At 46.0% G+C, this 143,173-nt stretch overlaps 6 protein-coding genes and 1 non-coding gene across 11 annotated transcripts in view; 3 read left to right on the top strand and 4 right to left on the bottom strand.

Annotated features, from left to right (window-relative positions):
- Positions 1-6,735, top strand: part of LOC117374714 (junction plakoglobin-like) — a 13,887-nt gene extending 7,152 nt beyond the window's left edge. The window contains exons 6-15 of the mRNA XM_033970902.2: positions 474-618; positions 806-909; positions 1,398-1,517; positions 1,912-2,130; positions 2,412-2,564; positions 4,219-4,338; positions 4,879-5,029; positions 5,097-5,218; positions 6,504-6,537; positions 6,614-6,735. Coding sequence (XP_033826793.1) covers positions 474-618; positions 806-909; positions 1,398-1,517; positions 1,912-2,130; positions 2,412-2,564; positions 4,219-4,338; positions 4,879-5,029; positions 5,097-5,218; positions 6,504-6,537; positions 6,614-6,735 — 1,290 coding nt within the window. The remainder of the gene's footprint in view (positions 1-473; positions 619-805; positions 910-1,397; positions 1,518-1,911; positions 2,131-2,411; positions 2,565-4,218; positions 4,339-4,878; positions 5,030-5,096; positions 5,219-6,503; positions 6,538-6,613) is intronic.
- A 4,395-nt stretch (positions 6,736-11,130) lies between these two features.
- Positions 11,131-11,203, top strand: trnaf-gaa (transfer RNA phenylalanine (anticodon GAA)). The gene has a single exon. It is a non-coding gene; the product is annotated as a tRNA-Phe (tRNA).
- Positions 11,204-25,986: 14,783 nt separating this feature from the next.
- Positions 25,987-60,597, top strand: si:dkeyp-72e1.9 (syntaxin-binding protein 4). Its single transcript, XM_055223478.1, has 21 exons — positions 25,987-26,041; positions 34,593-34,666; positions 39,545-39,640; positions 40,617-40,686; positions 41,127-41,201; positions 43,392-43,522; positions 46,981-47,104; positions 48,300-48,441; positions 50,517-50,626; positions 51,244-51,367; positions 51,429-51,501; positions 54,823-54,926; positions 55,027-55,123; positions 56,734-56,861; positions 57,760-57,852; positions 57,970-58,035; positions 58,987-59,163; positions 59,309-59,425; positions 59,521-59,570; positions 59,698-59,816; positions 60,266-60,597. Exons 1-21 carry the CDS (start codon positions 25,995-25,997, stop codon positions 60,301-60,303), a joined length of 2,055 nt encoding a protein of 684 aa, XP_055079453.1. The 5' UTR covers positions 25,987-25,994; the 3' UTR covers positions 60,304-60,597.
- Positions 60,598-61,327: 730 nt separating this feature from the next.
- rrn3 (RRN3 homolog, RNA polymerase I transcription factor) lies at positions 61,328-74,860 on the bottom strand. 3 transcript variants are annotated; one of them, XM_033970689.2, is made up of 17 exons: positions 74,439-74,860; positions 72,824-72,880; positions 71,134-71,223; positions 69,967-70,096; positions 69,644-69,703; positions 69,165-69,228; positions 69,014-69,083; positions 68,350-68,448; positions 68,128-68,208; positions 67,314-67,431; positions 65,831-65,961; positions 65,194-65,324; positions 64,811-64,995; positions 63,485-63,593; positions 63,039-63,191; positions 62,528-62,612; positions 61,328-62,065 (listed from the first exon to the last, which is right to left on the bottom strand). In XM_033970689.2, exons 1-17 carry the CDS (start codon positions 74,532-74,534, stop codon positions 61,916-61,918), a joined length of 1,809 nt encoding a protein of 602 aa, XP_033826580.1. In that variant the 5' UTR covers positions 74,535-74,860; the 3' UTR covers positions 61,328-61,915. The 3 variants fall into 3 exon arrangements, with proteins under 3 accessions (XP_033826580.1, XP_055079455.1, XP_055079456.1); XM_055223480.1 differs by lacking the exon at positions 68,128-68,208 and having other exon boundaries at positions 61,616-62,065; positions 74,439-74,842; XM_055223481.1 differs by lacking the exons at positions 61,328-62,065; positions 62,528-62,612; positions 63,039-63,191 and adding an exon at positions 63,217-63,256 and having other exon boundaries at positions 74,439-74,842.
- Positions 74,861-80,949: 6,089 nt separating this feature from the next.
- si:dkeyp-72e1.6 (transmembrane protein 238-like) lies at positions 80,950-82,785 on the bottom strand. The gene is made up of 2 exons (XM_033970691.2): positions 82,205-82,785; positions 80,950-81,030 (listed from the first exon to the last, which is right to left on the bottom strand). Exon 1 carries the CDS (start codon positions 82,671-82,673, stop codon positions 82,215-82,217), a length of 459 nt encoding a protein of 152 aa, XP_033826582.1. The 5' UTR covers positions 82,674-82,785; the 3' UTR covers positions 80,950-81,030; positions 82,205-82,214.
- An 835-nt stretch (positions 82,786-83,620) lies between these two features.
- gspt1l (G1 to S phase transition 1, like) lies at positions 83,621-97,893 on the bottom strand. 2 transcript variants are annotated; one of them, XM_033970690.2, is made up of 14 exons: positions 97,439-97,893; positions 96,209-96,250; positions 94,670-94,915; positions 94,456-94,489; positions 94,308-94,385; positions 93,559-93,739; positions 91,787-91,941; positions 90,873-91,013; positions 89,945-90,038; positions 89,796-89,876; positions 86,278-86,451; positions 85,363-85,452; positions 84,388-84,556; positions 83,621-84,138 (listed from the first exon to the last, which is right to left on the bottom strand). In XM_033970690.2, exons 1-14 carry the CDS (start codon positions 97,617-97,619, stop codon positions 84,086-84,088), a joined length of 1,719 nt encoding a protein of 572 aa, XP_033826581.1. In that variant the 5' UTR covers positions 97,620-97,893; the 3' UTR covers positions 83,621-84,085. The 2 variants fall into 2 exon arrangements, with proteins under 2 accessions (XP_033826581.1, XP_055079457.1); XM_055223482.1 differs by lacking the exon at positions 96,209-96,250 and having other exon boundaries at positions 97,439-97,834.
- A 6,483-nt stretch (positions 97,894-104,376) lies between these two features.
- pdxdc1 (pyridoxal-dependent decarboxylase domain containing 1) lies at positions 104,377-132,995 on the bottom strand. 2 transcript variants are annotated; one of them, XM_055223473.1, is made up of 24 exons: positions 132,847-132,989; positions 130,648-130,790; positions 130,014-130,079; positions 129,712-129,810; positions 129,370-129,519; positions 128,509-128,698; positions 128,301-128,369; positions 126,711-126,789; positions 124,230-124,314; positions 124,074-124,122; positions 123,193-123,294; positions 122,570-122,695; positions 122,359-122,409; positions 121,745-121,789; positions 117,311-117,371; positions 115,955-116,034; positions 114,307-114,412; positions 113,124-113,298; positions 112,471-112,589; positions 111,681-111,799; positions 110,890-110,982; positions 110,252-110,348; positions 109,875-109,973; positions 104,377-106,548 (listed from the first exon to the last, which is right to left on the bottom strand). In XM_055223473.1, the coding sequence occupies exons 2-24, from the start codon at positions 130,713-130,715 to the stop codon at positions 106,229-106,231; spliced, it is 2,448 nt and encodes an 815-aa protein (XP_055079448.1). In that variant the 5' UTR covers positions 130,716-130,790; positions 132,847-132,989; the 3' UTR covers positions 104,377-106,228. The 2 variants fall into 2 exon arrangements, with proteins under 2 accessions (XP_055079448.1, XP_055079449.1); XM_055223474.1 differs by lacking the exon at positions 121,745-121,789 and having other exon boundaries at positions 132,847-132,995.
- Between the last annotated feature and the right edge of the window lie 10,178 nt (positions 132,996-143,173).

The raw sequence follows: 143,173 nt of genomic DNA, 5'->3' as shown, positions 1-143,173 counted from the left end.
GGAGAGCAGGGTACACCAGGAGAGTAAGGTACACCTGGAGAGCAAGGTACACCAGGAGAGCAGGGTACACCAGGAGAGTAAGGTACACCAGGAGAGCAAGGTACACCAGGAGAGTAAGGTACACCAGGAGAGTAAGGTACACCCGGAGAGTAAGGTACACCTGGAGAGCAAGGTACACCAGGAGAGCAAGGTACACCAGGAGAGCAAGGTACACCTGGAGAGTAAGGTACACCTGGAGAGCAAGGTACACCTGGAGAGCAGGGTACACCAGGAGAGCAGGGTACACCAGGAGAGCAAGGTACACCTGGAGAGCAGGGTACACCTGGAGAGGAATATTTGATTGAGCATGTTTCCCTCACATCTGGGGACACAGTTAGATCTAGTTGGTTAAATGCTCAAATACTAAATGCAAACGTTCCATCTGCCACATAAGGTCCAGTTCATGTCCAAACGTGTCTGTGTCGTCCTGTCAGCTCATCATCCTCGCCAACGGAGGCCCTGAGACCTTGGTGTTCATTATGAGGAACTACAACTACGAGAAGCTGCTGTGGACCACCAGCCGTGTGCTGAAGGTTCTGTCTGTGTGCCCCAGCAACAAGCCCGCCATCGTGGAGGCAGGTGTGTGGGACGCTCGGACACTGGACCCGAGCGCTATCCGTGTGTTTGAGAAAAATTTGTCTTGTCCTAGTGCAGATATTTCTTGAGTTTCCTTCTGTTTCCTGAGTTTCCTTGTTTTCCCTGAGTTTCCTTGTTTTCCCTGAGTTTCCTTGTGTTCCCTGAGTTTCCTTGTGTTCCTTGTTTGCAGGAGGGATGCAGGCTCTGGGGCAGCACTTGACCGGCTCCAGTCACAGACTCATCCAGAACTGTCTGTGGACTCTTCGTAATCTCTCCGACGCTGCTACTAAACAGGTTTGTGTCCTGCTCCCTCTGGTCCTGCTTTAAAGGAGAACTGTGTCACTTTTGGAGGGTTTCTATCCATCATGATGCGATGTGCAGTCGTTTCATAGCAGGATACACACGGGCCGTAATGTGAAGGGGAGGTGACTTAGCACAGAGAGCAAAGGGAGGACTCGGCGTTAAAAACAAAAGTTAAACTTATTAAACATGTTAATATGTTGTTTTGGATGAATACAGCATTTTCAAAACAATAAAAGGAAACACGGTGATCTAAATATGTGTTACAGTTAATGCCCCACAGAAGTAAATATTTCCTCTTTAAATGTAATTTTGCCAAACGTTCCAGGCAAAGTGGTGACATCTCCCTGGAGAGAAGCAGGTGGTGGACCAGAAAAGTTACCTAGTGTACCTTTAAAAATGAGCAGACTGAACCGAGTGTGGTGCTTCAGTAGGTGGCGCTCTTTTAGTGGGACTGAGTGCTGTTGTGACTCTGTGTTCAGGAGGGTCTGGACGGTCTGCTGCAGATCCTGGTCACTCAGCTCGGCTCGGACGATGTGAACATGCTGACCTGTGCCACGGGAATCCTGTCCAACCTGACCTGCAACAACGCACGCAACAAGGTCAGCCCCCTACAGGAGTCCCAGGACCCCTACGGGAGTCCCAGGGCCCCTACGGGAGACCCAGGACCCCTACGGGAGTCCCAGGGCCCCTACGGGAGTCCCAGGGCCCCTACGGGAGTCCCAGGACCCCTACGGGAGACCCAGGACCCCTACGGGAGTCCCAGGGCCCCTACGGGAGTCTCAGGGCCCCTACGGGAGTCCCAGGACATGTTCATGTTTAACACACAAACCCTGCATCTTGCAGTGTGTGTGTTAATGATAAACACTTGTGTTCATCTCATTTTGATCCTTGAGTTGTTCAAAATAAAGTCTGAGGTCTAAACATTTGGCTTTACCTTGAATCACTTGAGTAAACATTATTTCTCTGTTGAGCTGACGTAGCTGCTGTTTTCAGACTCTGGTGACTCAGTTCGGGGGGGTGGAGGCGCTGATCCACGCTGTGCTTCGGGCGGGACAGAAAGAGGACGTGGCCGAGCCTGCGGTGTGCGCCCTGAGGCACCTCACGTCCCGACACCCGGAGGCGGAGCTGGCCCAGAACGCTGTCCGACTCCACTACGGCATCCCCTGTGTGGTCAAACTGCTGGGCCAGCCGCACTACTGGCCCGTGGTCAAGGTGAGCCGCTCTACTGGCCCGTGGTGGAGGCGTTGGCGTTGGCAGACACATGACACAGCTGCTGTCAGATACTATTCGTCTTTTGACAGATTTGACGACTCATGTCACTAAAACAGTTTAAATTATATTTAAAGGCCTTGTATTACGCAAAAATAGATTCTTGAGAATTTTAAGACAAGGCAAATTTATTTGAACAGCACAATTCATACACAAAGTAATTAAAAGTGTTACAAAATAAGTGTCACATTGTGTTTATTATATTTCGTTTTTCTCTCTTTTAGGCGACTGTCGGCCTCATACGAAACTTAGCACTGTGTCCCACCAACCAGGCCCCGCTCAGGGAGGCGGGCGCCATCCCCCGACTAGTCAATCTGCTGCTAAAGGCACATCAGGACATTCAGCGGCACGACTCCTCCTCCCAGCAGACATACAAGGTACAAACACTTTAACAGATAATGGTTATGTAATCAACAATGTGCAGAAGTTTTATTCTATTTTTATTATTTTAACGTATTGTATCTTTGGTTATATTTGTGTGTAACATGAGGCACGTTCAGTGATTCAGAGTACAAGTCCAAACAGAGAGGAAGATGAAACTCTGTCCCACAATGGAGGAATCACTGTGTTCATCCATAAACGGTTTATATAAATGGACATGGCTAACATGCTAGCTGCCACATTCCAAACAGGAAGTGATCATAGATGCACTTCCTGCTCCAGTTTGTTGAAAAATGCTCCTCTCTCTGTATCTGCTGCTGTCAGACTCGTCATTTCAGTCTTAAATGTTCATATTAAGCTGTACTTTATGATGCTGGTGTTTGACTCTTTTGTCCATAAATCGATCCAGAGCGAGGGATCACTCCATAAAGTACATTATTAAAACAACTCCAGGTGTTATTAAAGATCAGACCAGTTTTTATTTATTATACATTTCCACTCCTGGTCTTCCTCTGAGTCACATGGGCTGTGGTCATGTGATTTACAGAGGATTTGGTTCTTCAGACCTGTAGGAGCAACAGCACCATCTACAGGTGAACAGTTGTAACGGCTAGTGCAGGTGTGGACCAAGGAGCGCAGACTCAGGGCGAGTTGACAGTGTTTATTTACAGTTTAATAGTTCGTTTAACACACACGGGGAGCAGGGAGCGGGAGACAGACCAGACGGGTGTGGTGCAGAGCAGGGACGGGAAAACCAGGACTGGAACAAGGACAGGATCAGGGTGAGACCAGGGCAAGACAAGCAGGGGCTGTCCAGAGCGGGAATGGAGACAGACAGGGCCGGAGCACGACAGGACCAGGGAAGACCCAGCAGGAGTAACCCAGAGAGCGTGAGACAGGGCCAGAGACGGGAAGCAACCGGAGACCAAGACGGGACAGGAGGCAAGGCAGAGGGGTGGACTGTACCAGAGCTGGAGCGCAGAGGCAGGAGCAGGAACGAGCGAGAGCAGGAATCTGGAAGGAGGAAAAACTCCAATGAGTAACAGGCAGACAGGAAACAAAATGCAAAAACTAAGCTGGAGCATCACATTGATACGTGGACGGTCTGGCCCCGAGTGTCTTCTGTCGAGCCCTCAAATACTCGGCAGCAGGTGAAGGTAATTGCGATGATGCACTCCAGGTGCGTGCGGGAGGAGTCAGGAACTCCACCCAGCTTCAGATTCAGACAGGTAGGGGAGGGGAGAGAGCACAGGAGGACAGGAAATGCAGACATCATGACAAACAGTGTCCCAGTGTTTTTGTTCTGTGTCTGCTGAAAGGAAACACCATAACCCGTAGATCTGTCACCAGAGTCACAGCACATCAGTCTGAAGAAGATGGTGAAAGACAAAATAACTTTGATCTGAAAACGAGGGTCGATCAGAGCAGTGACGTGTTGAAAACAGAAGTATAAAGACGAGTCAAACCTGCATGAATCACTCTAAACTTTCAGAGGATAAATGAGAAGGGAAACAATTATATCAAAGTTAAAGGGGCTAAAAAGTCAATTCTGCACAATATGTCTCCTTTTTGTTTTGAGTAAAAACAGACTCTAACTGTAGAATTAGCTCCACAGTACATATATGCTCTGAATAAACCTGTGTGCTTCAGGACGGCGTGCGCATGGAGGAGATCGTGGAGGGCTGCACCGGGGCCCTGCACATTCTGGCCCGGGATCCCATCAACCGAGGGGAGATCTCCAGCATGCAGACCATCCCTCTGTTTGTGCAGGTCTGTACTCTGCCCCTGGGAACCACTGTCGACTGAAACATGTCCTGGAGCCTTCATGTTTCAGATCAATGAGAAAAATAGAACTTTATTATTCGGTTTTGACTTGAGGCTGAAGTGTGACTGGACAAGAGTCAGACCAAAACTCGTCTTTGTCAATGAAAACAACACAAAACTTGAGTGTCTTAGTTTTTATGTGTTGAATTTTGTCTACGGGACAAAAGTTTAAAGAAGGAACATGTTTTTTTACTCTCCCAAGAGGCTCGTTCAGGTCTGACAGAGTTCTTTGGAGTCAGGTTTGTGGAGAGGCAAGCCAGCTCAGAGTAAGGACACATGCTTTTAAGAGCAATAAAAACCAACACAAGCAAACATGCTTTTATTTTATTTTATATTTTTGACTAAAGAGTTACATACAGTGGCTTTAAGTCCAAATACCATATCCACTCAAACTTTTGTCCAGTTCACTCTATTTTCTTTGCAGTTGAACCTCGACGTCTCTCAAACCTCCTCCGTACTCTTAACGTGTCACTCTGTTGTGTGCAGCTTCTCTACTCGTATGTGGAGAACGTGAAGCGCGTCTCCGCCGGCGTCCTGTGTGAACTGGCCCTGGACAAACAGTCAGCAGAGCTCATCGACGCAGAGGGAGCTTCAGCGCCGCTCATGGAGCTGCTCCACTCCCCCAACGAAGGCATAGGTACGGCCGCGTGGAGGGATGAACGTGTTAAATGCACGTGTAATGGTGTGTGTTTGTGTGTTTGCAGCCACGTACGCCGCCGCTGTGCTCTTCCGTATCTCTGAGGACAAGAGTTCAGATTACAGGAAGAGAGTGTCTGTGGAGCTCACCCACTCTCTGTTCAAGCACGACCCGGTGGCCTGGGACATGGTAAGGGGGCGCTACTGAGCAGAAGAGTCCTGTTACCCCAGGATGTTTTTTATTACATACATACTTGTTCTTAAACTGGCTCATCCCTCCACAGATCTGACCAGTAGAGACAAGTGTCACATGGAACATTTTTATTTCAATGAAACACTCCAGAAAAATCAATAACATGTCACATTTTCACCAAGGGCCACATCAGCAGAAAGGCTCCCGTCAAAGAAGTAAAATAAATGTAGATCATTTTTAAATTTGTTAATTAACTGTGCAAATATTACATATGTTTGCAAAGATGTAAAAATATGGCTGTGTATGTGCATATCTCCTGATAAAATGACATTTTAAGACCATAATAGACCATCTGGACAGAGTGACCCTGTGGACAGAGTGACCCTGTGGACAGAGTGACCCTGTGGACAGAGTGACCCTGTGGACAGAGTGACCCTGTGGACAGAGTGACCCTGTGGACAGAGTGACCCTCTGGACAGAGTGACCCTCTGGACAGAGTGACCCCCTGGACAGAGTGACCCTCTGGACAGAGTGACCCTGTGGACAGAGTGACCTTCTGGGCAAAGTGACCCCCTGGACAGAGTGACCCTGTGGACAGAGTGACCCTCTGGACAGAGTGACCCTGTGGACAGAGTGACCCTGTGGACAGAGTGACCCTCTGGACAGAGTGACCCTGTGGACAGAGTGGCTGGGACATGGGTCTGCAGGGGTCAGACATGTGAACGTACAGATTCAGGTTGTCTGACGTCTCGAAAATCAGATATTAATCTACACTAAAACTATTATTAAAACTAAATACTAATTTAAGCAGGTGTTGATACTAAACATGTCACATTCACAGGACAGAAGCTTCACTGAAGCTTTAGAACGATACAGAACAGGACCACGTGAATATGACCATGGGACACTATAAAGAGTTTCTCTCTAAAGTACTGCCCTGTTTGAGGGGGCTGGACCCTGGAGGGAACAGCTCCCAGAGGGAGGGTGATACGGATCAGCCGAGGTGTGACACAAGAAACAAGAGAAAATGACACGACAGTGAGAAGCAGATACAGACTTAAAATAATCATTTCTCACCAAAAACAGACTTGATCTTTTGATAAAACGCCGTATTTCCAGTGATGGAAACTTTACATATTGAGCCGACATTCTCCAAACAAAGCACAAAGTAACAAACCATGAACACAGCAGCTTTTTCCTGTTTATGGATTCACTTGTGTTTAAAGATCAAACATGTGTGTGGAGCTTTGTGAATCTAACTGTTTGTGTTTTGTGCGATCAGGCCCATTCTCTGGAGCCCACGTACCTCGCTGAAGGTAAGACCTCAGCTTTATTTGAAAGGCAAATCCTTGGACAACACGCTAACAGATCGCACATACGTGTGTTTGTCAGAGGTGGCCGTGCCCTACCCGACATACGGCTACACAGACGTGCCCCTGGACCCCGACCTCCAAGAGCCATACCTGCCTGACCTGACCTTTGACCCCTGCCAGGCCTATCCCCAGCCACTTTAACAGGTATCTGTGTGTAAGTACTGTGTGTAAGTACTGTGTGTACTGTGTGTAAGTACTGTGTGTAAGTACTGTGTGTAAGTACTATGTGTAAGTACTGTGTGTAAGTACTGTGTGTAAGTACTGTGTGTAAGTACTGTGTGTAAGTACTATGTGTAAGTACTATGTGTAAGTACTGTGTGTAAGTACTGTGTGTAAGTACTATGTGTAAGTACTATGTGTAAGTACTGTGTGTAAGTACTGTGTGTACTGTGTGTAAGTACTATGTGTAAGTACTGTGTGTAAGTACTGTGTGTACTGTGTGTAAGTACTATGTGTAAGTACTGTGTGTAAGTACTGTGTGTACTGTGTGTAAGTACTATGTGTAAGTACTGTGTGTAAGTACTGTGTGTACTGTGTGTAAGTACTGTGTGTAAGTACTATGTGTAAGTACTGTGTGTAAGTACTATGTGTAAGTACTGTGTGTAAGTACTGTGTGTACTGTGTGTAAGTACTGTGTGTAAGTACTATGTGTAAGTACTGTGTGTAAGTACTGTGTGTACTGTGTGTAAGTACTGTGTGTAAGTACTATGTGTAAGTACTGTGTGTACGTACTGTGTGTACGTACTGTGTGTAAGTACTGTGTGTAAGTACTATGTGTAAGTACTGTGTGTAAGTACTGTGTGTAAGTACTGTGTGTAAGTACTGTGTGTAAGTACTGTGTGTAAGTACTATGTGTAAGTACTGTGTGTAAGTACTGTGTGTAAGTACTGTGTGTAAGTACTGTGTGTAAGTACTATGTGTAAGTACTGTGTGTAAGTACTGTGTGTAAGTACTATGTGTAAGTACTATGTGTAAGTACTGTGTGTAAGTACTATGTGTAAGTACTGTGTGTACTGATATGAAAATCACAATAAACCACAGTAAAATATGTAAATGTTAAGACCAGACGTCTGTTGTTCTAGTGCAGTCAAACATATTTAAACATATTTAAACATATTTAAACATATTTAAACATATTTAAACATATTCAAACATATGTAGTATTTTAATGCTAAAATGTCCTTATTACATTTAGTATAATTAATTATATAATATTCTTATAAGTTTGGACATAATTATTTTAAGAATATGAATCGCCACAAACCTGATCCTCCTCATGAAGGTCCAGGTTCCAGACTCTGGAGGGGCTCACTGCTCCTGACGGGTCGTCCCAGAGACACTGACCCAAGTGTGGGTCAAATGCAGAGAGTGAATTTCCGTCCTGAGGCATTATTAAAGTATAACCTTACCTTAAAGGTGCACTATGTAACTTTACAGCTGAGGGACCGTCCTGTTTCCATGGAGATGTTATTCTTTTGAGTGGACTGGTCTCTCCATATAAAATATATAAGTTTAACACCAGACTGTGGAACATTCCAAGGAAAGTAAAAGTATCTCCATGGAAACGAGCATGTGGCGGACGTTTGATGAGAAAAGTTCCACATTTGGCTTTAGTATTGTTCATATTTGTTTTTCCACACTGTGCTTGTTGTGTTTCAGGAGAACCGCACAGGACGGTGGATCTGCAGCAGCCGCACTGTGAGGGGCGGGGCCAGGAGTGCACCTCGGCGTCCTGTTGTTTAGTTTCACTGTGTTCTCTCCGGGACATGTTTTGTGTGTGGACAGAACTTTGAGTATTGTTCCTGGTGCAGCGCGCTCAGTGTGGCATGTTTTACTCTCATGATACAGTGTGCAGTTCTTTTACGCCGTCGCGACGAGATGGACCCGAGCAGCAAAGTTTGGAGTTTAAATCCCAGTTCAAAAGTGTTTCATGAAATATAAGCTGACAAAAATTTAGAGAAAACAAAAAAGGAAGTACATTTTGAAAGCTGTTTTCCAGTTTAAATTATTCCAAGAGGACCAGAGGAAACTGGAGCAGGGATTGGACCAGAGTGTGGTGAGCTCCAGTCTGGAGAAGTCAACCTCAGCCTCAGTCTGGACCGTCGGGCTTTGGGCGGCTCAGTTTAGGGCCCTGATCAGCAGGTTTATTCAATTTAACATTGGGTCTGCTTTAAATCATCGGGTACGACTCAATTCTCTTTCCCCGTGTCCGCATTTCCACAGCCAGAGGAGAAAAGGAGCGACACGAGAAAACACGAGAAAACATGAGAAAACATGAGAAAACACATGAGAAAACACATGAGAAAACATGAGAGAATACGAGAAAACACGAGAAAACACATGAGAAAACATGAGAGAATACGAGAAAACATGAGAAAACACATGAAAACACGAGAAAACACATGAGAAAACATGAGAAAACTCGAGAAAACATGAGAAAACTCGAGAAAACAAGAGAAAACATGAGAAAACACGACAAAAAAGGAGAAAACACGAGCTGACGATCGTTTGATGTCAGATGTTTTATTCTCATTCGACTTTTTAATCAGCTCAGTGTTTTTCATTGGGACAGGCCTGTTAATGTAGTTTGTAAAAATTATTACAGTGTGATTTAATATTTAAGTTTTCTGGGGCTGTTGCTTTGCCTGGAATGTTCCTCATTATGGCATTAATCATATCCACACACACTGGTCTGAGAACACCTCAGTGTCCCCTCAGAGGAGCGAGAGGAAGTGTCTCGGGTGAAGGAGGTCTGGCATTCCCTGTATAGACTGGTGCCCCAGAGAAGCAGAAGAAAAAAAAGATCCATATGTCAGTAGTGTCCAGCAGTAATCTGACCAGAACTGAAGAAGAATCTGACCAGAACTGAAGAAGCATCTGACCAGAACTGAAGAAGCATCTGACCAGAACTGAAGAAGAATCTGACCAGAACTGAAGAAGAATCTGACCAGAACTGAAGAAGCATCTGACCAGATGAAGAAGAATCTTGCAGGAGTGAAGACGTTTGTCTGCTCGCCGCTTGGACGAGCAGACAAACGTCTTCACTCCTACAACGATATGTCCAGTTGACAGATTTAAACTTCATCTTTTTCCAAATGCAGAAGATAAAATACAAACATCTGTAACTCGGCCTTGGCGTCTCCTGTGTCCACAGAGACGAGGACGAGATGGAGAACATCCTGAGTAAAGTATTAACAAATGAGGAGTGAGGTCAATCAGAAAAGTTAGACTGTGCCTTTAACTTATTCTGCTTCTTGCTCCTCGTCCGTTATCATTTGTTTCTATTCTTGGACTTGGATGTTTAACCTGAGACTCTGAGAACAGGACCAGGCCCAGAGTGGACGATGCTCTGAGAGGAGAGAAGGGAAAGAGATTTGAGCCGTACCCTTTGTCCAGAGCAGAGCCACACGGTGGACTGGGGTGGAATGGCACGAGAGCAGAGGACTGTTCTGCAGAGGTGACTCGATGTAAAGTCTGTTACATCAGAAAGAGACGTGTGTATATTGAGCAGATGAAAGAGAAATCATTTGTTTGTATTTTTGAACCATAAAACCAATTGCATTATGAAAAACAAATGTATTCTTTCATTCTTCAATATTTTTGTTCAAATGAAATGTAGACCTCATGTGTTTAAATATATTATAAAACTTTATGATAAGAATTATATATATAAAAGTAGAAACATGTCGGTCCAAAATAGAATCAAACATCAAATATCGAATCAAACACTTTTTATATAAACATGTGGATCAGTTGTATTTAGTCTTCACTCCTCCTGGTTTAAAAAAGTACCACAATAACAGCTGAAGTGCCCTGACCTGCAAATATAAAAGACGGGCACATTAAGAACCTCCAGATCCACTCCCTGAGCTGCAGAGGCTGCACTAGCTCTGAGTCATGTTTGGAGACAGGAGCTGGGGTTGAAGTCGTGACCAGATCAGATGCTTCATACTCCGCCTGATAATGACCCGTTTGATCAGTGACATTAGGACGGAGTAAATAAAGGACATTACGCTTCTTTCACTGCTGTTTTAGTCTTTGAACCTCAGGACGTTCCTCAGGACGTTCCTCAGGACGTTCCTCAGGACGTTCCTCAGGACGTTCCTCACGGCGGTGAAGAGGTACGAGACATCCCACAATCCACTGCACATGTCACTCTGAACTTTTCCAAATACAACAACCTGAAGAGCAACTTACACATAATTTACACTTAAAACAAATAATGAAACCTTCTATAAATAAACTCAACTTTATAAACATTAAGATAACCACATCGGACCAAATAATGTTTAAACCATCGTAAACTGAAGGATAAACTGAGGTGTTGACTAAATTAAATGAATTAAAGATTTGTGCTTCACATATTCTTTTAATTTCTGTGGTCTATACTTTGAAAATACCTGATTTTTCTATATTCCAGTTTGATGAACTTATGTCCCTCAGTCGTCCTGGTCTGATCCGTAACAAAAGATTTTAAAAGAAAATGTTTAAATCTGTCTCTGGACAAACCGTGGAGACGATTTGCTGCAGACAGAAGCCGAAATAGCTCAGCTGGGAGAGCGTTAGACTGAAGATCTGAAGGTCACTGGTTCAATACCGGGTTTCGGTGCAGATCTTTAAGTTTGGGCTGATTTTGTCCTGGCCGCTCTAAAACAAAAGGATCTCCTGTGATCAACTGAGAGTGAATCTGCACATTTACACTGCAGAGTAAAAACCATCACCTCCAGAGCCTTGTAGTTCAGTTGGAAAAGCATCAGACTTTTAATCTGAGGGTCCAGGGTTCAAGTCCCTGTCCATGTTTGTAAATATGGACCAAGAGCTGGAGGAAAGTTGGACAGGAGGCTGGTGCAAACCAAGCACTGATGATGCTCATCTTTCATTAAGCAAAAACAGACCAGGGCTTTTAAAACTTTTAAAATCGTGAGATGAATGGTTACAAAGCCAGAGCCTACAGACCAGAGCTGAAGACAGTAGGATGGTCGTTACTGCTAGATTTATAGACTTTAGTGAAACGACGACGGCGTATACGACATTCAGCCCAACACAGCTCAACTGAGTTTGCACTGGATCAAACCAGTGTCCAGTGTCACACTGGACACTGTAAAACCATCTCCTCCAGAGCCTGGGTAGCTCAGTTGGAAGAGCATCAGACTTTTAATCTGAGGGTCCAGGGTTCAAGTCCCTGTTAAGGCAACAATATATTTGTAAACATGGACCAAGAACCTGAGGAAGGCAGGACTGGAGCAAACCAAGTCTTTATGTTTGATAATTATTACCCTGATACATTGATGATGTTCATCTTTCATCAAACAAGAACCTTTAAAATCATGAGATCCAAACACAGAGCCTGGACTGGACCGAGTACAGGAGGTGCTCCCTCACACAGACCAGGTCTGTGTGGGGGAGAGCTGCTTGAATCTGTCTGCTCTGCGACACACTTGATTCACAATGAACTGAACTGCACCAATGATATAAACTCAGGACCTCACACCTTTATTATTATTATTTTTATTATTATTATTATTATTATTTTTATTATTATTATTATTATTATTAAATCCTTGTGTAAATTAAACACTGTTACTCCCCTTTTTGTTGTGCACCTGAGCCAGGCACATGTTTAAATCACTGCTGTTGTTTTTTTTTTTTTTTTACATTTTTAAGACAAAAAATCAGCTCCTCACCAGGTGCCACAGTGGGGCAGCAGTGGGTCTGTCATTGTGCCATTTGGCAAGACACTTCACCCACATTGACTCGTGACTGGTGTGTGACTGTGGTGTGTGACTGTGGTGTGTGACTGTGGTGTGTGACTGTGGTGTGTGATGTGTTTTTGTTGCATTATCTACTGTTTTTAGTCGTTTTTGTCGACTTTAGTGCAAACAGTGTGAGAATGTTGATCTGTGTCAAAGACGACGCAGAGTCTGAAACATAAATCAGAAGGTTTAGTGAGATTTGTTTAGTGAGATTTGTTTAGTCAGATTTGTTTAGTGAGATTTGCACAGTTGAAGTGAAAATGATGAGAGTGAGAGTCTGTGTTTATAGTTTTCATAGTGTCGTGTGTAACAGGATGTTCGTCAGCAGAGCTTTATCTTTGTTGTTATGTGACTCACGGCTCTGTCCTTGACTCATCAGTGTCTCCTGTTTATTTTATGTGTTTTTTTTGTCACTTTTCACCTGTTCTTCAGATACAGGTTTAAAGTAGTGCTCACTGCTAAATGTAAATACTTTATACTGCGTTTATTTGCAGGTTTCTGATTAAAAACGCCTAAATCGAAGTTTCTGCTGGATTCAGTTGCCTGCATTTTCCAGTAGATGGTGACATCACACAGGACTGTCCTGATCACAGCCTGATACAAACACCTGGCTCCATTTTACTAATAAATTCTTACTTCATTTCATTGATTCTAAACTGGGATGTTCATGTGAAACACGGTCGGGAGGCGCTCGTCTGACCGCCGCAGTGGACTTATGTAACGAGGATTTGTAGAGAACAGTGGAGGAGCGGGAGTCCAGGGACACGGCGGGGGTCCGGTCTGAGGAGGGGATTAACACAAGTGAGATCATGGCCCCAATCCTCCAGGGCATCACAGTCAAGTGGTTTACCTGCCCCAGATTAGAGGCTGCTTCACCTCCTCAGCAACAGGGAAAGACCACAGACCACCAGGGGGCAGCAGTGAGTCACATGTACGCAGATACAGCAGGAACATGATGTACTTTAGATGTACAACATACATTTCACTAGTACTTCAGTATTATTTTTGAAGTAACAATATTCTACGTGGTTTAACATTCAGAGTGAGCTGTAAAATCTGAAACATTTAAAGCTGCATAACTTTATGGCCACAAAATAAAATAAAATAAAATAAAAACGTGTTCAGTTTTGGAAAACTGAACACTGAAAAACATAGAAAACCATTACTGTGAGTGAGCTCGCATCTCCACAGACCTGACTCTTTGTCCTGGAGGAGGGGCTGCTCTCGGATGTTTCTGTGGAAATTTTCCTTTGGCCATAATATTCAACAGGAAATAAAACGCCACAGAGAATTTTATTATGGTTTTAAATTTCTATTACCATGGAACAGCTGAAGTGCTACCTCCAGAAAGTTACATACTGTAGCTTTAAATAACCACAATGCTCCCCCTCCCCCTCTGCGGGTGGTCTCTGGTCCCCTCCCAGAGGCCGGGGACCTCGGGTCCTCTCTGAGTCCTGGAGCTCGAGGGTTCTACAGTATCAGATGGTGGTCTGATGTTTTTCTTGGGATCTGCTGGAGCCACTGGTCCAGTCTGGGGGTCACTGCCTCTGATGACCAGGGCTGACTCTGTGGCTCATGGTTCATGTTCTGGGTGAATGTGTGGTGTTTGTGAACAAGGCCGACCCAAGAGTATAGTGAACAGAACTAAATCTAGTGCTCACTCATTTGTGTCCCAGGTTCAAACCCTGTTTAAACTTAAAATGTCTCTGATCTGAGTCTTCACCTAAACCCCAGCACCTGCTGCCTCATGAGTCAGAGCTAGTGCAGCCTCTGCAGCTCAGGGAGTTTAAGTCTGGAGGTTCTGAGCTTCCACATGATTCATGTCCCATCCATTGACTGAGAATGAAAAAAAACGTGTTGATCCTCTGCAGGTTTAGGCAACTCGGGGTCAGTTGATTGATCTTGATCTTTTTAAATATGCAGCATAATGTGTGTCTCCTTTAGGGTTTCTATTTTTATCCATGTTTTACCTTCGTATTAAGTCTGGGGCAGTGTTTCTCAAACTGTGGTGCAGCTCCTTTGTACTTGGAGCTCTTCAGTTTGTGGTTTTGCTTTATTTAAAGTCCATTTATCCACTTTTTGTCCTCTGTGGGTGAGTCACTACAGATGAAATGACCCAAACCACGTTTAGACCTGGTCCAGCCCCAGATCAGACCTGTAGTTCTGTTCCAGTCTGTGGTTCTCGGTGTGAGTTTTACTCGGGCTTATTGATGTTCTAAGCCTCTTGTAAATGATGATAATAATAAAGTGGAATCGTCCAGTCAGCCAGGTCTCTGAAGGGTTCAGATTAGGCCCAGGGCTGACAGTCAGCAGAGCCACAGGAGGCTCTCTGCACATCGATCGGCCTCTGCTGACACACACACAGCGGGCAGAGCGTGGACGGGCCTGAGGCTTCTGGACTGTCCCGGAGCGCGCTGGACTGTCCCGGAGCGCGCTGGACTGTCCCGGAGCGCGCACACCGGAGGAGACCACACTGAAGCATGTCTCTGCTGAAGGAGCGAAACAGAGAGCTCGAGCGATTTGACGGACTCTCCCTCATCTACTGGTATGAAACCTCTTACATCACGTCTGTTATGAGCAGGAGACTGGGGACGGGGTTTTAAAGATGCTTCATGTCACTTTTCTGGTGAAGGGGCTGTGAGCTGTTAGATGAGTTAAGCTCTTTATGGGATGTAAATGTTCATGTCAAAGACTCAAAACTGCTCTTTATATATATATTTATGACAGAAGCCAGTGTGAGACATGATTTAAAAACAAACTCATCACAGAGAAATGACTAAGGCTGAGGTTTGTTTAAAATGGTTCAAACTCAGAGTTTTTATCCTGTGAAATGATGCAGAATCTAAATAAAACACTGCACTACTATATTAACTCTTACTATGATGGTTTTTTAGCACAAATCTTTCACTCTGCTTCTGTCCTGATGCTGAATCTTGGGTTGGTTCAGTGTTGATCATTATAAAAACTAAAAAGGTTAGAACATAAAAGATTCAAATCTTTTCAAAAATCAGCTCCTCCTGAACTTTATGTACTTTATGTACTTTATGTACTGTATGTACTCAGGGTGAGTACAGAGCAGTGGGTGGAGACAGGGGGGATGTAGTTTTCTGAACACTGAAGCCTCAAATGCAGAAGAACACAGGATCACCCGAACACACGGGAATCGATTCTTTTTGAGTTTGTTGTGACGTGTGAGACTCAGGGCATGTTCATGTCAGAGTTTACAGACTATTTGATTTGATTCATTTTATTTGGACAGTGTGTGTAAATGTACAGGTGGATCGAGCATTTCCATCCGTTGCTCTTGGGGCCGAACAACAGAACAAACATAACAGAGATTTGATGATTGATTTGACTTTTCCAAAATCAGATTGATGCATTTGTGATCTATCTTTATCATTATTGCTTATATCCCAAAATCCTGTGCTCTTGATTGTGTCACCCGTTTGTCTTCATGAAGATTTTTAAGTGTAAACAAAACAACTGTTATGAAAAACACTTTTAAACTCATCACTGTGAATAATCAGGATCTAAGTGAGGAACAACTTTGGACGACTGCAAACGGGTTTTAAGTGATTTTGAGTAAATATTTTCTTTACTACACTTCATTTGTTTCATTCATAGTTTTGATCCTTTAGTGAGAATCTATAATGTAAATAATCCTAGAAATAAAGAAGAAAAACAAAGAAAATGTGAGTCCAAACACGTTTTACCTGGTTCTGCTCGGTGCTGTCAGTCAAACCCTGTGAGGCCAAATAAAGTTGTGAAATTTTGAGAATAACTTCAGTTTTTTCCTCAAACCTTTTTCAAACTGACTCTTCCTCCATCTTTTCACTTGGTTAATTGCTTGGGGACTGTCTCACTCTTTTCTTCTGACATTGAGGAGAAATCGCCGTCTGCAGCATTAATCAAGAATTTCGATGAGTCAAGGCCTCCACCCTGAGACGTGAGGGGGTGGAGCCTGTCAGCCAAATGCACTGCTGAGTGGGCGGGCTCAGATCAGAGGGGGGCGCTGCTACGGGACGTCCAGAGTCTGAGGAGGTGACCAGTAGAGAGAGTCCCCACTCTGAGACACTGAGGTTTGTCCTACCTGAAGAGTCTCCACGTTGACCCCAAGGAGACTCAAAGTTGACCCATCGTTGGACAGCGCCTCGCCCCGTATGAAGACAGCCCGACAAGAGGACAGATATTTTAAGGCTCCCTCTCCACCGCCTAAGGACACCCGAGTTTGCCGATGTCCTGGAAAGTCTAAATAATGAGAGCCTGAGGACATCAAACTTTCTCCTACCAAAGGATTGTCCTGCGATTGAGAACTCAAGGACCCTTAAGTCCAACCACAAAAAACACAGGTCCCTGAAGTTGGATCCTTCCTCACAACATCCATCCTCTTCTAGGCCAAGCAAGACTTCCATGTTCCCTCAATGAGAGTTTCAGGACAGCCATTTTTTGTCCCACCACAGGATTAAAACGCGACATCTAGAACACGTTTGTCACATCTGAGAACACCTCCACAAAGAGTCCAAGGATACACAACTTTTATTTCAGTGAAGACCACAAGTCTCTCCACTGAAACCCTGGGAATACAAACCTGAGCTGGTCGAAAAATCCAAGAATCCCCAAGTCACACTGAGAGAAAAGCGAGGACACCAAAGTCGACCTTAAGACAGACCTGCAAAGAACCAAACTTTAGCTCCTTAAGAGAGTCAGGAGTCCAGTTTTTCTTACCCAAGGACAGACCCCAACAAGAGCTCCCTCATGATCCTGAACTCCAAGAAGCTTCCCGAGCTGTGGGACTACTTCCTGATGTACGTGTCCGGAGCGCTGGAGTTTAACCCAGACTGTCATGACATCGACCTGGGACTGTTTCCTCTCCGGATGAACCCCACCATCAAGAACAGGTCAGACTCACGTCGTGTTTAGTGTCTTTGTGTTAAATGAGACACTGAGACGTTCAGAGGAAGTGGGTCTAACTTTATCTCTGCTTTTCAGCTCACACTTTTATCTTAGCGTTTTGTTTTGGGGGTTTTTGGTTGAAAAGTTGTATACTGGGCCTTTACGATTCTTTAAAAAACCTAATATAGTTTTTTCAGTTTTGTTATTTTGTAGTTCGACAGCAGAACTAGCGACGATAATGTCAAACAAACGGCAAAACTTTATTAACACAGTAGTGAAGATACGACAAGTAACATTTAACAACACCTTTATTTGTCAGATTAATGTGCAAACTGTCAGAAAATGTGACAATAGTTTTCAGTGGAATATTGTGTGTGGATGACAGAGATATTACTTTTTTACAGCTCAGCTCTATTTATTTATTTATTTATTTATTTGTTTGTTTGGGGCATGTTAATGAACAGACATGACAGACATGGACATAAACACGCTGGATTAAAGCCAAAGACTCTACTTCCTGTAATTATGTAAACGTCTGATCAGAGTTCACATAAAAGTTTGAATAATGAGCTGTAATTACATTGGAAAGTGAATGTCCCTCAGTGCTTCTGTCCCTCCATGTTTGTGTCCCTCCATGTTTCTGTCCCTCCATGTTTCTGTCCCTCAGTGCTTCTGTCCCTCTTTCTTTCTGTCCGTCCTCCATGTGTGTCCTGTCCCTCTGCGTGTCCTGTCCCTCTGCGTGTCCTGTCCCTCTGCATGTCCTTGTGTCCTGTCCCTCTGCGTGTCCTGTCCCTCTGCATGTCCTTGTTTCTGTCCCTCTGTGTGTCCTTGTTTCTGTTCCTCTGCGTGTCCTGTCCCTCTGAGTGTCCTGTCCCTCTGCATGTCCTTGTTTCTGTCCCTCTGTGTGTCCTGTCCCTCTGCGTGTCCTTGCGTCCTGTCCCTCTGCGTGTCCTTGTGTCCTGTCCCTCTGCGTGTCCTTGTGTCCTGTCCCACTGCGTGTCCTGTCCCTCTGCGTGTCCTGTCCCTCTGCGTGTCCTTGTTTCTGTCCCTCTGCGTGTCCTGTCCACTCTCATCTGCTCTCTATGCTGACTGCTCTCATTGTGTCAGCTCCATCAGCCTCTGAGTTTGATCCACACCTTTGTCTCTCTGTCCATAACCACGGGACTCTGTCCATAACCACGGGACTCTGTCCATAACCACGGGACTCTGTCTATAACCACGGGACTCTGTCTATAACCACGGGACTCTGTCCATAACCACGGGACTCTGTCCATAACCACGGGACTCTGTCCATAACCACGGGACTCTGTCCATAACCACGGGACTCTGTCCATAACCACAGGACTCTGTCCATAACCACGGGACTCTGTCCATAACCACGGGACTCTGTCCATAACCACAGGACTCTGCAGGACATGTTCAGTGTTTACTCCTTTATTTATTCTTCAGGTTTGTGAAATGGCTGGATTATTTCTTGTTCTGCGTCCTGATTGGCTGTTGGACTGTAGACCATTGTGTCGTGCGTCCTGATTGGCTGTTGGACTGTAGACCATTGTGTCGTGCGTCCTGATTGGCTGTTGGACTGTAGACCATTGTGTCGTGCGTCCTGATTGGCTGTTGGACTGTAGACCATTGTGTCGTGCGTCCTGATTGGCTGTTGGACTGTAGACCATTGTCCATCAGTCTCCTCCGTGCCGTGTCTCCTGTCCAGTACAGAATGTGTTCAGACAAATTTACATAAACGTTGGATCTCAGTGTGACTCTGAAGTGCTGTACGTTTGCAATTTGTTTTCTCCCCGACAAAACCCACAATGTCGATGAAACGTTCTGCACCGACAAAGACGCCTACGAAGGTTTGAACTTTGAGAGAGTTTAAACGAGAGAGAAATGTGAGAAAATGTTAACGCCTGTGTGAGAAAAGTGTATAAAGTGTGTGGTGAGGGGTTTGACAGACAAAAACAGAGAGAATAATTCAAATAAACCTGATACTTTGCAGATTTCACTTGTTGTTATTTTTAGGACGTGGCCCCTGAGATAAACCAGGGACCAGTGAACTGCATAAACAGTTCGAGGTGAAAATAAATCCACTGCGTTGTCTTTCCATCTAATTGTAAAGTGGAAGTGCATATTAGCATGCTAGTTGTTGTTAGCTTTATCAAACTCGGCTCTGGTCTCAGAGTTGTGTAAAGTGCTTATAAACTCATCACTGTGAATAAATAGGATGTTCAGAATACTGAACATAAAGTCAGTGAAGAATAACTTTGGATCATCACAAACTTTAAAATGAACGAGTTTTCCACATTTTTAAGACGGTAAAAAAACACAAGTGGTTTTGTTTTTTAATCTGTTCATTCAGATAAAGTTTTGTCATTTTTTTGTTTTTTTTCAAGCACAAACGGGACATTTTGGTGGAGTGTTATTGTGCTGTTTAGGCGTTTGATTAACTAAAATAAACGGTCCTCACATAACACTGTCACACACTTTAACACAAATGAACCTGTTGTAGTTCCAGCTCTTTCTGGACAGATTGTGTTCAAATAAAACTCAGACGATGCTTAAAAATCATTTTGAGAGAAAGGAAAATTGTTTCCTCATCAAAAACGTGACTGAAGGGGTTTTAGATGAGATGGTCACACTGCCCCCTGCAGGCCGTAGTCCATTATTATTTATCTGTGCTGTGGCCCAGTGTTGTAAAGCTCTAATTGTGTGTTGCTAATGGCTGTTAGTTGTGTATCGATTCCTCTCATTGATTCCTCAGTCTGTATGTCTCTGGGGGCAGCTGTCGGTCCAGGGCCGTGGAGCTCGGGGCCGTGGAGCTCGGGGCCGTGGAGCTCGGGGCCGTGGAGCTCGGGGCCGTGGAGCTCGGGGCCGTGGAGCTCGGGGCCGTGGAGCTCGGGGCCGTGGGGATAATTAGCTCAAAGACACAATCTGTGGAGAATCTTTGGTCGTTTTCACGTTGCCTCGAGTGAGATGGACATAAAAGAGCCTCACTCTGAGGTGCACTCTGGTGTGAACAGTCTCACTCAAGAGCTCAGGAGGTTCACTCTGGAGTGAGGCGAGTGTGGAGTGAACAGCCTCCTGTCACAGGAAAAGTGCAAAAAAAAGTAAAAGTGAATTCAGTAAAATATCTGGATCACACATATTTGTGTTTATGTGTTTATATTTGTGTTTATGTTTATATTTGTGTTTATGTTTATATTTGTGTTTATATTTGTGTTTATGTGTTTATATTTGTGTTTATGTTTATATTTGTGTTTATATTTGTGTTTATATTTGTGTTTATGTGTTTATATTTGTGTTTATATTTGTGTTTATCGCTGCAGCTGATCAACAGGCTCTGTCCCTTCAAGCATTTTGTCGTAATAAGTTTGGAGATGAGCCTCACGTGTGGCACATGGTGTGGCTCATGGTGTGGCTCACAGTGTGGCTCATGGTGTGTATTTGGTGTGGCTCACGGTGTGGCTCATGGTGTGTATTTGGTGTGGCTCACGGTGTGGCTCACGGTGTGGCTCATGGTGTGTATTTGGTGTGGCTCACGGTGTGGCTCATGGTGTGTATTTGGTGTGGCTCATGGTGTGGCTCACGGTGTGGCTCATGGTGTGTATTTGGTGTGGCTCATGGTGTGGCTCATGGTGTGGCTCATGGTGTGGCTCACGGTGTGGCTCATGGTGTGGCTCATGGTGTGTATTTGGTGTGGCTCATGGTGTGGCTCATGGTGTGTATTTGGTGTGGCTCATGGTGTGGCTCATGGTGTGGCTCACGGTGTGGCTCACGGTGTGGCTCACGGTGTGGCTCACGGTGTGGCTCACGGTGTGGCTCATGGTGTGGCTCATGGTGTGTATTTGGTGTGGCTCACGGTGTGGCTCACGGTGTGGCTCACGGTGTGGCTCATGGTGTGGCTCATGGTGTGGCTCACGGTGTGGCTCATGGTGTGGCTCATGGTGTGGCTCATGGTGTGGCTCATGGTGTGGCTCACGGTGTGGCTCATGGTGTGGCTCATGGTGTGGCTCACGGTGTGGCTCATGGTGTGGCTCATATAAATCTGTAATTACACAAAATGCTGCTTTTGTGCATTAGTTTAGTTCAAATCTGCAGCCTTGATCCTCCAGCTTCATCTGTATTTTTGTTTCTTCTTCGTGTGACCTTTGCTCTTTGACCTTTGCTCTTTGACCTTTGCTCTTTGTAAATCCAGTACAGGAAAGAGTTTGGACTGGACCAATAAATAATGGCCCATGTTGATTCTGTTTTGTGAACCAGATTAAATCGGCTCCTTAAGGAACAAACTGCACAAAACGAGACGTCCCCCGTCACACTGACCCATGACCCATGACCTCACCATCCAGGGACCTCCTGACCTCCATGCTGCTGTCGATGCTCCTCAGCTCCTCTGCTGCTCTGCTCCTCTGCTCCTTAGCTCCTCTGCTCTTCTGCTCCTCTGCTCTTCTGCTCCTCTGCTCCTCTGCTCCTCAGCTCTTCAGCTCTTCAGCTCTTCAGCTCTTCTGCTCCTCTGCTCCTCTGCTCCTCTGCTCTTCAGTTCCTCTGCTCCTCTGCTCCTCTGCTCTTCAGCTCCTCTGCTCCTCTTCTCCTCTTCTCCTCTTCTCCTCTGCTCCTCTGCTCCTCTGCTCTTCAGCTCCTCTGCTCCTCTTCTCCTCTTCTCCTCTGCTCCTCTGCTCTTCAGCTCTTCAGCTCTTCTGCTCCTCTTCTCCTCTGCTCCTCTTCTCCTCTGCTCCTCTGCTCCTCTGCTCCTCTTCTCCTCTGCTCTTCTGCTCCTCTTCTCCTCTGCTCCTCTGCTCCTCTGCTCCTCTGCTCCTCTGCTCCTCTGTACTGGACCCAGTGATGTGTCTCTGACCGTTTCCCTGAGCGCGGTTCATGTTTTTGGATATCTGCTGTTTCATTCTAACTTAACACTATTAAAGGTGAATTTGCTTTTGTTTTGGGTAAAAAAAAAGAAAAGTAAAGAGCTTGTTTGTGTCTTGTATTGGGAGGGTCATGGCCTAAACACTGATGGTAAAAACATGAACTGTGTTATTAATAAAGCTGAAGTGTTTATGACCAAATATTACAGTTTGGAACATTTCTGGTTCTTGGGCCGAGGGATGAGTTTATTATTGGCACAAATGTGATCTGTCCCATTGTCCAGAAGATGAAATCTGAAGAGGATTATTGGGAAATGATATCCTCCTGTACCTCCAGTTCTGACCGTGAGCAGTTCCTCCAGTTGCACCTCCTGGTGGTTGGGCTCAGAAGTTTCAGTGTTCTCCAGGAATGGACTGGATTGTGGAGAAGCAAAGGAATTAGTCCATTGGGTTCACCTTACTGATGACCGTCCCTTTTCCAGAGTGCCACCTGCTCACCATCAGAATTTGAGAGAAGTTCTGTCTGAGATGAAGATGAGAGGCATAATCAGTGAGTCCATCAGTGAATATGCATCTCCTCTGGTGTTGGTGTGAGTCTTGAGGATAAGTACGGACTTTTTAACTGTAGGACTGTTAAGGAGGCCCATCCACTGCCCCACCAGTCGGTCTGCCTTGCTGCTCTCGGAGCCAACGCCTTATCCAGCACTACTGATCTGACTTCAGGGTTCTACAGCGTCCCTCTCCATGAATCTGACGGGAGTTAAACGACCTTTACTACACTCTTGGCCTCTGCAACAGTCCTGCCTCCTTTACACAGATGATGTTCAGCGTATTCAGTGGCCGGAACTTCTGCAGTTTTCTGTGCTACTTGGATGATTTGTTGGTGTTTGAGGAGGAGTCTTTGAGTCGCCTCAGTCCTGTCTTCTCCTGGTTGAGGTCTATTAACCTGAAGCTCTCACAGGAGTGTCACTTCTTTGTTGTAAGCTCCACTGGGGTCTGTGTGGATCAGGTGTGCACCTTCTCTGGGTTTAAGAAGGAGGACCTGATGGAACCTGATAGAAGAAGAGACACAGATCTGTGCGAGGAAAAGTTGTTCAAAAGCAGCTCTGCCTCGTTCTCTTCGACAGACACTGATGATCCAATCTAACTTTATTTGTAGAGCACTTTAAAACTAACAAGGTTTGGTCCTGCTCCCGAACCAAAGATAACAACCTATGTTATTTATTGTTTATTTTTGCATTTAAACATGAGTTGTTTTCCATGGAGCCAGTAAAGACGTGAATGTTTCAGTCTGACAGACAGACTGCTGTCCTCCTGAATGAGGCTTAGACCATCAGACCAAACTCTGTGGTTTATCCTCCTGTCAGTCACACTGGGTTCATGGAGGCGAAGGTCCAGGTCCAGGTTGTACTCGTTACAGTGAAGTCTTTGTCCAGGCAGATTGTAAACGTCACTTTACTCATGTCTCAGGCACAAACTGGTGATGACAGGAGTTAACAATGAGGACAAAATGTTCTTTCTGGTTGAAATGGCGTTGGTTTCGTTCCACAGCGACAAACTGCTGCACAAGCTGCTGATCTGTTCTTTGTGAGGCGTCTGAAGCTGAATGTTCAGTGAGGACTGTATGTGCTTTTCTTCTCTCTGATTCTGTGGGGGTTTGTGCTGGTGTCACTGCAGAGGGATTAGGCTCTGATAAGGACCTCAGTGCTGAATGTGCCTTTGAGCCTTAAAGGGCTGTACTTTAATTTGAGCATTGATCTGGGATCATTTTTCATACTTGTTCAAGAAAAAAAAAGCATGAATAGACGTGAGTGAATCACAAACAAAATGTCTCCAGACTAAAGTCTCTGCTTAAATGTTTTTCCATCAAAAATAAGTGATTATTTTCATTCATGTATAAAAACAGTTTTCTGCCCAACAACAGATGAAAATAAAGTTTATTTCATTATGACTGGATTTACTTTTACACCTCCAGAAAGTTACACACTGTCACTTTAATTGAGGTAATGTTTTTTTTTTCACTGACGATGAATTTGAATCCACATTTCATAAATAAACCAGAATAAGAAACATCTGCAGAAGTGGAGATGGTCCAATACGTTTCATATAAAATCTGATATTTGTGTAAACCTCTGTGTGCCAATGTTTTAATATTAACAAACAACGACCAGCATGCTAACTGTGCATTTCCTGATTAGCTGACAGCTTTATAATTACAGACAGAGTGGAGTTAATTTGACCTGATGAGCTGAGAACATCTGAACATCTGAACATCTGAACATCTGCACATCTGAACATCTAAACATCTAAACATCTAAACATCTAAACATCTAAACATCTAAACATCTAAACATCTAAACATCTAAACATCTGAACATCTGCACTGAGCCTTTATCTGTGCAGACCCTGTGTCACAAGAACAAACTCCTACTGTCAGTGCACCACCCAGTGCACCACCCTGTGCACCACCCGGTGCTTCACCCTGTGCACCACCCGGTGCACCACCCAGTGCACCACCCGGTGCTTCACCCGGTGCTTCACCCTGTGCACCACCCGGTGCTTCACCCGGTGCTTCACCCAGTGCACCACCCTGTGCACCACCCGGTGCTTCACCCTGTGCACCACCCGGTGCACCACCCGGTGCTTCACCCGGTGCTTCACCCGGTGCTTCACCCGGTGCTTCACCCGGTGCTTCACCCGGTGCTTCACCGTGCGCATAAATCTGCGCACAGACTCCTGTTTTACGCACGCGGTGGATTTGTGCCTGATCCTTTTAAAGCTCCGCAGCTCCTCCCGCGCGCGCGCGCAGCTGTGACGGGACAAACATGGAGTAACGGGCGCGTCACGGTCACGGACATGCTGCAGAGATTAAAGGTCCCGCTGAGCTTCGCCAGGTGAGTGCTCCACGCGCGACATGCGCGACATGCGCGACCCGCACGCGCTCAGCTCCAGAGCGCGAGTCATCAGCTCTGTCCCTCTGCGCGCGCACAGAGGGACAGAGGACAGTGGCTGTGGTGCTGCAGCTGTGGACACAGACTCTCGTCTTGTTTGTGTCATTGTTTTGATTCAGATTCATGATGATGTCACTATAGGACAGTGTGACTTGGTTCAAACAGAATGTTCTGTCTGGTCAGAGAATAACTCACACAGTGGCTTTAAAGTTCACTCTGCGCTGGTGTTAAACTCGTAGAAAGTTCAGTGTTAAATGAGTCTGTGTCTGTGCGCTCGGAGCCGCTCAGAGGAGCCGCTCAGAGGAGCCGCTCAGAGGAGCCGCTCAGAGGAGCCGCGGCTCCGGGGCAGGACGCGCGGCGGGAGGAGGATTACACCGCGTCTGTAAATGTGAAGCGGGCAGTGCATTAATGTGTTTATCACTAAGCCCCTCCTGGTGCGCGCGTGCTCCTCCTGGTGCGCGCGTGCCCCTCCTGGTGCGCGCGTGCCCCTCCTGGTGCGCGTGCTGCTGTTCTCTCTTTTACGGGACTGTTTTTTTATTTTCTAAAGCTCGTTTTTAGAGTCTGAACTCTTTCTCTTTGTAGTGTTGAGTTGTGTTGTGTTGAGTTGTGTTGATGTGTTGTGTTGTGTTCTGTTCAGTTGTGTCTCGGGGGAGACACGCGGCCCCTCCTGCCCCTTTTTAATTTTTCGGACTGACTTTGGTTATGTAAGAGATTAGGACGGAGCGGCTCAGAGCGGCACAGGGACAGGAGAGACAGGAGAGACAGGAGCACCGCAGCACCGCGCAGAGGGCAGACAGGAGCGGGGCACGGAGCACAGAGGAGCACAGCGCGCAGAGGAGCACAGCGCGCAGAGGAGTGCGCTCACAGAGGAGCGCAGCGGGCAGACGCAGAGCAGCGCCATGCCGCAGAGAGCAGCCTCACGCTGAGTCCTCCGCCTCCATGACACGATGCCCACGTTCTCCGTCATGTTAAAAGGAGCGGTGCTCATCAGCAGGTAGGACCCGGGACACGGGACAGTCCTGACCCCAGCTCCACAGCGCGTGTCCACAGCGCGTGTCCACAGCGCGTGTCCACCGCGCGCCTCGTGTGTTTGTTTTGTTCTTTTGTCTTTAAAGGGTCAGATCCTCTGGTCCTCGTCACACACAGACCTGGAGTTGTGTTTTGTTTCATTCTCACATGTTTAACACACAAACCTGCAGATTTAGGCTGAGTTCTTCTCTCAAACTGTAAACACTCTGTTCCACCTTGTGATGTCATCATGTGATACAGGAAGTGCTCCACTGTGTTTTTAAACTCCACACACCTTCATTTATAGAATCATTTGGATCATTTGCCACGTTTATTGAACTAAATGTTCAGCTCCAAACCACAGCTCCAGGTGTGTGTGTGAGAGTGTGTGGGGGTGTGTGTGTGTGAGAGTGGGGGTGGGGGTGTGGGGGTGTGTGTGTGTCAGAGAGAGTGTGTGTGTGTGGTCACATCTTTAAATCACGACTTAAACAGAGTCTATTTTGTGTCATGTAGAACCTTTAAAATGTTGAGTCAAACCAAATCTTGTTCTGACAGAGCCATGTTCAGAGTCAGGGTGTGGTGTTGGTGTCGGCGTGATGTGATGCCAGTGTGGTGTCGGTGTAGTGTTGGTGTCGGTGTGGTGTCGGTGCGGTGTTGGTGTCGGTGTAGTGTTGGTGTTGGTGTAGTGTTGGTGTCGGTGTGATGTGATGCCAGTGTGGTGTCGGTGTAGTGTTGGTGTCGGTGTGGTGTCGGTGCGGTGTTGGTGTCGGTGTAGTGTTGGTGTTGGTGTGATGTGATGCCGGTGTGGTGTCGGCGTGGTGTTGGTGTAATGTCAGTGTAGTGTCGGCGTGATGTCGGTGTAGTGTTGGTGTCGGTGTAGTGTTGGTGTTGGTGTGATGTTGGTGTCGGTGTGATGTGATGTCGGTGTGGTGTTGGTGTAATGTCAGTGTAGTGTCGGCGTGATGTCGGTTTGGTGACGGTGTGATGTTGGTGTCGGTGTGATGTGATGTCGGTGTGGTGTTGGTGTAGTGTCGGTGTAGTGTTGGTGTCGGTGTGATGTGATGCCAGTGTGGTGTCGGCGTCGGCGTGGTGTTGGTGTCGGTGTTGATGCCGGTGTAGTGTTGGTGTCGATGTCGGTGTGGTGTCGGTGTGGTGTTGGTGTAGTGTTGGTGTCGGCGTGATGTTGGTGTCGGTGTGGTGTTGGTGTAGTGTTGGTGTAGTGTTGGTGTCGGTGTGGTGTTGGTGTCGGTGTGGTGTTGGTGTAGTGTCGGTGTGGTGTTGGTGTAGTGTCGGTGTGGTGTTGGTGTAGTGTTGGTGTAGTGTTGGTGTCGGTGCTGGTTCTTTTATGTTTCAGTGGTAGTTTTCATGTTAACTCCTCCTTTTACCTTTAGTTCAGTCGAGATAAGAGACAACTCCAGGACTGAAATGACCCAAATGATTCTATAAATGAAGGTGTGTGGAGTTTAAAAACACAGTGGAGCACTTCCTGTATCACCACATGATGACATCACAAGGTGGAACAGAGTGTTTTTTTTCAGTTTGAGAGAAGAACTCAGCTTAAATCTGCAGGTTTGTGTTAAACATGTGAGAATGAAACAAAAACACAGCTCCAGGTCTGTGTGTGATGAGGATTATGACATAGATCAAAAATGGTGTAATTCACGTTGTTTAAATGTGTCTTTACTTTTACTCGTGGTTATAACTCAACGCTCAGAACGGCTCCTGACACATGGGGTGAACATCGATGGTTAAACTGAACACTTCACTGAACACAGCCTGGTTAAATATCTGTTTAAGATCTGACTAAATATCTGGGCACTGGATATGACATAACTGTTACCGAGCGACCAGAACTTTATCCAGGGTCAAGTGTTGTGTTCACTGTGGTCACTGTGTTTTTAAACTCCACCTTCACTGGAATCATTTGGATCATTTCAGCGAATCTGGAATTGACCAATCTGGAAAACTACCACTTCATGACATCACCAGGTGGAGCGTCGCGTTTTGAGCTTTGGGAGTGACTCAAACATGTGAATGAAACAAAACACATGATTTTGAGAAGGAAACGTCACCAGAACAGAACTTTGAGCTCATTAGAGTTTGGGTCATACTGGACGTTTAACTGTGAGAAATATTTGCCACAGGATAAAAAACAAACAACTGTCCGTCTGCCCTTCAATGATGGACAGTGACCTGCTGTGAGAATCTCAGAATGACCAGTGCCACAGATTGACCCGTGTGTTAAACTCGTGCACAGGACCATAGCCTCTTAACTCAGGAGGCTAATCCCCCGGTCAGCTCATGTGCTGGACAGTCCCTGAGCTCTCTGCAGGAGGGCGGCAATGAGTATCCTAATCTATAACCCCCAAGGGTCACTGCGCCGTCCGGCCACGAGGAGACGGTCACTGCACCGTCCGGCCACGAGGAGACGGTCACTGCACCGTCCGGCCACGAGGAGACGGTCACTGCGCCGTCCAACCACGAGGAGACGGTCACTGCGCCGTCCAACCACGAGGAGACGGTCACTGCGCCGTCCGGCCAGGAGGAGACGGTCACTGCGCCGTCCAACCACGAGGAGACGGTCACTGTAGAGTCCGGCCACGAGGAGACGGTCACTGCGCCGTCCGGCCACGAGGAGACGGTCACTGCGCCGTCCGGCCACGAGGAGACGGTCACTGCGCCGTCCAACCACGAGGAGACGGTCACTGCGCCGTCCGGCCACGAGGAGACGGTCACTGCAGAGTCCGGCCACGAGGAGACGGTCACTGCGCCGTCCGGCCAGGAGGAGACGGTCACTGCGCCGTCCAACCACGAGGAGATGGTCACTGTAGAGTCCGGCCCCCGGGGAGACGGTCACTGCGTCGTCCATCTCATCTGAAGTGTAAAGCGTGTAACGAGGGGATTTATGAAACATGTAATGTAGGGATGGGACGATATTAAATTTTAGACTCACGATTATCGTGGCCAAAATAATCGCGATTAACGATATTATCGCGATAATTATTAACCTGTTAACGTTCCGACGGCCCGGGCCGACTTTACAGCAATGTACATACACTTCTGTGTCACCCGCACAAACAATCTACACATCAAATGAAAGCTGCGGCGCTCGTCTTTCTGGATATGCAAACCATTTTCACCTGCAATCACCACAGTGCTGACAGGAAAGACGTTTATACAGAAAAGTCACAAAGTGTGAATCTGGACTTCACTTACCTTTGAGGCTCTGGTTCTGTCAAACATCAACATATTCACACAAAGTTGGTCTCATTTGTTCTGTAAAGGTCCAGAGAATATATTCCAGTCAAGAAATTATGTCCACAAAATAAGATCCTCCATGTCCAATCTGCTGCAGGAAAGTACTCCAAATATGAAATCTGCTCCGTCACTTCTTTGCATTTCTTTTGTCGATATCAGGCATAATAAACTTCTGACAGCGCCAACTTTGTTCCCCAGTGCTAAACACACGTGTTAGCTTGTGATTGACACCAGTGTTGGCCAATAAGGTGGGGGTTGTGGGTTACTGAGCGAATCAGTGCTACAGATGACTGAAAGTTTACGCCCCACTCTTCCCCTTGTAGAATCAACCAATTACATCACACACATTTAGTGACGTTTTGCCCTTACAGCCAATGAGCAGCGGGACAGGATGACTTATCACATGCCATGGTTTTCCGTAAACAGACGTACCCGGAAGAAAATGTGTCCTCCTCAATGCCATGGGCCGAAATGGACCGGTCCTTGTTGCGACGGAAGTGACGCAAGTGCCCGTCGACGAACACTTAATTTTTTTAATTAAGGCACTTTGATGAATTGGGAAACGAGTGGATGCAGAAATGTGTGCATAATGGCGCATTTTACACATGTTTGTACAAGTTAAACTAGAGGCATCTCTGACCTGGAGCGGTTCATGGCAAAGAGTAAAGATCCCACAGTGGACTCAGGAGTAAAGGACCTTATTTTTTGATGGATTGGATGCTCTTCTCGATCGGTGGTTTATTCTGCTATTGACTTAATTGTAGGTAAAATATACCGTGTATAATCGTTAGCTTTGCTTCTGTGCACATAGTGCACATTCGGACCATGCGCTCTGGCACATTTGTGTTCAGCTGTATGAATTAGACTTAATTTGTCTATTGTTTAAAAGGTGTTTTTATTCTGCAGTTTGCATTATTGTAGGTAAAAATCTCATCTGTGCGCACGGGTGAGGTGTGCACTGGTACGTTCCTGTGGAGAGTTATGGATCAGACTTTGTTTATTGTTGACAGAATATAGTTCAGACAGAGATAAGCACAGAAGCTACAAGTGTCATTGCTCTGTCAGAGTGGGCAAACACCACAAACTAACACCTAAACGTTGTATTGGAACTGGAAACATGAGGCAGTGTGGTGCCGTAAAGGTGATTATAATCGTGCGCGATGATCGCGATTATTAAAAAATGCCACGAACGATTAATTGCGGACCTTATTTATCGCGATTAACGATATTATCGTATATCGTCCCATCCCTAGTGTAATGAAACGTGTGTGAAGGTTTTAGACGTCGTCCGTGTGTTTTTTTAGAGCTCTGTCCCGGGCTCAGTTTGAACCCTCTTTACAGTTATCTGCTCCGCCCACAAGCCTATGTCACTGATGCTCCGCCCACAAGCCTATGTCACTGATGCTCCGCCCACAAGCCTATGTCACTGATGCTCCGCCCACGTGACACTTTAGCATAAATATGCAAAGACTGGATCCAAAACAGAACGATACAACTTCACAAACCTGGTGTGATGTGCAGTAGTTTCATTAGTGGGATGCAGCCGCTTGTGTGGTGATGTCACTCTGAAGTGGGAGGGGCTTAGCACAGAGAGCAAAGGGAAGAGAGACTGAGAGCGTCAAAAATAAAAATAAAAAAGTGAAAATTCTAAAACACGTTAATATGTTGTTGTTTTTTTGGCATCTTCAAAAGAATAAAAGGAAACATGGAGATGTAAATTTGTGACGTGTTGTTGTCTGTAGAAGTGAAATACACTGGTCCCTCGTTTATCTCAGGGGTCACGTTCTAAAAATAACCCGCAATAAACGAAATCCGCGAAGTATCATCTTTATTTTTCACATTATTCTCTCTGTTTTTGTCTGTAAAACCCCTCACCACACACTTTATACACTTTTCTCACACAGGCGTTAACATTTTCTCACATTTCTCTCTCGTTTAAACTCTCTCAAAGTTCAAACCTTCGTAGGCGTCTTTGTCGGTGCAGAACGTTTCATCGACATTGTGGGTTTTGTCGGGGAGAAAACAAATTGCAAACGTACAGCACTTCAGAGTCACACTGAGATCCAACGTTTATGTAAATTTGTCTGAACACATTCTGTACTGGACAGGAGACACGGCACGGAGGAGACTGATGGACAATGGTCTACAGTCCAACAGCCAATCAGGACGCACGACACAATGGTCTACAGTCCAACAGCCAATCAGGACGCACGACACAATGGTCTACAGTCCAACAGCCAATCAGGACGCACGACACAATGGTCTACAGTCCAACAGCCAATCAGGACGCACGACACAATGGTCTACAGTCCAACAGCCAATCAGGACGCACGACACAATGGTCTACAGTCCAACAGCCAATCAGGACGCACGACACAATGGTCAAATCAAAACATAAACATGTTTAACACTAAGTGCGACAAAAGCACAGACGTTTCCTGTGCCTCACGTGTGTCTGTTAAAAGACGTTCTCTGATTGGCTGTTGCCGTGACGATCTCGCTCCACATTTGCATAAAGTTGACTTGAGTTCTGCTCCGGTCGCTCAGATCCTGCTCTTCTTCTCGTCTCGTCCTGCAGATGATTGTTGCTGGTTGTTCTTGATGCTCCTGTGTTGGTCTGACAGGTTCATCAAACTGAAATATCAATTTGAATAGTCAAAAGTAGAATTTCCTCCACAAACACAATATCTGCTGCCCCTGAAGTTCCTCTGTACAAACCTGTTCTGAAATGTGCTTCATGTGTTTGTCAGCTCATTTTAAAGCTACACCATGAAACCTCGTAGCCAAACACTTGTTAGGCAGAAGTTTATTTACATGAGTCCAGGGTCAAACTCTGAGGTTTATCCGACGCCACTTCCTGTGACTTTCCTGTGACTTTCCTGTGAGTGTTTTCTGTTGCGACTTGTTTTTCTTCTGCTGTTAATCCACGATTAATCAAATACTTTTTAAACTTCTTGATACTTCTTGGTACTTGGTTACTTCTTTAAATCCCCAGAGCCTTATCCAACTCCCAGTCACTTAGTATTTGGTGGATTAAAGCTCTTCCTGTTCATCAGCCTGAGCTGGACATGGATGGACTGTTCTCCACTTTCTTCACTCCGTCCTGCTCATGTGAGACTCGTGGTCCTTTTACCGAGGGACAGTTTTGTGATGTGCAGAGTCAGATGTAGAGGTCAGGGTCACAGAATTCTCAGATCCGTTCACTGGAGGCGCTGAAGTTTAGCTAAAGCCGTGTCTTCACGGCGGAGCGAGGACTGACGCTGAATAAACCTCCAGAGGATCAACCGGGACCAGACTACAATCGATTTGTGACAATTCAGAAGCGATCCGACGAAAGGATGCGTGAAAGTTTGATTATTGGACGTTCTCCTGTTAGAGACGTGGAGCTGTCCACAGCGACTGGAGTGCAGTGCATTCTGGGGACTCGTACGCAGAGATGACATCACCCGACCTGCACATTACTGACACATCCTTTTAAATTCTGACCCTGAGCAGCAGCCTCCATCAGTGACCCTCCAGAGACGAGCCCCGAGCCCCGAGCGCAGAGGGAGACACGGCTCTGTCCCTGAACTTCACACTGTCACAGATCAAGTGTCCAGACTCAGGAGACTGAGTCTGGGACATTTAAACGTCTATAAGACACATTTAAATATGCTTTTGCAAAACTTAATAAAATATCTACTGGAGCCATGAACAAATGGATAAACATGTGAAATGTGGACGGAGAAACAAAACGACTCTTTCAAATGTGTTTTAATGAGTTGATTGGTGACACAGCACAGGTCTGTGAGCTCCACCTGAAACATGGCGTCATTTCACAGAAAAACTAACACCACCTTTATCTCATTTAAAGCCTTTTACGTGTCCAAACTGGAGAAAAGCCCGACCTCCTGGTCCCTGTTCAGAGTTTTTGATTCTTCTTTGACTTTATATAAAATCTGGTGTCCGTCTGGGAAAGGACTGAAATAGTTGGACATTTTTACTTCCATAAAAGATAAATGAAAATGACTCCTCCAGTTTGTGTCCCACATGAACCTCCAGTGACACGAGACGACTCTACTCTGTCCATGTTCTTTGTCTTCTCTGGGGACGGGCCGCGGGGCCTCAGTCTAAACGGGGACTTCCAGACTTCCCTCACCCCAGACATGTCCTCCTGCTCCTCCGGTGGGACCCCAAGGCGTTCCCAGGACAAAGAGACATAGTCCCTCCAGAGTGTCCTGGGTCTTCCCTGGGTTTTCTAGTTATTATAATTTTGATGTTACGTAAAAACAAAATTGTATTTCACAGTTTAACAGCAGCAGAAGAACAAAGTCCAGTCAGTTTCATCAGGTGTCGTTCTGTGGAGCCACTTTGACCCTGGACATGATGAAGAATCAAAGCACATTTAAAAAATGGTGTTGCAGAAGTCGCCGCTGACGTCGGCCGCGCTGACGTCGGTCGCGCAGACGTCGGTCGCGCAGACGTCGGCCGCGCTGACGTCTCAGGTGACTCTGTTTTGGTTGCTATCTCCTCTGGACTTTCATCACATTTGGTGTAAACGTCTGTAGCTTCTCGGACGTCCACAGCTAAAAAAACTAACAGGGTCAGTGTGTCAAGAGCAGCTGAGAGAAGGACTGGACTTTAGCGCCCACAAGTCAAAGCTCATGTCACTGCTCCAGGTCCTTCATCAGGACGTCCAGTCTGATGTGGAACATCTCCATGAACATCTGAGTGTGTGATGTTTGATCTGAGTGTGTGAGGTTTGATCTGAGTGTGTGAGGTTTGATCTGAGTGTGTGAGGTTTGATCTGAGTGTGTGAGGTTTGATCTGAGTGTGTGAGGTTTGATCTGAGTGTGTTTGATCTGAGTGTGTGAGGTTTGATCTGAGTGTGTGAGGTTTGATCTGAACGAGCTCGTGTGTTTTTTAAATTGTTCTGGACTCTGATATTTACTCTAAAAATAATAGAAGTGAAATAAATTTTTGTTTTTCCCAAAGCCTGAAACCTGTCGACATGTTTCATTATCGTGACAAACGTGTCTTTGGTTTTATTCTGTCTGTGCTGATGTCTCTGACCTGTCCTCTGTCCCCTGTCCCCTGTCCTCTGTCTCATTGGTGTCATTGTCTCTGACCTGTCCTCTGTCCCCTGTCTCTGGGGTGTCATTGTCTCTGACCTGTCCCCTGTCCCCTGTCCTCTGTCTCATTGGTGTCATTGTCTCTGACCTGTCCTCTGTCCCCTGTCCCCTGTCCTCTGTCTCATTGGTGTCATTGTCTCTGACCTGTCCTCTGTCCTCTGTCCACAGGACTCTGATGGGCCCATACGGGGTGGACCGTGCGGTCCATTCTCTGGAGTTTAATGAGTGTGAGAACGGCCTGGGTGAGTCAAACTGTGGACCCTCAGTGTTTATTTATTATTTATTCAATATTTGTCTTTTACACATTTTATCACATTTGTGACCTGAACACAACGACACACATCAGGCTCTCACAAAATGACTCTTCAAACTTCATTTTCAAAACTTCATATCAGAGAATCGATTTGTCGTGGATTTTATGAAAAAAGTCACAGTTTTGTCTCGTGTCTGAAACATTGTGCCGTTTATTTATTTAGTTTCTTTAAATCTCATTTTTATGTTTCATTTTTGAATCTTCATTGTGAATCCAGTGCTGTTTATTGGTTTAAATGCTCCTGACCTTAAATGTTGCCGGACGAGCCTAAACTGAGGTGATGATGTCAGAGGGACGTCAAGGGTCAAGGGTCAAATGCATTTTTTTCTTCATATTTAAAGGTTCATTTAGGCCCTGGATGTTCAGGATTAAAACAGTAAAATACGTCGTCTTTAAACGTCTGGATTTAAATGAACATGTGATTTTTTTTTTATCCTCGTCTTGGTGTTTGAAATAAATTTAACCAAAGTAAAATGTTTCCTTTAACATGAACACACTGGACTTTACGAAGTATAAAAAACCCCAACATAAAACATCGTTTATTTATGTCTTGGTTTATTTTTTCGATGCAGTTAAACCTTTTTTGTGTTGAGGACGATCCTGGTGTTGATCTGTCTCTCAGTCTGGACATTCGAGATGTTTTCCTCCAGGTTTCTCGTCTCGGTCGTGTCTGAGCTCATTTTGAAGAGCGATGATCTCCGTTTTCAGCTCCTCCATCTTGTTTTGAGACAGAACCTTCTCCTCCTTTGCAGACGTCTCACACTGGACCTTCAGAGCTTGTTTTTCCTGCTCGGGGGTTGTGATTTTCGCCTCCAGTGTTACAGTTTGCTTGTTCCTCTCTTGCTCTTTTTGTAGGGCGTTTTGAAGAACTTGGACCTTTGTTCTCAGCTCCTCCATGTCCTTCTGAACTTTAACTCTTTCCTCCTCTGACAATCTCTTGTACTTGTTCATCAGAGCTTGCTTCTCCTCCTGAACTTTTGAGACAGCGTTCTCCAGGTCTTTGCTCCTCCGGTTCTCCTCTCTGAGCTCATTTTGAAGAGCGATGATCTTTTTTCTCATCTCCTTCATTTCATTCTGAGCCAGAACTTTAGCCTCCTTGATCTTCATCTCCAGTGTTGCTAAACTTTGCTTAAACTCGTCGATCATGATTATTTTGTTTTCACGATGAAGCCTCACTTCTTCTTGCAGGGCCTGGTTCCTGCTTTGCTCCTCTCTCCTTTGGTTTTGAAGAGTGGAGGTCAGCTTCATCTCCTCCATGTTCATTTCAGAGTGAACCTTCTCTTCCTCTGCAGACCTCCTCAGAAGCTTGTCCACCTCATCTTTCAGACTCTGGGTTCTCTCCCTCTCGTCTTTCAGCTCAGTTTTTAGAGCTGAAATCATCTGCTCCTTCTCGACCCAAACCTGCTTCTGCTCCGCTAGGTTCTTCTGAGCGGAGGCTACTTTTTCCTCCAGCCTGGCAGTGGTCACTTTGAGCTGTCCATAGCTGATCTTCAGAGCGTCCTTCACCTTTTGAACTGCTCCCTCTCTGTCTCTGATCCTGGAGGCCTAAACCAGGTCTGAACCAGGACTAAACCAGGTCTAAACCAGGTCTAACCTGGTCCACGCTGTGCTCTTGTTCTGAGGGGGCGTGGCCGTGTGTGGGGCAGATGTAGGTCAGTGTAAAGCCGTGACCCGTTTGTTCGAGCGCGTGGGCCCAAGACACAACGGCCCGACTAATCCTGAATTACCATGACAACAAACAGGTGTCATACCCCACCAGAAAAGGTACACAGTGCAGCTTTAACGCAGATGTTATGTAATAATGACTTTTCAGACTTTAACCCTGGGATAATAGTTTCCTTCTCGTTTGGACTGATTCACGTTTGAGTCTTTATTTTCTGTATTTAAAACATCACGGCTCTGATCCTCGTTTTCACTGACACTGGTTCAATGTGACACATGTAGGATTAAAAAAATGATGAAAAAGTAAAAAACGTTTGCTCCAGGTGTGAGACGTAAATCTGGAGCTGCAGCGTCACATTTTAGATTTGAGTTTGATCTAACACAAAATCTCTACTGTACAACTTTACTCACACAACAGCCAACACCAAAACTAAACAAATAACAATAAAACAATAATCAGTTAAATCTTAAACTAATGAATAAACGTTAACACAAAACATTACAGTTTTGTAAAAGTTCACTTTTCTATTATTTAACTCTCACATTATTATGACATAAAGACTCTCGAGCTGCTGATTGGTTCAAACTCTACGCTGTGGGTCATGAACGCGGCGCTTACCTGAAAAAACGACAAGATAAAAATGCGAATTTAGTGAAAATCTGAAAGAATCTGGAGTGACAACAAAGCAGGTCTTTGAGTAAAATATGTTCTACTTTATGTTAAAATGTTGTGTCCTCGATGGAGATTTATGTTTTTACCAAAGAATCAGATAGAAACTCCTGGTGCATCATGGGAGCTACAATGCATCACCTCAACACCAGGACATTTCAGTTGAACGACGCTACAGGATTATTCAACTTTGAGTGAGTTAATAGAGAGAAATGACCTGATTAAAAGCTCAAAAAAGTCAATTTGACAAGGTATGTCTCATTACAATCAAGAAAATACAGAATAACACTAAAAATACCAACAGAAAAGAAAATCTGAACGTCACCAGGGCCTTGACCTGCAGATACTAAACACACATGTTTGTTTTCAGTTTATGGACAGAACCTGCCTCATGTGATGAACCTCCAGACTTAAACTCCCTGAGCCGCAGAGGCTGCACTAGCTCTGACTCATGAGGCTTTAAGTCCAGACTGTTCAGACCAGAGACATTTTAGGTTTAAAACAACTGGATTTGACCTTTGAACCTGAGACACAAATGAGACTCATGTGAGGCTCATTCTGGATAAACAAACTCATGTCCAATACTTTTGTGATTAAGATTAAAGCGTTACATCTGTGTTACATCTGTGTTACATCTGTGTTACATCTGTGTTACATCTGTGTTACATCTGTGTTACATCTGTGTTACATCTGTGTTACATCTGTGTTACATCTGTGTTACATCTGTGTTACAGCTGTGTTACATCTGTGTTACATCTGTGTTACATCTGTGATCAATAAAAGAATCTATGGTTTTATGTCACTGTGGAAACACAATGAGGTTTATGATGTAACTGGATCTTTATTTACAAGAATAAATCAACAAATATAAGAACAAGGCTCATGTGGAGGCGTGCACGCTCACATGCACGCTCACATGCACGCTCACACATGCACGCTCACACATGCACGCTCACATGCACGCTCACACGTGCACGCTCACATGCACGCTCACACGCACGCTCACACGCACGCTCACACGCACGCTCACACACGCACGCTCACACATGCACGCTCACATGCACGCTCACACATGCACGCTCACACATGCACGCTCACACATGCACACTCACATGCACGCTCACACATGCACTCTCACATGCACGCTCACATGTGCACGCTCACATGCACGCTCACACATGCACGCTCACATGCACTCTCACATGCACGCTCACATGTGCACGCTCACATGCACGCTCACACGTGCACGCTCACATGCACTATTACATTCACTCTCACTTACACTCTCTCACATGCACTCTCTCACGTGCACTCTCTCACGTGCACTCTCTCACGTGCACTCTCATGTCCTCGGAGCTGCAGAATAGAGACATGAAAGTGTTATTATCGTGTTCAGGGGCTGGGGGCGGCTCTTTAAACTCGTTCTTTAAAGTCTTTTCTTTAAAGTCGTTCTTGTTCCATAATTACCCCCCGTCCTTGGATTCTGTGCCAATTACAGTTCGGCGTGTTCCAGATCAGGGCCTGGGAGAAGCGCCTGATAACATGTTCTATTTGAGGAGGAGAGGGGGAGATTTCATTTTCAGTCTGACACACATTTTTGTCTTTTGCTTTGATCCATAACTGAGCCTTTATTGTTTTGTAGTTTTCCTTTAGTGTTTTGTAGTTTTCCTTTAGTGTTTTGTAGTTTTCCTTTAGTGTTTTGTAGTTTTCCTTTAGTGTTTTGTAGTTTTCCTTTAGTGTTTTGTAGTTTTCCTTTAGTGTTTTGTAGTTTTCCTGTCGCCTCAGTGTTTATCACATTCTCCAGAACAACAGACTCAGAGCTTGGACCCTCTGCAGTCGTGTTCAGAGTCGTCCATGTTGGACTCATGTTTTTCTCCTGTAAAATGTCTCCACTCGTCCTGTGAAGGATTCTGGGTGATTTAGGCGTGTGGGTCTGGAGAGATCACTAGATTACTCAAACATGGACGACAGCTAAAGGCTCTTTGAGAATGTTTTTAATGATGGAGCAGAGTTACAACGAAGAAAGCTCCTCGTTAAAGTGAGACTGACGTTCTGGTGTCTCCTCTGTCTCCTCTGTGTCTCCTCTGTGTCTCCTCTGTCTCCTTTTCTCCTCCGTGTCCTGTGTCTCCTCTGTGTCTCCTCTGTCTCCTCCGTGTCCTGTGTCTCCTCTGTGTCTCCTCTGTGTCCTCTGTGTCTCCTCTGTCTCTCCTCTGTCTCTCCTCTGTCTCCTTTTCTCCTCCGTGTCCTGTGTCTCCTCTGTGTCTCCTCTGTCTCCTCCGTGTCCTGTGTCTCCTCTGTGTCTCCTCTGTCTCCTCTGTGTCTCCTCTGTGTCTCCTCTGTCTCCTCTGTCTCCTCTGTGTCTCCTCTGTCTCTCCTCTGTCTCCTTTTCTCCTCCGTGTCCTGTGTCTCCTCTGTCTCCTCTGTGTCTCCTCTGTGTCTCCTCTGTCTCCTCTGCGTCTCCTCTGTCTCTGTCAGGTATCAAAGTGATCGGAGGAGTGAAGGAGCAGACTGGAGAGGAGTTTGGAGTCTACGTCAAACGCATTCTCCCTGGAGGACTGGCAGCGTGCGACGGTACGACAAACACAACACAAACACAACACAAACACAGCACAAACACAACACAAACACAACACAAACACAACACCAGCACAACACAAACACAACACAAACACAACACAAACACAACACAAACACAACACAAACACAACACAAACACAACATAACACAAACACAACACAACACAAACACAACATAACACAAACACAACACAAACACAACATAACACAAACAACACAAACACAACACAAACACAACACAAACACAACACAAACACAACACAAACACACTCTTCTGACTGTGGGATGTGCTTTAGTCATTTTATATATATATATATATATATATATATATATATATATATATATATATATATATATATATATATATATATATATATATATATATTCCTTACACTTGTACTGCTCTTCACAGTCTTGTCAAAGCCTCTACACTAGACTCATTATTCATTCATTTTCACACTTGGTGATGGTCAGATACTACTGTAGCCACAGCTGCCCCGGGGCAGACTGGTAGAAGCGAGGCTGCCAATCTGCGCCATCGGCCCCTCCGACCACCGCACGCACACACCACTTTCATACTAGGCAATGTGGGTGAAGTGTCTTGCCTAAGGACACAACGACAGAACTTGGTCCGAGCGGGACTCGATCCTCTGACCTTGGGACCAACACTCAACCACTGAGCCACTGTCGCCCCTAATTATAACTGTAATATAGTGAAATGTAGAGTCTCACAGCGTCGACCTCTGCCCAGGTCATGACCTCTGCCCGGGTTATGACCTCTGCCCGGGTCATGACCTCTGCCCGGGTCATAACCTCTGCCCGGGTCATGACCTCTGCCCGGGTTATGACCTCTGCCCGGGTCATGACGTCACAAATCTCATGGACACCCAGAGCCCGTTGGGTCAAACAGCCCTGTATGGGCTCGGGCCTAACTAAAATAAAAATGACGTAACATGAACTTCTCTGTCCAGGAAACCTCCTGCCCGGAGACCAGATCCTGGAGGTGAACGGAGACAGTCTGGTGGGAGTGACCAGTGACCGGTGCGTCCAGCGCTCTTGTGCTAGCGTTTAGCATGTAGCATGTAGCCTTTAGCATGTAGCCTTTAGCATGTAGCCTTTAGCAGGGCTTTCATTTGGCTTGTGAGACTTATTGTGAGGCAGTATTTATGATTTAATTTGATTAAAGATGCAGATACAACACAATACACATTTTGCACTGATTTAAGAATTTCATTTACGATATTAAACAAACTGAACCTTTGTCCAGTGAAACACGTTGGAGCTTTTGTTTAAGTCCCAGTGGCTGTGGGGACTTGTCCTTTAAACATGATTATTATCACATGTTTGTGGATAAAATATTATTAAAATGAAATATAAGACACACAATCCCCAGACGTCTGTCCCTGGAGCCTCTGACCATCAAACTGTTCACTTTAAATGTTCATTAAGTTCTTTTAATTTGGAGTATTTTTCTGTCCCAGAGCCGTGGACGTTCTGAGAGCCGCGTCTGCCACCAACCACATGAGACTCCTGATCGCCCGAGACGAGGAGGCCAAGTAACTCACACACGTCGAATCAGGCTAAGAACAGTGTCTGCGTATAGAGGCCAGGACGTTTGTACAAGAGAAAATCAACAAACAGACAAATCAGTTATAAGAAAATAATATAAACATAAAAGTGAAAAGGCCTAAATTCCTCAGTCACATTAAAGCAGCAGTGTGTAACCTGCTCAGTTTAAAGAGGCGCTTTAACCTCATCTGTGTTTTCAGTCTTAACCTAAAGTAAAATCAATATTTGATTTGAACAGGATGACCTCAGATACAAGGTCAAAGGTCATGTTTATTAAACCTGGTGTGATGTGCAGGAGTTTCATTGTGACAGTGCTCTGGAGGGGGAGGGGCTTAGCACAGAGAGCAAAGAGAGGAGAGACTCAGAGCGACGAAAGTGAAAGTGAAAGTGAAACTTATAAAACAGGTTAATACTTTGTTTTGGGCAAATTTAGCATTTTCAAAATATAAAAGAAAATGGAGATTTAAATATGTTACAGAAGTAAATGCCTCCTCTTTAATACCTCCTCTTTAATGCCTCCTCTTTAATGCCTCCTCTTTAATACATCCTCTTTAATACCTCCTCTTTAAGGCCTCCTCTTTAAGGCCTCCTCTTTAATGCCTCCTCTTTAATGCCTCCTCTTTAGTAACTCCTCTTTAATGCCTCCTCTTTAATGCCTCCTCTTTTATACCTCCTCTTTAATGCCTCCTCTTTAATACCTCCTCTTTTATACCTCCTCTTTAATGCCTCCTCTTTAGTAACTCCTCTTTAATGTCTCCTCTTTAATGCCTCCTCTTTTATACCTCCTCTTTAATGTCTCCTCTTTAATACCTCCTCTTTTATACCTCCTCTTTAATGCCTCCTCTTTAGTAACTCCTCTTTAATGTCTCCTCTTTAATGCCTCCTCTTTTATACCTCCTCTTTAATGTCTCCTCTTTAATGCCTCCTCTTTAGTAACTCCTCTTTAATGCCTCCTCTTTAATGCCTCCTCTTTAATGCCTCCTCTTTAATGCCTCCTCTTTAGTAACTCCTCTTTAATGCCTCCTCTTTAGTAACTCCTCTTTAATGCCTCCTCTTTAATGCCTGCTCTTTAATGCCTCCTCTTTAATGCCTCCTCTTTAGTAACTCCTCTTTAATGTCTCCTCTTTAATGCCTCCTCTTTAATACCTCCTCTTTAATGCCTCCTCTTTAATGCCTCCTCTTTAATACCTCCTCTTTAATGTCTCCTCTTTAATGCCTCCTCTTTAGTAACTCCTCTTTAATGCCTCCTCTTTAATACCTCCTCTTTAATGCCTCCTCTTTAATACCTCCTCTTTAATGTCTCCTCTTTAATGCCTCCTCTTTAGTAACTCCTCTTTAATGCCTCCTCTTTAATGCCTCCTCTTTTATACCTCCTCTTTAATGCCTCCTCTTTAGTAACTCCTCTTTTATACCTCCTCTTTAATACTTTCTCTTTAGTAACTCCTCTTTAATGCCTCCTCTTTAATACCTCCTCTTTAATGCCTCCTCTTTAATACCTCCTCTTTATTACCTCCTCTTTAATACCTCCTCTTTAATGTCTCCTCTTTAATGTCTCCTCTTTAATGCCTCCTCTTTTATACCTCCTCTTTAATACTTTCTCTTTAGTAACTCCTCTTTAATACCTCCTCTTTACACAGGGACGTGCAAGGACAGAGGACAGGAGCAGGACAGGAGTGAGACATGAAGGACAGAGGGGACAGGGACATGCAAGGACAAGAAAGGGACAGGAGAGAGACAGGAGGTGGCAGAGAATACTGGTACAAAAGAGGACAGGGTAGAGACAGGACACAGGAGGAGGTGGGAGGAGGCAGGAGGAGGCAGGAGGAGGCAGGAGGAGGGAGCAGAGCACAGGAGGAGGTGGGAGGAGAAGATAAGAGGAAACTGGAGGAGGCAGGAAGTGGGAGGAGGAGGCAGGATTAAGTTTTACCTGAGTCAAACCCTGATCATCGGGAGAACACGGCTCAAATATGAACATCTGAAATAATAAAATAAAAATGTGGAGAAGCATCGATTTTACTGCAATAAAAAAAACAAAAAAACATGAAAAAAACATTTTATTTTATTTTTTTACTTTTGTTAAAATGTGTTTTTTTATTATTATTATTATTATTATTATTATTATTATTATTATTATTATTTTATTTATTTTTATTTCCTAAACTGTCCTTTTTCTGTAGGAGGGAGTTTGCTGAGCTGATGGAGAAATACGGCTCCAACGGCAGCACCAGCTCCACCCGGAACTCCCCCACCCAACAGAGCACCGACCCCCACAGCAACCAGCCCCCCTGCAACGCCAAGACCCCCAACGGTACCACCACCACCACCACACCCCCCTGTCCCACCACCACCACCACACCCCTCTGCCCCACCACCACCACCACCACACCCCTCTGCCCCACCACCACCACACCCCTCTGCCCCACCACCACCACCACACCCCCCTGTCCCACCACCACCACCACACCCCCCTGTCCCACCACCACACACCCCTGTCCCACCACCACCACACCCCTCTGCCTCACCACCACCACCACCACCACCACACACCCCCCTGCCCCACCACCACCACACCCCCCTCTGCCCCACCACCACCACACCCCTCTGTTCCACCACCACCACACACCCCTGTCCCACCACCACCACACCCCCCTCTGCCCCACCACCACCACCACCACCACCACACACCCCTGTCCCACCACCACCACACCCCTCTGTCCCACCACCACCACACCCCCCTCTGCCCCACCACCACCACACCCCCCTCTGCCCCACCACCACCACACCCCTCTGTTCCACCACCACCACACACCCCTGTCCCACCACCACCACACCCCCCTCTGCCTCACCACCACCACCACCACCACCACACACCCCCCTGCCCCACCACCACCACACCCCCCTCTGCCCCACCACCACCACACCCCTCTGTTCCACCACCACCACACACCCCTGTCCCACCACCACCACACCCCCCTCTGCCCCACCACCACCACCACCACCACCACACACCCCTGTCCCACCACCACCACACCCCTCTGTCCCACCACCACCACACCCCCCTCTGCCCCACCACCACCACCACCACCACCACACCCCCCTGTCCCACCACCACACCCCCCTGTCCCACCACCACACCCCCCTGTCCCACCACCACCACACCCCCCTCTGCCCCACCACCACCACCACCACACCCCCCTGTCCCACCACCACACCCCCCTGTCCCACCACCACCACACCCCCCTCTGCCCCACCACCACCACCACCACACCCCCCTGTCCCACCACCACACCCCCCTGTCCCACCACCACCACACCCCCCTCTGCCCCACCACCACCACCACCACACCCCCCTGTCCCACCACCACACCCCCCTGTCCCACCACCACCACACCCCCCTGTCCCACCACCACCACCACACCCCCCTGTCCCACCACCACACCCCCCTGTCCCACCACCACCACACCCCCCTGTCCCACCACCACCACCACACCCCCCTGTCCCACCACCACCACCACACCCCCCTGTCCCACCACCACACCCCCCTGTCCCACCACCACCACCACACCCCCCTGTCCCACCACCACCACCACACCCCCCTGTCCCACCACCACACCCCCCTGTCCCACCACCACACCCCCCTGTCCCACCACCACCACCACACCCCCCTGTCCCACCACCACCACACCCCCCTCTGCCCCACCACCACCACCACCACCACCACACCCCTCTGTCCCACCAAATAAACCCTTGTTCACTCGTGCAGTAAACACATTTCCCTCGTGCCCTCGATCTAACGTGCACCTTAAATATTAAAAGTGAAACAAAAACACTCACTGAAATACATGGATTGTTACGCACAGCGCCCTCTAGGGGCGGGAGAGGCGACTGCGCGTCGAGCCGCTCCTGCTCTGGACAAACACTCCATGTGGTCGTTTGAAGGCCTCTGTGTCGACCTGTAACCGATAAAAAACTAAAAAATCAGAGAAACAGTGAAACAGTTGAGTACAAACCTGTCTCTGATGTCTTCTTCTTGTTAAACTCCAGTATTAAACAAAATGTACTTTGAGTTTTCTATCATGTGTCCTCTGTAGAAGACTCCGCCCATGTCGCCCAGGCCCATTTTACAAATATCCAAACACACGATACAAAACGACACACTACAACTTCACAAACCCGACACGATGTGCAGCAGGTTCATTAGCCCCTACACACTGAGAGCTCTGAAGGAGAGAACAGAGCATCAAAAATGAAAAGAGAAAATCATTAAACACGTTTCCGCTGAATGTAACATTTTAATATAAATAAAAGGAAACATGATGTAAATATGTGATACAGTTAATGCCCCGTTAAAGTGTAATACTTCTACTACTACTACTTTTAAATACAGACAAGAGTAACTTACTATATAGATGTAAAGTAAATTGGCTGTAGATGTTTCTGACTGAAGACGCTGGAGAGGAGCAGTCTGGATAAATGGTTTGTGAAAGGTGCAGTGGCCTGTTACACAATCTCACATGTGTCCGTCCAGCTGCCGCCCAAAGGCTTTAACCAGACTGACCGTCCTCATATCAGCCGATAAACACGCACACACACACACACGCTCCTGTCTGACCCCACGTGTCCGCTCGGCCGTCACCTCAGCGAACAAAAGAGAGCTCAGGGGGCATCCTTGACCCGTCCCCCTCCAGCTCCACCGTGTCTCACAAGAATAAAACTCAAATGTCCAAATGTCCATGAGTAAGTCGTCCTCCTCGTGTTAGACAGAGCAGACCACAGCTGGACGCAGATGGACACAGATGGACACAGATGGACACAGATGGACGGCTTCCAGCTCTTTGCTCAAGAAAACCTCATGTCCAGAGCCGCTCATGCAAACGCTCATGCTAACGCTAACGCTAAAGTCAAACTCTTTGGATGTGAAGCAGCTTCAGCCTGAAACACACTCATGTTTTTTTTAATTTATGTTTATTACTTTTACACTTTAGATATATAGCAAAGGAAAAAAGGTAAATAATTCTTGACTTTTATACTCAAATCCTCAGAGTTTCCTTTAGTGACGGAGCTGCAAACCCTGAGCCGAGTCTCAGTTTCAGTGAAGTTTCCTCACAGAGTTTTCACTTCACAGAGACGTGTCCAAAAGCAAAGAGAGACTATTTTAAATGTTCAGTCTGGAGTCTTTTCAGTTTTTTTTGTTCTCTACATTACACACACGTCTTTCATAGTTTTGATGCTTCAGTGAGAATCTACAGTGTAAATAATCCTGAAACTAAAGAAGAAACAGAAGTGAAAGTGTCCAAACCTTCGACTGGCAGATGCAGATCTTACTCTGAAACACCAGCTCTGTTCCTGATTAAAATGTGCAGCTGTTTGTCTCTCTGTATGTTTAAAGAAACACTCTGTCACATTTGTTGTTCTGATAATAAATGTAAAGTCAATTTCACCTTAATTACACTGGACATGATGATCCATTTGTTATAATTTGGTGTTTTATTTCTCAAGATGTTTCTCCAGTTTTAAACCAGAGTGAGCTTCATTTGTCTCATTTGTGTTTCCAGTGTTTAAATCTAAAATGTCCCTAAACCCCAGAACCTGCAGAAAGTCACTGCTCTGGCGACTCAGGCTGCAGTTTGCGTAAAAGCCTCATTTTAATTTGTGATAAAAGTAAATGAACTGCTCAGGACTCATGATCTTAATCTGAAATCACAAATCTTCAGCCTGATTGTAATAACATTTCAAAATCTCACATTCTGATCTTTGTTCTCTGCAGGTGGGCGGTACCTCGACAGCACCTCCTCAGGCTCCTCCTCCCGCTCCCAGAGTCCTTTGCTGCTCAGTCCAGCTGGCTCTCAAAACATGTACAACAACAGCGGACCTCTGCTGCGATCGCTCAGGTCTGTGTCAGATGCCCTCCCGTCCTTTTAGTGTCGAGTTAATCTGCAGATGTTTGGATAAATACAGCGAGAGAACCAGGCCAGGCCTCTACTGTTTAAGTTTAACGACGTCCTGGTGGGTTTTTACGGTGAAAAAAACTGGAGACAAAAACAGCTTCAGTTTCAGCTGAGACAGAAAATACGACACAAATACGACACAAATACGACACAAATACGACACAAATACGACACAAATACGACACAAATACGACACAAATACGACACAAATACAACACAAATACAACACAAATACAACACAAATACGACACAAATACAACACAAATACAACACAAATACAACACAAATACAACACAAATACGACACAAATACAACACAAATACAACACAAATACAACACAAATACAACACAAATACGACACAAATACAACACAAATACAACACAAATACAACACAAATACAACACAAATACGACACAAATACGACACAAATACGACACAAATACAACACAAACCTACAGTGAAGCTTCGTGTTGGTTCTGAAAACAAAATAATGTTCCAGAGTTTTCTGTGTGATCCTCAGTCGTCCAGTTCCACTTTGGCCTTTACCCAGAGTGCACTGGGGCAACAGTGGCTCAGTTGGTAGAGCAGTGGTCACACAGCCCAAAGGTTGTTTTGTTGTTGTGTCCTTGAGCAAGACACTTCCCCACATTGCCTCATATGAATGTGGTGTGTGTCTTGTCTGCAGAGAGTGGAGTGAACAATGCAAAGTGCTTTGGGACAAATGAAAGGCGCTGTATATGTGTATTATTGTGTATTATTTTACTCACAAACATGGAGGTGTGACGCTAACTGTAGGCACTGTTCTGTCTAAAGCTCTGTTCACTCTCTGACTTTAATCTGAGCTTTATTTTAACACAATCTGACCGTAAAGAACTGACTTATCTGGTTTTAAACAAACCTCACGTGCTAGCTAGCATTAGCCAACAGTTTTTCAGTTCTTTTTGTTAAAAATCACTTGAACAGGACTGTGACCGCTCGTACTGATCATAGGACATTTTTGATGTGAGTTTCAGAGGTTCTTTTTGGCTGTGTTTGCTAATGTGTCTCCATGGTAACCGCTGAACATTCTAACATAGAGATGCATGTTAACACCACCATCGCGATGTCAAGTGTCAGTTTCTGCTGTTCCGTCCACAGTCACCCGGGGGAAGGGGTGATCCAGCTCATCTCCGTGGCTCGCTCCTCCAGCCTCGGCATCACCATCGGAGGAGGATCCAACCGTCCGGACGGTCCCGCCGTCTTCATCCAGGAGGTGCTGTCGGGAGGAGACTGCCACAGGGTGAGTGCGAGACGCTTAGACTGAGCCAGAACACGGCCAGGACGGGGAAAAGATTTAAAGAGGACACAGTGTGTCTATAACAATGTGGAACATCAGGGTAGAATCTGGACTTTTTAAATTGTAATAATCATCTAAAACTATTTCATAAAAAAAGAAACAATCCGCTGATTCCTGCATTAGTAAACTGTGGTGTCCAGTGGGAGGTGATGTCACTGTGAACCTCATCACGAGAAAGAGCCGCGCGCTGTCAGCTCCTCCTACAGATGATAATAATAATAATAATAATAATAATAATAATAATAATAATAATAATAATAATAATAATAATAATAATAATAATAATAATAATAATAATAATAATAATAATAATAGAAGACAACAGATAACTGCATTACACATTAAAATGACTCTGTGACTCTGGGGACAGACTCAGATCACCCCCTGGTCTTTAAAGGCTAAAGTAACACTTTTGAAATGTTCCACAGTTTGGAAATAACATTTCACATTCTCCATGGAGACAAGCACGTAAGCCCACCAGGCCAATTACAGGTCAGATCTGTGGAGAGGCGATCTGCACACAGTAAAAATGCATGTTTTTGTTGCATACGAACATCTGTATTTGTATAAATGTAAGACACATACAGCTAATGTTTTACAGTGGAACATTCTGGGCTCCATGGAGAGTAGCTGGTGTGTTTTTCTCTTGGTGCTTTGGGTTAAATCTTGTGGATTGTCAGTTTGTCTCTGATGTGGAGCTGGAGGCTTAAATTCAGCTCTGCAAATGTGCACAAATCCCCCTGTTGTGTTTGTGACAGGAGCCGAGCGAACTGCTCCTCTGATGTCTGCAATCCTATTCTCCACAGTCATCCTCTACCCCCACAGCCCTCATCCTCTACCCCCACAGCCCTCATCCTCTACCCCCACAGCCCTCATCCTCTACCCCCATAGCCCTCATCCTCTACCCCCCACAGCCCTCATCCTCTACCCCCCACAGCCCTCATCCTCTACCCCCCACAGCCCTCATCCTCTATCCCCACAGCCCTCATCCTCTACCCCTCCACATGCATTGATGGATTATGGAGCGACACATCTCCATACTCTGTACATCTGAACATTTACAAACCGGGTCACGAGACGTTCAGGGGTTCTGGGAATTTAGCCACACGTGTCAACAGATCCAGTTGTTTCTATGGTAACAGAGGCAGGTGTTTCTATGATGGAAGATGTGGTCGTTTCTATGGTAGTAGAAACAGTCGTTGCTACGGTGACGGTCGTTGCTACGGTGACAATCGTTGCTACGGTGACGGTCGTTGCTACGGTGACGGTCGTTGCTACGGTGACAGTCGCCCGTTGGAGCCGCGTGTTGTGGCTGAGTCAGGAGGATTATGTGAGGAGGATTTCTGCTGTGACAGAGAGAACACAAACGAGAGATAAAGTGACTCTCAGGAGGATCAGTGGATGTGACACAGTGAGGAAACACAGAGAGAAAGTTACTTCGATCAGAATATTACTCAAGTAGGAGTAAAAGTACGCTCCCTTTTCTCTCATCGGGAGATAACATCACTGATTATTGCTCTTGTCTCATAAAATTTGTACGGCACAATTACATGAAGTAATTCAGTGTTTTACAGAATAAGAAAGACATTAAAATCACAATACAATAAAATTAAAAGAAAAGAGGCAGAATAAAACCCTTTCAGTCACATACAGATAAACAGAAGTGTCTGACATGTCGAGTTTAAAGTCATAATAATCTGATGTGTGTAAACGAAAATGAAACGTCATGAAAAATGTGTCAAAAGTCCTTCTCATTATTGTGGCGTTTATCAAATAGAAACATCTGTGTTAATCCTGTTTGACCTAAAACAGGAAAAGTTTAGTCTGATTCATGTCAGAGAAAAAAGTGTCTTTTTATACAGTGAATGTACACACCTGGTTTCACCTGTGTGTGTGTGTGTGTGTGCGCGCGTTTCTGTCTGTGTGGGGGTGTGTGTATGTGTGTGTGGTTTGTGTGTATATGTGTGTGGTTTGTGTGTATGTGTGTGTGGTTTGTGTGTATGTGTGTGTGTTTGCAGGACGGGCGTCTGAGGCCTGGAGATCAGCTCATCGCCATCAACAAAGAGTCTCTGATCGGACTGACCCATGAGGAGGCCAAGCTCATGCTCAACAAAGTGAAGACCACGGGGTACGAGTCAGATCACGTGTGAAAGAGTCGGATCTTTAATATGAATGATTGGAATCGGATCTCAGTTTTTAAAAGAACCAAATCTTTTTTGTAATTTTTCTGTAAGTTTATACTGATTTAACTTGAACCAACACAAACATCAACAGAGAAGACGACACAAAAACACACGAGGCGTCAGAATAAGTTTGATTTTTAATGTGCACAAAGTTTTATTTAGATATTTACATAATCTCAGAAGATAAACTCAGTTTGAACCATTTTAAACCTCAGCCTCATTTCTCTGTGATTAGTTTGTTGTTAAAGTTCTCACTCTGGCTTCAGTCACATAAAGAAATATCATAGAGTCAGTGTTTTGAACGGCTCTTTAAAGAGCCAAAAGAGCCAAAAGAGCCGTCACCAGAGTCAAGTGTGGGAACTTCTCTAAAAGTGATTACGTGATTAGAATATCTGTCCTGTGTGTACTGCGTGTATAAGTACTGAAGAATATACAGAAGTTTATTTACACCAGGACAGGACCCAGCGCCCGAAGACATGTCTCTGAAGACACTGTCCAGTCCTGTCTCATACACTCTGGCTGTAGGGAGTATTATACCTCAGAGTGTTATACTTGTGTTCAGACAGGACAGTGCGGTGGAGATCGCCTTCATCCCGGGGAAAGGCCTGTTCTCCAGCTCCACGTCTCTGCACAACGGAGTCCAGAGAGCCACGGGACGCCTCAAAGTGCACATCCGCTCGCCCGAGGTCAGATCACGCCACGTCACTGTTACATACGACAGGGTTTTTATTCACTCTGTGTTTACAGATCTGCACAGAGGAGCCTTCTCAAGTGTCCACCCCATCCCCCGACATCTGTCCCCCGGATATACACGTCTCAGGTACGGCCCAGTGTCCCTCAAAGACTCTGCTCTTTTGTGTTTCAGAGAAGAATCTTAATCTTTATATAAATGCGGTGTTTTCTCGTACATTTCTGTATAAATATTTAGTTCTGAGCGTTTGTGCCTCTTTTTAGTCGGCTGATTGCTTTGCAGATTGTTTTTTGTTCGACTGCGGCCTGTCCCCTGGATGAAGCCCATGAATAAAGTGATTTGTGCGAGGTGCTTGTGTCTGAGGCCGGTGCTGCGACACAGACGGCGCAGACAGAAGTGTCATGGCCGCTGCAGTCGGCCCTAATCCTATTGGCCGGGATTAGCCCAAGGTTATTTCCTAGGTGCCGCTCCCCCCGCGCCCTCCTCTCTGGGGGCTGATTGGTGGAGCCAGTTGCTAACTGTGGCAGATGTCTGCGGTTTGTTTGATGCAGACATGTCAGAACGACCTGAGTTTAGAGCCTGGTCTCCACACGGATGTTATCGTCTGAATAAACCAGGACAGTCACTGAAGTACGATACATCAGAGAAATACTGAGATAAACGACACTGACACAACAGGAAAGACAGACCCTCCCAGTGAACCGTTTTTTAAATCTACTGTTTCATTAAAGACAGAATGAAGCAATAATTAGACACAGAAGTGATTTATTCCCTCATCTAAGGCTCAGATCTGACCTAATGTCGTAACGTCTGGAGGGACCAAAGATCCAGACTCGGGAAAACAGTTTAACAATACAAAAATGTGAAAGACGGTCGTCGGAGCAAGTGGTGGAGGTCTGGGTCGGTGGTGGAGGTCTGGGTCGGTGGTGGAGGTCTGGGTCGGTGGTGGAGGTCTGGGTCGGTGATGGAGGTCTGGGTCGGTGGTGGAGGTCTGGGTCGGTGGTGGAGGTCTGGGTCGGAGGCGGAGGTGCACGGATAGTCCAAGGAGCAAAATGTGACAAAAACAAGAAAGACCAACTGAGGAGAGACTGAGCCAAGCGGACCACGAGGAAACACTGACCATGTGACTCGTGGGCCTCGTGGTACTCACAGGTGAAGGTGTGCGGAGGTGGTGCCAGAGTCTCAGGTGCGTCCTCACATGGGACTGGACAGATGTAGATGTATTTCAGCCGATGTCATCAACATTAGCTGTGGGGTGAAGCTAGCTGGAGGCACTGCTCTGTCTGAGTCTCTGTTACTCAGATTAGACTTTAAGCTTTGGTTTAACACAAAGTGACCACAAAGAACTGAGAAGAGATGAAGAAAAAGAGATGAGCTGATCTGTGCTGTTAAACAAGCCCCTCATTACACTCACAAGCTAGCATTAGCATTAGCATTAGCATTAGCCAACTGTTTTTCAAACTCCTGAACTGGAACCTTCCGTCATTTACATGTTACATTAAAGAGGGAGTATTATACAAAATGTATTATTCTTTTAAGCTTTTTATCGTGTTATGACGTTTCAGTAATTTAGCGATCTCTTCCGGGGCCTACTTGAACCGTCCTTACAGTTAGCTGGAAGATTCTGTGCAAGGCTCCGCCCACAAGCCTACATCACCCATGCTCTGCCCACAAGCCTACATCACCCATGCTCCGCCCACATGTCTACATAAATATACAAAAACACGATACAAACTCTACACTACGACGTGACAAACCTGGTGTGATGTGCAGTGGTTTCATTAGTGCAGCTGATTGTGTTGTGATCGTGCTCTGAAGGGGGAGGGACTTAGCACAGAGAGCAAAGGGAGAGGAAACTGCAACAAAAACTAAAGTGAAACTTATAAAACATGGTGCCTAAATCTGCTGCGTGTTATGAGTCACACAGAAGAACAACACGCCTCTTTAACTTATTGTGTTGAAATGTGTCTCTTCTGACCTTTGACTCCTGTCCTGTGACCTCTGACCCCTGTGCACAGTCTCTCGTGCCAGGCTCGGGTCTTAGAGCTGAGTGTTTGTACGTCATCCAGGGGCCAATCCTGTTAAACAGATGAGCCCGTCTGAGCGTGCCCAGAAACGTCCAGCGTGGAACAGTAACAGAGCTGATCGCCGCGTCACACCTCCTGTGGGCGGGGCTAAAGAGGACAGCCTGTGCCAGGGCGCCAAAGAACACCGAGAACACGGTTAAACGGATCATATGCAACATAAACAAGTGCACGGGAACTTTAAGAGCACACGGCTCATGACTAAAGGCTCCGCTCCTGATTTTTACATGAAAATTGTTTATTTTAAAGTCGTTTTCTGCTCTAACGTCAAACAGACCTGGAGTTGTGTTTTGTTTCATTCTCACATGTTTAACACAAACCTGCAGATTTAGGCTGAGTTCTTCTCTCAAACTGAAAACACTCTGTTCCACCTTGTGATGTCATCATGTGGTGATACAGGAAGTGCTCCACTGTGTTTTTAAACTCCACCTCCACTAGAATCATCTGGATCATGTCAGATGAGGATCTGTTCATCAGTTCATCCTTAGTGTCAAAAGTGCAACTGCAAAATTGTCATAGAATTTTAGAAGCAATAATCATTTCAATAAATTCAGGAGTAAACCCACCACGTGTGTGTGTGTTTGTGTGTGTGTGGGGGTGTGTTTGTGTGTGTGTTTGTGTGTGTTTGTGCGTGTGTGTTTTTGTGTGTGTTTGTGCGTGTGTTTGTGCGTGTGTTCGTGCGTGTGTTCGTGTGTGTGTTTGTGTGTGTGTTTGTGCGTGTGTTTGTGCGTGTGTTTGTGCGTGTGTTCGTGCGTGTGTTTGTGCGTGTGTTTGTGTGTGTGTTTGTGTGTGTGTGGGGGTGTGTTTGTGTGTGTGTTTGTGTGTGTTTGTGCGTGTGTGTTTTTGTGTGTGTTTGTGCGTGTGTTTGTGCGTGTGTTCGTGCGTGTGTTCGTGTGTGTGTTTGTGTGTGTGTTTGTGCGTGTGTTTGTGCGTGTGTTCGTGTGTGTGTTCGTGCGTGTGTTTGTGCGTGTGTTTGTGTGTGTGTTTGTGTGTGTTTGTGTGTGTGTTCGTGCGTGTGTTTGTGCGTGTGTTTGTGTGTGTGTTTGTGTGTGTTTGTGTGTGTGTTTGTGCGTGCGTGTGTTCGTGTGTGTGTTTGTGCGTGTGTTTGTGTGTCTTTGTGCGTGTGTTTGTGTGTGTTTGTGCGTGTGTTTGTGTGTGTTTGTGTGTTTTAGGGCAGTTCAGTGGGACTGGTGAGAGCGCCCCCTACATCCACAGACGGCGGGTGGAGGAGTAAACTCATATAAACAAACTCTTTTTACTGTTTCTCCAAACCTTCAGTCTCTATCACTGGTGTTTGGGCTTTAAAAAACAAATCGATCACTCCACAACTGACCCAGTATTGACCCTAATGTCCTTTGTCCTTTAGGGTCAAGTCAGAGGTCACCCACAGGTCAAAGGTCACCCACAGCGACCAAGCCCAAGATCACCCTGGACCCCTACATCCGACTCAAGGCCGACAAGCTGGACCTGGTGAGTCTGGGTCCAGTTCATCTGTTTGACACTGATGTAAATGCTGGAGTGTTCCAGTAGGGGGCAGTGTGACGTGTGTGTGTGTGTGTGTGCTCTGTAGGCCGTCCGCTTCCTGGGGTTAGAGGTCACGGAGGAGCAAAGGAACAAACTTCGACTGGTGCTGGATCCAGACCCCCAGGGCACAGTGTCCTATGGAGGTACGCCACCTACAGACAGTCCTACACATGTGCGCCGCCTACAGTTAGTCCTACATACGCCACCTACAGACAGTCCTACACATGTGCTCCGCCTACAGTTAGTCCTACAAACGCCACCTACAGACAGTCCTACACATGTGCTCCGCCTACAGTTAGTCCTACATACGCCACCTACAGACAGTCCTACACATGTGCTCCGCCTACAGTTAGTCCTACATACGCCACCTACAGACAGTCCTACACATGTGCTCCGCCTACAGTTAGTCCTACATACGCCACCTACAGAGAGTCCTACACATGTGCTCCGCCTACAGTTAGTCCTACAAACGCCACCTACAGACAGTCCTACACATGTGCACCGCCTACAGTTAGTCCTACATACGCCACCTACAGACAGTCCTACACATGTGCTCCGCCTATAGTTAGTCCTACATACGCCACCTACAGAGTCCTACACATGTGCTCCGCCTACAGTTAGTCCTACATACGCCACCTACAGACAGTCCTACACATGTGCTCCGCCTACAGTTAGTCCTACATACGCCACCTACAGACAGTCCTACACATGTGCTCCGCCTACAGTTAGTCCTACACATCCTGCCTACAGACAGTCCTACACAGTGATTGGTCTAACAGGTGTAACATGTAGAATCAGAAGCACCTGGCTGTATCCAGGGCAGTTTTGTGTACTGTCACGTAGTACTTGATCACACTGGTCTCTAGAGGGCGCTGTGATCTCCAGTTTGACGGTAGTTTTATACGAGAAAGCTGCAAATATACAGAGTTTACACACAAAAAACAAAAATGACGAGGCGAGGCAAGTTTATTTGTATAACACAATTTGTACACAAGGTAAATCAAAGTGTTTACACAATAAAGACATTAAAACAAATAATCACAAATAATCATAAAATTACCATTAAAAGAGAAGAGTGCAGAATAAAAACCTTTCAGTCTGCACAGCTGAACAGAAACGTTTTGACTAATAATTGATATGAATAAATATGAGTTGAATGAATTGATTAATTGACTAATTTGACTAATAACAGTGGAACAGTTCAGTCGCACAAAAGTAGGATTTAGTCCCACAGTTTTGTTTTGGGCTGTTCTTGAGTTCGTGTGGTCACTGTGTCCTCTGACCTCACTGTGTGGTCACTGTGTCCTCTGACCTCACCATGTGGTCACTGTGTCCTCTGACCTCACCGTGTGGTCACTGTGTCCTCTGACCTCACCGTGTGGTCACTGTGTCCTCTGACCTCACCATGTGGTCACTGTGTCCTCTGACCTCACTGTGTCCTCTGACCTCACCGTGTGGTCACTGTGTCCTCTGACCTCACCGTGTGATCACTGTGTCCTCTGACCTCACTGTGTCCTCTGACCTCACTGTGTGGTCACTGTGTCCTCTGACCTCACTGTGTGGTCACTGTGTCCTCTGACCTCACCATGTGGTCACTGTGTCCTCTGACCTCACTGTGTCCTCTGACCTCACTGTGTCCTCTGACCTCACCGTGTGGTCACTGTGTCCTCTGACCTCACCGTGTGGTCACTGTCCTCTGACCTCACTGTGTCCTCTGACCTCACCGTGTGGTCACTGTGTCCTCTGACCTCAGACTTTGTGGAGGCGACTCGCAGCCTTTTCCAGGAGCGTCTGGAGGAGCTGGGCATGGGGGCGGGACCTTTCATGTTCACCTATCAGGAGGCAGCCAGCCTGATGGACACGTCCGCCTTCCACTCCCCGGTGAGACGCACTCATCAACGTGTGTGTGGGTGTGTGTGTGTGTGTGTGTGGGTGTGTGTGGGTGTGTGGGTGGGGGTGTGTGGGGGTGTGTGTGGGTGTGTGGGTGGGGGTGTGTGTGTGTGTGTGGGTGGGGGTGTGTGTGTGGGGGTGTGTGTGGGTGTGTGTGTGTGTCTGGGCCTCAATGACCAGAAGTCTTTGTCACCAGTTTGACACACTGCCAATGATAACAAAGAGGCTTCAGGATAACAAAGTCAATGTTCTGGAGTGTCCATCACAAAATCCTGACCTCAGTCCTGTTGAAAATGTATGAACAGACCTGAAAAGGCGTGTGCGAGTGAGACGGACACAAACTGGGCTCAGTTACACCAGTTCTGTCCGGACGAATGGGACAAAACTCCAGACAAAAAATCCAAAACATTTGACCCAAGTCACAGTTTAAAGGCAAAGGACCAAATACTAATGAAATGTGTGTGAACGTCTGACTTCAAAGAGTCTTTTTTATTTCCATTTTGACTCATCTCAAAACACCGGTCTGGGGTATCAAAATTTAATATCAATATCGGCTGATACCGATATCAGGGAATCTGGAGCGATATCGGCTGATACCAATACTGAACCGATATATTGCCCATCCCTCGGAGAGAAAGTATCGCTTTGTTTTGAATGTTATTTTGCATTTACTCGATTATCAAAAAATAAAGTGCAAAACATGACAACAGAGGTCAGATCTGTGGAGAGGCGAGTCCACTGACAGGAACAGTGCATGTCTATGAAGGTGTTTTTGAATAATAATAACACCTGTAAAGTTGCATATCTTCCATGAGAAAGGTTACATAGTGAAGCTTTAACAGAAGCTTTGTGTGAAAATCGGTTGTTTTAACCTGAGCCTGTCGCACAGACGTACGAGTCCGAGTGCAGCTGTAGCTCAGAGGAGATGGAGAGCTTCCAGTCTGAGGTGAGACAGCTGCAGAGCCAGATGAGACAGCTCAAGGTGGGTTTATCTCCACTTAACCCCACCCACCTCCACCCAACCCCACCCACCTCCACCCATCTGCAGTGTAACGCGTCCAAACCTCTGCTCTGTCTAACCAGGTGTTGCTTGTTTCAGACGATATTGAAGGACATGGAGAGCAGTAAGAAGACTTTGGAGGAGGAGCTACAGAAGACCTCAGAGGTGACACTCACAGAACTTATGTCCACGCAGAAGTGACGGCTAAAGCAGTTTGGACATTAGCGTCAAACACATTTGTATTCACATTTTAGCCGCTAACACAGACAGGGCTGTGCGTTTATTCTGGGGACAAACGTTTGTCTCGTAACTTCTGTTGACGATTCCTCAGACTCAGACAATAAATGTTTATCCCTGGAGATAAAACTGTGTGTGCACGTTAACAGTAGAAAAGGACATATGTGTACAAGTATATAAGTATATTAGCTTAATGCGGGGCGACAGTGGCTCAGTGGTTAGAGTGTTGGTCCCCCCAACCTGAAGGTCGGAGGATCGAGTCCCGCTCGGACCAAGTTCTGTCGTTGTGTCCTTAGGCAAGACACTTCACCCACATTGCCTAGTATGAAAGTGGTGTGTGTGTGAATGATGGTGGTGGTCGGAGGGGCCAATGGCGCAGATTGGCAGCCTCGCTTCCGTCAGTCTGCCCCAGGGCAGCTGTGGCTACAGTAGTATCTGACCATCACCAAGTGTGAAAATGAATGAATAATGAGTCTAGTGTAGAGGCGTTGACAAGACTGTAAAGAGCATTACAAGTGTAAGGCTTTATTATTTATTATGCTACCATAAATGTAAAGTTATAGTTCTGTGATCACACATGAGCTAGCACAGAGCTAGCACAGAGCTAACACAGAGCTAACAATGGACGTCTGAGATTCTACAGAATTTTTCAAATGCGTCGCAGAGGACATACTGTGGACTGTCTCTCCTCTGTGACGCTGCAGGACACAGAGGAGACTTTTGTCCTGAGGGATGTTACTCTCCTCAAACTGACTCAATCTGCTGAACTCAGTCCTGTTAAACTGCACTGACACCACAGGCCCCTGGGAGGCGCAGTGGAGCCTTAGAGATTGAGCTGTGTGTGTGTGTGTGCGTGTGTGCGTGTCTGTGTGTGTACAGAAGGCGTGTGTGACGGTGGAGGAGAACGCTCGGCTGCGCTCCCGTCTTCAGGCGGTGGAGCAGAGGAGCAGCAGCAGCGCGGAGCAGGACTATGAGGAGGTCATCGGGCTCCTGGAGGCCGAGATCAGGGACCTCAAGAACCAGCTGGGAACCAGGAAACTGGGAGCAGGGGTCAAGGTACGTGTCCCCGCCCCCACACCCCGACTGTGTACCGGAGGAGTGAAGGCGCTCTCTGAACGCTCTCTGACCCTCCTTGACCCCGTCTGAGCCTCCTTGACCCCCTCTGACCCGGGCGTGGCTCACTGTCCTCTGTGTGCCGCAGGAGGACGTGCGTGATCTGACCCGCAGACTGTCCACCATAGACTCTCAGCTTAGAAGGTCAGAGGTCAGCCGCAGGCACCTGGAGGTCTCCAACCGAAAACTGCTTGGTTTTGCACAGGTACGGGGTCAGAGGAGGGTCAGATTGGGGTCACAGGGGGGTCAGAGGGGTTTGTACAACACAAGAACTGTACATTGTCCCACTGTGTCTTTCAGAACGTCCACAAAGTGCTGTCCATTCCCAGCCTGTTGTGTCCAGAGGCGGGGTAAGTCTGACCCCTGTGTCCTCAGAGGTCTCTGTCTAACTGTGTGCACTGCTGTGTCTGAGTCTAACTCTGTGCACTGCTGTGTCTGTACACTCCTTTTAACCCTGTTCTCTGTCGTGTCCCGCAGCAGTCGCTCCTCCCCCTCCACAGACTCCCCTGACTCCCCCCGGGACCCCGCCCTGCAGCTCGCTGTGGAGGCCAAGGAGCTGGTGGAGAGCGCAGGAGCCCTGACCGACGACCACAAAGGTACTGGACACTACAAATACACAACTGTCCCCTCATGACTGTCCCCTTGCGACTGTCCCCTCATGACTGTCCCCTCGTGACTGTCCTCTGTGTGAGTGAATGTTTGAGGCAGGGGTCCCAAACTTGGGCCCCCAAAATAACAATGAAACTCAGGCTCCCACATCAATGAAACTGATTTGTACAATGGTTTTAAAGCTGCAATATGAGACTTTTCTTCATGAGGATGTTGTTTTCTTTCCTTTAATGAACCAAAATGTGTCATTTTATACATTTTCTATAAATCTGGATTAAACCCGATCGACAAGAATCTCTCATCATAAACTTCTGACATCTGCTCTAACATGTTTGATCAAAAACACTTCAAACTTGGCCAAAAGACTCTGCTTTACTTTAACTTTTACTCTTTTACTCTTTTACTTTGTTTCTGATGCTCGTTGTGCTCCTCACAGGGAGCAAAGAGGAGGAGGCCCCTGACATCAGCCTGTGAGGCCAGGACTGTGGGAGGCCCGGGACCCGCCGGAGAACAGGCTCTGAACCCAGGACACACGCAACACATCCAGCAATAAAGCTCCCCCCTCAGACAGACCACTCTCATTTTAATGCCAAAGCCGCTCTCACTGGACAGACGGTCAGAGGTCAGAGGTCAGAGGGCCCGGGACTCCCTCAGTGGACTGCCAAACAGACCACCTCAGGACCCAAAGGTGCATGAGTCCAGGCCCATGTTTTAGTTTCTCGTTGTGTTCTGTCTGTAGACTGTGTATAGAAGAGGACGAAGTGACTGCAGACGGTTTGTGTCCAGCAGAGGGCGATAGGCAGCACAGTGTCCAATCCTCTGGTTTAAACTGAGGAGGAAGGGTCAGAACGGGGTCAGAGCGCACATTTGTTTACCTGGTTTATGGTGAATATCTCTGTAATAATGTGGAACAAAAACTGGCACAAAGTTCAACATCTTCTGTAAAAATAAACAGAAGTGAAAAGATCAATAACAAATAACACTTAGCAACGAGGCGTGATAGCTGTCAATCAAACCTGTCGCTAAGACGAGCTGGAGTCGACCTCGGGCAAAGATGGCGTCTGATCTTGATTTTTAAAACTGCGGAATAAAAACCCCAGGATCACGTAGAGCGGGTTAAAACCGGACCCTCACTTCTCTTTGGAGCAGTTAGCACGTTAGCTATGTCCACTTCTATATACAGTCTATGGTCCTGTCCTGCTGCATGTGAGAGGACAGTCTCCGCCCCCTCCTCCTGCCCCGCCCACACTCGGCGACGCCTCACTGCATGGTCCACCCCTCCCACGGCCCGTTCAGGGCTCTGAGGTGAGTCCACAGTCCCTGAACTCGTCGCTTCATCGCGTGGCCTCGTTTGTTTTACTGTTTTATAATAAACGACTGCAGACTGACCGGTGTCTGGACTCTCCTTTAATCAACGCACAAGTCCTGGGTTTAAGATGAAGTCACAACATTTGATGGACAAATGTTTAAAATGATTATTGTTTCACATGAGGCCTGTCCATAAACGTGTCTCTGAACTGTCCCGTTTGAGGGGTCCTAGCTCCCCGCGGGGTCTGGGGCGGATCCAGACCTGGTGAAGGACCAAAGGAGATGATGGAACAAGAGACGCAGAGTAAAAACAAGATGGTAAAACGCAGATATAAACAACGTCTCACCAAACATTGACTTAATGTTGTGATAAACTGCTGTGTCTCCAGGTGTGGCCACTTAAATGTTCAGACACAACACTTTTACAAAATATTTATTTCCTTGGTATTTCCAGGTTAATCATAATTACAACTAAAAGTTTCCTTTTAACACAAATATATGAAATACTTTAATAATAAATGATCAAATATTCTGACGTCAAAACCTCCAGACTCAGACACATGAATGAGATTTTTTAACAACGATTATCTCATATTGTGGTACCACCTTGTCCCTGCGGCACATGATTTTGGATAGTCCCGGTTTAGTCCCTGGTTTAGTCCCTGGTTTAGTCCCGGTTTAGTCCCTGGTTTAGTCCCGGTTTAGTCCCTGGTTCAGTCCCTGGTTTAGTCCCTGGTTTAGTCCCTGGTCCAGTCCCGTGTTCAGACTGGGTGGTGCTCTAAAGCCCTCGGTGGAGGCTGAAGGGTGGAGATCCCACACTGCTCGGGCTCAGAGCTCCAGACTCGTATGAACTCGGAGTCATTCCCACAATGCACTCTGTCTTTGGAGTCTCTCCGCACAGGAAGTCGTCCTCGTCGTCCCGGGACGCCTGAAACAGAAGCACAGGTGAGTCCAGGGCTGAACCAAACTGGAGACGTGTAGTACTTCAGGGGTTAAAGTGTAGTACTTCAGGGGTTAAAGTGTAGTACTGAAGGGGTTAAAGTGTAGTACTGAAGGGGTTAAAGTGTAGTACTGAAGGGGTTAAAGTGTAGTACTGAAGGGGTTAAAGTGTAGTACTTCAGGTTATTAAAACAAATTAAAATAGATTTTTTTGAATTTGGAATCGATCAAGAATCTTTCAGTTTTAATAATGATCCTTTTAAGAATCACTTTTTTTTCTGCTGTTTTTTGGCTGGTGCAGTACGAGTAAATCAGACAAATGATGTGTAGTGTGTAGCTTTAGTCGTGTCTTTAAACGGGGTCGTGGTACAAACGGGGTCGTGGTACAAACGGGGTCGTGGTACAGACGGGGTCGTGGTACAGACGGGGTCGTAGTACAGACGGCGTGTACCTGGCGTGTGGCGGCGGGAGCGTGGAGCTCAGACTCAGTGGGCTCCTCCCAGACCTGGTACAGAGGCTGGATCAGCTTCCCCGACCTGAACACAGCAAACAGTCAGTACACAGGGTACTACAGGGGTACTACAGGGGTACTACAGAGGTACTACAGAGGTACTACAGAGGTACTCCAGAGGTACTACAGATATTACAGAGGTAGTACAGATACTACACACACAGTAGAGACGTGTAAAGTTCATATATGAAGCTAAACTGACTCCTTTGAGCTTTAAATGATGTTCTAATCCTGTTTCCTCAGACTTTGACCAAAGCTTTTATATTCTGGGTGATATTTGAATCTCCACTTTTTACTTGAGGAGGTTTATTTTTTCAGATCGAAATGATTCAAATGTTTGACCTTTTCCCAGATAAGAAGTTGAAGAAGTAGTCTCCTGAAAGACGTCGAAGGTGAAGGAGCAGCTCAGAGGGTGGATGTGGGTGTAGATCTGGGTGTAGGTCACACTAACCTCTTCAGCAGGTAGGGGTCAAAGGGGAAGAAACAGTCCAGGGGGTTGGTGTTGGTGGAGACTCTGTCTCCTCCGGTGGAGCTGCGCACGACGGGCAACATGTGTCTGCTGTTCCTCTCGATCACGGTGTAGCAGAACACCACCTGGTACCTCCTGAACACACAAGAACACACAGGTGGAGTGTTTAGGGTCTACACCTGAACACCACCTGGTACCTCCTGAACACACAAGAACACACACATTAATTCAAAATAAAGTTAAATAATATAATGTGTAAAGTACTGTACACAGTACTAGTACACACTGTACTACAATACTACTGGAGTAACTGTGACAGTGTAAAATACTTTACAAGTAAAAGTGTAGGGTCTGAAAACTATTCTGGGAAGTACAGTTTTATTAAAATGACTGTGGTAAAAGTACAAAAGTACTTGAGTAGTGAGTACCTCATGATGGCGGCGAACATGTGTGTGACTGTGGGGAGACAAACTTTGAGAGGGTTGAGCTGAGACATCACCACACGCTCCAGGTTCAGACTCTGGAGATACTCCAGCCCTGCACCACGACAGAACATGAGAGAACATGAGAACAAGAGAGAACATGAGGACACGAGAGGACACGAGAGGACACGAGAGAACATGAGGACACAAGAGAACGTGAGAACATGAGAGAACATGAGGACACAAGAGAATGAGAGAAGAGAGAACATGAGGACACAAGAGAACACGAGAGGACACGAGAGAACATGAGGACACAAGAGAACGTGAGAACATGAGAGAACATGAGAAAACGAGAGAACAGTATGAACACGAGAGAACAGGAGAGAACAGTCAGAGCTCACAGTTTTAAACGCTGTGCAGTTTGAACCAGACTAAATTGATATTTATCAAACATTTACACAAACAGTTTGAGCAGAATGTGCAGATTATGAACAAACTCTCCAGGCCTAAAGTCCACTGTGTCACTCTGTGTCACCCTGTGTCACCCTGTGTCACCCTGTGTCACTCTGTGTCACTCTGTGTCACTCTGTGTCACTCTGTGTCACTCTGTGTCACCCTGTGTCACTCTGTGTCACTCTGCGTCACCCTGTGTCACTCTGTGTCACTCTGTGTCACTCTGCGCTGTATCATAAAATATCTTTGTCTGATAATCAGGAAGTGCGTGTTAGCATTTAACTCCAGACTGATCAGTGTGTTTTCAGTGATGTGCGTCTGGTCTCACTCCTCGTGTCTCCAGTTCAATAAACAGGCTCGTCCAATCAGGTTTGTTTATGTCAGTGACACGTGAAACGAAGAAGCTCATTGGTCATTGAAAAATCTACTTTGTCTCACCTCAGATTAACAGAGTTTGAACTTCACTCATTGATTCTGCACAAAAGCTCCATGTTTTTAATCCTCTGTGATATTTTTTCCCTGCATGTCTCTGATTGGCTAATCCTCGTGTCAATCTTTTTTTAACTTTATGCAAGTCTTTATTTGTACTTATTCAGTTTTATGTTTCACTTTATCACTGAAGAAAGTTTCCAGTTTGTGAGTTGTGTCACTGACAATGGCAATAAAGTCTTCTGATTCTGATTCTGATTCTGATTCTGAACTCGGGGGAGTCACCGGTGAAACGCTCACATCTTTGTTAAGTATTGAGTATTCAGTGTATTCTGGATCATACTGGTCTTTGAGTCGTGTTTATAAACTCATCTCAGTGAATAATTAGCACGTTCAGAATAAACCTGTTCACACCACATGTTCACACTTTTAAGACGGTAAACGTGAGACCTCTCTTCATGTTTCCATCCAGCATGGCTCTGTGTCTGAACACCAGGGTGTAGAACACGGCCTGACAGGCGCTGTAGAACGGCCCGTGCAGGTCCAGGTCACAGAACTGTTTGTCCACAGAGTCCTGAGAGTCTAAATATGAATGGATCCAGGACACCAGCAGGTCGAGACACGCCCGCACCGTCCTGAACACAGAACAGTAGAACACGAGAACTACTTTACATCATCTGTTATTTTATTTGGTGGGACATGTATTACTAGTTTAACCTCAGTCAAGTTAAAAAAAGTTGAGAAAAGTTAAAAACTACAGGAAGTAGCACTAGGTAAAAAATAAAAAAAACACTCCAAACTTCCACCGTTTTACCTCGGGGGGCGGGACTTACGCGACGGGGATGAACTTAGCGCGGGCGAGAAAACTGCCCATGTATCCGAGAGCGGCCTGTCGGAGAACTGCAGCCTGGGAGGGGTTCTGGACCAGTCTCCAGAGGTGCTCCAGGAAGGCCTCCGACAGAGCCTACAACACACACACACACACACACACACAAGAGTCAGCACCGTCCACTGTCTATACTCTGTCTATAAACTGTCTGGACTGTGGCTCCCTCTGCTGTCAGAACTGGGATTGTACAATAATAAACAGCTGTGTGACTGTAGAATGAGTCTGGTGATACTTTACGGGCGTAAAAACATCGTAGGAGACGTCTGGAGTTTTATCTATGACCAAACTAAATGGTCATTATGTGAACAGAGCATTTTTTATAGCTCAGAGAAGATGATTTTTGATTAATGGATTAATGAAACAAGTGTGAATAAAACAAAATGCACCTCCAGGTGTTTCTGATTGTGTAAATATATAACAATAAAAAAGGTTAAAAGCTTAAGAAGTATAATAAGCGCTCTTTAATGCTCCTGTGTTTACTAAAAATACTTTACTTTTTCAGATCCAAGTTTATTTGTACAGCACATTTTATAAACACGATCGTTTTCAAAGAGCTGGAGTGTGTTTAAACAGGGACTGACCAGTCTGAAGCTGCAGAGGTAGAACAGGGCGTACTGGACGTGGGAGCAGGCGTGCGTGGGCAGAATGACCTTATCGAACACGGTCAGCAGGTCCCTGTACAGCGCCTTGGTCTGGTCCAGATGCAGAGAGCCTACACACAGGGCGTGGACATAACACACAGGGCGTGGACATAACACACAGGGCGTGGACATAACACACAGGGCGTGGACATAACACACAGGGCGTGGACATAACACACAGGGCGTGGACATAACACACAGGGCGTGGACATAACACACAGGGCGTGGACATAAGCAGGAGTATGATAAATGTGACGTGGACGCAGCATACGACACCAGGGAGTTTGAAAACAATACTGGAGATTCGATGGTCTGTGGTTTTTGAATTGTCATTTTGTTTGGTGGAATAGAACCTGTGGTGAATATTTATCTAAGTTTTACTTCAGTTTGTGGGGAAAAAGTTGAGAGTAAAATATGGGAAGTAGCACTGAGGTCTAAAACGGAATTTCTCAACAAACTCTATCCAAAATCCAGGGAATACACACATGGAAGGCATTTTCTGACTGTCTGAAATGTATTTAACAAAATAAACGTCATTTTATTTTTTCCTTTGACACTGTGGATCAAGACGCCTGACCTGTGGGGTGCCCCAGGGGTCAGTCCTGGGGCCCCTGTTGTTCAGTCTCTACATGCTGCTGTTAGGACAGTTAATACACAACAATAATGTGTCACACACAACTCTGCAGACGAGTCAGATCTATGTCTCACTGCAGCAGGTGAATATGGACCAGTGGATTCACTGCATCAACAGATCAGTGTGTGGAGGAAAAACAACTTTCTCCAGATAAACTCAGACAAGACTCAAGTCACAGAAACATAAAGTGTCAGTGTCACCTCCAGTCTCTGTCTCTAAAACCTTCAACTCAGGACAGAAATCTAGAGGTAAAAATGGACTCAGACTTGAACTTTAACAGACACATCAAATCAGTAACATCTGCAGCTTTTTACATCTAAAAACATGTCTGTCATTATCTGTCCATTATCTGTCTATTATTCTGTGCATTATCTGTCCATTATTCTGTCCATTATTCTGTGCATTATCTGTCCATTATTCTGTCTATTATTCTGTCCATTATCTGTCCATTATCTGTCTATTATTCTGTGCATTATCTGTCCATTATTCTGTGCATTATCTGTCCATTATTCTGTCCATTATCTGTCCATTATTCTGTCCATTATCTGTCCATTATTCTGTCCATTATCTGTCCATTAGTCTGTCCATTAGTCTGTCCATTATCTGTCCATTAGTCTGTCCATTATCTGTCTATTAGTCTGTCCATTATCTGTCCATTATTCTGTCCATTATCTGTCCATTATTCTGTCCATTATTCTGTCCATTATCTGTCCATTATCCTGTCCATTATCTGTCCATTAGTCTGTCCATTATCCTGTCCATTATCTGTCCATTATCTGTCCTACTGACCGTTGACATGGCAGACGTCTTTGACATACGTAAGAAGCACGGCCATCAGGATGTCGAGCCGCTCAGCCACCGGGTGAGCCATGATGGAGGAGGGGGGCTGTACATGGAGGTCCTCGTCCTGAAACACAGCACAACACCTCACTTTTATTCATGATCACGAGTGGACAGGACAGACACTCGTGCAGACTCTCCAAACACACTGTGGACGACCTTTGAGGTGCATTCTGGGAAACTTTGAGCGCACGACTTTTTCAGAGGCTGGACGTTCGGACGAGGCCTGAGCGAGTGGAGGATTCGGGTGGATCCAGTTCTCATTGTGAGGAGATTTGTGGTTCATGATTTAATAATAATATTCAGAACATGTTTGTACAGATCTAAACTACAGAGTTAGAGTTTTTTAACAGTTAAATTATAATATTGTACTAAACACATCCATTCAAACTGTAATTTCAATACGATTGTGATGAATCTAGCGGCTCTACTTCTGTCCCGTTTAGTGGCTCATGTTGAGAACAGTGTGAACATTCAGAGACGGCCACAGTCTGTGTGTCCTTCAGTCGTCCACGTCCAGTCCACAGCAAAAGACAAAGTTTAAATCTGTCAACAGGACAAATAGTGGAGCAGCCAAAGTGCAGCTTTAACTCACAGCAGAAACACGTAAATATTAAACATTTTGAGGGTTGGAGATGTAACAGACTAATAAAAGAGTTAAACTCGTGTGAATGAAACAAAACACAAGTCCAGGTCTGTGTCTGATGAGGGAACAACATTATACAGTTGATTTTGTGTCATTTTAGACTTTTAAGAGCGTCACCATGTCAAAGAGCCCCTCCTCTTGCTCCTGGGGTATCGCTCGCTCCTCCGCCTCCTCGATGTCAGTCCTGGAGGCGCTGACCTGAGAGGAGACACAGCTCAGACTCCATATACCAGGAGTTCACCGGTTCAATCCTGATGTCAGCAGATTTTCACGTGATTGAATAATATCAGCATTGGTCTAAAATGTCTGTGTGTTTTTAGTTTATGCTCTGATACTCACATCCAGCTGGAGCATCTTTTCTATGATGATTTCAAGGACGTCTCTGCGCACGGACGGGACGTACACGCTCACACGCAGCAGGTTGTGGACATAACACTCCTGAGGGACAAACGTACAGAGACGAGAGAGTCAGGTGTACTCAGGTGATTAAGTAACTGCTAAAACACAACATTTAGATCATGTCTTTTATTCTTTATTCACCTAAAACAACATATTCACATGTTTTATAAGTCTCACTTTTGTTTTTGCTCCTCACACCACATCAAAGAGATAAACCACAGAACCCGGGAGAAACGGCACGATTACTCAAACATGAATGTACGAAACATAAAACCTCTTCAGTTTGGAACGTTTTTGATGAGGGAACAACGTTATAACTTAAATAGTATTTTATCGTCACAGAACATGCTGTGAATGAAGGACACAGTGATTTGAGAGACAAGTGTCCTCTGTAAAGCACAAGTGTAGAAAATGTTATTGTTAGTATTATTATTATTGTTGTTATTATTATTACTATTATCATTATTATCATCGTCATCTTTACTTAACAATTATTATTATTATTATCATTCTGATCGTTATTATTACATGAGCAGTTGTAATGTCTACAGTTCTTCTTGTTTTATTGTGTCATTTTTTGTGTATTTTTGTGTAAAAGTCTGACCAAAGTCCTGGACGACTTCTGGATGAAGGGGAACTTCTCCTGCAGGATGGGAGTGAGGAAGCGGTCCGTCCTGAGGAGACACACGCAGGTTACAGCGCCCCCCTGAGGACAGAGGTTATTATAACAGACGTGTGGTCAGAGCGGCACTTACGACGGGACGTATCTGGAGATGAGCTGCAGAGCCTGGTGACACTGCTCAAAGTTCCTGGGCAGGTCTATAAAACCACAGACATGTTATTAGAGAGTGTGCATCCACGGACCAGGAGGTGGCGCTCTTGGGTGTAACAGTGGACGCATTATGGCTGTGCTTAAAGGGCATGTCCCTGATTGTAATTTATTCTTGTTCTTTTCGTTTTATCATGCATTCCTTGGTAAACGCTGCTAAAAAAGAAAAAAAGATGGAAAAATATCGATCTATTCTTTGGGTAATAACTAACACAGAGTCGTCTTTTTTCCTCCAATCAGGGACACTGATACTAAGAGTCATGGAAACGACTGCACGACACTATCCCAGAGGTGTTTATGTTTATGGGGTGACGTCACAGAGAGGAAGTGGGCGGGGCCAAACGTTCAAACTAAAACGCTCAGTTTAAATCAAACACAGCCCTTTACTTTGTGTGTGTTTCTTACTTTCATATTCATCGTCTGAGTCTGAGAAGTCCACTCCTCCTTCGCTCAGGGTCACTCGCTCTGGACAGGACAAAGGTCAAATGTCAAACTGTGACCGGTCACTCATGGACAGATCAACATGTCCCTGACACGAGGGCCGTCAAAAGTGTCACAAATAAAATACTAATCCACTAACGAGCATTGAAATATTTTTACTTTTTTTTTTTTACATTTTGAGTAAATTTTTTGTTTGCTTCATTCCGTTTTTGTTCATTTATCGTTTTGAATCTACAGTTTAAATAATGATGGAAATAAAGAACAAACGTAAATGAAGAGTAACTCACTGGGGATGAAGTGAGAGACCACCATGCTGAGGCAGGAGCACAGATACACCGTCTGTGCAGACACCAGGTTACTCAGGAACGACAGATACTCCTCCACCACCGCCTGACTGCGCCCCACCCACGGGAGGCGCTATAGAGAGAGGAGGGGGTCAGGGGTCAGGGGTCAGGGGAAAGTGGACAGGGCGTCTGAAAGTCTGAGATGTGTGTGTTTGTGTGTTAGGTATTTCTCACCAGCACAGAGTGGATGAGCTGCTCTGTGTATGTGTGTGTGTGTGTGTGTGTGTGTGTGCATCTATGTGTGTGTGTGTGTGTGTGCATCTGTGGGGGTGTGTGTGTGTGTGCATCGGTGTGTGTGTGTGTGCATCTATGTTACATCTATGTGCGTGTGTTGCGTGTATGTGTGTGTTCATGTATGTTGCGTGTATGTGTGTGTTCATGTATGTTGCATGTATGTTGTGTATGTGTGTGTTCATGTATGTTGTGTGTGTTCATGTATGTGTGTGTATGTTGTGTGTATGTGTATGTTGTGTGTATGTGTGTGTGTGTTCATGTGTGTTGTGTGTATGTTGTGTGTATGTGTGTGTGTGTGTGTATGTGTGTGTGTGTTCATGTGTGTTGTGTGTATGTGTGTGTATGTTGTGTGTATGTGTGTGTTCATGTATGTGTGTGTATGTTGTGTGTATGTGTATGTTGTGTGTATGTGTGTGTGTGTTCATGTGTGTTGTGTGTATGTGTGTGTATGTTGTGTGTATGTGTGTGTGTGTGTGTGTTCATGTGTGTTGTGTGTATGTGTGTGTTGTGTTCTCACCAGCACAGTGTGGATGAGCTGCTCTGTGTGTGTGTGCGTGTATGTGTGTTCATGTATGTTGCGTGTATGTGTGTGTTCATGTATGTTGCATATATGTTGTGTATGTGTGTGTTCATGTATGTGTGTGTGTGTTCATGTGTGTTGTGTGTATGTGTGTGTATGTTGTGTGTATGTGTGTGTGTGTTCATGTGTGTTGTGTGTATGTGTGTGTTGTGTTCTCACCAGCACAGTGTGGATGAGCTGCTCTGTGTGTGTGTGCGTGTATGTGGGGGTGTGTATGTGTGTGTTCATGTAGGTGTGTGTATGTTGTGTGTATGTTGTGTGTATGTTGTGTGTGTGTGTGTGTGTTGTGTTCTCACCAGCACAGTGTGTATGAGCTGCTCGTGTTCTTTGCTGAGCAGAGTCACACAGCTCCTAAACTCCTGCAGCCAGTTGATGATCTGAGCGTCCTGAGCAAAAGGACACGTCATTTACTCAGGTGGACACATGGACGTTTAACCTGGACCAGGATGAGTCCTCCTGACTGTCCGGTCACAGCGGTTCAGACCGATCACAGATCAGCTCTGTGGTTTGGCGATGTAGATGGACACACTTCACTACTGTGTGTGAAAAATGTGCAGAGGGAGGAGTTTTGTGCTTTTCATCACGAGATGTAACAACAGAGACGCTCTCTACAGAGACGAGGCGACGGGCGCTGTGAGGTCAGAGGTGACGCGCTCTGTGAGGTCAGAGGCGACGCGCCCTGTGAGGTCAGAGGTGACGCGCCCTGTGAGGTCAGAGGCGACGCGCCCTGTGAGGTCAGAGGTGACGCGCTCTGTGAGGTCAGAGGCGACGCGCCCTGTGATGTCAGAGGTGACGCGCTCTGTGATGTCAGAGGTGACGCGCTCTGTGGAGCTCACGAGTGAATCACACGTCAGTCTCACCTGAGCCTCGTTTCAATTCAATTCATTTATTTTTGTAACGCCCAAAATCACAACAACAGTCTCTCGAAGGGCGTTCATGTTTTGGTTGATGGGGGAAACCGGAGTACCCGGAGGAAACCCATCCAGACACGGGGAGAAACATGAAAAACTCCACACAGAAAGGCCTGGTGACCCGGGGATCAACCAAACACACAAAAACACAACAACACACAAAAACACAACAACACACAAAAACACAACAACACACAACAACACACAAAAACACAACAACACACAAAAACACACAACACACAAAAACACACAACACACAAAAACACACAACACACAAAAACACAACAACACACAAAAACACACAACACACAAAAACACACAACACACAAAAACACACAACACACAAAAACACAACAACACACAAAAACACACAACACACAAAAACACAACAACACACAAAAACAAAACACACAAAAACACACAACACACAAAAACACACAAAAACACAACAACACACAAAAACACACAAAAACACAACAACACACAAAAACAAAACAACACACAAAAACACACAACACACAAAAACACAACAACACACAAAAACAAAACACACAAAAACACACAACACACAAAAACACACAAAAACACAACAACACACAAAAACACACAAAAACACAACAACACACAAAAACAAAACAACACACAAAAACAAACAACACACAAAAACACAACAACACACAAAAACACACAACACACAAAAACAAAACAACACACAAAAACAAAACAACACACAAAAACACAACAACACACAAAAACACACAACACACAAAAACAAAACAACACACAAAAACAAAACAACACACAAAAACACAACAACACACAAAAACAAAACAACACACAAAAACACAACAACACACAAAAAACACACAACACACAAAAAACAAACAACACACAAAAACACAACAACACACAAAAACAAAACAACACACAAAAACACAACAACACACAAAAAACACACAACACACAAAAACAAACAGTAAAATCAGTGTTTTTACAGTGATGTGACACATGGACCAGCTCTGACTCCAGCTCAGTGTTTATATATTTTATATAAACTCAGAGACATGAACTGTACCTTGATCTCGGGGTCGGCCAACTGATGTCGGAGCAGCTCATAGTCGCTCAGTTCCCCCTAACACACACACACATACACACACACACACACACAAACACACACACACAAACACACACATTATTACACGTGAAAAATGCCTGTTTAGTGATATATAAAGTCTTGTTGACATAAAATATGTCAAATACAGACCTGGAGTTGTGTTTTGTTTCATTCATGTTTGAGTCACTTTATTATTAGTCTGTTACATCTACAAAGCTCAAAATGCGACTTTCCACCTTGTGATGTCATCAAGTGGTAGAAGTGACAATTATTATTAATCATTATTAAAATATATGATCCAAATGATTCTAGTGGAGGTGTGTGGAGTTTCTGTATTACCTCATGACATCACAAGGTGGAACAGACTGTTTTCAGTTTGAGAGAAGAACTCGGCCTAAATCTGCAGAGTTTGTGTTAAACATGTGAGAATGAAACAAAACACAACTCCAGGTCTGTGTGTGACGAGGAAACGACATTAGAACAGACCAGACAACAGTGGGCCCTTTAAACAGTATAATATGGGCCCTTTAAACAGTGTAATCTGGGCCCTTTAAACAGTGTAATCTGGGCCCTTTAAACGGTGTAATCTGGGCCCTTTAAACAGTGTAATCTGGCCCTTTAAACAGTGTAATCTGGCCCTTTAAACAGTGTAATATGGGCCTTTAAACAGTGTAATCTGGGCCCTTTAAACAGTGTAATCTGGGCCCTTTAAACAGTGTAATCTGGCCCTTTAAACAGTGTAATCTGGCCCTTTAAACTGTGTAATCTGGCCCTTTAAACTGTGTAATCTGGCCCTTTAAACTGTGTAATCCGGGCCCTTTAAACAGTGTAATCTGGCCCTTTAAACAGTGTAATATGGGCCTTTAAACTGTGTAATCTGGGCCTTTAAACTGTGTAATCTGGGCCCTTTAAATGGTGTAATCTGGCCCTTTAAACGGTGTAATATGGGCCCTTTAAACAGTGTAATATGGGCCTTTAAACAGTGTAATATGGGCCTTTAAACAGTGTAATATGGGCCTTTAAACAGTGTAATCTGGGCCCTTTAAACAGTGTAATCTGGGCCTTTAAACAGTGTAATCTGGGCGTTTAAACAGTGTAATATGGGCCTTTAAACAGTGTAATCTGGGCCCTTTAAACAGTGTAATCTGGGCCTTTAAACAGTGTAATCTGGGCCCTTTAAACAGTGTAATCTGGGCCTTTAAACAGTGTAATCTGGGCCCTTTAAACAGTGTAATCTGGGCCCTTCCAGGTGTGAGTGTCATGTCTGTGTCTGAGGGAGGGTCCACCACCTGCTCCTCTCTGAGGAGATGTGATTTCTTTGCCTGGAATGTTCCACAGGGTCTTTAACTTCTCCATCTTCATAGTGACAGGCTGGTGACGTCACCACGCCGTTACAGATCAGATCTGTGGTGAGGTGACACCACCAGACACAATAAATACTAACATGAAGAAAAGTTTAATGCGGAAACTGGAATATTCCAGGCAAAGCAATAACAGACAGACATGTCCCAACATGTCTCCAGTAAACACAGAGACACGTCCACAGAGACACGTCCACAGAGACATGTCCACTCACCTTTTTGTATTTGGCTAAAGTGTCCGCCACTGTCCCCCCAAAGCGGACTGTCTTCATTGGAGGAGTGTTCAAAAAGTCCCGATTGTCCAGCTCCATGTCCAACAACAACAGTCCTACAGCAGCAGTCCTACAGCGGAGACATGTCCACCGTCCCGTACAAAGCTACGAAGACAAATCAGACAACAGCAGCAGGAGCAGTCCAACAGCGAGACACGAGGAGACAAATCAGACAACAGTCCTACAGCGGGGACAGGAGGAGACAGGGACCAGCGGGGACGTGTCCTCCGTCCCCCGCCTGTTCAGGCTCCTGGGGACACCTCGGGACAGTCTCAGTCCTGTTTGACTCAGGTTTGACTCAGAGAAGAGCCGCGGCTCAGGACCAGGCGCGTGTGAGCCACACCGGAAGTGAGCCACATGTTTACGGAAGTGACGTGAGTGCTACGATGAAATGTGTCCGGCGGCTCCGCTCCTGGGACAACAGTTCCTCCTGATTTAAGAGACTTTGTTTTACTTTAATAAAACAGACCCGTGTCCCTCATAGATTTACATATTTAACACAAATAAATATCATTTTATACCTTAATCCTCGTGTGCTGTTCGCTCATGGATCTATATTTTTATTATATTTCATTTCTCGTTTCTTCAATCCATTTTGCAAATCCATTTTATTAAAGAAAAGAGAAAAAAAACTTTTTAGCTCTTGTAAAGCCATTGAAGACCAACACATGAAAACAATATTTGTATTTTTATTTTTGGAAATAATAGTAAAGAAAATGCACTATCTAAAAATGCTTAAAACTGAATACATTGTGGGTGAGTGGGTGGAGGGTGGTGGGGGTGGAGGTGGAGGTGGGGGGTGGGGGTTGAGGTGGGGGTGAGGATGTGGAGACCTGGTGGTTTTGTTCAGTGCTGTTCCTCTGGGCTGTGAAGTTTGTGTTTGATTTGTGCGTCTGCGTCACATTGGACCTGGAAAACCACCAGAGCTAAAAACATGTAGAATTTATACAGTTTTTATAAAAGTGTTTATGTTTAAATTCTCCAGAAGTGACAGAGACATTTCATTTAATTCTTTCTGTTGATCATGAGTTAAGATCAGATCTGCCTTTATTAGTCCCACAGTGGGGAAATTCCAGTATTGCACCGCACAGTTAAAGAACAGAAGGAAAATGCAATAAAACAAGATAATAGATAAATAAGTTTAATGTAACATCTCTGTAAAGTGACTTGAGTATTGCACATACGTGTGGATGAATGACACATGTTCAGGTTGGTCTGGACCCCACACAGGGTTAAAGGAACAATCTGGAACTTACTGTCTCCTTCATGACTCCATGGAAACACTAAGTTAAACTCACACTTCAGAACATTCACCGCTGAGATGGATAAATGTTACACTGTGGAATATTAAAGCCAAAAGAACATTTTTCATGGACACAAGAGGATGCACGAAACAAAACCAAAATGAAAAAACAGAAGAATTTGTATCTAAAAATGTTCATACTGTGGCTTTAAAAATGTAAAGGATTTGTACAGTGTGCCTGACTCCAGCAGGGGGCGCTCTTTCTCCTTCAGGAGCTCATGGCTCAAGAACATGTGGAGTAAAAAGAGACAAAAAGAAAAGACAGAAAGAAAGAAGAAGAAGGAGAAAGAAGAAGGAGAAAGAAGAAGGAGAAAGAGACAGAAACAATAATTTTAATCAGATTTGTTTGTGTCGCTCCTGTGTCCAGAGGAGGAAGAAGAGGAGGAGGAGGAGGAGGAGGAGGAGGAGGAGGAGGAGGAGGAAGAAGAAGAAGAGGAGGAGGAGGAGGAGGAGGAGGAGGAGGAGGAGGAGGAGGAGGAGGAGGAGGAGGAGGAGGAGAAGGAGGAGGAGGAGGAGGAGGATTCACACATGAGGAACCTGATCACAACAGAGCGCCCCCTGCCTGCATTCTGCTGCAGTTTGTTTATAACTGGGACAGACAACAAAATAAAATAAAAATAATTCAGAATCTGGATCATAAAAAATGAGAAAAGTGTCAGAAACTCCTCAGGGAAGAATGAACAATGTTAAAGTACTTCAAAGTTTAAAGTACTTCAAAGTTTAAAGTATCCAGTTTATTTCTGAAGTGGATACTTGTACTTAAGTATCACAGTATCCACTTTATCTCAGTCTTACCCCACGGCAGGTGTTTGTCTCACCCCCGCCCCCACCTCAGGACGCCCCGCCCCCCACCTCACGACGCCCCGCCCCCACCTCAGGACGCCCCGCCCCCACCTCAGGACGCCCCGCCCCCACCTCAGGACGCCCCGCCCCCACCTCAGTTAAACATTATTAAACGATGTCATATTTCCTGAGTAAACAGAGTGTGGGCCAAAAGCAGAAGGTGCAGCCGGAAGAACAGCAGTAAAGTCAGTTCTGCTCTGGGAGCGGCTCTGATAACAAAGACACGTCCAAAGTCCAGCTCCATCAGGCGGAGGGAGCTGCACCCGTCCCCCACCTGCACCTGTCCCACGGCTCAGGAGGTGGAGGCCGCTCCCGTCTCCACCTACACCGTAGAACATTCCTGTAATAACATTTCCATGAGACGAGCGGAAAAGTGACATAGTGCATCTTTAAAACATCTTATAAAGTGAAACTACTGCAGGATATTTGTGTTTTTATGTTGTTTTTAGTACAAATACTGCAGGATACACATTTCTGTAGTTAATTATGAGTGACCTGACGTCTCATAAAAACATCTCAAACATAAACAAATGAAGTCAAGTGTTTCCCTAAAACAGACGACACAGACGTGGAGCCGCTGTGCAAAGTTACTCCAGACAGAAATAGTACTGTGTTAATACTTTTTACTCAAGTACACAGTAGAGGGACAAATGGAGAGTAATTAGAACAAAGTCTGAAACAATGTGGACGATCTGTGTCTGAAACATCGAGAAACACAAATGTTACATAAAACTCAAGTCACTTTAGAGTCAAAGAGGAACCACCAGAAATGACTCAACAGAACTGACACTTGAGTAACATGACTTATACTGCACAGTACTCACATAAGTACTGTACAGTATAAGTACTGTACTGTTACACTGTCCAATGTACTGCTCCAGTGAGAGTAAAAGTACTCTGTACTATAGTAAAAGTAAATTTGTGTAAATGTAACAGAGTCCAACCCACGACTGGAACCGACTCCATCATCAGGACTAAGACTAAAACAGTACAAGGTCTAAACCAGGTCTAAACCAGGACTAAACCAGGTCCAAACCAGGACTAAACCAGGTCCAAACCAGGACTAAACCAGGACTAAACCAGGACTAAACCAGGACTAAACCAGGACTAAACCAGGACTAAACCAGGTCCAAACCAGGACTAAACCAGGACTAAACCAGGACTAAACCAGGACTAAACCAGGTCCAAACCAGGACTAAACCAGGACTAAACCAGGTCCAAACCAGGACTAAACCAGGACTAAACCAGGTCTAAACCAGGTCCAAACCAGGACTAAACCAGGTCCAAACCAGGACTAAACCAGGTCTAAACCAGATCTAAACCAGGACTAAACCAGGTCCAAACCAGGTCTAAACCAGGTCCAAACCAGGACTAAACCAGGTCTAAACCAGGTCCAAACCAGGACTAAACCAGGTCCAAACCAGGACTAAACCAGGTCTAAACCAGATCTAAACCAGGACTAAACCAGGTCCAAACCAGGACTAAACCAGGTCCAAACCAGGACTAAACCAGGTCTAAACCAGGTCTAAACCAGGTCTAAACCAGGTCTAAACCAGGACTAAACCAGGTCCAAACCAGGACTAAACCAGGACTAAACCAGGTCCAAACCAGGTCTAAACCAGGTCCAAACCAGGACTAAACCAGGACTAAACCAGGTCTAAACCAGGTCTAAACCAGGTCTAAACCAGGTCTAAACCAGATCTAAACCAGGACTAAACCAGGACTAAACCAGGTCTAAACCAGGTCCAAACCAGGACTAAACCAGGACTAAACCAGGACTAAACCAGGACTAAACCAGGTCCAAACCAGGACTAAACCAGGACTAAACCAGGTCTAAACCAGGTCCAAACCAGGACTAAACCAGGACTAAACCAGGTCTAAACCAGGTCCAAACCAGGACTAAACCAGGACTAAACCAGGACTAAACCAGGACTAAACCAGGTCCAAACCAGGACTAAACCAGGACTAAACCAGGTCTAAACCAGGTCCAAACCAGGACTAAACCAGGTCCAAACCAGGTCTAAACCAGGACTAAACCAGGTCCAAACCAGGACTAAACCAGGTCCAAACCAGGACTAAACCAGGTCCAAACCAGGACTAAACCAAGTCCAAACCAGGTCTAAACCAGGACTAAACCAAGTCCAAACCAGGTCTAAACCAGGACTAAACCAGGTCCAAACCAGGTCTAAACCAGGTCCAAACCAGATCCAAACCAGATCTAAACCAGGTCTAAACCAGGACTAAACCAGGTCTAAACCAGGTCCAAACCAGATCTAAACCAGGTCTAAACCAGGACTAAACCAGGACTAAACCAGGTCTAAACCAGGTCTAAACCAGGTCCAAACCAGGACTAAACCAGGACTAAACCAGGACTAAACCAGGTCCAAACCAGGACTAAACCAGGTCCAAACCAGGACTAAACCAAGTCCAAACCAGGTCCAAACCAGGTCTAAACCAGGTCTAAACCAAGTCCAAACCAGGTCTAAACCAGGTCTAAACCAGGTCTAAACCAGGTCCAAACCAGGTCTAAACCAGGTCTAAACCAAGTCCAAACCAGGTCCAAACCAGGACTAAACCAGGTCCAAACCAGGACTAAACCAAGTCCAAACCAGGTCCAAACCAGGTCTAAACCAGGTCTAAACCAAGTCCAAACCAGGTCTAAACCAGGACTAAACCAAGTCCAAACCAGGTCCAAACCAGGTCTAAACCAGGTCTAAACCAAGTCCAAACCAGGTCTAAACCAGGTCTAAACCAGGTCTAAACCAGGTCCAAACCAGATCTAAACCAGATCTAAACCAGGTCTAAACCAGGTCCAAACCAGGTCTAAACCAGGACTAAACCAGGTCCAAACCAGGTCTAAACCAGGTCCAAACCAGATCCAAACCAGATCTAAACCAGGTCTAAACCAGGACTAAACCAGGTCTAAACCAGGTCCAAACCAGATCTAAACCAGGTCTAAACCAGGACTAAACCAGGACTAAACCAGGTCTAAACCAGGTCTAAACCAGGTCCAAACCAGGACTAAACCAGGACTAAACCAGGACTAAACCAGGTCCAAACCAGGACTAAACCAGGTCCAAACCAGGACTAAACCAAGTCCAAACCAGGTCCAAACCAGGTCTAAACCAGGTCTAAACCAAGTCCAAACCAGGTCTAAACCAGGTCTAAACCAGGTCTAAACCAGGTCCAAACCAGGTCTAAACCAGGTCTAAACCAAGTCCAAACCAGGTCCAAACCAGGACTAAACCAGGTCCAAACCAGGACTAAACCAAGTCCAAACCAGGTCCAAACCAGGTCTAAACCAGGTCTAAACCAAGTCCAAACCAGGTCTAAACCAGGACTAAACCAAGTCCAAACCAGGTCCAAACCAGGTCTAAACCAGGTCTAAACCAAGTCCAAACCAGGTCTAAACCAGGTCTAAACCAGGTCTAAACCAGGTCCAAACCAGATCTAAACCAGATCTAAACCAGGTCTAAACCAGGTCCAAACCAGGTCTAAACCAAGACTAAACCAGGTCCAAACCAGGACTAAACCAGGTCCAAACCAGGACTAAACCAGGTCCAAACCAGGTCTAAACCAGGTCCAAACCAGGACTAAACCAGGTCCAAACCAGGTCCAAACCAGGACTAAACCAGGTCTAAACCAGGTCCAAACCAGATCTAAACCAGGTCTAAACCAGGACTAAACCAGGACTAAACCAGGTCTAAACCAGGTCTAAACCAGGTCTAAACCAGATCTAAACCAGATCTAAACCAGGACTAACTGACTGCCCCCGAAGAAGCCATCAGAACAACATCATCTGCAAACAGCAGAGATGAAATCCTGTGGTTTCCGAACCAGACCCCCCCCCCCCCCCCCCCCCCCCGGCCCCTGAACCAGACCCCCCCGGCCCCTGAACCAGACCCCCCCGGCCCCTGAACCAGACCCCCCTCCGGCCCCTGAACCAGACCCCCTCCTGTCCATAAATATAATGAACAGACCCGGTGACAAAGGGCAGCCCTGAGTCCAACCTGCACCAGGAGCAGGTCTGACTCAGAGACACAGCTCCTGCTCCGGTCATACAGGGACCGGACAGCCCTGAGCAAAGGGCCCCGGACCCCATACTCCCAGAGCACCCCCCAAAGGACACCACGAGGGACACGGAATTAAAAAATAATCTTACATTTATTACAAAATATACATGTCAACAAAATACAAAAAGGCAAAGAGATGAACAGTTTGGACACCAGGACTCGGGACCAGGACTCGGGACCAGGACTCGGGACCAGGACTCGGGACCAGGACTCGGGACCAGGACTCGGGACCAGGACTCGGGACCAGGACTCGGGACCAGGACTCGGGACCAGGACTCGGGACCAGGACTCGGGACCAGGACTCGGGACCAGGACTCTGGAATCACAGTCACACATCAGTCTGTGGTTCTAGACGACAGTACTGATCTTCACTCAGACAAAAACCAGCACAGAGGAACAAACAGGACGAATACGACGGTTCAGACCCTGATCTGTCAGAATGACTTTAAGTCGACGTGACTATTTTAAAGACACAGGAGCTCACAGTACAACCTCATCTGAACCTCAAAACAGACCTGGAGGTGTGTTTCATTCACATGTTTAACACTTTATTATTAGTCTGTTAAATCTCCAAAGCTCCAAATGCTCTGTTCCACCTCGTGATGTCATGAAGCAGTGGTTTAAGTTCACGCTCCTTTTACCTTTGGCTCAGTGGAGCATTTCCTGTTTTACCACATGGTGAGTTTCAGTTCGAGAGAATAAAACAGCCTAAACTTTTGTGTTAAACTCATTTGATGATTTAATGATAATTTTAAGAAGTAATTATACCATGGACTTTTCAGTACTTTTACACTTTTACACTTTGACTTGCTCAAGGACATAGCAGCAGTGAGGATTTAACCAACAACCTTCAGGTTAGTGGGTGAACACTGCCCAACCAGTCCACCAAGATTAAAAAAATAAAAATCAAATCTGAATTCAAGTCAAGAGTAAAATGTTAAATGTTTCAGATCAAACTCTGAGGCGGGTCCAGTAAATGATTGACAGATGATAAACCTGCAGCAAACACGGAGACAAGAGACGGTTTAACTCACCTGTGTGCACTGACCTGTGTGCACAGTGTCATCTGTGTGCACTGACCTGTGTGCACAGTGTCACCTGTGTGCAGTGTCACCTGTGTGCACTGACCTGTGTGCGCTCACCTGTGTGCGCTGACCTGTGTGCAGTGTCACATGTGTGCATAGTGTCACCTGTGTGCATAGTGTCACCTGTGTGCATAGTGTCACCTGTGTGCATAGTGTCACCTGTGTGCGCTGACCTGTGTGCGCTGACCTGTGTGCAGTGTCACATGTGTGCATAGTGTCACCTGTGTGCGCTGACCTGTGTGCAGTGTCACCTGTGTGCACTCACCTGTGTGCAGTGTCACATGTGTGCATAGTGTCACCTGTGTGCGCTGACCTGTGTGCGCTGACCTGTGTGCAGTGTCACATGTGTGCACAGTGTCACCTGTGCAGTGTCACCTGTGCGTAGTGTCACCTGTGTGCACTCACCTGTGCGCGTTCACGCGGGCAGGGTCTCTGGGGGAGGCACGCGCTCCGTTGTCACTGTTGCCATGGTGACGTCCACCCGTGTCACCTGTTCTCCGGAGCCGTGCGCGCGGCCGTTCCTCCTAAAGGAGCCGCGGACAGAGCCGGACGCTCTGGACACTCTGCGGGACAGGCGCGTGGACAGGCGGCGCACGGCCCCGCCCAGCGCCCCCAGAGCCCCGCGCTTCTTCGGGAGGAGCCCCACGTCGTCCTCCAGCTCCGCGGGAGGAACCTCGATGTTTCCCGAGTACCAGAAAATCCACCACACCAGACTGAGGAAGATGATGATGGCGCCCGCGTAAATGAGCAGGTCATAGAAGAAAACGTTCACAAAGACCCCGAGCAGCAGCACGAGCAGCCCGAGCGCGTCAAACACCACCGCGAGCCAAAAACAGCACGCGCACCGACCCAGGCCCCGGTACACCGGCTCCATACCGTCCTCCTGTCCCAAGTGCGCACCGCGCGGCAGGTGAGGCTCTGAGGAGGGGCCAGAGCCCAGAGGGAGGGGCCACCTGACCGGGATCAGGTGTCTGTACCTGCGCGCACTGATCCGGAACACAGCGCCTGCGCAGAGACATGCACAGACTGAGACTGAAGCTGAGAGACTGAAGCTGAGAGACTGAAGCTCTGAAACAACCGCCTCAGCACCGCTTCCTGTGGCGACAGAGCCGCAGCTCCAGGGGAAAACCCGCTCTGTGGACACACGGCTCTGTGGGGACACACACGGCTCTGTGGGGACACACACGGCTCTGTGGGGACACACACGGCTCTGTGGGGACACACACACACGGCTCTGTGGGGACACACACACACGGCTCTGTGGGGACACACACACACGGCTCTGTGGGGACACACAGTTTAGACATGTGTGGACACTTGTCTCTTGTCACAGACTTGAGGATAAAGACTTTAGTCTGTGGCCTTTATGTTTAAAACCATGACACACTTTAGTTTGACATGATTCTGAAGCATCAAAGACGCAGCAGCTCCACCCACAGACCCACAGGTGTAGCTCCACCAAGACCCACAGGTGTAGCTCCACCCACAGACCCACAGGTGTAGCTCCAGACTCAGGTCCAAACGCTGCAGATCTCAGATGATAAACTCGAGTTTGTGCTGAGGCTCATGGACAGAACAGGAGGTTTTTTTTTAACAGTTTTTGTTTCATTTAAAACAGTTGAGCAGCAGCACGTCACACGGGCAGATGTTATAAAGCAGATTTAAGAGTTAAAACATTAAACAGTTAAATGATGAACAGGATAAACCAGAGTGACACCAGGGAGAAAAGACACGTCAAAACTACATGAGGTAAAGAGTGCTGTGATGCCCCCTGCTGGCCGTGGGCAGAACACCTGGTTAACACAGTAAATACAGGCCGGGTTCCCAATGTTAGACGTTTATTGTCATAGTTGTGGCTTTAATCACATTTGCACGCGCTCGAGCACACCGCTGAACGCCACACAACCAAACGGTCAAAGCAAAGGAGACTCTGGTCTCAGGGATTCAAATCATTCATCTGCAATTTACGCTCAAGATCATTCTCCAAGCAAAACTCTGGTCCACGTCTGACCACAGATCCCACTACCATGGGTCAGTGTCATGTTTGTTTGCACAAAAAGATGGAAGAAAATGGAAATGTAAATGTGTTTGGGTGAATGGCATAGCTGAGCTCTCAATATGAGAAAGCCGACTCGTGTGGACTTGTTCTTGGTCTAGTAAAAACGGGCTGGATTTTCCATAAGTTTGTCTGGTCTCTGCCTCAGAGGACAGAGCTGTGGACAGAAGAACCACCATGAGGAGGTCATCACGAGGTCATCAGGAGGTCATCAGGAGGTTCCGAGACCTTCAGTCCCGCTCTGTGATCAGCTTCAGCACCTTCCCGATGGCGATGGTCTTTCCTGCGAATGACAAAGTGTCACTGTTAGAACCAGAGATGCTCTTCTTCATCATGGACATCTGTGACATTATTGTCTCCATCAGTGGACGTGTCCCTCATAGAACCACAAACCCCCATGAGCAAAGTCGAGCTGTGGCCACGGCCCTTTGTCACAAAGACACTTTATGATCTAAATTAACATTCTGCTGTAAGAGGGACACCCCCTGACACGCCCACCCTGGACACGGTCCAATCACAGGACAGAGCTCACCTTCGTCCCTCAGGGTGAAGCGTCCCATCTGAGGAAAGTCTTTGAACGTCTCCAGACAGATGGTCCCTGCGGCTCGCAGTCGGGCGATGCAAACCTGATCCTGTTTGACAAAGCGCGGTCGCGTGCGGCTCCGCTCGCCCGTCTTTTTGTCGACCAAACAGCGGAAGGCCTGAGACACACAACTCATCAAACACTGTACACAAACGCACAACACACACAACTCATCAAACACTATACACGAACGCACAACACACACAACTCAAACACTGTACACGAACGCACAACACACACAACTCATCAAACACTGTACACGAACGCACAACACACACAACTCATCAAACACTGTACACGAACGCACAACACACACAACTCATCAAACACTATACACGAACGCACAACACACACAACTCAAACACTGTACACGAACGCACAACACACACAACTCATCAAACACTGTACACGAACGCACAACACACACAACTCATCAAACACTGTACACGAACGCACAACACACACAACTCATCAAACACTATACACGAACGCACAACACACACAACTCAAACACTGTACACGAACGCACAACACACACAACTCATCAAACACTGTACACGAACGCACAACACACACAACTCATCAAACACTATACACGAACGCACAACACACACAACTCAAACACTATACACGAACGCACAACACACACAACTCATCAAACACTGTACACGAACGCACAACACACACAACTCATCAAACACTATACACGAACGCACAACACACACAACTCATCAAACACTGTACACGAACGCACAACACACACAACTCATCAAACACTGTACACAAACGCACAACACACACACACACACACACACACACACACACACACACACACACACACTGGCGCTCTGGCACATGACCCCTCAGTCCGTGTTTCTCCTGTGACGTAGTTTAAAGTGAAGGCCACAGAGGGCGCCGTCTCACCGTGATCTCCACCTCCTCGATGCACGTGTGCACGTGCAGCACGGCGTTATAACCCGCACAGATGATGGACTTGTGCTCGATGATCACGATCTGAAACACACAAACACACAAACTCCTGTTCAGTCACGTTTAGTGTCACATGCTCCATTACTTTAGTTCAGTCTGAAAAAAACTATCTGCTCATGTTATTTGTGCTAAATGGAAGATAATTATCTGCTTAGAGGCAAATTGTGTTTACGTCAACAGTAAAACAGAGTAACACAGCGCCCAACCCGACCTACGGGTGAGCCGCTTTAACACAAATAACCTACGGGTGAGCCGCTTTAACACAAATAACCTACGGGTGAGCCGCTTTGACACAAATAACCTACGGGTGAGCCGCTTTAACACAAATAACCTACGGGTGAGCCGCTTTAACACAAATAACCTACGGGTGAGCCGCTTTGACACAAATAACCTACGGGTGAGCCGCTTTAACACAAATAACCTACGGGTGAGCCGCTTTAACACAAATAATAATAATAAATAATCTGCAGCTTGTACATGTGTGAATGTGTTCAGTGACACGGCTCTGAGTCACATATGGATCTGTACTCAGACTGAACACTACACACACAAACACACATACACAAACCACACATACAAACACACAAACACACACAACGCACATCAACACAACAAAACGGCCTTGAAAATTGTGGCTAATGCTAATCTCTCCATAAAAACACATACGTCAGACAGGCGCCTTTAGAGCACATACAAACTACAGTGCTCAGGCGTGGTGCCCGGGCGCGGCGCTCGGGCGCGGCGCTCGGGCGTGGCGCTCGGGCGCGGCGCTCGGGCGTGGCGCTCGGGCGCGGCGCTCGGGCGTGGCGCCCAGGTGCGGTATAAAGTACAGTGAAGCGTTGGTCCCACCTGTGCGTCAAAGATGCGTCCCGAGTGGCACAGGTTGTCCGGGGTGCACAGGATGAAGCCGGGCAGGATCTCCTCCTCCTCGATGCCTTTGAGTCGGATCTTCAGGTTCTCCCCTGGTCCTGCATCTTCTGTCTCCACCTCATCTGAGAGTAGACCCAGCACCTCCACCACGTGCTGCACAGGGGTCAGAGGTCAGAGGAACATGGATGTTTATACATATGAACTGGGGCTGTAGTCCTTTAATCATTTACTTGATAAATCGGTCGACTCTTAGTTGTTTAATAATTTTATTTATATTGTAAAGATTTATTTGGGTTAGCTGAAGATTTGGTATTTTGGCATCTATCTGCAAAAAGGCAAATCAAAATAATGATTCACAAGTGTTATCTGTCTTTATAGAAACACATCGTTTCCCACGACTTTTTCTGCATAAATATTTTCTGCTGAACTCTGATCCAGTCGTGTACAAGGCCCAGCCATCAGCCTGGGGATTTTTAATGGAGAAGTCTACAAACAGTAGAACCATGTGTTTTGGAGCAGACTTTTTTGTTAAATGACAAAGGTTTAAAGTGTGTGTTGTTTGCGGTTATGAAATTAAGATGGCTCTAATCCCAGAGGGGATATTACACAATCACGAGAATGTGTAATGTTTTGTTTAGTTCATTGCTTTTGTATATTTATGGAAAACTGCAGGAGCAGGGGAGACGCGGGCTCGTGTGAGGTGTGTGGAGGTGTGTGGAGGCTCGTGTGAGGTGTGTGGAGGCTCGTGTGAGGCGTGTGGAGGCTCGTGTGAGGCGTGTGGAGGCTCGTGTGAGGCGTGTGGAGGCTCGTGTGAGGCGTGTGGAGGCTCGTGTGAGGCGTGTGGAGGCTCGTGTGAGGCGTGTGGAGGCTCGTGTGAGGTAGGAGGAGGTGTGTGGAGGCTTGTGTGAGGTGTGAGGAGGTGTGTGGAGGCTCGTGTGAGGTGTGTGAGGTGTGTGGAGGCTCGTGTGAGGTGTGTGGAGGCTCGTGTGAGGAGGTGTGTGGAGGCTCGTGTGAGGAGGTGTGTGGAGGCTCGTGTGAGGTGTGTGGAGGCGTGTGGAGGCTCGTGTGAGGCGTGTGGAGGCTCGTGTGAGGCGTGTGGAGGCTCGTGTGAGGCGTGTGGAGGCTCGTGGAGGCTCGTGTGAGGAGGTGTGTGGAGGCTCGTGTGAGGCGTGTGGAGGCTCGTGTGAGGCGTGAGGAGGTGTGTGGAGGCTCGTGTGAGGAGGTGTGTGGAGGCTCGTGTGAGGTGTGAGGAGGTGTGTGGAGGCTCGTGTGAGGTGTGAGGAGGTGTGTGGAGGCTCGTGTGAGGTGTGTGGAGGTGTGTGGAGGCTCGTGTGAGGCGTGTGGAGGCTCGTGTGAGGCGTGTGGAGGCTCGTGTGAGGCGTGTGGAGGCTCGTGTGAGGCGTGTGGAGGCTCGTGTGAGGAGGCTCGTGTGAGGTGTGTGGAGGCTCGTGTGAGGCGTGTGGAGGCTCGTGTGAGGAGGTGTGTGGAGGCTCGTGTGAGGAGGCTCGTGTGAGGCGTGTGGAGGCTCGTGTGAGGCGTGTGGAGGCTCGTGTGAGGCGTGTGGAGGTGTGTGGAGGCTCGTGTGAGGTGTGTGGAGGCTCGTGTGAGGTGTGTGGAGGTGTGTGGAGGCTCGTGTGAGGTGTGTGGAGGCTCGTGTGAGGTGTGTGGAGGCTCGTGTGAGGTGTGTGGAGGCTCGTGTGAGGCGTGTGGAGGCTCGTGTGAGGTGTGTGGAGGCTCGTGTGAGGCGTGTGGAGGTGTGTGGAGGCTCGTGTGAGGTGTGTGGAGGCTCGTGTGAGGTGTGTGGAGGTGTGTGGAGGCTCGTGTGAGGTGTGTGGAGGTGTGTGGAGGCTCGTGTGAGGTGTGTGGAGGCTCGTGTGAGGTGTGTGGAGGCTCGTGTGAGGCGTGTGGAGGCTCGTGTGAGGTGTGTGGAGGCTCGTGTGAGGCGTGTGGAGGCTCGTGTGAGGCGTGTGGAGGCTCGTGTGAGGTGTGTGGAGGCTCGTGTGAGGTGTGTGGAGGTGTGTGGAGGCTCGTGTGAGGTGTGTGGAGGCTCATCTGTGTGGAGGTGTGTGAGGTGTGTGGAGGCTCATCTGTGTGGAGGTGTGTGAGGTGTGTGGAGGCTCATCTGTGTGGAGGTGTGTGAGGTGTGGAGGCTCATGTGGGGTGTGTGGAGGCTCGTGTGAGGTGTGTGGAGGCTCATGTGGGGTGTGTGGAGGCTCGTGTGAGGTGTGTGGAGGTGTGTGGAGGCTCATCTGTGTGGAGGTGTGTGAGGTGTGTGGAGGCTCATCTGTGTGGAGGTGTGTGAGGTGTGTGGAGGCTCGTGTGAGGTGTGTGGAGGTGTGTGGAGGCTCGTGTGAGGTGTGTGGAGGTGTGTGGAGGCTCGTGTGAGGTGTGTGGGGTGTGTGGAGGCTCATCTGTGTGGAGGTGTGTGAGGTGTGTGGAGGCTCGTGTGAGGAGGTGTGTGGAGGCTCGTGTGAGGAGGCTCGTGTGAGGTGTGTGGAGGTGTGTGGAGGCTCGTGTGAGGCGTGTGGAGGCTCGTGTGAGGCGTGTGGAGGCTCGTGTGAGGTGTGTGGAGGCTCGTGTGAGGTGTGTGGAGGCTCGTGTGAGGTGTGTGGAGGCTCGTGTGAGGTGTGTGGAGGTGTGTGGAGACTCGTGTGAGGTGTGTGGAGACTCGTGTGAGGTGTGTGGAGGCTCGTGTGAGGCGTGTGGAGGCTCGTGTGAGGTGTGTGGAGGCTCGTGTGAGGCGTGTGGAGGTGTGTGGAGGCTCGTGTGAGGTGTGTGGAGGCTCGTGTGAGGTGTGTGGAGGTGTGTGGAGGCTCGTGTGAGGTGTGTGGAGGTGTGTGGAGGCTCGTGTGAGGTGTGTGGAGGCTCGTGTGAGGTGTGTGGAGGCTCGTGTGAGGCGTGTGGAGGCTCGTGTGAGGTGTGTGGAGGCTCGTGTGAGGCGTGTGGAGGCTCGTGTGAGGCGTGTGGAGGCTCGTGTGAGGCGTGTGGAGGTGTGTGGAGGCTCGTGTGAGGTGTGTGGAGGCTCGTGTGAGGTGTGTGGAGGTGTGTGGAGGCTCGTGTGAGGTGTGTGGAGGCTCATCTGTGTGGAGGTGTGTGAGGTGTGTGGAGGCTCATCTGTGTGGAGGTGTGTGAGGTGTGTGGAGGCTCATCTGTGTGGAGGTGTGTGAGGTGTGTGGAGGCTCGTGTGAGGTGTGTGGAGGTGTGTGGAGGCTCGTGTGAGGTGTGTGGGGTGTGTGGGGTGTGTGGAGGCTCATCTGTGTGGAGGTGTGTGAGGTGTGTGGAGGCTCGTGTGAGGAGGTGTGTGGAGGCTCGTGTGAGGAGGCTCGTGTGAGGTGTGTGGAGGTGTGTGGAGGCTCGTGTGAGGCGTGTGGAGGCTCGTGTGAGGCGTGTGGAGGCTCGTGTGAGGTGTGTGGAGGCTCGTGTGAGGCGTGTGGGGTGTGTGGAGGCTCATCTGTGTGGAGGTGGTGGTGGTGGTGGTGGTGGTGGTGGAGACTTACCCTGTTGGGCATCATCACCAGCTGCTGGCCTTTGATGATGGAGCCCGACTCCAGTTTGCCCAGCACCACCGTGCCCATGTCCTGAGGAGGGGCACATGTTACACACAGCACTGACCTCTGACCTTTGCCCTCTGCATACTGCACTGTACCTTATACTTGTCTACGATGGGCAGTCTGACCGGCCCGTCTCTGGATCTGTTCAGGTTTGGCAGACTGTCCAGGTGTGGAATGAAAGGTAAACCTCTGGAACAGGAAAAACACTGAGTCTGGGTCTTTCTGAGAATAAACATCGACTTTGTGTCTTAAAGATAAAGACGTCATTATAAACAGAAAAGGCTCGTTTCTGTCCTGAGTGTGATACCAGTATCGATACCTGCTCAAATGAGTATCTAGTTTTGGCACTAGTTTAAATATCGATTAGCATCAAATGTGTCACTTTTATCTGAACACAGATCCATTTGTCTCATCTCTAAAGGCACAAACTGGCAAAGCTTTTGGATTTGACTCATTTCCATGTCAAGTCGTCCTTTTATAGATCAAACTTAACGTGGGCAATCACGTATGTAACACGCCTGTACGAAACACATCTGTATGTAACACGCCTGTATGTAACACGCCTGTATGTAACACGCCTGTATGTAACACGCCTGTATGTAACACGCCTGTACGAAACACATCTGTATGTAACACGCCTGTATGTAACACGCCTGTATGTAACACGCCTGTATGTAACACGCCTGTACGAAACACGTCTGTATGTAACAGACTCGATACAGCCGATACCAACACAAGGACCAAGCACTTTCCCCTTTAACCTAAAACCAGACTAATCCAATCCAAACGTGTTATGTCGTTGGTATTTTTCCCTCCAGTTCCTAAAGAACTTTATAATTCTGGACTTTGTCTTATTGCATCAATTTATTTATCCAAACAGGATAAAGGACATGAACCTGCATTTTGAACCTTATATTCAATAATGTGACATTTTCAGTACTGCACCAAGATCAGATCGATGTGTGTGTGTGTGGGGGGTGTGTGTGTGTGTGTGTGGGGGTGTGCGTGTGTGTGTGTACTTACGTGTACCAGGGGCACAGGTCCGTGGGGTCCTTCAGGTTGGCCCCCGTCAGCCCTGAACAGGGCATGAAGTGAATGTCTTTCTTTGGGTTGAAGCCCACTTTCTTTAGGAATGGCATAAGTTTCTCTTTGCACTCTTCATATCTGTGAGAGAGTGAGAGAGAGTGAGAGAGAGTGAGAGTGAGTGAATGAGAGTGAGGGGAGAGGGGTGAGTCTGCTCAGATCCACATATTCCTCACTACTTAACATCTAAATCTGCTTTTGTTGCTCAAAGATCTTTTTTAATCATTTGTTTATTTTAAACACTGAACGACGCCATTACGACTTTTTCAGATCCATGTTTTAATGTTTCCTCAAACAGACCTGGACTTGTGTTTTGTTTCATTCTCACATGTTTAACACACAAACCTGCAGATTTAGGCCGAGTTCTTCTCTCAAACTGAAAACTCTCTGTTCCACCTTGTGATGTCATCATGTGGTGATACAGGAAGTGCTCCTCTGTGTTTTTAAACTCCACCTTCACTAGAATCATTTGGATCATTTCAGCTTCTGGAATTGCCAGTCTCTACTGAACTAAAAGGTAAAAGGAGCTGTTCACTTGAAAACTACCACTTCATGACATCACAAGGTGGAACAGAGTGTTTTGATCTGTGAATGAAAAAAAAAACAACTCCAGGTGACAGTATTATAAAAAGGCTTAAAGTTTACGTGACCTTTAAAACAAAATGTCTCTTAAAACGTGGGATTGATTCTGGCCTGTCCTTCTGTCCCACTGTCCCACTGTCCTCACGTGCGGTCGACTTTTAATTGTATAAAAAAGGCACCATGGCATTTTCAGTCTATGTCCCATTTGAGGCAGGTGTTTCTCATGATTTACTGTGAAAAGCCCTCAGTGTTAGTGGGTTACAGGGGCTCACCTCTCCAGACTCCAGTTGACCGTGGGATCGTCCATCTTGTTGACCAGGACGATGAGGTGCTTGACCCCCGCCGTTTTGGCCAACATGGCGTGCTCCCGCGTCTGCCCGGCCTTCTCAAAGCCCGTCTCAAACTCTCCTTTCCTCGCTGAGATCACCTGCAGCAGAGCGAACGTCAGCTACAGAAAAATACCACGATACACAAAATAGACAGTACTTTTACTGCAGACACTATGACCCTAAAGCAGGTGATAAACTCAAATCTATAAATGTGTTTTAGAAGATCATTTTTCAACCAGCTCCAGCTCAAATGTCATCAGAAAATTAAAAAAATCCCCCTCTGGTGCAAAGATGGTAAATACTCATATTTTTATTCACCTTATTCTGACACTTTTGTCTAAATGCTACTAAAGTGCACTTTCTTTGTGGTGGCACTTATGAGGGAATCACATTCACTTCAATGGAGAATTTGAGAAACGTTTTACCGCTAAAATATAAAGTAACATCATCATCATACGATATAAAGTATCATCATTACTGCAGTTTCATCTTTATGCAGTAATGTTATACCTTTCAGCAGCTACATGAGTTCATTTGTGTTAAATCGACCCATCTGGGACTTTGGGGGGGATTTTTGAATGTTGTTGTTTATATATATATATATATATATATATATATATATATATATATATATATATATATATAAAATACATTTGTACCATTGACACTTTCTAATATCTGCAGTAAACTGGAGTCTCCTTAAGTCATGTCTGTTGCTCTGATGTTGTTGTATACATCTACCTCTAGACTATTTTATTTTTAAGCATATCTTTTTAAACTTTTATATTATTATTATTCAGTGTTTTTATGTTGCACTTTATCACCAAAAAAAGCTCATAGTTTGTGAGTCGTGTTCACTGACAATGGCGATAAAAGTCTTTTGATTCTGATAAGTTACTTTGAACAACTTTGTGTTGTGTCTATAATTACAAATACTGGAAAACACAAACCTCATCTACACCGAAGGAAGGACTGACCAGAGCTCCACGTTTATCAGCGTCAGACCAGAGCAGAACATTTACACGAGGATAATGTACAAGAACAAGTACAAAGACATGACACACCTGAGACATTTAGTTACAGCCTTCACCGGCTTTGTAAAAAATAAATGAGAGCGTTCAACTGAGACGTGGGGAAGGAGGGGAGTGTTTACGACATTCTCACAGGCGACCTGTAGGGGGAGTGCAACCTCTAAAGTTACTTAGTTCTGCTTTAGTCTCTGATCCGGACGTCGTCCTTGGCTCAGGCTTAATAATAATAAATGATCAGGAACAATTCCCCTCGAGACAACCGTCTCGGGCCAAATGTTATGTGTGATTTGTATAGTTATTATTACATTGGTGTTAGAATGCCATCTACTGGCAGCAGGGGGAATTACTACTGAAAAGAAAACTAGGGCTGGTAACCTTTTCTGACAGTAACAGAAGTATGTTTTAATGAAACATTTTGTCGGCAGAAATGCAGAACAAGAACAAGATTCTGATTCTGAAGTCTGGTGATTGTTTATGGACTTAAAAACAGCACAGGACACTTCTGGACTTTTACCTATGACGCAACAGTCCTGGGAAATTCTCTCACATGTTTTCTGAGCGCTTAGAGGGAGCACACTTATGAAAACAGCATTCATCAAAACAAGTTAATGATGCGAAATACAACTCCAGGTCTGGCTCTGACGAGGGAACAACTGTATAATGAGGTTTTCCGGCGGCACTCACCAGCACAGCCAGGTCCGCCTGAGAGGCTCCTCCGATCATGTTTGGGACGAAGCTTTTGTGTCCCGGGGCGTCCAGGATGGTAAAGTGCTTTTTGTCGGTCTCAAAGTAGGCCCTCCCCACCTCCACCGTCTTCCCTTTGTCCCTCTCCTCCTGGTTAGTGTCCAGCGCCCAGGACAGGTACCTGTGGAAAACATCACATTTAGGAAACTTCAGTGGGCTTCAGAGCAGCGCCGTGACAAAATAATGTGTGGATTAAAACTCTATCTTTAAAAATGGCTCTCTGGCGCCCCCTGCACGGTTATAAAGAGCCATATACATTTATTTCCAACATGACACAGGAAATATCACATGTTGAGCTGAGGTTGATCTGCAGCTCTCCCACCGCGGCGTGTCTTTCCACAATCACAAGGGGTACGAGGGCCCTTTATCACCGCTTGCAGTTTTAATTTATATTTGTCAACTTAGACGTGAATCATTTTATTTAGATATGGAATTAAATAGGATAAACGGACAACAGAAGAAGACAAATCTAATCTGCATTTATATAAATGTTTTTTCTACATAAACATTAGTTTTTGCTTGATCCCTCAGGTGTCGCCTTGTGAGAGCAGGTGGGTCAAATACAGAGATACACAACAGTTTTGAGAGCGTTTGTCCCAGCCCTCTTTATTTGACCACTAAATACATGCCCTTATGAATTAGACTCCAGCCCTAATCCAGAGCTGAGATAAAACAGCTCCAGGCCTCACCAGGTCTCTCTGTTCTTCTCCTTGGCCTCCCTCTCGTACTTCTCCAGTGTCCTCTTGTCCACCATCCCCGTCAGGTACCTGCCGCAGAGACACATGTGAGCGTGTTTATGGACACAAAGGACACGCTGTAGGAGAAGACAGTACTCACATGATCTGTCCTCCGATGGTGGACTTTCCAGCATCTGTCACACAAAGTACCAGGGATTAGGTTTGTGTAAAGTATCAAAAATCTGATACTAAGCAATACTAAAACTAGTATCAGTTAGTAGCAGCGCACGAGCGACGTACGAGCGGGGCGCATGAGCGACGTACGAGCGACGTACGAGCGGTGTATGAGCGGGGCACAAGCAGGGCGCACTCACCCACGTGGCCGATGAACACCACATTGATGTGCTCCTTCTTGGGTGCATCGGGCTGGGCTGGGGGCTGTGGTTTGGGTGCTGTCACCTCCTCCTCATCGTCCAGGCCCTCGGAGGCCCCCTCTGAGGCCCCCTCGGAGGCGGCCTCGTCCAGACCCCTGCCCCCCGGCTCCTCCTCGCTGGTCTCTTCTTCTTTCTGGTCCCAGGGCTGTTCTATGGTTATGTCTACGTCACCGTTCTCCACTGGAGCTAAACACACACAGTATTAGACAGGTGTATCGGGGTGTGTGTGTGTGGGGGGGGGGGGGGGGGGGGGGTCAGTGTGTGTGTGTGTGTGTGGGGGGGGGGGGGGGGGGGTGCGTCACATATTAGGGCTGAGTATTGACAAGTACATCACCAATCAATCAACATCACTTTATTTTTCCCAAAGGGGCAATTAAAGCAGACTGAGCAGTAAAATACCAGAACAACTCAGCAGGTGGAGTAATAATAATAATAATAATAATAATAATAATAATAATAATAATAATCAAACAGTGTCAGGGCAGTTTGAGGAGTGCAACTGTCCTCAGGACAAACAATCCTCTCTGTCCTGAAGCCTGGGCACCACAGCAGTATCCAGGTGAACTCTGGAGACAGAAAAGCTTCTGCTAAGCTTCTCTCTCGCTCTGCTCTGCTGTTTTGGTCAATGTGCCAGTCAGCCACAAGAGCAGCCAACCATGACCATGGCAACCACAAAATGATCAAAAGGATGTAGCTGTACAATATATCGCAATCAAATCAAAATGACAGCTGTAGGTTAGACCCCCATTAATGTGTTCTGAAAAACATGTTTCTAGTGATTCTAGTTGATATTTCAGGCGTCTCTCTGACCGTCACGAGTTATTTACAATGTTCACTCTGAACAGAATCCGACTTTTGAAACATTTGGCACTAATCTATATTTATCAGAAAATCACGATTAGTGCACACCACTTAACAAGCACACAAAAACAATCATAACATTTGTTCCTCCTCTTCTGTTAAACCTCGTGCTTTGACAGAGGGCTGGCTGTAGATCTCTGCATTAAACACAGTCTTATCATTGAGTATTAGACAGAACTGAATCTGTCGCTGGACTGTCCACTCTACTCTGTGATTAAACATGGATGAGGATGAGGAGCTCTGGACCAGTGCAGACAGTGAAGACACCTGGAGCTCCTCCTCATGAAGCTGCTCCTCACCAGAAACAGCACACAGGTTTAAGAGGGTGTTTTGGTCATGTGACTTTGAATCCTCTGAAAAAGAGGCAGCTTCATCTCAAACGACTGTAACTCCTGAGTCTGACACAAGAAGAAGAGTCTCATGATTCAACTATGACTGAGGCTCAGAAACAATGAGTATCACAGTCTCCCACTCCCACTAAATACTTCAACTGCACAGAGCAACAGGACGAAGCCACGACCCGACCACGACCCGACCACGACCACGACCCGACCACGTGACACACACAGGTCAAACGGAGCAGGTCTGTACAATGGAGCTGATGGAGCTGATACTCACCACCGTCCGACACCTCCACACTGGACAGGGCCTCCACCGACACTGAAACACAACACTCAGGTGAGACACAGGTACAGACACAGCCCCACCCCACAGGAACAGCCTACGCAGGAGGGGCAAGAGGAGGAGGGGCAAGAGGAGGAGGGGGCAGGAGGAGGAGGGGGGGCAAGAGGAGGAGGGGGGGCAAGAGGAGGAGACAACAAGAGGAGGGGCAACAAGAGGGGGGGGCAACAAGAGGAGGGGCAAAAAGAGGAGGGGCAAAAAGAGGAGGGGGCAACAAGAGGAGGGGCACCAGGGGAACCTTACAGGACATGGATTATATCTCCACATCAACAGTTTTATAAAGTGTCCCCTGGGCTGAACAGGGACTCACTGACCAGCAGACACCGACACACAGGGGGCCTCGCACAGGGGGCCTCGCACAGGGGGCCTCGCACAGGGGGCCTCGCACAGGGGGCCTCGCACAGGGGGCCTCGTACAGGGGGCCTCGCACACTCTTCTGAGGGTACTCCTTGTCTGACCCCCACAGACAATAAAGGCAACTCATCCCACACTCTCCCACATGTGACGTGTTAGAGTGTGTGACCAGGGCCTTAATGACCACAGGTAATGACCACAGGTAATGACCCCTCACAGGTAATGACCCCTCACAGGTAATGACCACAGGTAATGACCACAGGTGTAACAGTCGTGTGCGCAGACAGACTTAAGTCTCTAAACGTCACTGTGTCTGAGGTTTACTCTTTAAACTCCAGCTCTTTGCTCTGCCTGGTCAGGTCATGGTCCACGCCCTGTGCTCTCCTGCCCCAGACCCTTTGGCCCACAGACCGGTGCTGTGACCCGGTGCTGTGACCCGGTGCTGTGACCCGGTGGCGGTGACGTCAGCACTTTAGGACAACCAATCAGAGCGGTCCGCCCCTCAGGCCGGTCCAATCACAGCCCTGTTAAAGGCTAACGCCGGTGAAAGAAAACTGTCCCACAGACACTTGTCCCACGCGTTTATATGAGCCACGCGCCCACTGCCCGCCCCACGCACGCGCACACAGGCGCCATGTTTGACCCCGGGCCCCACGTGAGACCAACAGCCGGAAACGAGGCTGTTAGCTCCACACAGCTACCACAGACTAGCACACACTAGCATACAGTTAGCGGCGGCTAAGCTAACCCCACAGAGACTCTCCAGAGCTAAGCTAGCCCCAGCGTGCCTCTGTGCCTCTGAGCCGCACTCACCCTCCACCCCGCGGCTGTCCGGAGGCTCTTTCGCGGTGAATCCCGGGACAAACTCCGCGGCGTTGACGTTGGGCACAAAGGGTTTGGCGTTGACGTTGAGTGTGGTCAGGGCCGGTCCCAGCTGACCGTCCACTTCGTCCTCCTGTTCCCAGGAGTCAGGGGCAGAGTCTCTCGGCTCCATCGTGTCTCTGGGCTCAGACCTGCGCACTTCCCGCTGCTCTAAAGAGTCCGGCCCGGGACAGGAGTGACCAGGGCGAGTGACCGGGACGAGTGACCGGGGCTGTGCCGTGTGCCCGGGGATGAGTGCGGCTCCCGGCTCTCTCTGTGGCTCTCTCTGTGGCTAAAGCTCCGTGTTTGAGACTCAGATCCTCGACTCAGCGCTGAGAGCCGCGTGAGCTAATGCAGCCAGGCACGCACGCGCGGGGGCTGCTGGGAAACAGAGTCCTTTCACCCGCCGAGCTCAGAGTGAACACAGCGCCAGAGCAGCGCGAAAAACTACATCTCCCAGCGGCCCCCGGGGCAGGTCAACACCGCGTGACCTTTTCCGGAACCGCACTTTTCACTCGCGTTTTTTTTTTTGTTTTTATTTTATTTTTTTTATTAAACATTGTCATTACAAATCTTATAGAGGTAATGACATGTAATTGACATATAAACAAATAATATGTGGATTACAGCTTTTGTAAGGCATAAAAAAGGAGCACATTATACTTAGATTATAAAAACAAAATTAAAACATTGAATATAACATTTTCTTGGCACAGATTTATGCAGTTTCAGGGAGAATAGTTTAAATTCATTCATAAAATGTTCAATCAGGGGGTGGAGTCTCTAAGTTTAGAACAATGAATATGGTGTTTAGCCAAAACAATATTCACAGTCAGTTTTTATCCACATCATTCACAAAATATAAAATATGATGAACACTTAAATTTGTGAACTTTGGGATTTTGAGAAATAACTGCTCTATAATGTCACGCCAGAATGTCCTGGACACAGGACAAGTAAAAAAGAGATGCTCGATGGTTTCTTCAGGGAAATCACAAAATGCACAGTCTGACTGTCACATTTGAACTGAGAAAATTAGAACAGTTGGTACATTTTATGACATTTTTGAGTTGTCTTTTACTTTAGGTGCAATTGGCAATTTAACACCATTTGAAAATGCCTTTTCCGGCAGATTGTTTTTATTATAATCATGTCAAGTCTTGATTGTTTACTTTGACTTCGATCTTCTCAGCGGCAGTTTTCTTTAGATAGTGTTGCAATGTTTTGTCCATGCCCAACTCTTTAGAAACTCCAATGAAGTTAGTCCCACTATCAGATAAAAGTTTTTGGGCAGGTCCTCTTAGCGCATAGAAGCGCCTTAGAGCGTTTACACAGCTGGATGTGTCCAGAGAGTCGATCACATCAATGTGCATGGTTCTCGCACTCATGCAGGTAAGCATGATGGCCCAGCGCTTGCTTTGTGCTTGTCCACCTTTAGTACATCTAGTACTTACCGTCCAAGGCCCAAAAAAGTCAAGGCAGACGTAGCTAAAGGGAGGACACGTTTTGAGTCGTTCAGGAGGAAGATCTGCCATTTGTTTTTCCTGGTTTCCACTAGTTTGCGTCAGATGATGCAATTGTGGATCACTGAATGAACTAGTCTTTTGCCACCTAATATCCACAGACCTGCCCTGATTGCCCCTTCTGTCAGGTGACGACGGTGGTGCTTGACCTGCTCATGGTAGTGTCGAGTGAGCAGGAGGGAGACGTGGCTCTCTTTGGGGAGAGCTATTGGGTTGTTTTCAAATTTATTGAACTCAGAGTATTTAAGTCGGCCTCAAACTGAAATAAGTCCATTGTCAAGGACCGGGCTGTTTTAGCAGGGTCCTCTGTTTGGGGATTGGTTTACCAGCTCTGAGGGCAGTTCTTTTCCAAAGATGGCCTGTTGAGTCTCTTGAAGAATGACATACTGCTTGAGTCATTTCATCTTGTGTTCGAGGTAAGTTACATTTGTGCCACTCTTTGAAATCACTGTTTAGGTTCGTGCCATTGAAAGATCTTGCAACATGGATGAGGAACGCTACTGCTCCAACTAAGGACTTGAAGGTGGAGAAATGCTCAAAGAGTTTGCAGATGAGCATTTGGAGGTGGGCAGTGCAAGTTTTTACTTGTGGCCTGATTTCACAGTCTTTGTCTGGTTCAACTAAAGGTTTTTGCTTTTTTGTTTTGACACTGCAGGTGGACCATAAATCAAGGAAGGTCCAGTGAACCAAGTTGTTTTGGTTAGTTGAGTTGGGGTCAGCGAGCATGATGCATGATCTGCTGGGTTTTGTTTGGTGTGCACGAAGCGCCACTGTTCCAGCTTTGAGGACTGACGAATGAGCCGCACTCTGTTGTGAACATATGTCTAGAATCTCTTTGAATCGTTGCAGATGTAGCCCGAGACTACCTTATTGTCTGTGTAAAGGTGAACAGGGTTAAACTGTATTTCTAACTCATCCAGAATAAGATTGGCCGACTCAACAGCCAAGACAGCAGCGCACTGCTCAAGTCTTGGTATTGTGGGTTCTGACTGGGGGGCTAGTCTTGGCTTCCCCATGACAAACCCAACCTCAACTTTGTGGTCTCGATGGACTGCTTTTATTTAGGCTACAGCACCAATGGCTTTGATTGAAGTGTCTGAAAATAGACACAGTTCTTTGTGTTTTGCCAGACTCAAAGAGGTAGATGTGTATGTTCTCAAGACATGGAGTTCTTTAAAGTCTTTGAGGGAATCGCTCCAAGCTTCCCATTTGCTTTGCTTGTCTTCCGGAAGTGGTTTGTCCTGATCTGAGATTTCTGAAGTCAGTTCTCTGAATAGAGAATTGTGGATTGTGACTGGTGCTAATAGGCCCAAAGGATCAAAGACACTATTAACAGATGACAGGATATTTCACCGAGTGAATGGTTTGTTTGTGGAAGCCACTGACAAAGTGAAAGTGTCCGAAGATCCACAGTGCTATGGTATCATCATTCTGACTTAGAAGCGTTCAGTCATAATCCCACAGATGTGTCGCTCCATTGACTCCTCAGCACATGCACCAAATGTCTGAACCTGTGGTTCTTCTCGTTCTGGGGAGATTTCTTTGGCCGGGGAAGGCACAGAGCTCAGGCCATCATCGACATAAAAGTGCCTCTCAGATGCCCTGCCTTCTATCATTGTCTCTTAACCTCGGTCACTAAATTTGTGTTAGAAATCAGGGCAGTGAATGTCATCAAAGGAGTTATACTGCCCCCTAGAGGGAAGGCTGTGTCTGGAACCAAATTTAAGTCCCCACCCAAAATAACCTCACCACAAGAATATGCCAAATAATAAAATAACCTAAAATAACCAGAATATTCCAGTCTCCTCTGGTTCATCTGCACAGATCTGGATAAAATGTCCCATTGAGAGCTTTATTGTTATAACCATAAACACATAATAAGATAAATTTTACATTATCAATTTCTACCACAGCCATGAGCCAATGTCCATCTGTGTCACGTTTATGATCCAATATTAACCTTGAAACATAAAATAAAACCCTGGCTTGAGCTGAATGAGACGTGACCTCAGTGAAGTTTACAAAACTGTGCGTCCTCTTTTTCAGAATGAGTCTCCTGCAAGAAAACACTATTTACCTTCTGCTCTTTAAAAAAATGGCCTCATGTTTTGTGTTGTTTTTCAGTTTCGTTGCATTTAACCACAACAAGGAAAGAACATTCTCTCTTTTAAGGAGCTTGACCTCAGACTGAAGCTCCAGAAGTTCCTTTTTGTTCTTCTCAATAGCAGCTGTGTTTTCTTCAATCTTTGTGTCAAAACTTATGAAGTGCTGGATTTCGTCGTCCATTTTCTGAGTCAGCACCTGTACCGCCCAGAGGAGGGTGTTGAACGTGCCTTCATTTGCAGGATGGTCACCTTGTCCTTCCTTTGCGGGGTGGTCATCCTTTGCGGGGTGGTCACCTTGTCCTTCCTTTGTGGGGTGGTCATCCTTTGCGGGGTGGTCATCCTTTGTGGGGTGGTCACCTTGTCCTTCCTTTGCGGGGTGGTCACCTTGTCCTTCCTTTGTGGGGTGGTCATCCTTTGCGGGGTGGTCATCCTTTGCGGGGTGGTCACCTTGTCCTTCCTTTGCGGGGTGGTCACCTTGTCCTTCCTTTGCGGGGTGGTCACCTTGTCCTTCCTTTGTGGGGTGGTCATCCTTTGTGGGGTGGTCACCTTGTCCTTCCTTTGTGGGGTGGTCATCCTTTGCGGGGTGGTCACCTTGTCCTTCCTTTGTGGGGTGGTCATCCTTTGTGGGGTGGTCATCCTTTGCGGGGTGGTCACCTTGTCCTTCCTTTGTGGGGTGGTCATCCTTTGTGGGGTGGTCATCCTTTGCGGGGTGGTCACCTTGTCCTTCCTTTGCGGGGTGGTCACCTTGTCCTTCCTTTGTGGGGTGGTCATCCTTTGCGGGGTGGTCATCCTTTGTGGGGTGGTCACCTTGTCCTTCCTTTGTGGGGTGGTCATCCTTTGCGGGGTGGTCATCCTTTGTGGGGTGGTCACCTTGTCCTTCCTTTGTGGGGTGGTCATCCTTTGCGGGGTGGTCACCTTGTCCTTCCTTTGTGGGGTGGTCATCCTTTGCGGGGTGGTCACCTTGTCCTTCCTTTGCGGGGTGGTCACCTTGTCCTTCCTTTGTGGGGTGGTCATCCTTTGCGGGGTGGTCATCCTTTGTGGGGTGGTCACCTTGTCCTTCCTTTGTGGGGTGGTCATCCTTTGCGGGGTGGTCATCTCGTCCACTTCAGTCTCTTCAATATCATTTTCGTGGCAGTTTTCTCAGAGCCGTCAGGTCATAATCGTGGTCCAGGCTAAACTAGCCAAGACAAAAACGTGTAACTTGAGTCAAATAAATTACACAAAAACACAATTAAGTTTTTAAAAATAGGGCTATGGCAGCATGAGTTGAAAAACTTAAAAAAATGTATAAAAATATAAGTTTGCTGAACTCCGCCATCTCGGACGTCTCTTTTCACTCACGTTTTGTTCACGTTTTTACTCTGAACTATCTGAAGCTTTATCTCTGAACTGCAGCATTACATGATTTTAATTATAAATTCAGCTTTATTGTGCATGTTTTTAGGCTAATAAATTGTTTTTGTGGCTTATTCATAGTTACTATAAAGTTTAACTCAATTAAAACCCATTAAAATAAAAAAGTATGTTGTAGACGGCACCAGTCTGTGAGGAACATGAGGAAATAGTGAAAAATCACTCGAACAACAAGTTTGTTTGTCATTTTCTTGTATTGTAAAACCGAAGGAATCATTTAAATACAATCACACATTTATAAAAGAAAGGATATTATTCAATGACACACCTTCCTAAACCTTTAAATAGTTAAAATAATAATTTGAATATTTGAAATAAAAGAAATTTCTTTTACGCCACAGAACATAAAATTATGTAAACAGTCAAATTAAATGAACGTTGTTTACAGTGTTTTAGACTCGTTACAATTCTGTTTGTACATTCTATTACTTCATACAGGCACGTCACAAAGGCCCAAAGGTTTTACCCAGACCTGCACTTGGACAGCGACATCAAGACTCATGTTATTTATTGCACAATTACATAAATTCTGAAAACAAAACAAAATATTGAAGGGCCCATATCACGATATTTATTACACAATGTTGTTTCCTCGTCACTCACAGACCTGGAGTTGTTTTGTTTCATTCACACAAACCTGCAGATTTAGGCTGTGCTCTTCTCTCAGACTGAAAACTCTGTTCCACCTTGTGATGTCATCATGTGGTGATACAGGAAGTGCTCATAGTCCTGCCCTGGATTTGTCTCTTTTAAACAAAGGTAAAAGGAGCCGTTACTTGAAAACTACCATTACGTGACATCACAAAGTGGAGCAGAGTATTTTCAGGCTTCTGAGATGTAAATACAGATGAATAATAAAGGGTTAATCCAACGTGTGAATGAAACAAAACAATCCCAGGTTTGTTTTTGAGGAGGTAACATCACTGTGAATCGGTTTAAAGCTCATAAGATTCAATTTTTCATAATATAGGACCATTAAATCTGCTTTTGGACAGAAGGATAATTCATGAAATGGCACAGACTGAACATGGGAGAGATGAAGTCAGCAGTTTGGTGATGGTTGTGGTAAACTTGTCCTATTTAACAATATAATGTGTTTAATTTATACAGTGTGTTCAGTTGTATTCACATTTCTTTTAGTTTGTCACGACGGTCTACTTAAAGGTTCTATATGACACAAAACAGTGACTTGTGTCTTTACCTCATCAAAAACAGACCTGGGCTGTGTTTTGTTTCATTCTTAATCTTAGATTAGTCCGTTTCACTTTGTGATGTCATTTACATATTTTAGCCCCAACTGAACTGCTTTACTCCACAATACTCAAGAAAAACCTTCAGTTGTTCTGTTTATTTTAGAATATTTTTGTTTTACCTTTTGTGTAGTTTGGATGTGTCAATAGAAAGTCTCCAGAATCTGCTGGTGCAGTTTGAATGAGGCAAAAACAATCCTCAGAGTTAAGAAAATGAAGAGCTGAAATCATCCAAATGATTCTAGTGAAGGTGTGTGGAGTTTAAAAACACAACGGAGCACTTCCTGTATCCTGTATTACCACTTAATGACATCACAAGGTGGAACAGGGTACAACATTATCTGTAACACATAGATCAAACGTGAACTACAGGCCCTTTAACAGAGACTAAAGAAAACAAGTAATGAGCATTTTCTCAAATTTAGTGAAATTTAAATCTTAAGATGTGGGATCAGGTCTATTCAAGCAGACAGGTTTAATATTCACACTTTTAAAACAATCATGTGCAATAAGAGCATTTTAGCTGCAATAAGCTCGAAGGATGAGCGGAAAAGTTCTGATGACACGATCCCTTCTTCATCTGAATGTATGTGTGTACATTTATTATTGCATAGTGTGTAGTCGACGCATTCAGGACCCGGAGCTTAAAAGTGCACGACTTTAGATTTTAAGATAATAACCAAATACAAAATGAGTGTGTTCAGGTTTTACATTTCACACCTGATAACACAAAGGCTGGAGCTTGAAACCACCATAATGATAATAAACTCTTTTTGTGACAGTAGAAAGTCATTTTTAACACACATACAGCTGTTTTGTTAATATTACCACGACGTCTTATTTTGATTCAAAACTATTCTGAAAACTCAAAGGTGGAACAATGAAAAACCTTCAGTTAGGAAGAAATCAGGATGTTGATTTTTATTGACTGATTCATTTAAATCATAGATTAATATTTATTTATTGATGACTCCATTTAAATGTGTGGATTTCAGGTCATTTGTAGGATTTTTGACTGTTCAAAGATGTGAGTATATTTACGTTTATATTTGTGAAAGTACTTCATCTGTCAGTTACTCACAGGATGAGAGAACTCTAAAAACAGAGAATGACACCACACTGGGGGAGTTTCTATATGTCTGTCTATGGCTGAATGTTCAGCAGTTACCATGGCGACACATTACACGCATTAGAAAATACTGTAAATGGATTTAAACAGCACAGGAGCCTGTGATCAATACAAGGTCCTGGTTATGTCTTTCATTTTCCACAAAAAGGTGAGAGCGACTCGCTGAAAAACTGTTGGCTAATGCTAATGCTAATGCTAGTTAGCTTGTAACTGTAATGTTAATTGAGAGGGATTTGTTAATGGCACAAATGAGCTAGTTCCAGCTAAGTCAGTTCTTTATGGTCAGATTACATTAAATTAAAGCTCAGATAAAGTCAAACGATAGTAAAGCCTCAGACAGAGCAGTCCCTACAGTTAGCATCATATCTCAGAGAATGAAGAAAAAAAATGACATCACTTTTTTGATTGGTTAGTGATGAAAATCAGAGGAGGAGGCACAGTGGGATCAGCTCCAGTGTCGAGCCGTGGCCACGAGTCAAAAACATGTTTAGAAACACGCGTGTGCTAAACGTCATGAGGGCATTCGCTTTGACAAAGAAAGAAGTGCAAACATTTATATTAAAACGCCACTGACCTGCTGCTGTGTGGGGCGTAGGAGACGGGGACAGTGGTGGATGGGACAGAAGCAGAGGGTTTACGCAAAAAAGGCCCTGTACCTGATTTTCACCGTTTGAGCTGCATTTGCTCCAGATACACGAGGTCAGAATAAGTCTGCTGTATTCTCTCTTCAAACTTCCACTCTGGCCTCTGCAAAGTGGTGAAAAGCTCATATAAACTCATTGAGGTGAATAATTAGAAAGCTCAGAATGCATAAGGCAAGTGAAGAATAACTTTGGACCACTGTAAACTGGTTAAAATAAACTCATTCTGTTTCCTGTTTTCAAGCCAATAAAAATTCGGTACAGCTCCTTTAAGTTTACAGTAGATAGACTTTATGAGACAGTTTCCCTTTAGCAAAAAATTAAACTAAACTAAACCAAACTCAATAGAAAATCCCAAAGTCCAAACTCCTGAATATCTTAAGACTGACTGGGTTTGAGGACCTAAAGTTACAGAAACAAACACTGTTCCAGCCCGAACCCGCTGATGTCAGAGTGAACGTTACCGCGGTAAAGTTGGCCACGCTGCATAGAAACATTTGACCTTCTGATAACGGTGAGGATCAGGAAGTCTATGTTTTGTATCTGGATCTGTCCCACCACACTGTCCCCGGCTCCGCCCTCACAGCTGGAGTAAAGCCCACTCTGACAGACGGCGAGGCAGGATGGAGCTCTCCTACACTTTGGTTCTGCTGGTTCACCTCAGGACACATCTACACACTCCTATCTGGCTCTCTGCGCCATCTGCTGGTCAGTAGAGGTCAGAGCAGCCTCCCCCTGGACAGAGGAGCCCTGGTCCTGGACAGAGGAGCCCTGGTCCTGGACAGAGGAGCCCTGGTCCGGGACAGAGGAGCCCTGGTCCTGGACAGAGGAGCCCTGGTCCTGGACAGAGGAGCCTTGGTCCTGGTCCTGGTGGTCAGGGGGAGCAGATGGGGCCCTCACAGGGGTGTAGCTGCCCGGGGTCTGGTCCTCAGGTTGTCCCGTGGAGCTGGTCTCACTGAAGGAGTCTGTGCCTCCGACAGAGCGCCTGAACATCTTTTGACCTGCAACACACGATCAACACACGATCAACACACAATCAACACACGACCAACACACAATCAACACACGACCAACACACAATCAACACACGACCAACACACGACCAACGCACGACCAACGCACGACCAACGCATGACCAACACACGACCAACACACGACCAACACACGACCAACACACAATCAACACACGACCAACACACAATCAACACACAATCAACACACGATTAACACACAATCAACACACAATCAACACACGACCAACACACAATCAACACACGACCAACGCACAATCAACACACGACCAACGCACGACCAACGCACGACCAACACACGATCAACACACGACCAACACACAATCAACACACGACCAACACACAATCAACACACGACCAACACACGACCAACACACGACCAACACACGACCAACACACGATCAACACACGACCAACACACAATCAACACGACCAACACACAATCAACACGACCAACACACAATCAACACACAATCAACACACGACCAACACACAATCAACACACAATCAACACACGATCAACACACGATCAACACACAATCAACACACGACCAACACACAATCAACACACGACCAACACACAATCAACACACGACCAACACACAATCAACGCACAATCAACACACGACCAACGCACGCCCAACGCACGACCAACGCACGACCAACGCACGACCAACGCACGACCAACGCACGACCAACGCACGACCAACGCACGACCAACACACAATCAACACACGACCAACACACAATCAACACACAATCAACACACGACCAACACACAATCAACACACGACCAACACACAATCAACACACGACCAACACACGACCAACACACAATCAACACACGACCAACACACAACCAACACACGACCAACACACAATCAACACACGACCAACACACAATCAACACACGACCAACACACAATCAACACACGACCAACACACAATCAACACACGACCAACACACAATCAACACACAATCAACACACGACCAACACACGACCAACACACGACCAACACACAATCAACACACAATCAACACACGACCAACACACAATCAACACACGACCAACACACAATCAACACACGACCAACACACGATCAACACACGACCAACACACAATCAACACACGACCAACACACGACCAACACACAATCAACACACGATTAACACACAATCAACACACAATCAACACACGACCAACACACAATCAACACACGACCAACGCACAATCAACACACGACCAACGCACGACCAACGCACGACCAACGCACGACCAACACACGATCAACACACGACCAACACACAATCAACACACAATAAACACACGACCAACACACAATCAACACACAATCAACACACGACCAACACACAATCAACACACGACCAACACACAATCAACACACAATCAACACACGACCAACACACAATCAACACAATCAACACACGACCAACACACAATCAACACGACCAACACACGACCAACACACAATCAACACACGACCAACACACAATCAACACACGACCAACACACAATCAACACACGACCAACACACAATCAACACACGACCAACACACAATCAACACACGACCAACACACAATCAACACACGATTAACACACGACCAACACACAATCAACACGACCAACACACAATCAACACACAACCAACACACAATCAACACACGACCAACACACAATCAACACACGACCAACACACGACCAACACACGACCAACACACAATCAACACGACCAACACACAATCAACACGACCAACACACAATCAACACACGACCAACACACAATCAACACACGACCAACACACAATCAACACACGATCAACACACGATCAACACACAATCAACACACGACCAACACACAATCAACACACGACCAACACACAATCAACACACGACCAACACACAATCAACACACGATCAACACACGATCAACACACGACCAACACACAATCAACACACGACCAACACACAATCAACACACGACCAACACACAATCAACGCACAATCAACACACGACCAACACACGACCAACGCACGACCAACACACGACCAACGCACGACCAACGCACGACCAACGCACGACCAACACACGACCAACACACAATCAACACACGACCAACACACAATCAACGCACAATCAACGCACAATCAACACACGACCAACACACGATCAACACACGATTAACACACGATCAACGCACGACCAACGCACGACCAACACACAATCAACACACGACCAACACACAATCAACACACGACCAACACACGATCAACACACGACCAACACACAATCAACACACAATCAACACACGACCAACACACAATCAACACAATCAACACACGACCAACACACAATCAACACGACCAACACACGACCAACACACGACCAACACACGACCAACACACAATCAACACACGACCAACACACAATCAACACGACCAACACACAATCAACACACGACCAACACACAATCAACACACGACCAACACACGATCAACACACGACCAACACACAATCAACACACAATCAACACACGACCAACACACAATCAACACAATCAACACACGACCAACACACAATCAACACGACCAACACACGACCAACACACGACCAACACACGACCAACACACAATCAACACACGACCAACACACAATCAACACGACCAACACACAATCAACACACGACCAACACACAATCAACACACGACCAACACACGACCAACACACAATCAACACACGACCAACACACGATCAACACACAATCAACACACGACCAACACACAAAATCAACACACGACCAACACACAATCAACACACGACCAACACACAATCAACACACGACCAACACACAATCAACACACGACCAACACACAATCAACACACGACCACTGTTTTACTGTTTTAGTATGATTTTAACTTGTTTTAATTTGATTTTACTGGGAAGCACTTTGGTCACCTTGAGTGTTGTAAAGTGCTCTATAAATAAATGTTGATTGATTGATTGATTGACCAACACACGACCAACACACAATCAACGCACGATCAACACAATCAACAAACAATATACAAACAATATAACTAACATCACCAACATCACTGCGACAGTACTGCGTTACATACCGGGCAGTACTGCGTTACACACCGGGCAGTACTGCGTTACACACCGGGCAGTACTGCGTTACACACCGGGCAGTACTGCGTTACACACCGGGCAGTACTGCGTTACACACCGGGCAGTACTGCGTTACATACCGGGCAGTACTGCGTTACATACCGGGCAGTCTCTTGGCAGAGGCGTTGGGCGTGTCCTGGGTGGGGGTGTGGTCACTCTGTGCTCTGGTGGAGTAGGTCGTCTCACTGGAGTCCAGCGAGCCTAGAACAGAATGTAAGTTAAGGTCAGGCCTACAGGTCAGTCACAGGTCAGTCACAGGTCAGACACAGGTCAGACACAGGTCAGACACAGGTCAGTCACAGGTCAGTCACAGGTCAGACACAGGTCAGTCACAGGTCAGACACAGGTCAGTCACAGGTCAGACACAGAGGTCAGTCACAGGTCAGACACAGGTCAGTCACAGGTCAGTCACAGGTCAGACACAGGTCAGTCACAGGTCAGACACAGAGGTCAGTCACAGGTCAGTCTCTCTGACCCACCTGCTGCCAGGTTGAAGCTGCGGCCCTTTATGGAGCTCTGCACTGGGGACAACCAGTTGAGCACAGAGCCCACGATGGGCAGCTGTCGCAGCGCCCCCTGGACACAAACAGAGCAACTACAGTTTTAACCTCACACTGATAAGAGAATGAGCAGATGTGACTTTATGGTCTGATCGTGTGAACAGCGCAGTGTAACTTTACACATCAGCACAAGCAGATGGAAACTGATGAGACTTAAGGTTTAATGCCATACTGAGGAACATTCCAGGGAAAGCAGAAACATCTCCACTGAGCAGAAAGTTAGAGAGTGATCTGTCCTCATATCACGAGAGAGTGATCTGTCCTCATATCACGAGGGAGTGATCTGTCCTCATATCACGAGGGAGTGATCTGTCCTCATATCACGAGGGAGTGATCTGTCCTCATATCACGAGGGAGTGATCTGTCCTCATATCACGAGGGAGTGATCTGTCCTCATATCACGAGGGAGTGATCTGTCCTCATATCACGAGGGAGTGATCTGTCCTCATATCACGAGGGAGTGATCTGTCCTCATATCACGAGAGAGTGATCTGTCCTCATATCACGAGGGAGTGATCTGTCCTTATATCACGAGGGAGTGATCTGTGTGTACACACCTCCTCCAGGAGCTTGTCCTCACTGGCCTTCTGCAGCTGCTGCTCCGCCTCCAGGATGCCCCTCCTCACCACTTCACTCATGTTCTCCAGGAGCTGCCAACAAGAAACACAGTCACTATGTTTACGTCAAAAAACAAACATCTGGACAATTTAAACAAAATAAATGTACACGACCAGGACACACACGTCTCATTCACTTTTATCCACTTTATAAATATATGGAAAACATCAAATATCTGATGCAAGAAACACTGGCCAAAAAAAACATCCTGAACTACGAGCCCATAGGTGGAATAACCAAATATCAGAGTGTGGGCCTTTTTTTGTCCAGTGTATGATGCAACATCTATGGAAAAGATTAAATAATGCAACTTGATATTGTTCATATTTTAGATTGAGGAGAGGCATTCAACTGCACGGGGTAAGAAACAGCCAGGAAAGTATTAGATGTGTTTGGACGTGTGACACGTGTTAAAAAAAAGCGATAAAGTGAAAGTGAAACCTACAAAACTTCAGTGTTTATTTGTGTGGAGAACAAATCATAAGGAATAATGAGATGTGGCTTATTTATTTCTGCTAAAAGTCACATGTGATTATCTGTTCATCAGAAGTTGCCGTTTTAGTGACTGTGATGACGAGACGCCCCTGAACGTCTCACAGCTCCTGTTCACCTTTGACCTCATGAATTTGGTTTAGCGCACTTTGAGTTCTCTGTGTGTGTAAAATCAGTGACTAAACAGGGACAGAGACAAAAGCCCGGTGCAAGAGGACACATGAGGACAGATACGTGCCCGTCCACTGTCATCGATGTCCCTCCCCATGGCGGCGATCGTGTCCAGCAGCTGCACAACGTCCACGTCATCAGAGACCAGGCCCACATACACACAGGCTGTGTCCACGTCCTCAGGACCTGCAGGACAGAGTGAGGACAGGAAGACATGGTGTGAGGACAGAGTGAGGACAGGAAGACACGCTGTGAGGACAGAGTGAGGACAGGAAGACACGGTGTGAGGACAGAGTGAGGACAGGAAGACATGGTGTGAGGACAGAGTGAGGACAGGAAGACACGCTGTGAGGACAGAGTGAGGACAGGAAGACACGGTGTGAGGACAGAGTGAGGACAGGAAGACATGGTGTGAGGACAGAGTGAGGACAGGAAGACACGCTGTGAGGACAGAGTGAGGACAGGAAGACATGGTGTGAGGACAGGAACACACGGTGTGAGGACAGAGTGAGGACAGGAAGACACGCTGTGAGGACAGGAAGACACGGTGTGAGGACGGAGTGAGGACAGGAAGACATGGTGTGAGGACAGGAAGACATGGTGTAAGGACAGGAAGACACGCTGTGAGGACAGAGTGAGGACAGGAAGATACAGTATGAGGACACTGAGGACAGAGTGAGGACATTAAGGACAGTGTGAGAACATTGAGGACAGTGTGAGGACAGAGTGAGGACAGTGTGAGGACAGTGTGAGGACATTGAAGACAGTGTGAGGACATTGAGGACAGTGTGAGGACATTGAGGACAGTGTGAGGACAGAGTGAGGACATTGAGGACACCTGAGGACAGGTGCCTGACCTGAGCTGAAGCTGATGTCTGGGTCCAGTTCCTGGAGTCTCTTGAGCAGCTCACAGTTGATGTGCGCCCCCTGCTGGCTCCTGCGCTCCTCGTCCAGCCCCTCGCTCTGAGGCTCATACCTGCGACGTTTAGAGTCAAACTTTAGAAAAAGGACAAAAACAACAAAACTGACTCATGTTCAACTCAGAAACAAACCTGGAGCTAAATGTTTAAAATAAAGAGACAAACACAATGGATAAATATTTATTTTAGAGCGAAATCCTGAAAGACGCAGACGCCGAGTAGAGACGAGGACGTGTCTCTTACCTCAGTGTTTCCTAAGAGTCTGGAGCCCCCTAGAGGTGTGAGGGCACGTCCCAGAGGGCACGTCCCAGAGGGCACGTCCCAGAGGGCACGTCCCAGAGGACACGTCCCAGAGGACACGTCCCAGAGGACACGTGGAATTATTTCAGGTTTATAAAGAAAAATGGTGTTTGAATGTGATCTGTTTGCGGTGCATTTCACATCTTTATGTCTGTGTTGGATCATTTTATATAAATATATTATATTATTATACTAATAGATACAATTGTCTTTGTAGTAAACAGATTTATAATGACTAAAAAACACAGGTGCTGTTAATCAGCGGGACCCAGAGTGAAGCAGTTTCTCACCTGACGACCCCTAGCCCCGCCCAGCCCCTCTCCTCCAGGTACGTGAGCGAGGGCCGGTGCTTCAGGGCCTGTTCTCTGAAGTCGTGTCTGAGGACCACGGTGGACCTCAACAGAGGAAGAAGCTCCGTGAGTCTGTCCACCAGCCGCTGCACGTCCTCCGGCTGCGTCCCGAGAACTAAAGAAACACAACACACACTTCAATCTGTGAGGAAGGAACACAACAACACAACACACACTTAAATCTGTGAAGAAGGAACACAACAACACAACACACACTTAAATCTGTGAGGAAGGAACACAACAACACAACACACACTTAAATCTGTGAGGAAGGAACACAACAACACAACACACACTTAAATCTGTGAAGAAGGAACACAACAACACAACACACACTTAAATCTGTGAGGAAGGAACACAACAACACAACACACACTTAAATCTGTGAGGAAGGAACACAACAACACAACACACACTTAAATCTGTGAGGAGAGACTGTAAAACATCAGTGGGCCTAACACATAGCCCTGAGGGACACCTGAGGGACGCCTGAGGGACGCCTGAGGGACGCCTGAGGGACGCCTGAGGGACGCCTGAGGGACGCCTGAGGGACGCCTGAGGGAGTCACTCTTCTCAGTTTTGTTCACTTTGTCGTTCATAAACAGTTCACACAGATCCTGTGAGTAACACTCCACATTTTGTACATTATTTAATGTTTTGTCCTTTAAATCACATTAACTTCACATTTAAATCAAACAGTATCTCCAGACAGTTACTCTTTAAGTTTCTCTTACACAGTATTAGTACTCTTCACAAATACTTTTTTACTTAAGTCATTTCTGGATCACTGCTTTTACTTGGCTCCTCTCCCCCTTCATGACTGTGTACATGTAGTTAATGTGTAGTTATATGTGCGTAGTGTGTGTAGTGTGTAGTGTGCGTAGTGTGTGTAGTGTGTGTAGTGTGCATAGTGTGTAGTGTGTGTAGTGTGCGTAGTGTGTAGTGTGCGTAGTATGCGTAGTGTGCGTAGTGTGTAGTGTGCGTAGTATGCGTAGTGTGCGTAGTGTGTGTAGTGTGCGTAGTATACGTAGTGTGCGTAGTGTGTAGTGTGCGTAGTGTGTAGTGTGCGTAGTGTGTGTAGTGTGCGTAGTGTGTAGTGTGTGTAGTGCTGACGTGTTTGTACCTGCCGCTGTGAGGAGGGGGCTGAAGCGGACACAGGCCCCCTCGTCCTCCAGCTCCACCACGTCCACCCCACAGGACGGGACCAGACGAGCGAGCTCCTGTCCCAGCTACAGGACACACAGAGGTCAGACCACAGGACCCACGGGGCCCACGGGGCCCACGGGGCCCACGGGGCCCACGGGACCCACGGGACCCACTCACTGCACCCACGAGACCCACTCACTGCACCCACGGGGCCCCACGGGCCTCAGTCTCTCATCGTGCACCCACGGGCCTCAGTCTCTCATCGTGCCCCCGCGGGCCTCAGTCGCTCATCGTGCACTCATGGGCCTCAGTCTCTCATCGTGCACTCATGGGCCTCAGTCTCTCACTGGGCCTCAGTCTCTCATTGTGCACTCGCGGGCCTCAGTCTCTCATCGTGCCCCCGCGGGCCTCAGTCTCTCACTAACCCCACGGGCCTCAGTCTCATCGTGCCCCCGCGGGCCTCAGTCTCTCATCGTGCCCCCGCGGGCCTCAGTCTCTCATCGTGCACTCATGGGCCTCAGTCTCTCATCGTGCACCCACGGGCCTCAGTCTCTCATCGTGCACTCATGGGCCTCAGTCTCTCATCGTGCACTCATGGGCCTCAGTCTCTCACTGGGCCTCAGTCTCTCATCGGGCCCCCGCGGGCCTCAGTCTCTCACTAACCCCACGGGCCTCAGTCTCATCGTGCCCCCGCGGGCCTCAGTCTCTCATCGTGTTCCCGCGGGCCTCAGTCTCTCATCGTGCACTCATGGGCCTCAGTCTCTCATCGTGCACTCATGGGCCTCAGTCTCTCACTGGGCCTCAGTCTCTCATCGGGCCCCCGCGGGCCTCAGTCTCTCACTAACCCCACGGGCCTCAGTCTCATCGTGCCCCCGCGGGCCTCAGTCTCATCGTGCCCCCGCGGGCCTCAGTCTCTCATCGTGTTCCCGTGGGCCTCAGTCTCTCATCGTGCACTCATGGGCCTCAGTCTCTCATCGTGCACCCACGGGCCTCAGTCTCTCATCGTGCACTCACGGGCCTCAGTCTCTCATCGTGCACTCACGGGCCTCAGTCTCTCATCGTGCACTCACGGGCCTCAGTCTCTCATCGTGCACTCACGGGCCTCAGTCTCTCATCGTGCACTCACGGGCCTCAGTCTCTCATCGTGCACCCACGGGCCTCAGTCTCTCATCGTGCACTCATGGGCCTCAGTCTCTCATCGGGCCTCAGTCTCTCATCGGGCCCCCGCGGGCCTCAGTCTCTCACTAACCCCACGGGCCTCAGTCTCATCGTGCCCCCGCGGGCCTCAGTCTCTCATCGTGTTCCCGTGGGCCTCAGTCTCTCATCGTGCACTCATGGGCCTCAGTCTCTCATCGTGCACTCATGGGCCTCAGTCTCTCATCGTGCACCCACGGGCCTCAGTCTCTCATCGTGCACCCACGGGCCTCAGTCTCTCATCGTGCACTCACGGGCCTCAGTCTCTCATCGTGCACTCATGGGCCTCAGTCTCTCATCGTGCACCCACGGGCCTCAGTCTCTCATCGTGCACTCACGGGCCTCAGTCTCTCATCGTGCACTCACGGGCCTCAGTCTCTCATCGTGCACTCATGGGCCTCAGTCTCTCATCGTGCACTCGCGGGCCTCACCCATCTGTTGAACGTGTCCAGCACCTCCCTCTCTGCGGGACAGTGACTCTCCACAGATCCGCCGCTGGACACTGACGACACTGTGGGAGGAGACGCTCACATGAGGATCTTGTTTTGACAGTTTTAGTTTTGATTCTCTCTATTTTTAAAACTAAACAGCTGCACTGTGTGAAGTCTAGACTTTAATTATGTGATAATGTCTTTGAAACGTGTCAGATTCTCCCTGAAACATCAGAACGTGACTGAACGGCGCTCTGACCTCCGCCAGGTTTAAGAAGAAATGTCCTGTTCATTTTCACCATAGACTTTCCAAAACAATATATTCAAAGTTAGAAAACGTATAGGGGCTAATCAGCGACGTGTTCACTGATCACCACAAGATGACGCTGTTTTACCAACTTTACAAACCAGACGTTTTTTAAACACAGTGCCAGATTTTAAGTTTTAGATATGTGGGTTTTTTTGTTTTGTTTTTTACTGAAAAAAACACATAATGGACATTAGTGAGCACATGGTGGGTTAGTCCACAGAAAGTTTTTTCTTTAAACTGTTAAGTGTTTTTTTTAAGTCTCTGGGAAAAATCATGGGATTTTTTCCCCCAGAAACTCGACAAACTTCAGAGTCGGTGGAACTGCTCCATTATAATAATAATCTAAAACAGATTATGTTTAACAGTGAAGTTTAGAGACTTTAGGCTTTTCTCTTGTTCACACTGATGTTCTATTGGCCTGTGCAGTTTGTCATTTATTTTAGCAATACAGAACACACTGAACACACACTGAACACACACTGAACACACACAACACACTGAACACACACTGAACACACACGAACACACACCGAACACACACTGAACACACTGAACACACACTGAACACACACTGAACACACACAACACACTGAACACACTGAACACACACTGAACACACACAACACACTGAACACACACTGAACACACACAACACACTGAACACACACTGAACACACACTGAACACACACAACACACTGAACACACACTGAACACACACTGAACACACACAACACACTGAACACACACTGAACACACACTGAACACACACTGAACACACTGAACACACACTGAACACACACAACACACTGAACACACACTGAACACACACAACACACTGAACACACTGAACACACTGAACACACTGAACACACTCTCACTGTGTGTCACGGCCTGTTCTGTAGGGTCAAAGTCAGGGCCGGGTCAAAGTCAGGCCCGGGTCAAGGTCAGGCCCGGGTCAAAGTCAGGGCCGGGTCAAAGTCAGGGCCGGGTCAAAGTCAGGCCCGGGTCAAGGTCAGGCCGGGTCAAAGTAAGGCCTGGGTCTTACCGGAGCTCCTGTCTGGGTTGAACTTGAAGAGCACCACAGGAGACGTGAGCTCGTCCTCCACCTGAGAGACACACACCTGAGTTTATGATTTATAACTCCTGTGGACTGAGGAGGAAGAGGAGAGGAGGAGAGTCTGAGGAGGAGGGTCTGAGGAGGAGGAGGGTCTGAGGAGGAGGAGGGTCTGAGGAGGAGGGTCTGAGGAGGAGGAGAGTCTGAGGAGGAGGAGGGTCTGTTAGTCTGTTAGTTCCATGTTCAGTTTTGGTTCATGAGGAGCAGTTGGGACGTCCCATGTGACGTCATAAACAGGATAAAGGGCCACGTTTGGTCCCACTGCAGTGAAACAGGAGGTGTGTGTGTGTGGGGGTGTGTGTGTGTGTGTGTGTGTGTGTGTGTGTATTTGTGCGTCCACCAGGGGGCGTCTCTGCAGATCACGAGTCCACTGCACCTCCCCTTGTCACTTCTGTGTCTGATGTGCAGCGAGTGGCGTCCAAAGTTTTATGCTTAAATCCAAAGTTCGTGACTTGAGATGTGTAAAGTTTAAAAAGTGTCACATCAAAAATAATTAATTAGAAAACACTGATCAAACTATAATAATTAAACTGATTTTTGACACAATTGATCCTAAAAAAACAAATATATAAAAGGGGAATATGTTTCATGCAGTTAAAAGTTAAAAGTTCTTTTCTGTTGCCGTTTGGAGTGAAATGTGGATCCACACGACTCCACCTCAGACGAGTTCTCATATTTCACTCACGTCAGTTTTGATAAATCCCGGAGAGCGCCTCCTTGTGGTCGCACCAAATATACACACACTGATTTCACAGACGTTTGGTAAATGAGGCTGAGTCCTGAGCACGTGCATCTGTGTGAGGGTTTATGCATTTGGAGTGAAATGACGGTGTTAAAGCCGAATGACGTCATGAAATGAGCCTCGTGTTAAAGTTTATCACTGAACAAACTGAAGAGAACGAGACTTTATCTATGATTTAAGATCTTTACGTCATGTTCCAACAGCTCCCTCCTCAAAAACAGCCCTGGACTTGTGTTTTGTTTCATTCACACATGCTTAACACTTTATTATTAGTCTGTTACATCTACAAAGCTCAAAATGCTCTGTTCCACCTTGTGATGTCATCAAGTGGTAGTTTTCAAATTAACTAAAGATAAAAGGAGCTGTTCAGTAGAAAATAGCAGCTCGAGGAGCTGAAGTGACCCAAATGATTCTAGTGAAGGTGTGTGGAGTTTAAAAACACAGTGGAGCACTTCCTGTGTTAAACTTGTGACTGAAACAAAACACAACTTCAGGTCAGTTTGTGACGTGGAAACATTAGAACAAACAGTTAAAACAGAAGTTTACACACATGTAAAACTTTTCCTGTTTTAGGTCAAATAGGATTAAAAAAATGATTTGTATTTGCTAAATGAATAATGACTGAAGGATTTCATGAGTATTTGTTTCCATCGCCTTTAAACTGTCCAACTACAGACAAATGTGAAAATCCTTTCACGAGCTTCAACAGTTGCAGGAGTTTTGGCCCATTCCTCCTGAAACAGCTGAACCTGAGCCCAGTCTGAGTCCGTCTCACACTTTTCAGGTCTGTCCTCTCTGTTTTTTCTGTTTCTTTTGGAGTCATGTCTTCGTCCTGCAGAGTGTCCTTTCAGTCCATGTCCTCGGTCCTCGTTTCACTGTGGATAATGACACACTCTTACAGCTTCAGCAGCTTCTTCTCCAGGTCTTTTTCTTTTGTTCTTGTGTTGATCATTTCAGACCAAAGCTCGTTCGTCTCTGAGACACATTTCTCTTTGTGATTCTTGACTGATTTATTTGGACTTTCCCCTGATGTTACACAAAGAAGCAGTGAGCTTCAGGTGTGTTTCAGGTGTGCTTCAGGTGTGCTTCAGGTGTGCTTCAGGTGTGCTTCAGGTGTGCTTCAGGTGTGTTTCAGGTGTGTTTCAGGTGTGCTTCAGGTGCGTTTCAGGTGCGCTTCAGGTGCGCTTCAGGTGCGTTTCAGGTGAGCTTCAGGTGTGTTTCAGGTGTGCTTCAGGTGCGTTTCAGGTGCGCTTCAGGTGCGCTTCAGGTGCGTTTCAGGTGCGCTTCAGGTGCGTTTCAGGTGCGTTTCAGGTGCGCTTCAGGTGAGCTTCAGGTGAGCTTCAGGTGAGTTTCAGGTGAGTTTCAGGTGAGTTTCAGGTGAGCTTCAGGTGAGCTTCAGGTGTGCTTCAGGTGTGCTTCAGGTGTGCTTCAGGTGAGCTTCAGGTGAGCTTCAGGTGAGCTTCAGGTGAGTTTCAGGTGTGCTTCAGGTGAGCTTCAGGTGAGCTTCAGGCGAGTTTCAGGTGCGTTTCAGGTGTGCTTCAGGTGTGCTTCAGGTGAGTTTCAGGTGAGTTTCAGGTGAGTTTCAGGTGTGTTTCAGGTGTGTTTCAGGTGAGCTTCAGGTGCGCTTCAGATGCGCTTCAGGTGCGTTTCAGGTGCGTTTCAGGTGCGTTTCAGGTGCGTTTCAGGTGAGCTTCAGGTGAGCTTCAGGTGAGCTTCAGGTGAGCTTCAGGTGAGCTTCAGGTGTGTTTCAGGTGTGTTTCAGGTGCGCTTCAGGTGCGTTTCAGGTGCGTTTCAGGTGCGTTTCAGGTGTGCTTCAGACACATCCACAGGTGAGTCTCTAAACTCAAATGTGTCAATAAACCAATCAGAATCTTCCAAACACATGACATCATCTGAGTTAACCGTTTAAAGTCATAATCTTACTGTGTGTAAACTCATGAAATCTATTTCTCATTATTTTGACATTCAACAAAAATAAATATTTTTGTTAATTCTCATTGACCTAAAACTGGAAAAGTTCAGTCTGATTCATGTCAGACAAAGCGGAAACAAAGTGTGTGTGTTTTTATATTGCGTCTGTAAACTTCTGGTTTAACTGTGGATGAAACACTAACACGGTTTAAATGAGCTGGTGTTTGTGCTCGCACAGGGAGTCCTTCATTTCTCTCAGAATGTCCTCTGGGAATCATAGAACTGTAATTAAAACGTCCAAACACATGTAAACTCTACTGGCCCGTGACAGAGGAGACACTGCGGCTCACAGCAGAGACTCTACTGAGCTCAGGGCCACGCCTCAACTGTCACAACACAAGAGGGACATTTACACACACCCTCTGTGTCCACCGGGAGACACATGGGCTCTGGTTATTCACTTTATACACAACATTTATATTAAAATTCAAATAAAGTGTTACAGTGGAAAATGGTCTAGACTAATGTCATTCTTATAAAAAAAAACATGTCAAAAAGGCTCCGGAAAATATTTAAGTTTACAATTTGTTGATTAATGAAATTGTAGCTTTGAGCATTGTGATTAATCAGGAGTTCTGTGATTATTCACAATCACAAAAATATCAACAGGCTCATTTCACATGTTACAGCTTAAATTGGTTAAATTTACTTCCATCTCTTTGCTACAAAGTCTAAATCATCACTTTGTTGTTCAGTGCAGCTCGATTATTCCCCATTGTGCCCTGTGATTATTCAGGAGTCACGTGATTATTCAGGAGTCATGTGATTATTCAGGAGTCACGTGACCGTTCAGGAGTCACGTGACCGTTCAGGAGTCACGTGACCGTTCAGGAGTCACGTGACCGTTCAGGAGTCACGTGATCATTCAGGAGTCACGTGATCATTCAGGAGTCACGTGATCATTCCTGAGTCACGTGATCATTCAGGAGTCACGTGATCATTCAGGAGTCACGTGATCATTCAGGAGTCACGTGATCATTCAGGAGTCATGTGATCATTCCTGAGTCATGTGATCATTCCTGAGCCGTGGGAGAAAAGGTTTCAGAGGTGGTCAATAGATTTGAAATCAAGACTTTTAGGCTCCCATCCAGACATTTTCACATTGAAAACGCTGGGGGAGTTGTTGACCACCTCTGAAACCTTCTCTACTCTGGACCACTCCTGGACAAATGAGGGACCCTCGATCCAGACGAGAGCTGGAGTCATGAATCATGTGATTATTACATGTCAATATTCAGGAGCCATGTGATGAGAGCAGAGAGCGCCTGCGGCCGGCGTTCAGCCGCTGAGAGCAGTGAGTGAAGACGCGCAGCGTGAGGCGTAAAGACTAAATCCCACCTACAATAGACAGCAGCACAGAGCCCAGAACGTCCCTCACAGAAGCCCCGGAGAGAGGAGGCCTCGGGGACACTGCACCCTGGAAACAAGCAGTCCACACTCACTCTGGTCCTACACTACACTCACACACACCCCGACACACACACACACACCCCACACACACACACACCCACCCAGGGGCAGGACAGTGGGGCTGGAGGACTGATCTGTCCATGTCCACGCTCCCCTGTGCTCCCCTGTGCTCCCCTGTGCTCCCCCTCTGAGAGCAGACACAGTGACTAAACTACAGCAGCTCTAGCTCTGAGTGGGTTTACCATCCTCAGCGCCTCCTCTAGAGACACCTCTGCCTCCAGCACATCCTGCAGTTATAAGGCAGCGTTTAGGTTTAGGCAGCTCAGGTCCTGAGGACAACCTAAATCTTCAAATGTTTGTTTTCTCTTTATTTGTGCCTGAACTGCAGTACATGAACATCATCTGGTGTAGAAACGTGGTCTAGATCATGAAAAAAGACTTACGAGGGTCATTCAATGAATAAGGTGCATTTTTCAGTATAAGGACTTTTAATACAGTTAGAAGCTTACTTTTTTTTTGTTTTTCACATGGATTTAATTTCTTTTGCAGATAAAAAAAAAAAATTGAGGGTTTTGGTGATTAACAAAGATGGACGACCAAGGAGCTCCAGGATTGAACAGTGGTCAGTTATCTAGTTTTTGGTTGCTGAAGGTGCAAACCCGTTGAAACTCATAGGAGAATGTGACTGTGTCTGGTTCGATCACCTTCCATGTGAAAAACAAGTAAAAAAAAAAAAAAAAAAGTAAGCTTCTAACTGTATTAAAAGTCCTTATACTGAAAAAATTCACCTTTTTTATTGAATGACCCTCGTATAAAGCACAATATCTTATAAAAAGTATAAACACTGGTGACTCACTGAAGTTTGGACAGATGACAGAGGTTTGAGCTTCTCCAGGAGCTGCTGACTCTGAGACAAAAGGAAAAGATGAGTGAGCTGCTACTGCACAATATACCACCATTTTATATATCATGATTTTTATATCAGAAAGGAGAGGACAGGGTGGAGGACAGGGTGGAGGACAGGGTGGAGGACAGGGTGGAGGACAGGGTGGAGGACAGGACTTTACCAGAGCCGTTGTCTGTTGGATCCTGTTGACGATGCCGCTGTGTCCCAGGTACTGCAGGGACAGCCACAGGGGGAGGGCCCTCAGCTTTTCCAGGGGTCTGCTGGACATGAGGCCCGCGGACAGGGACTGTAAACAGGACAGTGATGTCAAAGTGTCCCAGAGACAAGAGTCCACCCCCCACAGTCCTGAGTGTCTTGTGTATTTGTCCACAGGAGCGTGGTGTCTACACGTCCTTAATAAATATATTTAAAAAGGTTAAACAAAAAGGATGTGGTCGAGGTTTATGCAGTGCACTGTCCTCTGGACAAACTGTCCACGTGTCCATGTCGAGGTTTATGCAGTGCACTGTCCTCTGGACAAACTGTCCACATGTCCATGTCGAGGTTTATGCAGTGCACTGTCCTCTGGACAAACTGTCCACACGTCCATATTCAGCATTAAGACTCTGGAAGTACAACCCAAACGTGTGTGTGTAAAAGTGGACATGTGTGTGTGTAAAATCGGACGTGTGTGTAAAATCGGACGTGTGTGTGCGCGTGTGTGTAGGGGTGGACGTGCGTGTGTGTAAAAGTGGACGTGTGTGTAAAGGGGGTCAGTGCATTATGGTCTAGAGTGTGTCGTACCAGCGCCGGGTCCTCGTGTCTGTACAGAGTCACCGCACACACGGCGGGCAGCCCCAGCCACAGTCCAGGGGTCAGCGTCAGACTGTCACTGCGAGAGGCGGCCTGTGGACACACACGAGACACTAAACACACACATACACACAACTAAACAAAAGAACACACCAGAGACACTAAACACACACAACTAACAAAAGGACACACACGAGACACTAAACACACACATCTAAACAAAAGAACACACCAGAGACACTAAACACACACATGATCAATCTGGTGTGCACAATCAAGAGTGTGGACACACCTTTCAATTTAATGATGTTTTTCATTATATATATATATATATATATAAATATAAATATAAAATTAATATTATATATATTATTATATATACATACAAAAATTATCAAAAATATGAAGCACGATCTATGGAATTATGAGGCAAAGACCAAAAAAGTTGAAGAACACGACTCCATAATGTTAATGTTTATATTATTATATATTTTATTATTATATTTAAGGATCAAACCCTCGGCCCCGGGGAGTTTCATGATGAAATGATTTTCACGTCACAGTTGCCACGTGACCAAACAGTGACCAAAGGAAAAGGTGGATATTTTTAAAACCTTTTGAGTTTATTCTTTGCCAAATTTACTACATTTCATATTTGTCATTCATTGATGCCTCAGTGAGAATCTACAGTGTAAAATATGGAAATAAAGAAGAAGCATAAATGAAAAAGTGTGTCCAAACTTTTGATCCTGATCTGTGAGCCCTGAACAGCCCTAAGAGGCCTACAAGCCCTAAGAGGCCTACAAGCCCTAAGAGGCCTACAAGCCCTAAGAGGCCTACCAGCCCTAAGAGGCCTACCAGGCCAGGCCTACCATGACCGGAGAGCTCAGGTTCCCCAGGGTCAGAGTCGCCAGGTTCACCCTGAGGAGGACAGTGCACGTTTAGAGCAGACAGGACTTTTTAAATAAAGAGAGGACACACAGAGGACACAGGAGGACACAGGAGGACACAGGAGGACACACACTCACCCCTCCACATGGAGCCACATGTTGTGTTGCTCACACAGCTCCTTGAGGCGGGACAGTTTGTCTGTGTGGCCGGCGGCGGGGGTCCCTGTCACACATGTGCCTCAGGTTAGAGACTCTGGATGAGTTTATGTCTGTGTGAGTGTGTCTGTGTGAGTGTGTCGGGGTGAGTGTGTCGGGGTGAGTGTGTCGGGGTGAGTGTGTCTGTGTGAGTGTGTCGGGGTGAGTGTGTCTGTGTGAGTGTGTCGGGGTGAGTGTGTCGGGGTGAGTGTGTCGGGGTGAGTGTGTCGGGGTGAGTGTGTCGGGGTGAGTGTGTCGGGGTGAGTGTGTCTGTGTGAGTGTGTCGGGGTGAGTGTGTCGGGGTGAGTGTGTCGGGGTGAGTGTGTCGGGGTGAGTGTGTCGGGGTGAGTGTGTCGGGGTGAGTGTGTCGGTGTGAGTGTGTCGGTGTGAGTGTGTCGGTGTGAGTGTGTCGGTGTGAGTGTGTCGGGGTGAGTGTGTCGGGGTGAGTGTGTCGGGGTGAGTGTGTCGGGGTGAGTGTGTCGGGGTGAGTGTGTCTGTGTGAGTGTGTCGGGGTGAGTGTGTCGGGGTGAGTGTGTCGGGGTGAGTGTGTCGGGGTGAGTGTGTCGGGGTGAGTGTGTCTGTGTGAGTGTGTCGGGGTGAGTGTGTCGGGGTGAGTGTGTCGGGGTGAGTGTGTCGGGGTGAGTGTGTCGGGGTGAGTGTGTCGGGGTGAGTGTGTCGGGGTGAGTGTGTCGGTGTGAGTGTGTCTGTGTGAGTGTGTCTGTGTGAGTGTGTCTGTGTGAGTGTGTCTGTGTGAGTGTGTCTGTGTGAGTGTGTCTGTGTGAGTGTGTCGGTGTGAGTGTGTCGGTGTGAGTGTGACTGTGTGAGTGTGTCTGTGTGAGTGTGTCGGGGTGAGTGTGTCGGGGTGAGTGTGTCGGGGTGAGTGTGTCGGGGTGAGTGTGTCTGTGTGAGTGTGTCGGTGTGAGTGTGTCGGTGTGAGTGTGTCGGTGTGAGTGTGTCTGTGTGAGTGTGTCGGGGTGAGTGTGTCGGTGTGAGTGTGACTGTGTGAGTGTGTCTGTGTGAGTGTGTCGGGGTGAGTGTGTCGGGGTGAGTGTGTCGGGGTGAGTGTGTCGGGGTGAGTGTGTCGGGGTGAGTGTGTCTGTGTGAGTGTGTCGGTGTGAGTGTGTCGGTGTGAGTGTGTCTGTGTGAGTGTGTCGGGGTGAGTGTGTCGGGGTGAGTGTGTCTGTGTGAGTGTGTCTGTGTGAGTGTGTCTGTGTGAGTGTGTCTGTGTGAGTGTGTCTGTGTGAGTGTGACGGGGTGAGTGTGTCTGGGTGAGTGTGTCTGGGTGAGTGTGTCTGTGTGAGTGTGTTTGTGTGAGTGTGTCTGTGTGAGTGTGTCTGTGTGAGTGTGTCGGGGTGAGTGTGTCTGTGTGAGTGTGTCGGTGTGAGTGTGTCGGTGTGAGTGTGTCGGTGTGAGTGTGTCTGTGTGAGTGTGTCTGTGTGAGTGTGTCTGTGTGAGTGTGTCTGTGTGAGTGTGTCTGTGTGAGTGTGTCGGTGTGAGTGTGTCGGTGTGAGTGTGTCGGGGTGAGTGTGTCGGGGTGAGTGTGTCGGGGTGAGTGTGTCTGTGTGAGTGTGTCTGTGTGAGTGTGTCGGTGTGAGTGTGTCGGTGTGAGTGTGTCTGTGTGAGTGTGTCGGGGTGAGTGTGTCGGGGTGAGTGTGTCTGTGTGAGTGTGTCTGTGTGAGTGTGTCTGTGTGAGTGTGTCTGTGTGAGTGTGTCTGTGTGAGTGTGTCTGGGTGAGTGTGTCTGGGTGAGTGTGTCTGGGTGAGTGTGTCTGTGTGAGTGTGTTTGTGTGAGTGTGTCTGTGTGAGTGTGTCTGTGTGAGTGTGTCGGGGTGAGTGTGTCTGTGTGAGTGTGTCTGTGTGAGTGTGACGGGGTGAGTGTGACGGGGTGAGTGTGTCTGGGTGAGTGTGTCTGGGTGAGTGTGTCTGTGTGAGTGTGTTTGTGTGAGTGTGTCTGTGTGTCTGGGGAGGACTTTGTCTCTTGTATTGTTGAATATGACACTGTGTGTCTGGGGCATTTTGAGGAAGATGTGTCCATGAGTTTAACAAACAGAATGTGCGTCCTCAGAATGTAGAACACAACAGGACACACACACACACACACAGCTGCTACGCAAATATGTGACAAAGGTTAAAGGTTCATGAACAACAGCTTTCAGTTGTAGTTTTAACTAATGATTAACGGAGCATCAGCCGCCATAAAGACTCAGGGTTTATTTAAGTTCAGTGTAGAATGTTTGGTTTGGTGCAGACTGGGCTGGATGATTCGATTCTTTTATTATGAAAGTTATGCATGAAATCGGCAGGTGTGTGTGTGTAGTGTGTGCGTAGTGAGTTGTGTACCTGCATTGGCAATGAAGAGTCCTCTGTGTGTGTGCATGTAGTGTGTGTGTCTTTAGTATTGTGTGGCGCACACTCCGGCCTGTACCTGCATTGGCGATGAGCAGCAGAGGCAGTTTCCTGGAGTCCACGTCCTCTCGCACCAGTTTGTCCAGCAGCGCCACGTCCTCAAACACACACAACAATCATCATGAGCCAAAGAATCGTCACGAGATAAAGAATCGTCACGAGATAAAGAATCGTCACGAGCCAAAGAATCGTCACGAGCCAAAGAATCGTCACGAGCCAAAGAATCGTCACGAGCCAAAGAATCGTCACGAGCTAAAGAATCGTCACGAGCCAAAGAATCGTCACGAGATAAAGAATCGTCACGAGATAAAGAATCGTCACGAGCTAAAGAATCGTCACGAGATAAAGAATCGTCACGAGATAAAGAATCGTCACGAGCCAAAGAATCGTCACGAGCCAAAGAATCGTCACGAGCTAAAGAATCGTCACGATCTAAAGAATCGTCACGAGCCAAAGAATCGTCACGAGATAAAGAATCGTCACGAGATAAAGAATCGTCACGAGCCAAAGAATCGTCACGAGCCAAAGAATCGTCACGAGCCAAAGAATCGTCACGAGATAAAGAATCGTCACGAGATAAAGAATCGTCATGAGCTAAAGAATCGTCACGAGATAAAGAATCGTCACGAGATAAAGAATCGTCACGAGCCAAAGAATCGTCACGAGCCAAAGAATCGTCACGAGCCAAAGAATTGTCACGAGCCAAAGAATCGTCACGATCTAAAGAATCGTCACGAGCCAAAGAATCGTCACGATCTAAAGAATCGTCACGAGCTAAAGAATCGTCACGAGCCAAAGAATCGTCACAAGATAAAGAATCGTCACGAGATAAAGAATCGTCACGAGATAAAGAATCGTCACGAGATAAAGAATCGTCACGAGATAAAGAATCGTCATGAGCCAAAGAATCGTCACGAGATAAAGAATCGTCACGAGATAAAGAATCGTCACGAGATAAAGAATCGTCACGAGATAAAGAATCGTCACGAGCTAAAGAATCATCACGAGATAAAGAATCGTCACGAGATAAAGAATCATCACGATCTGAAGTGACCAGACCATCAGTGAATCAGAACATTAAACCCAACACATCCTTTTGTGTAATGTGCCTAATTAATAATTTCATCAAGAAATAAGACTTATTTTATAATAGATTTTAATTGTTTTGTGGACTTTACTGATGCACAGTAAGGGTTATTACATCAGGGTTATTAAGTCAGGGTTATTACGTCAGGGTTATTACATCAGGGTTATTACATCAGGGTTATTACGTCATAAAGTAGTAGTTTTGTGATGTTGAGAATACCACTTGTAAATATTTTACACAGTCACTGCCCAGTTGACTTCTAAAATAGCCAATACTTATTCTTATAAAAGATGAAGAGTTACTAAACCACAGGATTATGAAGATGGACTGGATGTTTATGAAATGTCACAAGGATCCATCTTGTGGCACGAGGTTAAACTACAGGGCCTGTTTTTAGACGTGCTCGTGCCAGTGTGTTACAGAAATCAGACATGAGCCTGGTTAGTAGTTTAGATGTGTACAAATGTTTTAATCTGATTGAATATTTCCTCCGTATGATCAGTCAGAGCAGTGTGGACTTACCATCTGGTGCTGGGAGCCAAACATGGTGTTACAGGGGACGGTGCAGAGGCTGGACAGGGGCAGGCCCAGCTGAAAACACAGTTAATGTGGTTGTTATATAAACCAATAGATGTAAAACCATAAATAAACATGTGTATCTTTAATTATGAGTTCTTAACTTCAACATAATCTTCATAACATGATAAGTACGACTCAGGTGAAACTGTACCTGGCTGCAGAGGTGTTGTCCCAGGCCTGGTCTACAGGAGGCGCTCATGTAGATGACAGGCTGTTTGGAGACGAGCGCCCCGTAGCCCTCAGAGGGGTACTCCTCATAGCGAGCGTGGAGCACCAGACGGCACACTCTGACCAGGCCGTCGCGGTCGTCCTCGTGGAAGTACGCACACGCGTTATCGTACCTGACACACAGAAGGGGGCGGAGTCAGTGCTCATAGATGTGAACTTTAAAAACAGTGCAGTATTGAACTTTTCTGACGTTTAAGTGGAGCTGTTCGTACGTTAAAATTAAACACCTAGCACTTATTAACGACGCTGCACCTGATTTTTACTGTCAAACACAAAATAGTTGATTTTAAACAGTTTGTATTCCTCATTTACCTTATTCATCCTGTAAGTTTATAAGCAATTTTCACAAATGTTTTACCTTACAGCAACTAGCATGTCAAGGTGCACTTTCTGATTATTGGACAGTAAAATGATTTTTAATTAGATGCAGACGTCACACAGTGGACATATTTTAAACTCAAGAGCTGCTTATACAACATCTCTGTCCTGGGACAAGACACATTTTACTCAAAAACATGGGAAAAAATCTGGGACAGGTCCTTTAAATTACAACAGTGTTAATGCTGGAAACACAGTCGAAACCAGAAGTATATTTATAAAAGTATATTTAAAAAAGTATACATATAAAAGTATATTTATAAAAAATATATATAAAAAGACACATATGTTTTTTTTTCCTCACTGATATAAAGTCACACTAAACTTTTCCTGTTTTAGGTCAATTAAGATTAACTAAATTATTTGTATTGATTATGTAAAAGTGTTTATTCTGTGGACGACTCACCTGAAGAGTCGACAGAGCCACAGCGTGCTGTCGGACAGGACACGGGTGGAGATGCTCCTCAGTCTGTCCCGGGGCAGGACGGAGATGTATGCGGCCAGACTGTGCCCCAGCAGAGCCATGTGAGCCTGTTCACCCACCTGCTGCCCCCTGCTGACCACACACACACACACACACACACACACAGATACACACCCCAATGCACACACAGATACACAGACACACAGGCACACACACCCCAACGCACACACACACACACACACACACACACAGATACACACAGACAAAGAGAGTTTAGCAGAGACAGAACAGTGTGCACATCTGCAGTATTCAGTCTGGACTCACTGTACGTGGGGCCCCTCCTCCTCCTCCTCCTCCTCCTCCTCCTCTTCTTCATGGATGAGGTGATGAATCAGCTCCAGGATGGAAGCCACGTCCTGACCACTACGCGCACACACACACACACACACACACACACACACACACACAGAGTTTACATGCTTATTGGGGACATTACTTCCATTCATTTCCTGGAGAATTAGACTTCACCCACACACACACACACACACACACACACACAGGACAGGACAGATGTAGTGTACGAGGGAAGGGGCTGCTGGGAGCGGGTGTGTGAGTGGGTTTCTTACTCTCCCTGTAGGGGTCCCGGGATGCTGCTGCGACTGCGCCTCCTGTCTGCGAGAGCATCCACCTCCCTGCACAGACACAAACGCACATATGTGCACACACACACACACACACACACAGAGGTGCACACACAGACACACGCACACACACACACACACAGATGGTGGGTCAAATAAGGATTTACAGAGCATAAGAAATTCAGATGAAGGAAGAACATTTATCATTCATTTTCCCAATATTTTCCATTGTGAGATAAAGAACTGGCCTGTGGAGCTGAGACTGTGACACGAGTTTTCATTATTTCTTCTCATAGACTTTTTAACATAAAATAATATTAAACATTTGAAAGCTGACAGGAAAACCAAATGATCACAAGACCAATAACTGGATCTAAAATATATTTCTGAAACTTTTAATAAATGCAATTATTGCAGAACGATTTGTTTTAAATATATTATGACAGAAACAGCCGTGTTAGCGACATTAGCTACCGTCTAAACTCTTGAACTGAACTTTCTAAAAAGTCTATGGGAAACCTGAATGTGAAAATGTAGTGACGCTCTGATGTGAAAGGTGCAGGGGAGAACCCTGACACACTTAGAACATTCAAACTCTACACAGAAGGTCCTGCTGTACCTGGAGTCCAGGATCTTCATGGCCTGGCTCAGGTTGTGTCCCACCTGAGCCAGCGTGTTGTCCACCATCTCCTCCGGCTGTGGGCGGGGCAGTGGGCGGGGCAGCGGGCGGTTGCTTTGGGCAGAGCTTTGGGCAGGGGCCGACTGGAGGAGAGGAGACATACAGTAAAGTGAGACTAAACACTAAACTCCGCCCACAACCACCCAAGATTAAGCTGGAGCAAACACAAAACTACTTCCCGTTTATGATCATCTTTTTCTGCAGTTATTTCACTTCTCTGCGTCTCTACACAACGTTTTGGCGTCTCTTCATGTAATGCATCAGGGTTTAATAGTGGTAGGTGCATCATACACTGCAAATGTAATATTCTTTATCCTGATGCATTGATAAACAGGAAAGAGCGGACTAGGTTTGTTTGGGAAACCATGTTAACTCAACATATAAGGCACATCACGGGAAATACAGCAGTTTATCAACATCAAATCAGCGTTTGGTGAGAAATTGCTATTTTATGGTTATATCTGTTTTTTGCCATCTTAATAATGATTGTTCACCCCAGAAATGTCACACACGCTGCTACCGGTGTGCTGCTGGTCCTTCAGTGACTGTGTGGAGGTGTATCCCGCCCCCCGTGAGCTGGTCCCAAGTCCCAACCCCGCCAGACCCCCTTAGAGGGAGTGCCACACAAAAGGGGGCAGTGCGTTTCACTTTAGACAGTGGAAATACTCTGCACCGTTCCGCCCTGTACCCTATGGAAACAAGGCTGCTGTCTCCTTGGTATGATTAATCTCAATTTCCGATTCAATTTTATTTTGTCTCAGTTTTGATTTAGGCACACAGCTCTAATGCTAAAAACACAACTCTGCTTTTGAGGTCAACATTTTAACACAAAGTAAGAACATCATCAGTTTTGCAGAATATCAATTTTCTGAGATAAGTGTTATCAGAGCAGGTGGATAACAGAGACCTTGGGACATATCTCTCATATGAAGCACTTTTACTGTTTTCAGCTTTGAACATTAGCATTTGCATTAGCATCTCAGCATTTTGAGCATTCACATGAAAAGAACTCCCAGAATCCACTCCCTGAGCTGCAGAGGCTGCACTAGCACTGAGTCCTGATTGGCTGCAGGTGCGGGGGTTTAGGGCACGACCAATCGCATCAGAGAGAGACATTTTAGGTTTAAAACAACTGGATTTCAGCTTTGAAACTGGCAACACAAATGAGTCATGTGAGTCTGTTTTCTGATTGGATAATCACCTTGAGAAATAAAACACCAAATTATACCATGAACAACTTGTCCAGTGTTTTTAAAAAGAATAAATCAGCATTACATTTGTTCTCAGTAAATGCTGACTTTGATTTGAACACGTTTACTTCATCTCTGTGGACACAGACACGTCACGTTTATGAAATCTTAAATCTAAATCTTAAATCTGGATCATTTATTTTGTCACTGATGCTCAGACACACTGTGGAACAGGTTTTTCAGGCTGTGGTGCAGGTGCAGCAGACAACTACACCTGTGGGAGCAGGAGACACCTACACCTGTGGGCGCAGGAGCAGGAGACACCTACACCTGTGGGAGCAGGAGACACCTACACCTGTGGGAGCAGGAGACACCTACACCTGTGGGAGCAGGAGCAGGAGACACCTACACCTGTGGGCGCAGGAGGAGGAGACACCTACACCTGTGGGAGCAGGAGACACCTACACCTGTGGGAGCAGGAGACACCTACACCTGTGGGCGCAGGAGCAGGAGACACCTACACCTGTGGGCGCAGGAGCAGGAGACACCTACACCTGTGGGCGCAGGAGCAGTAGTATCACTGACTGGGCCTGGGTGGGGGGCAACTGAAGGAACCAAATCACAGGAATATCTGAAACATCTGAAACACAGCCATAGTCCACAATCATCAAAATACGAGCACAATTATTTCAACAGGAGTTCTCCCAGTGTCTCTGTGCAGCTCTGCTCCTGATGCAGAACATTAATGACACACAGCTCCAGGAAGCAGCTTCAGTCAGTTTATCACGGACCAACACGGACCAGAACACCAGCTCAGGACCCTAACCCCAACCCCGTGGAACCCCGTGGAACCCCGGTGAACCCCACCAAACCCCACCAAACCCGCCCACAGCCGCTGCTCCTGACGCGGATGTGCTGACCTGCCCCCGGAGGAAGCACCGGGACTCACCTCCGGCTCTCACGCGGCTCTCACGCGGCTCTCACACGGGGCTGGTGTCCGGTAGACTCCGGTGGAGGCGGTGGGTGGTGTTTGTGGCGGTGTTTTGTTGTGTTTGTGCTGGAGCCGGATGAACAGGACACTTCCGGGTTTGGTTAAAGTCACGTGTCTGTCCACGCTGGCACTGATGACGTCAGACGTGCCCTCTCTAAGCAAATGAGCAACAAACAGATGAGTTTAATAAACCAGAACAAACAGATGAGTTTAATAAACCAGAACAAACAGATGAGTTTATTACAGTTTGGAGTCATTCTAAAGTCAGTTTATTTACATGTTTGACTGATTCTAAAGCCTTAAAGGGCCCATATTACGTTTATTATGTTATTATGTTCTGATCTATGTTATAATGTTGTTTCTTCATCACAACCAGACCTGGAGCTGTGTTTTACACGTCAAATATTAATGCACTGAGTTGCATTATATTATAGTGTAAAACACAATGTAATATTTACAGAAAACATAATATAATATTTATCACTTCTTGTAGGAAGGATAATGCTACTTTACAAGTCCAGTGTTTTCAGATACTGTGCAGTTAGAAACTGAAGTTTTACAACCTGAAATGTATTCCTTTGACTTTAGGAAAGTGACTGTCTCTTCCTTCTCTCCCTTCCCCTCTCACTCCTCCCCTCACCTCACCTCTCTCCTCCCCTTTCTCTTCTCTCCCTTCCCCTCTTTCTTTCCTCCTGTGTCCTCCCTCTCTCCTCTCCTCCCTCTCTCTCTGCCCTGGGCTCACATCCTGATGTAACGACACTGTGAGGATTAAGAGACAGACAGTCTGGAGCTCAGGGCACAGAGGGAGAGACAGGGGGAGGGGGTAGGCCTACTTCAAAAGGCTCAGGCCCTAAAAGTTAAAGGCCCTGGACCTGATTTGGACCTATCTGAGCAAAATGTGTGTTACCCCAGTGCAGAGAGTGAGGAGTAGTTTGACCACTGCAAACAGTTTACAATGAACTAGTTTTGTTTTTCACGTTTTTAAGATGTCAAACTCAGATATAGACAAACTCAGATATAAACAAACTCAGATACAGGTGTAATCCAGGTTAACATAGTGATCTTCAACGTAAAAGCACGTTGATAAAAACAATAATAAATGCTTTGATTAAAAGGTCAATAAATATGTTGATATGGTTAAAATGCATTAAAATAGTCTATAATACTTTATTTCATGCAAAAGAATGTTAAAAAGCTTTAAAATTTGTAAATTCATCAGTTATTACGTTTTGAAATGTCTTTAGACTTTTATTTTGAAATTCACGTTGCTGCGTGAACCCACGTGACCAGCTGGAGCCAATCGGATTGTTTTGTTTTTTCCCCCGTCAGAGGAAGCGCAGAGCTTTTTTTAAATTTATTTATTTATTTATTTATTTTTATTAATAGTAAAGGTACACGACATTTGTGGCATAACAGAACAGTTCCACAATTAAAAGTCAGAACAGACAGATTATTATAACGAAGTACAGAACAGAAAAAAGTAAAATAAAACAATATATATATATATATATATATATATATATATATATATATATATATATATATATATATATATATATATATATATATATATATATATATATATATATATATATATATATACACTAGGTGTTATCTATGAGATTTAGATCAACTACTACATTTTTAAGTTTTACAGTATCTTTCTTTTCCATAAAACTTACAGATGAAAAAAAGAGACAAAGTTCTTTATGGAAAGGGAGGAAGGATGGAGTGGTTTTTAAAAACCTACACTTGTGGATAAAGAATTTACCCATAATAAAGATCACATTTAAAATCATTTCACATTTTTTGTCGTGCATAAGAAAACCAAAGATGATGTCCTCGCTGGTAAAGTCTTTTCATTTGGAATCCTGGGTAGAGCCAGTAGTGAATATCGTCCCAAAAGGCTTTAGAAAACATACATTCAAAAAATAAGTGTTCTGTCGATTCAATAGTGACATCACAGAAAGAACAACAATGGTCATCCATCCCAAACACCTCTGAGCAGATCTTCAGACGGGTTTGTGCCTGAGAGACTTTTAAAATGGACGTCCTGAGCTTTAGGGGAATGGGAAGTTTCAAATAGATTGTACGAATTTTCTTCTTTTCCTGAGATGAAAACAATAGTGAGATAGAAATTTGGATTTGAAATATAAGAATAAATAGCATCATTAAAGAATTGTCTAATTTTACAATTTGGAAGTTTGAGAGTTGAGATACTGAACATTTTTCATAAGTTTAGGACGAGTGGGATTTGTACAGTCAGGATTATGAAACAGGAGACTGTGCTCAGGGATGGACTTAGTGATTTTCATAAGTTCTTTCTTTTCTGTTTGTCATATTTTCTTGAGAATTCATCAAATGACAGAAGAAAATGCATCAGGGACCAAAGACCCTTTTCAAAGCACTTTTGTACAAAAAGGGATTTGTTTGAGTGTCAGATCCACAGGGCGTGTTCTGTGGACGATAGTTGTGCTGATATATCAGTCTCCAATATAAGACGACTTGTTGATGAAAAGAGGACAGGACAGAGGACAGGACAGAGGACAGGACAGAGGACAGGACAGAGGACAGGACAGAGGACAGGACAGGACAGAGGACAGGGCAGAGGACAGGGCAGAGGACAGGGCAGAGGACAGGGCAGAGGACAGGACAGAGGACAGGACAGAGGACAGGACAGAGGACAGGACAGAGGACAGGACAGAGGACAGGACAGAGGACAGTTAAATGGGTAGTTTTTTTAACATTGTCGTCACATCTGAGAAGAAACTGTAAGCCTCCTAAGTTTGAAAATATTTTAACAGGAATAATAAACCATAAACTATTTTGATTTTTTAAAAAGGATCTAAGCCCATTTATTTTCAGACATTCAGGCTGTCAAATCGATCACTGCCAAACCTCCATCTTCATATTTCTTGATTAAATTGCCTTGTTTGATATTGTGTGTTTTTGTTTCCAAATGAAATTAAAGTTAATTGGATTAATAGATTTAATCGCTGGTTTAGAGATTCCTATAGAATAGTCAGAGTATATAAGTCCAGACAGACTCTCCATCAGCAGAATTCTACCAAAGATGGATAAATCTCTTTGTGCCTAATTATTCAGAGAAGTCGTGTAAGTCTGAAGTTTGTCCCAAATATTGAGTTTTTCTAAATCGTTCTTATCTTTAGTTATTTGCAGCCGAGGTGTTTAACACAGACGTTACAAACACTGGAAACTGCACATGGATTTAGAGGTAAAATTTCACATTTGTTTAAATTCAATCTGAGGCTTTAGAAAAGAATTCAATAAATTGGAGTATTTTAGGAATTTCGTTGAAGTTGTTTAAAAAGACGGTTGTATCATCAGCTGACATAAAGTCTGCATTTTTGATGAGTGTGGACAGAATCTCTGCTGCTGCAATAAATAAAAGAGGTGAAACTGGGCACCTTTTTTATTCCTTTGTTTATCTGAAATCTCTGAGGTCCCATGGGCTAAACAAACGGAGCTACTGGTATCATTATAAAAGGTTTGTATAACGTTAATAAATTTACTCCCCAAACCAAACGACTGCATGTCGAGGGTTATAGGTCTTAAATGATCAAGGCGGTTTAGATCTTTACCCGACTTGGGGATAACAGTGATCCCTGTTTGTTATGAGTGAAGGAGCCATTTTCTAGAACTTCTTTAAGCATTTGGAAAATAAGATCTTTGATGTGATCCCAGAAGAATTTATAAAAGTTACTAGTCAGTCACAGCCTGGAGCTTTATCTTTGGACAAACAACTCGGGGCTTTATCCAATTCTTGTAGTTTTTTTCTGCTTCACAGACCTGTTTGAAATTATTATCAATTTTGGGGATAAAATCTACTTCATTCTGGATAAAGTTGTTTGAGATCAGCCAGAAATCAATGTGAGATTTAGCTGAGCCATCTGGTTTGAACCGAGAAAATGACTTAATGGATGAACAAGTCTCCAGGATCATTTACATTAACGTCTAAACAGAAATCTCGTAAAACTGTGTTTATACGATGGGAGTGGAGTTTAGACGACAGTGTGTCCAGCCGTTCATCTAGAACCATGTCTCCTCCTAAAATGATGTCGTCTGTGCAGTATTTTCGACTAAGGTTTTTGATATGATCTAAATTTCAGCTAATAATTTGTTTAGGTTGGGAATGTTGTATCCATAAACATTACACAAAATCAGAAAATGATCATTTTGAGACACAAATAAACCAGTGGCCGTTACTGTCATATTTGTGAGTGATTATTTTAAATGGACAGTTTTTAAAAAGCAAAAACAACACCAGAGGATTTGTTTGTACCATGAGAGAAAAGTATTTTTTTCCCCCCATTGATTAGACCAAAAGTTTTCATCTGCCTCCACAGAGTTTCCTGTAACAAAATGCACTTAGCATTTACATTTTTACAAAATAAGAAAATAGATTTTCTTTTTACACCATCTCATAAACCCCTAGTATTTAAGGATACAAAATTTAAATTCAACATATATAAAATTCAATAAATAATATATATATATATATATATATATATATATATATATATATATATATATATATATATATATATATATATATATATATATATATATATATATATATATATATATATATATATATAAAAAAGAAATAAAGTGTAACAAGTAGTGTGAAAGTGCAATAGAACGAACTCAAATACAATGAAGGTGCAGTGACCTCAAGATGTTCCTGCGCAGAACCAAACAGATGATTAAAATGTTAAATACAACACAATGTTAAATACAACACAATGTTAAATACAACACAATGTTAAATACAACACAATGTTAAATACAACACAATGTTAAATACAACACAATGTTAAATACAACACAATGTTAAATACAACACAATGTTAAATACAACACAATGTTAAATACAACACAATGTTAAATACAACACAATGTTAAATACAACACAATGTTAAATACAACACAATGTTAAATACAACACAATGTTAAATACAACACAATGTTAAATACAACACAATGTTAAATACAACACACCTCTGTGACTTAAAGCAGAGAACAAACCCTTAAACTGTCCAAAAGTCTATTATTATTATTATTATTATTATTATTATTATTAAAAACTCTTTGACGACAGTAAACATTTAACTCAGAACTTCAATTCAACTTCAGTTCAACTTCAATTTGAAAGAACTCACTGACCTGGTGCACACTCCTCCTTTATCGTGTCCGATGTGCCCTGGACAGTAAACGTTCTGACCTGCCGCTCTCGCCTGCTCCATTTTAGGCCGGACAGCAGCCCTGGCCTCTGGGTCGAACTTGCAGAAATCTTGCTTGAAGAAGATTCCCAACTCTTTGCAGGCCTTGGAATCTTTGGTGAGCTTCCAGAAGATGTGGGTAGTGCCTCATGGTGAACTGGAGTATTATCTGGTGCCTCCCGACTTCCCTCTTCCCCAGACGATGCACCGTGTGGACCGCGGTTTTCAGGGATGATGCGTGTTGTGGCGCGATTTTAGCCAAGATCTCCAGGACTTCTTTGCGGGTGTTCTCATCAGTTTTTTTCTTTTAAACCGTGTATTTTCAGATTCCAGCGCCGTTCATAGCTCCATCTCCAACACGCGCTCTTTAAACCAGCATCCTCTTTAAGAGGGACCGACTCCTCCAGATCAGAGTCTTTACACTTTTTATTTCATCAGAATTCACTTCAGTTATCTCGGTCAGGTTGGTTAGTGTTATAGAGTTTCACATCAAACTCATCAGATGTGTCAGCTTGTTCATAGTCAGCTCTGGCTCTTTTTGTTTGAAATCATTACCTTGCTGGGTTGTACTGCGGCTGGTTCGGTTGGTGTAACCGGGGTTTTCCTTTTGGTTGACGGCGCCGCTACTTCCACGGCACATTCACGGTCCGTTGGCGCCGCTGGGGCTTTTGGAGGCTGAAGCTGGAGCTTAGATCAGGTTTATCTTTAACTTCTTCAAATAGTGCTTAAAGTTCGTTTAAGAGGCGTCTAATATTGAGTTTAGCGGCTCAAAATCGAGGTCTAAATTGATATTCTGAGATTCAGCTCAGGGAGCACAGAGCTGCAGAAAGAAGAGCTGAAAATGAGTCTAAAGTTGATAAAAGTTATAAAAAGTGAAAAGAGTATTTTAGTTTTTCCAACCTGTCGCTGTGTGGAAACGTTTTGTTTTTTTGTGATGAACGGGACTTGGTGAGTGAAAATACATGTATTTCATTATCTTTTCATGCAAATACAATGCAGAAACGGTGAATTCATGAGTTTTATTGTTTATGGTGAAGCCACAGCACATTTAAAGCTAAAAAGTGTTAAACTTTGCAAGTTCATTGCCCAGACTTGTCCCTGTCAGCCGCGTGTTCTTAACAAGAACCAATTAACACCACAAATGACAATTTTCTTTATTTTAACACAGTCTAACACTGCATTTTGTACTTATGCATATTTTATGTTGTTTATGACAGATTTTTAAAGAGGTTTGAAAGAATCCAGCTAAATAAGAACTTTGAGGACCACGTGTGTGAAAAGATGGAGCCTCCAGGAGCCATGCGCCCCCTGCTGGACACTGTTCTCATCTGAACTGTTGGATTTACACAAACTCCTGCACAAAGGCAGTGGACTCAGGAGTTTTATTTATTGTTGTTTGGTTGTAAACAACAAAACAAAATGATTCAAACTTAAAACTTTGAACAGAATTTGAAAAGAACTAAATGTGAAATTAAACAGAATTAACTCAATAATCCATTAGATAAGAGATAATTTAAACTAGAACTAAATAAAAAGGTTGTAATCAATTATTTTATCGAATCAAAAGGAAAAGGTTTAAAGTAACAAAGGGGTTTAAGAAATTGAATAATTAAAGTTTAATATTAGTGTTGTCCATGTCTATGTCCTGTTTACAAATTGTTCAATATAACGCAGAAATTTAAACTTTGTGTTCTTTTTTCTTAGTTTCTTTCAACATTTGCTCCAATAGTCCAAACCTAACTGAGTTTCACTGGTCCACAGGTCAGGACTCCACACACTGAGGTCACACACACACAGCATGTCTAAGGTGCTGTGTGTGTAACATTATCTCAGGTGTTTCTCTTGGTTAAAATGCCTTGTACCTCTTCACAGATCTGACCTGTAACATGACCTGCTAGCGCCCCCTACTTGTCTCCATGGAGAAAGACGTGTCCGTCCATTTAATGTTTTTTTTTTTTTTTTCATCAAATCACATTTACTTCAGTTAAAAATCAGATGTTGCGTCCCAATAGTTACTCTTTAAGTTTCTCTTTCTTGAGCAGTACATTTCCCAAATACTTTTTCTTTGGTTCTCTCTCCACCTTCAGACAGAAGCAGCGAGGTCGACTTTCACCAGAAAAGTTACATATTGCACCTTTAATTTACGCAAGTTATTCAGATTTCTAAACTTTTTGTAAATGTTTCTAATTTAAATCCAGATTTTGTCCTTTCAGCGGATCCTTCTTTTTTTTAAACTGATGTCACAATAAATGTGCTTTTATTATCAGGATTATATTTCAGTATTTTCACATCTGACACATTAAGAAAGTGAATAAAAATAAAAGTCAGATTCAAATGACTCTGGAGCCTCACACTGCCCAGTGACTCAGACTAAACCCGTCTATTCTGAGCTCTGTGGTCTCCTGTTTATCCCACACACACCAGGACAGTAGCATTTAGAGCGAGGCGGGGCCCCCAGGAGCCGCCCGCCCTCAGGGACCCTGTCATTACACAGCGGCCCTCACACACGAGTCCTCGGGGCCTTGTGTTTCAGGGCTCTCCTGGTTAGATCCTTGACTCCATGTTGAGATTGCACTGCCTCATGGGTAACGGTCAGTGGGAGATGGTCGGCTCTGGAGAGACACGCTCTGGACGCTGTAGTGACCCGTGAACCTCTGGGGTCATGGTGGGTTTGATAACGCGCTCTGGACGCTGTAGTGACCCGTGAACCTCTGGGGTCATGGTGGGTTTGATAACGCGCTCTGGACGCTGTAGTGACCCGTGAACCTCTGGGGTCATGGTGGGTTTGATAACGCACTCTGGACGCTGTAGTGACCCGTGAACCTCTGGGGTCATGGTGGGTTTGATAACGCGCTCTGGACGCTGTAGTGACCCGTGAACCTCTGGGGTCATGGTGGGTTTGATAACGCGCTCTGGACGCTGTAGTGACCCGTGAACCTCTGGGGTCATGGTGGGTTTGATAACGCGCTCTGGACGCTGTAGTGACCCGTGAACCTCTGGGGTCATGGTGGGTTTCAGAACGAGACTTTTATATCAGAAAGTTGGGATTTTGATCTCACCAACAACAGAATCACTGTCTGTGTAATGAAGCTAAACAGTTAGTGCTGTTGTAGTTAGCGCTGACTTCCCTCACCCCAGACACTTCCTCCAGCTCTTCTGGGGGATCCTGAGGGGTTCCGGCCCAGAGACATAGTCCCTCCAGTGCGTCCTGGGTCCTCCCCGAGGCCTCCTCCTGTGGGACATGTCCAGAACAGAGCAGCTCCTCCCACTGAGCTCCTCACTCTGTCTTTGAGGGAGCACCCTGAGGGAGCACCCTGAGGGAGCACCCTGAGGGAGCACCCCGCTACACTTCCCCTGAGGGAGCACCCTGAGGGAGCACCCCGCCACACTTCCCCTGAGGGAGCACCCTGAGGGAGCACCCTGAGGGAGCACCCCGCCACACTTCCCCTGAGGGAGCACCCTGAGGGAGCACCCCACCACACTTCCCCAGGACTAAACCAGGACTAAACTGGTCTAGACCAGGACTGAGTCAGGTTTGAACCAGATGTATTTTTGGCAGAGCTGTGGATCATCAGTACACTCCAGTGTTTGTGACTCAGCCAGGAGTACCACACGGAGGGCACAGGGAGAGGGGGCGGAGGATCCAGGAGTACCACACGGAGGGCACAGGGAGAGGGGGCGGAGGATCCAGGAGTACCACATGGAGGGCACAGGGAGAGGGGGGGGAGGATCCAGGAGTACCACACGGAGGGCACAGAGGGGGGGGAGGATCCAGGAGTACCACACGGAGGGCACAGAGGGGGGGGAGGATCCAGGAGTACCACACGGAGGGCACAGAGGGGGCAGTCACTCTTTACATTTGCAGAGAACTCAAGGTTTGAACGACCAAATTGAAATTGTCTTTGCTCAGATAATAATTTAAACATTTCCATTTTCCAACAGTAAATCCACAGATTCTGGGAGAAGGTGAAAGATTAAAAAAAAACTGCATCATCCTGATTATACGACAGTAAAATCATATCTGCAAATGACAACTGTATTTTAGCCTTAGTTTAGTTTTTTTTTTTTTTACTTTTTGGAGACATTTTATTTTATTTATTTATTATTTATTTTATTTTATTTCACAGTTTGTCTTCCTTTTACACTGATCACTGATGTGGGAAAGTTACTTAAAATGTCCAACTCGAGCCGGGGCCCACGAGCCGGGGCCCACGAGCCGGGGCCCACGAGCCGGGGCCCACGAGCCAGGGCCAACCACAGCTCCAGTGCAGAGGGCTCCTCAGAGGAAACACTGGCAAATCTAAAATTATTAAAAATAATAAAATAAATCAAAACTAAACAAGTAAATAAAACATAAACACACTATCCAGCCTAAATAAGACTAAATAAATAGAGAAGTAAACTAAAATGATAAATACTAATCAAAAGCTATGCTAAAAAGATGGGTCTTGAGCCTGCTTTTAAAAACCTGAATGTTCTCTGCGGCCCTGAGGTCCTCCAGACTGTTCCATAGACGGGGGCCATAAAACTGGAAAGAGGCCTCTCCATGCGTGTGTGTCCTGACTTTGGGGATGACTAGGAGCCTGCTGCCGGAGGAGCGCAGGGGCCGCGAGGGTTCAAAGGATAAAAGCAGTTCTGTAAGATAAGAAGGCCCAAGACCATTAAGACATTTAAAAACCAGTAGAACTTTAAAATCGATCCTGAAACACACAGGGAGCCAATGCAGGGATTCTAAAACCGGTGTAATGTGGCCCCGCCCCCTGGTCTTAGTCAGGACACGTGCTGCTGAATTTTGTAATAATTGTAGACCTGAAATCGCCTTTTTGGGAAGACCAGAGAGCAGGGCATTACAGTAATCTATACGATAAAAGCATCAGCGTCTCTGTGTTGGCCCGAGAGAGAATGGGACGGACTCTGGATATGTTTTTCAAATGGTAAAAAACAATTTTTGTAATGTTTTTAATGTGTGGAATAAAAGTCAGCTCAGAGTCAAAAATAAGGCCCAGGTTTCTTATTTGTGATGATGGATTAAAAGACTGTGA

The sequence above is a fragment of the Periophthalmus magnuspinnatus genome, chromosome 8 (assembly GCF_009829125.3).
Source record: "Periophthalmus magnuspinnatus isolate fPerMag1 chromosome 8, fPerMag1.2.pri, whole genome shotgun sequence".
Taxonomy (NCBI): domain Eukaryota; kingdom Metazoa; phylum Chordata; class Actinopteri; order Gobiiformes; family Gobiidae; genus Periophthalmus; species Periophthalmus magnuspinnatus.
This window is presented reverse-complemented; position numbering and strand designations above follow the sequence as displayed.

What these genes read in the sequence shown, in the direction of transcription:
- si:dkeyp-72e1.6 (XM_033970691.2), bottom strand. Translation starts at nt 82,673, where the DNA reads ATGGAGCCGGTGTACCGGGGCCTGGGTCGGTGCGCGTGCTGTTTTTGG.
- rrn3 (XM_033970689.2), bottom strand. Translation starts at nt 74,534, where the DNA reads ATGGAGCTGGACAATCGGGACTTTTTGAACACTCCTCCAATGAAGACA. An exon ending in AGCTCATACACACTGTGCTG is followed by an intron (nt 70,097 to 71,133) that starts GTGAGAACACAA and finishes CTCTCTCTATAG; the next exon opens with CGCCTCCCGTGGGTGGGGCG. An exon ending in AGGAGGGGCTCTTTGACATG is followed by an intron (nt 67,432 to 68,127) that starts GTGACGCTCTTA and finishes GCTGTGTTTCAG; the next exon opens with GACGAGGACCTCCATGTACA.
- gspt1l (XM_033970690.2), bottom strand. Translation starts at nt 97,619, where the DNA reads ATGGAGCCGAGAGACTCTGCCCCTGACTCCTGGGAACAGGAGGACGAA. An exon ending in GGTGTTCATCGGCCACGTGG is followed by an intron (nt 94,490 to 94,669) that starts GTGAGTGCGCCC and finishes TTTGTGTGACAG; the next exon opens with ATGCTGGAAAGTCCACCATC. An exon ending in TCGAGGAGGTGGAGATCACG is followed by an intron (nt 84,557 to 85,362) that starts GTGAGACGGCGC and finishes TGTGTGTCTCAG; the next exon opens with GCCTTCCGCTGTTTGGTCGA.
- si:dkeyp-72e1.9 (XM_055223478.1), top strand. Translation starts at nt 25,995, where the DNA reads ATGCCCACGTTCTCCGTCATGTTAAAAGGAGCGGTGCTCATCAGCAG. An exon ending in GCCAGATGAGACAGCTCAAG is followed by an intron (nt 57,853 to 57,969) that starts GTGGGTTTATCT and finishes TGCTTGTTTCAG; the next exon opens with ACGATATTGAAGGACATGGA. An exon ending in AACTGCTTGGTTTTGCACAG is followed by an intron (nt 59,426 to 59,520) that starts GTACGGGGTCAG and finishes TGTGTCTTTCAG; the next exon opens with AACGTCCACAAAGTGCTGTC.
- pdxdc1 (XM_055223473.1), bottom strand. Translation starts at nt 130,715, where the DNA reads ATGGTGGACAACACGCTGGCTCAGGTGGGACACAACCTGAGCCAGGCC. An exon ending in GCTGCTCATCGCCAATGCAG is followed by an intron (nt 124,315 to 126,710) that starts GTACAGGCCGGA and finishes CATGTGTGACAG; the next exon opens with GGACCCCCGCCGCCGGCCAC. An exon ending in ACCTGAGCTCTCCGGTCATG is followed by an intron (nt 123,295 to 124,073) that starts GTAGGCCTGGCC and finishes GTGTGTCCACAG; the next exon opens with GCCGCCTCTCGCAGTGACAG.